Source organism: Populus alba, chromosome 18, assembly GCF_005239225.2.
Source record: "Populus alba chromosome 18, ASM523922v2, whole genome shotgun sequence".
NCBI lineage: Eukaryota > Viridiplantae > Streptophyta > Magnoliopsida > Malpighiales > Salicaceae > Populus > Populus alba.
Window position 1 is genome coordinate 573,389 of NC_133301.1, and position 105,129 is coordinate 678,517.

The 105,129-nt window shown below is 33.9% G+C and overlaps 12 protein-coding genes and 2 pseudogenes across 18 annotated transcripts in view; 7 read left to right on the plus strand and 7 right to left on the minus strand.

Annotated features, from left to right (window-relative positions):
- Window positions 1-736: 736 nt before the first annotated feature.
- Window positions 737-1,980, minus strand: LOC118059422 (protein OXIDATIVE STRESS 3 LIKE 4). The gene is made up of 2 exons (XM_035072280.2): window positions 1,392-1,980; window positions 737-1,258 (listed from the first exon to the last, which is right to left on the minus strand). The coding sequence occupies exons 1-2, from the start codon at window positions 1,709-1,711 to the stop codon at window positions 838-840; spliced, it is 741 nt and encodes a 246-aa protein (XP_034928171.1). The 5' UTR covers window positions 1,712-1,980; the 3' UTR covers window positions 737-837.
- Window positions 1,981-10,546: 8,566 nt separating this feature from the next.
- Window positions 10,547-12,065, minus strand: LOC118059423 (uncharacterized). The gene is made up of 2 exons (XM_035072281.2): window positions 11,670-12,065; window positions 10,547-11,509 (listed from the first exon to the last, which is right to left on the minus strand). Exons 1-2 carry the CDS (start codon window positions 11,990-11,992, stop codon window positions 10,738-10,740), a joined length of 1,095 nt encoding a protein of 364 aa, XP_034928172.1. The 5' UTR covers window positions 11,993-12,065; the 3' UTR covers window positions 10,547-10,737.
- Window positions 12,066-13,163: 1,098 nt separating this feature from the next.
- LOC118059427 (putative disease resistance protein RGA3) lies at window positions 13,164-16,687 on the plus strand (annotated as a pseudogene).
- Window positions 16,688-21,781: 5,094 nt separating this feature from the next.
- On the minus strand, window positions 21,782-23,631 carry LOC118059426 (uncharacterized). The gene is made up of 2 exons (XM_073406361.1): window positions 22,958-23,631; window positions 21,782-22,689 (listed from the first exon to the last, which is right to left on the minus strand). Exons 1-2 carry the CDS (start codon window positions 23,285-23,287, stop codon window positions 21,946-21,948), a joined length of 1,074 nt encoding a protein of 357 aa, XP_073262462.1. The 5' UTR covers window positions 23,288-23,631; the 3' UTR covers window positions 21,782-21,945.
- Window positions 23,632-27,009: 3,378 nt separating this feature from the next.
- On the plus strand, window positions 27,010-30,686 carry LOC118059425 (putative disease resistance protein RGA3). 2 transcript variants are annotated; one of them, XM_035072286.2, is made up of 3 exons: window positions 27,010-30,005; window positions 30,142-30,201; window positions 30,436-30,686. In XM_035072286.2, the coding sequence occupies exon 1, from the start codon at window positions 27,122-27,124 to the stop codon at window positions 30,002-30,004; it is 2,883 nt and encodes a 960-aa protein (XP_034928177.2). In that variant the 5' UTR covers window positions 27,010-27,121; the 3' UTR covers window position 30,005; window positions 30,142-30,201; window positions 30,436-30,686. The 2 variants fall into 2 exon arrangements, with proteins under 2 accessions (XP_034928177.2, XP_034928178.2); XM_035072287.2 differs by having other exon boundaries at window positions 30,441-30,686.
- Window positions 30,687-32,037: 1,351 nt separating this feature from the next.
- Window positions 32,038-35,552, minus strand: LOC140954316 (uncharacterized; annotated as a pseudogene).
- Window positions 35,220-38,348, minus strand: LOC118059424 (exocyst complex component EXO70A1). Of its 2 annotated transcripts, XM_073406342.1 has the most exons (3): window positions 36,526-38,348; window positions 35,715-36,459; window positions 35,220-35,565 (listed from the first exon to the last, which is right to left on the minus strand). In XM_073406342.1, the coding sequence occupies exons 1-2, from the start codon at window positions 37,801-37,803 to the stop codon at window positions 35,755-35,757; spliced, it is 1,983 nt and encodes a 660-aa protein (XP_073262443.1). In that variant the 5' UTR covers window positions 37,804-38,348; the 3' UTR covers window positions 35,220-35,565; window positions 35,715-35,754. The 2 variants fall into 2 exon arrangements, with proteins under 2 accessions (XP_073262443.1, XP_073262442.1); XM_073406341.1 differs by having other exon boundaries at window positions 35,715-38,347.
- Window positions 38,349-41,040: 2,692 nt separating this feature from the next.
- Window positions 41,041-43,780, minus strand: LOC118059428 (probable WRKY transcription factor 11). Its single transcript, XM_035072288.2, has 3 exons — window positions 42,868-43,780; window positions 41,510-41,635; window positions 41,041-41,413 (listed from the first exon to the last, which is right to left on the minus strand). Exons 1-3 carry the CDS (start codon window positions 43,563-43,565, stop codon window positions 41,221-41,223), a joined length of 1,017 nt encoding a protein of 338 aa, XP_034928179.1. The 5' UTR covers window positions 43,566-43,780; the 3' UTR covers window positions 41,041-41,220.
- Window positions 43,781-52,797: 9,017 nt separating this feature from the next.
- LOC118059429 (uncharacterized) lies at window positions 52,798-63,866 on the plus strand. 4 transcript variants are annotated; one of them, XM_035072289.2, is made up of 10 exons: window positions 52,798-52,988; window positions 53,124-53,267; window positions 53,732-54,397; window positions 54,552-60,401; window positions 60,528-61,386; window positions 61,487-62,166; window positions 62,483-62,624; window positions 62,712-62,793; window positions 62,884-63,028; window positions 63,444-63,866. In XM_035072289.2, exons 2-9 carry the CDS (start codon window positions 53,217-53,219, stop codon window positions 62,984-62,986), a joined length of 8,433 nt encoding a protein of 2,810 aa, XP_034928180.1. In that variant the 5' UTR covers window positions 52,798-52,988; window positions 53,124-53,216; the 3' UTR covers window positions 62,987-63,028; window positions 63,444-63,866. The 4 variants fall into 4 exon arrangements, with proteins under 4 accessions (XP_034928180.1, XP_034928182.1, XP_034928183.1 ...); XM_035072291.2 differs by having other exon boundaries at window positions 62,884-62,998; XM_035072292.2 differs by having other exon boundaries at window positions 53,732-54,388.
- Window positions 63,867-64,070: 204 nt separating this feature from the next.
- On the minus strand, window positions 64,071-65,689 carry LOC118059431 (probable sarcosine oxidase). The gene has a single exon (XM_035072293.2). It carries the CDS (start codon window positions 65,399-65,401, stop codon window positions 64,178-64,180), a length of 1,224 nt encoding a protein of 407 aa, XP_034928184.1. The 5' UTR covers window positions 65,402-65,689; the 3' UTR covers window positions 64,071-64,177.
- Window positions 65,690-73,352: 7,663 nt separating this feature from the next.
- Window positions 73,353-74,897, plus strand: LOC118059432 (probable UDP-glucosyl transferase 73B6). Its single transcript, XM_035072294.2, has one exon. It carries the CDS (start codon window positions 73,384-73,386, stop codon window positions 74,797-74,799), a length of 1,416 nt encoding a protein of 471 aa, XP_034928185.1. The 5' UTR covers window positions 73,353-73,383; the 3' UTR covers window positions 74,800-74,897.
- An 11,727-nt stretch (window positions 74,898-86,624) lies between these two features.
- LOC118059433 (UDP-glycosyltransferase 73B4) lies at window positions 86,625-88,259 on the plus strand. The gene has a single exon (XM_035072295.2). The coding sequence runs from the start codon at window positions 86,641-86,643 to the stop codon at window positions 88,072-88,074; it is 1,434 nt and encodes a 477-aa protein (XP_034928186.1). The 5' UTR covers window positions 86,625-86,640; the 3' UTR covers window positions 88,075-88,259.
- A 3,518-nt stretch (window positions 88,260-91,777) lies between these two features.
- Window positions 91,778-94,082, plus strand: LOC118059434 (serine/arginine-rich splicing factor RSZ22A). The gene is made up of 6 exons (XM_035072296.2): window positions 91,778-91,916; window positions 92,159-92,268; window positions 92,362-92,450; window positions 93,125-93,380; window positions 93,536-93,655; window positions 93,765-94,082. Exons 2-6 carry the CDS (start codon window positions 92,180-92,182, stop codon window positions 93,799-93,801), a joined length of 591 nt encoding a protein of 196 aa, XP_034928187.1. The 5' UTR covers window positions 91,778-91,916; window positions 92,159-92,179; the 3' UTR covers window positions 93,802-94,082.
- An 8,079-nt stretch (window positions 94,083-102,161) lies between these two features.
- The window catches only part of LOC118059436 (probable cyclic nucleotide-gated ion channel 14), a 4,916-nt gene continuing 1,948 nt past the window's right edge, over window positions 102,162-105,129 (plus strand). The window contains exons 1-5 of one of the 2 annotated variants that reach the window (XM_073406289.1): window positions 102,162-102,351; window positions 103,007-103,229; window positions 103,320-103,851; window positions 104,400-104,612; window positions 104,743-105,044. In XM_073406289.1, the coding sequence (XP_073262390.1) occupies window positions 103,201-103,229; window positions 103,320-103,851; window positions 104,400-104,612; window positions 104,743-105,044 (1,076 nt within the window). In that variant the 5' untranslated portion in view covers window positions 102,162-102,351; window positions 103,007-103,200. The remainder of the gene's footprint in view (window positions 102,352-103,006; window positions 103,230-103,319; window positions 103,852-104,399; window positions 104,613-104,742; window positions 105,045-105,129) is intronic. The other variant, XM_035072297.2, reaches the window with a different exon arrangement.

Sequence of the window (105,129 nt, forward strand, 5' to 3'; positions counted from 1 at the left end):
AGCAAGACCTCTTCATTTCGAATCATGAAATCCGTCGAGCATCTCATTATGCAAGGACAATTTTTCTTGCTCCAACACTTAATCTCAAAGACCTTGCAAAGACATTTCCACGATGCTTTCCCACTCGAAGTTTCAACAAATCTAGGGCGTCAATCAAGAACGACTATTCCAAATTGGCTTGCCAAAATCTCTAGGCCATGATAATTCATGGAACCTGTCTAAAACCTTATTTATTCACGTTTCTTTTATTACAAGAAGGTTCCAATTTTTGGTTAGGACAAAGACATATCAACTATGATATCTTATATTCAAAGAAATTAGAATCTAGTTTTTCATCCAACAAATAAAAACATTGAAATCCCGTTTAATAATAATAATAATAAAACAATTTGGTATAGTGCCCTCCTCCCCTTCCATGTCCCATCGCCCCACCATTACTTGAAAGAGCTTTGAATAAAGAAAGAAGAGAGTTAAAGCTAGATGGATAAAGATGAAGATAGATTAGCTACTAGGTCCAGCTCGTGCAATGACTAAAAAGTCACTGTTATCCTTAACTAAATAACTCCAAGACAAATCAGAACAAGGTTAGATTCGTCTTTAAAATTCGGAAGTCCTACTTTTCTTCGAAGGAAAATCCATGGTGTCCATGGCAAACACATCCATCTTGCATTATCTTCTCTTTCGAAAAAAATATAAAAAAATAATAATAATGGTGACAATAATAAGAAGAATTGCATTAAAGATAAAGTTTTTTTTTTTATTTAAAAACTTTGATAAAGTGGAGAACAAAAACAAAATGAAACCCTAGACTAAATTTAAGGTAAAAAAGTAAAGTTTTTATTCATCATTTTCATCATCATTATCTTCTTCTTCTTCTTGTAGATCTGAAAGAGAGAAGCAACTTTGAGACTTCAAACCAAACTTAGTAAGCCTCTTCTCTTGCAATTTTCTTGCTATGATGCCTTGCGTCAATGATGGGTTTTCTTCGCTATCTTCATCCCGTGCTCCTCCGAATCCCTTGTTCGGATCTTCATCATCATCATCTTCTTCTTCATGCATAGTGAGGAGTGGCATGGATTTTGGATTTGACCAACTGTAAAAAGATCTCCTTGACCATTTATTTGCCATTAAAATCCTCCTCCTCTTGTTAAATGGATTCTCTGGCTTCTCCAGTTCCTTCACTGTATTTACTGTATTCACTTCTGCTAAATTTGTAAATGACTTTGATTTCCCTGTAAAATGATTTGATAATCCCCTCCTAAACACAAACAAAACAAAGAAATAATCCCTTATTAGGGAGAGAGAAAATCAACTAAAAAAAATAATAATTAAAAGTTAAAAATAAATCAAGTTTTCTTGAAAAGAAATAAAAACGAAGAGTTATTAATTACTTAATGGGAAGGGCATCTTCCATAGAATTCAAGGAACCCAAACCGTTATTCGACGAAACAACACCGTCTTCGTCATCTTCATCACTATCATCAGGAGCTCCGATTGACGACGAACTATCAGATAAATCATCCGGGTGACCACCGGAGTCCGCCCGGCTCGAGATCGGACTCTCATCACCGTCACCATCTTTCAAGAACAAGAACGGCGGCGCCACCCCCACCTTGTGCTTCTCTTGCGGCGGTGGAGAAACAACGTACGTCGACCCAGTTGAGGAAACGTCTCCACCGATGCTAAAAGTGGGTCCCACCAAAACCTCCATGATTTTGTGGTTACAGCAAATCACAAACTGCAAAGATCAATTGATGGTAAGACAAACGGAAAAACGATAAGGTTTTGACCGCTTTAGCCTTCACCCCTCCGTCGTCTTCGCCTTCTCTTCTTTGGTTTCCAGACGGGGTTTGTTGTCATGTAAGAATAGGTAAAGGTTAAGGGGTAAGAACGGCGTGCAGGATAAGGCTGGGGAGGGTGAAGGTTAAGGAGAGAGAAAAGGAAGATCACAAATTTTATAAAAATCTAGACTTCTTTATGTTTTTGGGAGTATGGAGAGAGAGGGAGGGAGTTAAGGGCGAGCGGATATATATGCACACAAGTGTCTTTAGATTTAAGTATAAGTTTATCATGGAGATTTATTTGGTCCCTCCCTCTTTGTTTTTTGTTTACTTTGATCCTAATACTCTTGTTTTTACCGTTGTAGTCTTATGTCAATTGTTGATAAATATAAACTCTTTATAATTTTTACTTTAACTCCATCCTCAACTACTACTTCCCAAATATCTAGAATATTGTTGAATCGCAATTATCATTAGTATTTAAAAACTTTAAAGTTATGAAATTCTCAATTTGTATCCACATATTTAGTTTTATTATAACCATATCATATTTGTTATTCATCGGTTAAAATAATTAATATATATTTTTTTAAAATTTTATTTTTATTTTATTTTGTTATCTTTTAAATTTGGTATTTATTTTTTTGATTGAGATTTTTTGTTTTTAATCATTCTCTTAATTGAATTATCTTTTCAATTGCACTCCTTGATATTTTATTTCATTTTATTTTATGCCACATTTGGTCATTATTCTTCTAATTACTAATTATTATTTTTTTAATCCTTTTTTATTGGAACTTTTTTTTCAAGTTTATCCCTCAACATTTTAGTGATTAAGATTTTGTTAATTTAGAATTTGACTTCATGATTTTTTCGAGTTTATCTTCTATAAGATAATTTTGATCTTAGGACCCGAGTCACAGGTTTAAAAGATTGTTCTGGGCTAGTTTATGTATTTTTTAGGTTCTTTTTTTACAATTGATTTTTTATGATCTCATCCTTTTATGGAGTTATTTCAATCTAACATAACAAGTCATGAGTTTCATGAGCTAATCCTAGTTGACTGAAGTTCAATTATTTTTCAATTTATTCGTTATTGACTTTTAATCATATTATTAAATTTACCAAGGTAATTTAATCCAATAAATACAATAACATGACTCCTGAATTTCCCTTATTTCTTTATATACACTATCGTCACCTAAGTATTTTTTTTTCACGTTGAAAACTTATTTGGTCCAGCCCGCGATATAACACGAGCTACCTATCTAGTTAATATCTAACAAGAAATTAGGGATGGTTACAAGATAAAATAAAAATATATTTTTAAAATTTGAAGAATACAATGGTAGTGATTGAAAATTAATTGATCTTTTTGCTAAGTATTTTGAAACATCATTACTAACAGCAGGAAAAAAAATGCTTTGTAATGAATTTTTTTTTTTATTATTAATGTGAGTGTTAGATCTAGCTTGTATTCACCTCGATAAATTTCACAAACCCTGAATTTAATGACCATGTAAGTCTTTGGTGATCTTGAGGTTTATGAGACTCAAACTGATGATCTTTAGGAAGCAAACCTAACTTTATATCGAATTATTGTTTACAAAAGAAGGGGACAATACTAGGATACAAATAAGATTGAAGATATATCTTATTGTCAAGTGAATAATAATGTTATAATCTAAAGCCAATAATGATGATTTTTTACAGCAATTAACAGAATAATCACATAAAAATTGTGCTTAGAATCTTAAAAGGATGGTATTAAAATCAAAATAAGAAGAAGAATAAGACCAAAGTGAGACAAAATCAAGAATAGATGGACCAAACGGGACTACTAGTATGGAGAATTATATGTACGTACATGGGATAAGTAATGGTATATGCTAAGAGAGAGAAATGCTAATGTCTGCCGGCAAAGGCGAAGGTTTGACACGTACTTGATGACGTAGCATAGACACAGACGAGAGCCCTTTCATCCTCTCTCTCCGATTATTTTTTTAAAAAAAAAAACATTTAAGAAAAAATTAAAAGCTTTCTTATTTTTTCTAATTAATTTTTTGATATTTTCAAAATAAATTTTAAAAAATAAAAAATATTTTTTAAAGAAACATACTTCAAGAAATAATCATTATTATATTAACAATCATCTTGTTTGCAATCTTGCTTATCTGTAGTGAAATATGGCACCGTTTAATAATATGGTGCAAACCGTATTTTTTTAAAATTTAAATTTTTTTATTAAAAATTAATTTTTGTATATTTTAAATTGTTTTGATACGCTGATTTGAAAAATCATTTTTTAAAAATAAAAAAAAAATATTTTGATACATTTTAACACAAAAATTACTTTAAAAAACAACCACAAGAACACCTCAAACAAGCAATTAATTGTGGCAAGGATTAAATTTCGTTTTAAATTTTATTTAGAAATATTTTAAAATAATATATATTTTTTAAAAAATGAATCCTGTAGCTTAGTTGACAAATAAAGCATATTTTGATATTAGCAACGGTTTCGTTCTTCTTCTTCTTTTAGAATTAACAAACAGCGAAAGGAGCTGGGGAAGTTTCAACGAAGAATCATGCTACTGATATAGAATTATAGGACTCTCATCAATTAGAAAGTTGAAAATATAAGGAAATTTCAAACATTTTCCATCTAGGGTTAGCTGGCAGTTCCAAATACTCATCAGCTTGACAATTTCCAGAGAGAAAAAAAGAAATCAATATTAGTAGATGGTTGGAATTTTTATGTACTTTGATGATAACTCTAGTGAATTCCTTTTATCGAGATAAATCTGGAAAAAATGATTCGAGTATATGCTATATTCACGTAAATAAATGTTCAGGATATTTCTTTTAAATTAGCAGTCAAATATACTATTTTCTTCTTCTTTTTTTATTTTTACCTAGATATCTTCACACTCTTTTAAAAGATAAAACTAATCTCGTTCTAGGTTTGTGGCTGCCCCTCCCAATAAATACACTTCACGAGGATTGAATTTATATTCTTACCCATGCAGGGATATAACAGTGGCTTAACCGCTAGACCAACACTTCATCAATCAAATATACTGATTACCCACATAAATAAATTATCAAAATATTAATTTATTTATTTTTATAATAAAAAGTATCTTTGAGTCGATTAAAATTACAAATAATTAGTTTCACTTATTTATGGAGATCGAACTTGACTTATCCTTCCAAAGATATAACAGTGCCTTAGTTGCTAGACTAACACTTCATCAATTAAATATATTGATAACCCACCTAAATAAATTATCAGAATATTTATTTTTAAGTGAAACTAATTATTTGTAATCTCTATCGACTTAAAGATATTTTTTATCATAAAAATAAATAAATAAATAAATTAAATTATAATAATCAAATTGGTTAATATATATTTTAAACTCCCAAGAACATCAGACCAAAAAAGAAATCTAATTAAGCCACTGTTAAAATAATAAAGCCAATAATAGAAATATTAAACAATGGATTAGCCAACTAACAAATTGTCTAATCCCCCTTGAATGGAATCATTGATGCGTGGGTTGCACCCATAATCTGTACGGGTCGAATATTCTTCATGGATAATCCAGTTGTTGATGCAAATTAATCCCAATTTGCATGCTAAGAGAGCTTAAAGGCATGTTAATTATTAGATTTCTGTATTTGTTTAAGCTTTAGGATCCACACATGCCAATGAACACCATTCGACAAGTAGTAATGCCAATGAGATTTTTGCTTATTGCTCGACTTTTCTTCATTGGCCGACAAATATTCTAATCTATTACTCATAAATAAATAAAAAGTATACATTTTCCATGCTTTTGATGAATTGGCTAAAGTAATAAGGGTTCTGTTTCAAAGTTTTTAAACTCATCTCGTCCCCTTGAATCTATCAAGACTCAATTTATAAATTAAAAAAATTGACCTGAATTAATATAAGACGCGATCATTCAGATTTTAACCGTGTTGATTATTTCACGGGTTAATCTAGATCAATTTAAAATATTATCTTCTCAAGATTTCATTTAAAAAAAAAAAAATTTAAACATATTATTATAACTTGATGGGCTAACTGTGTCAAACTAGTCAATTCTTATTTAATTTAATTTGAAATTTAGCTTTGATTAGAGGTTTTGCCGGATCAGATTCAATAATAATAAAAAAAAGGATTCCAGTTTTAAAAAGAGATGATGGAAAAATCTTTTAATTATGAATATATAATTAAGGCCCGAAGAATCTGCATGAAACTCAGTGAAAATAAATTTGAATTATATAATGATAGTAAAGGTATAATTAAAAGGAGGAGGATGATAATTTAATGAACTCTTATGGGAGGAAACAAGGTCAATGCCAGGAATGACCAATGGTGGCTATGGTCTTACTCATAGCCCATTTGCTGCTTTGCAGACTTACCTTATCTCTTTAGATAATCTAATTAATTAATTAATGAAAACCAGGCTTTATCTTGGGTGCTCGAAAACGAAGAGGGGTCATTTGCTTAAAAGAACAATAATCCAAGGTGGGACCGGACAACTAGACCACTAATCCATGTCCCTTGTTTTTATATATATACTATGAGCAGATTTTCTGATTCCTTTTGTTGTAATAACTTTGAGTTTGATTACGTAATGATCCTTTGTTTCCTCTCTTTTTTAACCAAAGAAAAAAATAAAATAGATATTATTAGAAATAATATAAATTATATCTTGCAATTTTATCTAACAGTTTAAGTTATTTGATTAAAATAATTTTTTAACATGATATCAAAATTTTAATAACCAAGTAGTTTCGAGTTCGAATCTCACTATCTTTATTAATTTGATAAACGTTAAGTATAAGGTAATATGAGCTTATACAAGTTTAAGTCTAAAAGGCTTTTACTTAAAAGAGTATGTTAGAGAATAATATAAATCATATTATAAAATTTTACCTAATAACTTAAATTATAAAATTAAAATATTTCTTTGACAGATCTACAGTGATGATTCAAAGTGCAAAGAAAAAAGAATCGGTGTAAATTTGACAATGGTAAGGCCATCAAATCTCAAGGTGGAGTTTGAGGAGAATGTTCATGGCTATCTCCAATTTGAAATCATTTCATCAAGTTGCGTCAAGATTTCTGTCCACATCCATTAACTAACGTTATAGGTCAATTAAGCCACTCATCAATTTATAACATGATTCATGGTGGTGGTTCATATCTTTTTTACAAATAATAAAATAAAATGTGGTTTTTGTAAATTATTATTTAACTTATATTTATATTCTATAGATACTTAATTCAAGTAATCAGCTCATGAAAAGCATAATATAAAATGCAGTATCTCATGTTAGGTCCGGTATATATAAATAGATGGATATTGTTATAGTTTATGACTCATAATTAGATGCCAGAGAGAGGGTTGATTACTTCTTGTTTTGTTGTCATGGACGATTACTAGGTTGGACATGTAGAGGCAACGCCCCGCAAAATGGTAAAGGGATGTTAGGAAAAATTATTAATATTTCTTGGATAGTTTAGTGTATACTATATATGTACCAGGCAACTTTATTTTGATATAGTAAATAATAAAAGCTTCTTGTTTATCTAGATATAAACACATTGTCGAATGATGTTCAATCTTTTTTTTCTTCTTCTAATAATTGTTGCAGGTTTTTTATAATAGTAAATTGAACCTTGCAATCCATAATTAAACAAGTAACGGGTTGGTGTGGCATTAGAGAGACTGTATCATAATAAAGATTAAAGATTGAAATACCTGCTGCTATTATAAAGTTGAGGGACTATATATATATCCTAACATTTTAATGTGATGATTTTTGAATTATCATATATATATATATATATATATATATATTTGAATTACCGTATCAATAAAGATTGAATTACCATATATATTTTTGCTTTTTACACCCGTTATAGCCAAACACATAAAAAGTGTGCTAGATGTGAGAAAAATTATCCAAATTTCATATTCTCGCTCTCTAATAATCACGAGTTCGAGTTTTTTTAAAGTTATTGGAGGTTTACATAGTTGTTAATTTCAAGATCTGTGTAATTAGTTAAGATACACGCAAATTAATCCGGATATCAACGTTAATATTTATTGGTAAGGATATACTAAAATTCAAAAAGATATACAATGATGAAAATCATAAAATGTCATTATAATTATATGTATTAAATAGCATTTATTTCAATAAGCTTTTTAGACAAATGCCATAAAAAGCTAATTTTGTTGTGTCCAAACTAGCTCAAACGGTAAGTTTTGGATCTTTTCTAACTTTCTCGTGATTTATGCCACAGTTCTTGAAAAACAATGTCCATCCCTAATTAAATTCTGGTCAGCAATTCCAATCAATCTATTGTAAGATTTAGGGTGGACTAATGTCAAAGGTTATGATTACAAATCTAACGCCATCCCCATTTTTCCCTTGACAAAAACCAAAACGCAGCCATGTCTGCTCACGGCAAAGCAGGCGACACGTTCCATTACCATTGACATTATCGTGATGATCATCATTGTTCTTCACACAAATCTCATCCTTTCAAGAAACAATAAAGAGACAAAATTGGGAACTCAAAATTGTCTTGGTTTTGACATTTTAAGGTGAATGCTTGACTTTTGGCGAGTACATGGAAAAAACTTGTAAACAGCTAGGAGCCCAGGTTTTTCTGCCCCAAGGAAGTGCAGCACTTTCTACAAGAAAAACACCATCCACATGCTAAGTTATAGGATGAACTTGACGAGAATTGATTTGTTTTAGTCGATAGAAAGTCCAAATTGGCTTCTCTATTGACTTTTGATTAGTGTGGAAACCCAGCACCCACACAAGTCAACCTCTGTGCCTCTCTGTTTATGAAAATACTTGCTGATGTCACAGCAATTTGTAATCCAACTACGAACAGAAGCAATTTCCTACAACGAGCCAAAGATTCTCGCACACCAAATCTAGATCCCTTTTCGATGAGATCTTAGATCTGTCATCTTTGCATCAATCTGCGTGTTTATAAAGGAAAGGAGAAAGTGTTTAAATCTTTTGATGATAGTGTAGAAAGTGAAGCCATACACAGAGCAAAGCTGGAAGGTCGAATCAAGACTCCCATGGCTACCGGATTTGTTGTTTCAATTCAATAGATGGAGGTTCGACGAGCACAAGGAAACTGTATACTTGGCATGGGCCTCGATCAAGGGCGGAGCAGAAGCTGAATGATGGAGTGTGATTTGGGCTTCTGCTTGCTTCTTTTGGATTTGTGACAAGAATGAAGGTGGCCGACTCGTCCAATTCACAATGTTTAAGTATACAGTTTTTTTGTTTTTTGAAGTAATTGATATTCATTTTCTTTTCCATATTATTATATTCATCTTTATTAAGTAATATTAGATTCCTTAAAAGAAATTTTTTTTCTCATATAGTCGCTTTTAAAGATAGCAATAAGTATACATGATTTGTATTAAAAAATAATATAAAATTATTTTTAAAATATCATAATTTAAGTAATTGGATTGAATAGGTTTTTAGATATAGTATAAGAATTTTATTAATTAAATAGTTCAAATCTCATTGATCTCATTCTAATTAATAAAAATTAAATATAAAATAACATGGATTTATATATATTTTGATTGGATTTTATTAAATTTACATCTTATTAGTTATCCCGGCAAATAAAAAATTTAGATAATCATAATAGTTTATCACTAATTTCCTGATTGGCGTTTTAGTATGCATGAAATCACTTAGCTTCGGCCATGATATAGAATCCACTTTGTCACTCAACTCGAAAGTTTGTTCTTCGAAATATCATATTCCGATTTGGATGCATGCATTAGCAATTAAGGCCTTATTTTTGGATTATTCGACATGGGATTTATTTTTTTTTATATTTATTTTAGATTTTTAAAGTGTTTTTTTAAAAAATTAAAAATATTTTATATTTTTCTTTACTTAAAATTAATATTTTTTTTTGTGTTTTTAGATTATTTTGATGCATTGATGTTAAAAATAATTTTTAAAAAAAAAAAAATATATTATTATTATTATTATTATTATTATTTCTTTTTAGAATTGACTGTATCGTCAATCATGTTTTGCTAAGGGTGCTTTCGATCTGGATTTGCTATTCATTATATCAAAATTTACCGAAAAATTAACTACAAAATATATATATAAAAAACTTTTAGTTCACCTATGGATTAAAAAAAGCGCATGGACCTGGTTTGCGAGGCGCATGCACGTCCAGCGCTTTTTTTGTTAGATATTATTATTTTTTTAATAATATTTAATCCATTATTCAATTATATTACTATTTTAAAGAAGAATATGACTTTTGTGATAATATTAGCTATTGCTTTATAGATAATTACATGGTAGTCTGATATGTGAAATTAAAAAAGAATGTTTATTGATATTGAATGAGAATAAAAATATCTTTTTTATTTTTTTTTCATTGTTAGTTTTTTTATATATTCTTTTTAATTTATTGTTAGCCTAATAAAAATGATCGGTTTATCCTTTTAAATTTTTTAATTAAAATCATAATAAAATTTTATTTAAAAAAACAATGTTTTTTTCACATGTTTTTGTCAAAATAAAAAAGAAATATGTAAATATAAAATTTAGATCTTTTTATTTCTTTTATATATATAGACACACTTTTTTATTCAAGTCATTATAGTTTCTGCGAATATTTTTTTTTTCTTTTTACTTTTTATTCCATGAATCATGATGCTAATAAAGAAAAAAATTTATTGTAAAAAAAAAAAGAAGACAATTTCAAGGAAAAAATATATGTTTCCTCTCTTTCTTATGAATATCTATTACATTTAAATATTAAAAAGAATCAAAGAGTATTATTCTCATTCCCATTTGCTCCTAACTTGATGAGTGTGCTTGAAGTCGTAAGTCAGCACCAAGCTTCCATCCATTCTCCTCAACACAAACCTCTCAACCAACACATAACATCCAAATTTCTTCCAGCCACCAACTCCTCCACTCTCTTCACCGTAACATCACTCCCACCGCCACCAAGCCATCCAGCTCTTTCTTGCTCCCACTTCATCCCCCCCACAATTTCTAAACTCAACCCCACACTTGCTTCTCCTCCAACATCGCCGGAGCTCCTAAACCACATCACCCCATCAACTGCATTCCTTTTGTCAGGTGCAACTTCTCTACCTGCAACAGCAACCGTTTCTCTCTGAACAACAGCATCCACAACCACAGAGTTGCCTTCACTAGAATTATATTCACTTGCGAAAATTTGTTCCCATCTTTGTTCCAGTGTCATTTCATAGTACCTTGAAATACTCATCTGGTCCTTCAGTTTTCCTTCTTTGATAAACATGAAAGGACAATACCAGTTTCCTACAACAACAGCTGCAGAACTTCTTTGTGATAATGGCAAGTGGAAATCTGGAAGGCGGGCTCGGAGATTTCTGTCAAGGCCTGCTGCTTCCTTCAATTCAAAATCACGTGCAGTTGAGGTTGACACTGTCCAGCCTTTTCTCCTTAAGAAATATGGAGGGATGCCATCTGGAGCCACCGATTTTGAAACGTAACCAAACCTTTTACTCTTGCAAATCTCAAATTGCTCGTACACGTCCTTGGGGTCGAAAGACTGCGGTTCCTTATCCGGATTATGTCTACAGAAGCCAAAACAGCACGTTGTTTCGTCTTCCTCTTTAGCATTTGTGTGCGCTTCCCTGAATTAAGGCCAAGTTTAATGCATAGATGCAGTTAGAAAAATCATGTCGATTATGTAAAGAAGCCGAACATAAAGGGTTTTGATTTTCTAAAGCTTCACGATCACATAATATGAAAAACAAATAAATGGAAACTGCGAATTGTGATTATTAAACATACCCTTTATGCTTCCCTTGACGCTCGATCACGTAGTATCGGTTGGAAGACAGTGGCTGATTAAGCACAGGGATGAAGATAACTTGGTTTGTACTGTCATGATTATGTCCATCAGCTGATCTTGTGGTGTAGCTAACTGTTAGATTCTTGTTCTGCGGGAAAGGCAGGTCTTTGACAAAATCGATATTGGAGCAGCAAAAACAACAAGTTAGATCATCTTCTTCATCTTGTATTATCAATATACCAGAATTTGAACCTTCAGTAGGAGCTGATGAAAGAGCTGAGGGATTTCTTTTGTACATCGAAAGAGGCCTCGTCACATACATTTTTGTTCGAAAACTTTCTTTAATTTCTGTACTACTACTTCTTTTCTGCTGTGAACTCTGTAATGATTAGGAGTATTTCTTAAAGCAGTATTCATCTTAGCTTTTTAATCTCCATGTCTATATATATAGAGAGGGGGGGGGGATCAAAGAGAGAAACTGTGAAAAGTCTATAACAGGCACGGGCAATTTAAGCAAGGAATAAGAATCCTAGCAGAGGTAAAACTTAGACAAGTAAGACACGGTTCTGTGATATTTGAAGTCGGTCAAACCGGTTGATTAGTTTTAATTGGATCCAAAATGTGTAGCAGAATTTGTCAACAAAAGAACAGACATGGACGAACAACACGACAGCTGCAAGAAGGTCCGGAATCTTACAACCTTGCAGCAAACCAAGGAACAACACGCTGTTACTTAAGGTTGATCTGATTGGATGTTCCAGGTTACGGACCAGTTACATTCTTGGCCTGACCCTCGACTAATTCTTATCTGCTGATACTGTGGATAAGACCATTGACATCAAGTTTCAGTGTTAGAATAACTAAAGAAAGTGCACACATCACTCTGTTCCTATGTTTGACCAAAACAAAACATAAAAAGGGGTTCCCAGATCAGAGCATTTCGAGGAGCCATGGAGGCTTGAAAATGCGGTTTAAAAAATCGATATTTTGACAAATAAAATGGTAATACGAGGTACCTTATCACCTCAATAATCTCCCATATAACGAGAGAAAAGAAATCCTAAAATTATAGAGAGAATAATGGTTTAATAAACTCTAAAAGTAAATAATTGAATATTAGATGTGTATATGGCATTCACTATTGAAAAATTTGAAGCCGGATGACAAAAAGAAAAGAGTTTTCTTTATGAGTGTTTTTATTTTTCTTCCCACAAAACCAACCTGAAGGGACTCTCCCCTCAGACTTGGTCAAGACATCTCCTTACCTTGTCTAGCTTATTGTTCTTGACAAACAGTTTACTCGATATTTTTATATTTTTGATATACTAATATTTTTTAAAAAAATTGATATATTTTTAAGTGAAAAGTAATAGATTCATAAAAATATATATATATAAATAAATAAAAGTAAAAAACGATTTTGACAGGCAAAGTTACCCGGGAGGGGGGCCGGGCGGGATGAGCAGCACCCAACCAATACTTTCTGAGAAGGGATGATGTTTGGATCGGGTACCTTTCAGCTTAACCAACATAAAGCAATAATAGCAGGAAAATCACACCACCGCAGAGGTTGTACGGAGAAGATCTGCAACACCATTGTTGAATTTGGCACTAAGTTGTCTGCCCTTGAAACTTGCATATCTTCCTGGCTTTGGCAGAAATAGTGAGCTCAACATTTGCTCCAAAGTCTGCACCGAGTATTTTGCAATAGTGGGGTTCTTTATGACCCCTTTATACAAACATCATTGTTGGGTATGTACTCGCAGTTTGGTGACTTACTTAATGCCTGCAAGGTGTTTGATGAAATCTCGCACCCATGTATTGTTGAATATAATGCAATGCTTGATGCTTATGCAAAGAATGGTGACATGGGTTCTGCTTGTTTTCTCTTTAAAAGCATGCCTAAGAGAGATGTAGTCTCGTGGACTAGTGTTATTAATGGGTTTGCAAAGAATGGACTTCTTGGTGAGGCAATTAAGCTATTTAGGGAGATGATGTTGCATGATGATGTAAAGTGCTGTTTTGTTAAACCAAATGAGGCGACATATGTTAGTGTGTTATCATCATGTGCTAATTTAGATGAAAGAGGGGTCCTTTGTATAGGGAAGCAGATACATGGGTATAAAGTAAGGAATGAGGTTTTTGTTACTGTTTTTATTGGGACAGCATTGATAGATTTTTATGGAAAAGTGGGTTGTTTGAGTAATGCCATTAGAGTTTACAACCAAATGGTGGTTAAAAAGGTTTGTACTTGGAATGCTATAATTTCTTCACTTGCTAACAATGGTAGAGAAGAACAAGCTCTGGACATGTTTAAAAAGATGAAAGGGGATGTTTGTGTCCTAATGCGGTCACCTTTATTGCTGTACTTACTGCTTGTGCTCGTGCCAAGCTTGTAGAGATTGGGCTGGAGTTGTTTCAATCAATGGCTGGTGAGAATGTCGGGAGTTGCATGGGCTCCTCACCCATTGACATTTTAGAACTAGGGCTTCTCTCTATGGAGGAATGTTGGTCATTGTTCAGTCAGTTCGCATGTTTTGAAAAGACCAGTAAAGAGTATGATAATTTAGAAGATATTGGTAGACAAATTGCAGCAAAGTGTAAAGGCTTGCCTCTTGCTGCAAAGACTCTGGGAAGTCTTTTGCGCTTTAAAAGAAGCAGAGCAGAGTGGGAAAGTGTCTTGAACAACCATGTGTGGGAGATAAAAGAAGCTGAAAGCAATCTTTTGGCTCCTTTATGGTTGAGCTACAATGACTTGCCCTCTGAAATGAGACCGTGTTTCTCATATTGTGCAGTCTTTCCAAAAGACTTCACATTTGAGAGGGATACTTTGATCAAACTGTGGATGGCACAAGGTTTCCTTCGGGAAACACAGAATAAAGAGATGGAAGTAATAGGTCGTGAGTGCTTCGAAGCTTTAACTGCTCGCTCTTTCTTTCAAGATTTTGAGAAAGACGAGGATGATGACAGCATTTGTGAATGTAAGATGCATGACATAGTGCATGATTTTGCACAAAGTTTGACAAAAAATGAATGTTTTAGTGTATATATCGATGGTGTGTCAGAGTCGAAGATAGACTCTTTTTCTAGAGATGCCCGACACTCCATGGTAGTGCTTAGAAATTATGATACCGACCCATTACCTGCGACCTTTTATGGTTTCAAAAAGCTTCGTAGCCTGATAGTTGATAATCAATATTTTTCATCGATGAATGTAGCCTTATCTAAATTAATCGCTAATTTGAGTTGTCTAAGAACATTGAGGTTGTCAAGGTGTGGAATAGAAGAAGTCCCATCCAACATAGGAAAGTTGATACACCTGAGGCATGTTGACTTGTCTTGGAATGAGATCAGGGAGTTACCTGAAGAGATGTGTGGATTGTATAATATGCTAACTTTAGATGTCTCGTCTTGTGACAAACTTGAAAGGTTACCAGATAACATAGGAAGACTAGTCAAATTAAGACATCTCAGTGTTTTTAACTTTCAGTTTGTGAAGATGAGAGGAGTTGAGGGGTTAAGTTCTCTTCGGGAATTAGATATGTTTCATGTGAGTGGTAGTGGTGAAGAGTCTAATATTGGGGATTTGAGAAACTTGAACCACCTTCAAGGATATCTGAGGATAAGATGGTTGGGAGATGTGAAAGATCCAGATGAGGTTAAGAAAGCAGAACTTCATAACAAGAAACACCTCACTTGTTTAGAGCTATGGTTTGATTCTAGAACAGATAGGAGGATAATTTGCGATGATAAAGTCCTTGAAGCCTTAGAACCACCTCCAAACATTTAAGCATCCCAGTGTTTCCTGGATGGATTAATAAACTAAGGGTTGTTAAGCTCATTAAGTGGGGGAAGATTGAGAATCTGCCTCCTTTGGGGAAGTTGCCATCTCTTGAAGAATTAGATATATGGAATGTGTGGGGAGGGTGGGGCGTGAATTCTTGGGATTGGAAGATGATAGTGAGGAAGGTGAGGATAGTGACATTAGTATTGGAGAAATGACATCATCATCATCATCAAATACTATTATTGCATTCCCCAAGTTGAAAAGTCTTACCTTTTGGCAAATAGGAGAGTGGGAAGAGTGGGAAGGAGGAGAAGGAGGAAATGAAGATAAAACAAACATCTCCATTTCAACCATAATTATGCCATCTCTTCGTTCCTTGCTTATTTGGGATTGCCCAAAACTGAAAGCACTTCCAGATTACGTGCTCCAGTCAACAACTCTAGAGAAACTGCAAATCATATCCAGCCCAATTCTAGAAGAACAATATTTGAAAGCAGGAGGAGAGGGCTGGCCCAACACCTCTCATAACCCAGTCATCACAGAATAAGGCATATGAGGTAAAGTGTTTTTTTATAAATAAATCTGATATCATATTCTTTTTTTATCTATTTATTTATTAATAGAAAAGGGTTGCACTTTTATGTATATAATTTTAGGAAACTGATCTTCAACTTAATTTCTCCTCTTAATTGGCAGTCTTCCTAATTATTGGCAAGTTTTAATACGAGAACAACAACAATAGATAATTGGCTGCAGGTAACTTCTATATATGTAATTAGGAACTAACTTCCTCTTTTATTAATTTGTTTGTTTGTTTGTTTTGGGTGTTCCTATTGGATTAATTGCCTATATTAGTATATATCCATTAAGTAGATAGTATCTTCATCTAATAAGAACATGTGGTGGAACTGTATAATTAATTTTAATAAAAGAACAATAGCTTTGATCGATGAATTAAGAGTATCATCCATCAATTTCCTAGTGCAGGCGCCCGGCAACATGGGGAAAAGAAATAATCACAGCGCTCAAATCCATCGGAGGAGGAGGAGATGTGTATATATCCTTTAATTAATTAATTATATTGTTTCTGACTTTGCTTCTTTTTATTCTACTTATTGTTGTTGCCCTCTCTCTGTTTCTTATAATAGTTTGAATATTATCTGTATATTAAAACAAAGTTGTTACCTTAGCATTTAAATTAATAATAGTGTTTCCGTGATTGTCCCGTGGTTTTTCCCCTCATTTTGAGAGGGTTTTCCACGTAAAATTATCGTCTCCTTTCCCTTGTCTCATGTTCTACTATTTTTGTTTTTTACCATGCTTTCTCTACAATAAAAACTTTACTTACACCCGTAGCAATAAAATTAAAAAAATATATAATTTCATAAATTATTCTAAGTAAAATAAATAATAATAAAAATAATAGAGATCAAATCTAAAAAATAAAAAAAAATTGAAAGATGAAGAAATTAAAATAATAATAATTAACATTTCATAAATTATTTCAAATAAAATAAGTAACAATAAAAAGAATGGGGACTAATAGATAAAAAATTTCAATTAAAAAATGATAAGGGAAAAGCAAAATAAAAATCATGACCAAAATTAATATAAAAATTAAATTCTAAAGAATGAAATTAAAAAAAAATATTCAAAACAAAATATATATAGCAATAAAAAGTTTGAGGACCAAATTTGATATAATCATCAAATAATATGATATTTCTAAATTTTTCACAACTTCCAGAAAGTGTTTTCCGCCCCAAATAAAAGGAAAACACTTTCTTGTAAACCCATATAAATTTTTTTTTTATTGAAAAATATGTTTCATTAACTGTAAAGTGTTTTTCCTTTACTAATTTTTTTAATATCAAACAAACATTAAAAAATTTACAAAAGTAATTTTCCAAAAGCCACCTAAAGCATACACACCCTTACCCTTGAGAAGCAGATGCTGCTTCTTAAGAGCCACTAGTTGACATTAAGAGGATCAGACTCCATCAGAGTCTTTTAGATTGCATTAAGCCTATTGGACAGCAAAAGAGGCGTAAGAACCTGCCATCAGAGTTTTTTAGATTTCCTCCATCCCCATCTCTTAAAACATAAACATGTTTTGAGCCTTTCAATCAACATTGTATATACACCAGAGTTGCTCAATACTTCCATTGACTTCTACCATCAATTGGGGCTTGATATGAATTTCTGCAACAATCAATCGATTTTGATTTCGCGGCTTCATTAACAAGCACTAAGCAATCTGGCTAGCTAGTTACAAATGCTTGAAGATGGTGACAAGAATTATCACACCTCTGCAGCATGGGAATCAGCCTTATTGAATACCAAAGAGTTAATGAAATTATTAAGGACAGATCTCTGACACTCACAGCTTAAGGCACCGCTAATGATGCCCTTCTTAAGATTGCCATTGTTGATTTCCGTAGTTCTAAGCCCAAGTCCTTGGATTCTATTCTAGTTAATGAAATTATTAAGGACAGAACTCTGTTCCTATGTTTGACCAAAACAATAAAAAGGGTTCCCAGATCAGAGCATTTCGAGGAGCCATGGAAGCTTGAAAATGAGGATTAAAAAAGGGGTCAAGGTCATGTTAACGTGTTGATTAAACTTGAATCCTTCCATGACTTGATATCAAAGTAACAGGCGTTATTGTGCCATCACAGCCTCTCCTTCTCCATAAAACCTCCACTCGGCCTGTGAAAACACAAGACACACCAACCATCTAGGTGGTGGCCCAGTGATAAAAGCTTGGGACCAAGAGGTTTGCTCTCTTTGTGGTCTCAGGTTCAAACCCTAGGTTGCTCATATGATGGTCACTGGAGGCTTACATGGTCGTTAACTTCATGGCTTGTGGGATTACTCGAGGTGCTCGCAAGCTGGCCTGGACACCCACGTTAATCAAAAAAAAAAAAACACAAGACACACCGAGTGTCGAGACATAATTTGTTATCTTTCAATAATCTTTTACCAATTGAGATTTAAAAAATCGATATTTTGACGAATAAAATGGTAATACGAGGTACTTAATCACCTCAATAATCTCCCATATAACGAGAGAGAAGAAATCCTAAAATTATAGAGAGAATAATGGTTTAATAAACTCTAAAAGTAAATAATTGAATATTAGATGTGTATATGGCATTCACCATTGAGAAATTTGAAGTCAGATGACAAAAAGAAAAGAGTTTCCTTTATGAGTGTTTCTATTTTTCTTCCAACAAAACCAACCTGAAGGGACTCCCCCCTCAGACTTGGTCAAGAAATCTCCTTACCTTGTCTAGCTTATTGTTGTTGGCAAACAATTTACTTGATTTTTTAAATGGAATCCATGAACTTGGATTTCTTTGTGCTTTTTGAAAAAGAAATAGAAAAGAAAATCGGCATGATGCATCATTCATGGACTACTGTTAAATTCCGTCTTCTGGCCACCAGAACTTGGCTTTCATTCTTTCCCTGATTTAGGAAGCTTCTGTTTTCTTGCACAGTTGTGGCTTCAGGTCCATCATTCAAGACATTTTGATGAGATTTTTTATTCGGGAAGGTAACTGGTTCTGCCATTAGGATAAGAAGAGAAGGAAACATGACTTCGTAGAAAATCTAGAAGAGCATGGCCAGTGAGGAGACAGAATCTGCAGGGATCTTTGGACATGGCCAGTGAGGAGACAGAATCTGCAGGGATCTTTGGACAACGGCTAGCTTTGTAGGAGCAACTTGATAGGAGGATCATAAGGTCATGAATCAGGAATGTCTAAGAAGAAAGAGCACTAGAAGTACTATGCTATGAAAGCTTTCAGAGAGACAATTCATGAAAATTCACACATCAGCCTAAAAGGCATGCCCTCTCAACCAGTGCACATCTATTGTAAGATTTAGGGTGGACTAATGTCAAAGGTTATGATTACAAATCTAACGCCATCCTCATTTTTCCCTTGACAAAAACCAAAACGCAGCCATGTCTGCTCACGGCAAAGCAGGCGACACGTTCCATTTCCATTGACATTATCGTGATGATCATCATTGTTCTTCACACAAACCTCAACCTTGCAAGAAACAATAAAGAGACAAAATTGGGAACTCAAAATTGTCGTGGTTTTGACATTTTAAGGTGCATGCTTGACTTTTGGCGAGTACATGGAAAAAACTTGTAAACAGCTACGAGCCCAGGTTTTTCTGCGCCGGGGAAGTGCAGCACTTTCTACAAGAAAAACACCATCCAAATGCTAAGTTATAGTATGAACCTGACGAGAATTGATTTGTTTTAGTCAACCTCTGTGCCTCTCTCTGTTTATGAAAATACTTGCTGATGTCACAGCAATTTGTAATCCAACTACGAACAGAAGCAATTTCCTACAGCGAGCCAAAGATTCTCGCACACCAAATCTAGATCCCTTTTCGATGAGATCTTAGATCTGTCATCTTTGCATCAATCTGCGTGTTTATAAAAGAAAGGAGAAAGTGTTTAAATCTTTTGATGATAGTGTAGAAAGTGAAGCCATACACAGAGCAAAGCTGGAAGGTCGAATCGAGACTCCCATGGCTACCGGATTTGTTGTTTCAATTCAATAGATGGAGGTTCGACGAGCACAAGGAAACTGTATACTTGGCATGGGCCTCGATCAAGGGCGGAGCAGAAGCTGAATGATGGAGTGTGATTTGGGCTTCTGCTTGCTTCTTTTGGATTTGTGACAAGAATGAAGGTGGCCGACTCGTCCAATTCACAATCCAAGTTACGAACAAGTGATGTAAAGTGAAGTATACATTTTTTTTTTTGAAGCAATTGATATTCATTTTCTTTTCCATGTTATTATTTTCATATTTATTAAGTAAATATTAGATTCCATAAAGAAATTTTTTTCTCATATAGTAGCTTTTAAAGATAGCAATAAGTGTATATATAATTTGTATTAAAAAATAATATAAAATCATTTTTAGAATATCAGAGAGGTTAAATAATTGGATTGAATATATTTTTTTAATATGATATGAGAATTTTGTTGGTTAAATAATTCAAATCTCATTGATCTCATCTGATTAATAAAAAATAAATATAAAATAACATCTATCTATACATATTTTGATTGGATTTCATTAAATTCATATCTTATTTGTTATCTGGTAAATAAAAAAATTTAGATAATCATAATAGTTTATCACTAATTCCTGATTGGCTTTTTTAGTATACATGAAACCACTTAGCTTTGCCATGATATGGAACCCACTTTGTCACTCAACTCGAAAGTTTGTTCTTCGAAATATCATATTCCGATTTGGATGCATGCATTGGCAATTAAGGCCTTATTTTTTGGAATTATTCGAGGATGGGATTTATTTTTATTTATTTTTGTTTGTTTTTTGTTTTTAAAAATATTTTTTAAAAAAATTAAAATATTTTTTGTTTACTTTAAATTAATATTTTTTTGGTATTCTTAGATTATTTTGATGCGTTGATATCAAAAATAATTTTTTTAAAATAAAAAATATATATTATTTTAATATATTTTTAAATAAAAAGTATTTTAAACAACAACAGCCACATTTCTAAACATGCTTTAAAATACTGTTATAAAGTTTGTAAGCATTTGAACTCATGGTCTGCCTAATTTTTTGTTCTTTTTTTTTTATATAGAATTGACTGTATCGTCAATCATGTTTTGCTAAGGGTGCTTTCGATCTGGATTTGCTATTCATTATATCAAAATTTACCGGAAAATTAACTAGAATATATATATATATATAAAACTTTTAGTTCACCTATGGGTTAAAAAAAAAGCGCATGGACCTGGTTTGCGAGGCGCATGAGCGTCTAGCTTTTTTTTTTTGGTTAGATATTATTATTTTTTTAACAAAAACATCTTTGAAAATAATTTATTAAAATAATATTTAATCGATTATTCAATTATATTACTATTTTAAAGAAGAATATGGCTTTTGTGATAATATTAGCTATTTCTTTATAGATAATTACATGGTAGTCTGATATGTCAAATTAAAAAAGAATGTTTATTGATATTCAATGAGAATACAAATATCTTTTTTATTTTTTTTTCATGTTAGTTTATATATATATATATATTAATTTATTGTTAGCCTAATAAAAATGATCGGTTTATTCTTTTAAATTTTTTAATTAAAATCATAATAAAATTTTACTTAAAAAAACAATATTTCTCATAAAAAAAACATGTTTTTGTCAAAATAAAAAAGAAATATGTAAATATAAAATTTAGATATTTTTATTTCTTATATATATATATATATATAGATGAGACACTTTTTTATTCAAGTCATTATCGTTTCTGCGAATAGTTTTTTTTCTTTTTACTTTTTATTCCATGAATCATGATGCTAATAAAGAAATAATTTTATTGTAAAAAAAAAAAAGACACAATTTCAAGGAGAAAATATATTTTTCCTCTGTTTCTTATGAATATCTATTACATTTAAATATTAAAAAGAATCAAAGAGTATTATTCTCATTCCCATTTGCTCCTAACTTGATGAGTGTGCTTGAAGTCGTAAGTCAGCACCAAGCTTCCATCCATTCTCCTCAACACAAACCTCTCAACCAACACATAACATCCAAATTTCTTCCAGCCACCAACCCCTCCGAACTCCTCCACTCTCTTCACCGTAACATCACTCCCACCGCCACCAAGCCATCCAGCTCTTTCTTGCTCCCACTTCATCCCCCCCACAATTTCTAAACTCAACCCCACACTTGCTTCTCCTCCAACATCGCCGGAGCTCCTAAACCACATCACCCCATCAACTGCATTCCTTTTGTCAGGTGCAACTTCTCTACCTGCAACAGCAACCGTTTCTCTTTGAACAACAGCATCCACAACGACAGAGTTGCCCTCACTAGAATTATATTCACTTGCGAAAATTTGTTCCCATCTTTGTTCTAGTGTCATTTCATAGTACCTTGAAATACTTATCTGGTCCTTCAGTTTTCCTTCTTTGATAAACATGAAAGGACAATACCAGTTTCCTACAACAACAGCTGCAGAACTTCTTTGTGATAATGGCAAGTGGAAATCTGGAAGGCGGGCTCGGAGATTTCTGTCAAGGCCTGCTGCTTCCTTCAATTCAAAATCACGTGCAGTTGAGGTTGACACTGTCCAGCCTTTTCTCCTTAAGAAACATGGAGGGATGCCATCTGGAGCCACCGATTTTGAAACATAACCAAACCTCTCACTCTTGCAAATCTCAAATTGCTCTTAAACGTCCTTGGGGTCGAAAGACTGCGGTTCCTTATCCGGATTATGTCTACAGAAGCCAAAACAGCACGTTGTTTCGTCTTCCTCTTTAGCATTTGTGTGTGCTTCCCTGAATTAAGGCCAAGTTTAATGTACAGATGCAGTTAGAAAAATCATGTCGATTATGTAAAGAAGCCGAACATAAAGGATTTTGATTTTCTAAAGCTTCACGGTCACATAATATGAAAAACAAATAAATGGAAACTGCGACTTGTGATTATTAAACATACCCTTTATGCTTCCCTTGACGCTCGATCACGTAGTATCGGTTGGAAGACAGTGGCTGATTTAGCACGGGGATGAAGATAACTTGGTTAGTACTGTTAATAGTCTGTCCATTATTACCTGTGCTTGTGGTGTAGCTAACTGTTAGATTCTTGTTCTGCGGGAAAGGCAGGTCTTTGACAAAATCGATCTTGGAGCAGCAAAAACAGTAAGTAAGATCAACTTCTTCATCTTGTATTATCAATATACCAGAATTTGAACCTTCAGGAGGAGCTGATGAAAGAGCTGAGGGATTTCTTTTGTACATCGAAAGAGGCCTGGTCACATACATTTTTGTTGGAAAACTTTCTTTTCTGTACTACTACTTCTTTTCTGCTGTGAAATTTGTAATGATTAGGAGTATTTCTTAAAGCAGTATTCATCTCAGCTTCTTTATCCTCCATGTCTAAATATAGAGAGGGGGGGGGGGTCAAAGAGAGAAACTGTGAAAAGTCTATAACAGGCACGGGCAATTTAAGCAAGGAAAAAGAATCCTAGCAGAGGTAAAACTTAGACAAGTAAGACACGGTTCTGTGATATTTGTACTCGGTCCAACCGGTTGATTAGTATTAATTGGATCCAAAATGTGTAGCAGAATTTGTCAACAAAAGAACAGATATGGACGAACAACACGACAGCTGCAAGGAGGTCCGGAATCTTACAACCTTGCAGCAAACCAGGAACAACACGCTGTTACTTAAGGTTGATCTGATTGGTTGTTCCAGGTTACGGACCAGTTACATTCTTGGCCTGACCCTCGACTAATTCTTATCTGCTGATACTGTGGATAAGACCAGTTGACATCAAGTTTAAGTGTTAGAATAACTAAAGAAAGTGCACACATCACTCTGTTCCTATGTTTGACCAAAACAAAACATAAAAAAGGGTTCCCAGATCAGAGCATTTCGAGGAGCCATGGAGGCTTGAAAATGAGGATTAAAAAAGGGGTCAAGGTCATGTTAACGTGTCGATTAAACTTGAAAGTTGAATCCTTCTATGACTTGATATCAAAGTAACAGGCGTTTTTTTGGCATCACAGCCTCTCCTTCTCCAGAAAATGTCCACTCGGCCTGCGAAAACACAAGACACACCAAGTGTCGAGACATAATTTGTTGTCTTTCAATAATCTTTTACCAATTGAGGTTTAAAAAATCGATATTTTGACGAATAAAATGGTAATACGAGGTACCTAATCCCCTCGATAATCTCCCATATAACGAAAGAGAAGAAATCCTAAAATTATAGAGAGAATTATGGTTTAATAAACTCTAAAAGTAAATAATTGAATATTAATAGCAAATTGTTTTGAACAGGACGCTAAACTGACTTAACTGATAAAAATTAAATTAAATTAATATTACAAATCTAATTAGAAAGGAATTCAGAAAATTAAAAAAAATCCAGAACATTAATCTATTATAATAAAAACCGACCTTTTATAGAACAAAATATGTACAACATGATTGTAAAATTTTATCCAATTCAACCATTAATTATTAAATTAAAAATTTATATGCAAGTTGATTCGAACATTAATAAAAAAAATTATTTATTTCCATCAAGAAGATAAATAAACTAGTCTGGATTTCTTTTTAGATTTGGACATATTGATATATTCTATATGGACGTACATGTTTATATGACATTCACTGTTGAGAAATTTGAAGTCAGATGACAAAAGGAAAAGAGTTTTCTTTATGAGTGTTTTTTACTTTTCTTCCCACAAAACCAACCTGAAGGGACTCTCCCCTCAGACTTGGTCAAGAAAATCTCCTTATCTTGTCTAGCTTATTGTTGTTGACAAACAATTTGCTACATTTTTTTTTTTTTTTTGATGTAATATTAAAAAATATATTTTTGAAATATTTTTGAGTGAAAAGTAATAGATAGGTAAAAAAAATTATAAATAAATAAAAGTAAAAAAACGATTTTGACAGGCAAAGTTAGCAAAGGTGGGGGACAGAGTATCAGCAGCACCCAACCAATACATGGAAAACGAATTACAAAAAATATTCCATCTGGCCAGAAGCACTTTCTGAAAAGGGGATTAAAAGCGCTTTTTGAGAATCATCCTTGGTGATGTACTGATGTAGGTGCAATCCAAAATGCAAGTTACAGATCTTAATGATATTAAAATGGGAGTGAATTTGATCAACACCAAGGGTTTTACAAAAAGTTGGCAGAACAAGTTCACATTCAAAGAAAGAAATTCTAGTAAATGATACGTTGTTTCAGAAATCTTGGAACAAACTGGAGATGTTTCCATTTGCATCAGATTCCATCCGTGTTCCCCTTCTCTTAGTTTACTTGGTTGTTGCACTTGCACTAGATTCTTTCTTAAACTACTATATGTCCCGAAATAATGTATGAATTGAATGGATCAAGATTCTTGCTTAAACTACTTGCACAAGATTCTTAATGACTATAGGGGGGGAAAGAATTTCCATCCAAAGTAAAAAAAGAATGATTTACGGAGTAACATGATTAGCTAGCTCTTGTAAATATTGGAATATTTCTTTTGAGAACTCGAAAGGAAAGAATAAAGGGCATTTCTTGGGGAAGACGAGTATCCCAAAAACCATCATGAAAGCAAAGCTCTTTTGCTTCGGTACATGAAACTAAGAGATTCCATGGCCTTTTCCAATGCACTATATATACATCAAGTAATAGGCCAAAAATAATTTTTCAAAAGCCAGTTTACAGAAAACAAAAACACCCTTACTCTTAAGAAGCAATGCTGCTTCTTAAGAGCCAATTGTTGACATTAAGAGGATCAGACTCCGTAAGAGTTCTAACTTATACCATCTTGTGATTGCATTAAGCCTATTGGACAGCAAAAGAGGCGTAAGAGCCTGCCATCAGTCTTTTAAATTTCCTCCATCCCCATCTCTTAAAACATAAACATGTTTTGAGCCTTTCAATTAACATTGTATATACACCAGAGTTACAAATGCTTGAAGATGTTGATACTTAATTCCAATACAAGGATACCGGTGGTGACAAGAATTATCACACCTCTGCAGCATGGGAATCAGCCTTATTGAATACCAAAGAGTTCATGAAATTATTAAGGACAGATCTCTGACACTCACAGCTTAAGGCACCGCTAATGATGCCCTTCTTAAGATTGCCATTGTTGATTTCCGTAGTTCCAAGCCCAAGTCCTTGGATTCTATTTAATTTAACTCGGCCAAACAAGAATGAAAAACAAGAGCAGTTGCAATTGCCATCACGGGAATCACATAGCTAATCAGTTTAAGTGGATTTCTCAAACCTGAATACATCCCAAAAGCGCCATTATTTTGTAGAAATAACTTGTTATAACGTAATAATTTGACTATTTTTTGGAACTAAAAGAGAATCGATATACTGATTTAATTGTATTTTTAAAAAGACAAAATATAATTGACCTCAAATTAAAACAGACAATCAAAAATAAATTTTAAATATGCAACTCTATCTTTTTATTAATATCAACTACCATTATTAATTTCTCTTAATTTTATCAAAGATAACAACATAAATAAAAATTGTCTTCCTTAACCCATATTAAAAACATAAAATAATAAAGAAATAAAACTCATTACAAATATTAAATTAACAACAAAAGTTCTAAAAAATCAAGAGATATTAAAACAAAAATAGAAAAAGCTTTTAAACAAGCATACCTTTTAATTTCAGCTAATTAAAACAACCGATGTTAATAATTAACCGGAGAATAATTGATTCTTATTTTTTAAAATTTAAAAGAAGAGTAAAGTATAATACAACAATTTAAAATTACAAGTTTTTTCTTCATGTATTTATAAATAAAATTTTCTATGTAAAAAAAAAAAAAAAGTTGTTGGCCAACGGCTATAAAAATAGCCGTTGGTCATTTTGGAGCAAAAAAGCCATTTTGGCTCTTGCTTCAGTACATGAAATTAAGATTCCATGGCCTTTTCCAATGCAATATATATACATCAAGTAATAGATCATATGAAGCACCATCAAATCATAAGCTCCCTTTTTTTATTTCTCCTCTTTTCTCAACCAATCAATTCCTGCCTATATTGCACATTCCCAAATTTATTATCCTTTTATTTCAATTCTATCCTCTCTCAACCATTCCTTAGTTCTGAATAATATGGCTGATGCTCTTGTTTCCGTAGTCTTGGAGCAGCTGAGGTCAATCATTATTCAGGAGGTGGGACAAGAAGTGAGGCTCGTTGTTGGTATCAAGAACGAGGTTGAAAAGCTCACCAGCAGTTTCCGAGCCATCCAAGCTGTGCTTGCCAATGCAGAGGAAAGACAATTGGAGGAGGGGTATGTCAAACTTTGGTTAGATCAACTCAAAGACGTATCTTACGACATGGATGATGTTTTGGATGAGTGGGGCACTGCAATTGCAAAATCGCAAAGCAAGGTACATGAACATCCCCACAAGAATAAAAAGAAGGTATGCTCTTTCATGATCTTCTCTTGCTTTCGTTTTAGAGAAGTTGGTTTGCGTCGTCGTGTTGCTTATAAGATAAAAGAACTGAATGAAAGAATAGATGTCATTGTGATTGTGAAAAATATGTTCGACTTCAAATCATTGGAAGCGAGAATTAAACAGCCCTCCGTACATCATGAAACCGCTTCTGTTATAGATGTAGAAAATGTTAAGGGTAGAGAAAATGAAGATAGGGTAATTAGGGTAATGGAAAGGTTGTTGAGTGAGAGTAGTCAAGGACCAGCCCTCCGTACAATCTCTCTAGTAGGGATGGGAGGGATAGGAAAGACAACCCTTGCTAAGCTAGTTTATAATGATCATGAGGTGGAGACCCGTTTTGAGAAGAGAATATGGGTTTGTGTATCAGATCCTTTTGATGAGATAACGATTGCCAAGGCAATCCTTGAAGATCTCAAGGTCAAGGAGTCTACCCAAAATCTAAACAAATTGCAAGCTTTAGTGAAACTTGTCCAAGAATCAATTAGCGGAAAGAAATTCTTGCTTGTCCTAGATGATGTGTGGAATGAAGATTCCACAAAGTGGGAGCAACTGAAAGACTCCCTCAAGTATGGTTTGCCTGGAAGTAGGATTTTGGTGACCACACGAAATAAGAATGTCGCGAGTTGCATGGGCTCCTCACCCAGTACTGACATTTTAGAACTAGGACTTCTCTCTACGGAGGAATGTTGGTCACTGTTCAGTCAGTTCGCATGTTTGGAAAAGACCAGTAAAGAGTATGATAATTTAAAGGATATTGGTAGACAAATTGCAGCAAAGTGTAAAGGCTTGCCTCTTGCTGCAAAGACTCTAGGAAGTCTTTTGCGCTTCAAAAGAAACAGAGCAGAGTGGGAAAGTGTTTTGAACAGCCATCTTTGGGAGATAAAAGAAGCTGAAAGCAAAATTTTGGCTCCTTTATGGTTGAGCTACAATGACCTGCCCTCTGATATGAGACGGTGTTTCTCATATTGTGCAGTCTTTCCAAAAGACTTTACATTTAAAAGAGATACTTTGATCAAACTGTGGATGGCACAAGGTTTCCTTCGGGAAACACATAATAAAGAGATGGAAGTAATGGGTCGTGAGTGCTTCGAAGCTTTAGCCGCACGCTCTTTGTTTCAAGATTTTGAGAAAGACAAGGGTGATGGCAGCATTTATGCTTGTAAGATGCATGACATGGTGCATGATTTGGCACAAAACTTGACAAAAAATGAATGTTTTAGTGTAGATATCGATGGTGTGTCAGAGTCCAAGATAGACTCTTTTTCTAGAGATGCCCGACACTCCATGGTAGTTTTTAGAAATTATGAAACCGACCCATTACCTGCGACCATCCATAGTTTGAAGAAGCTTCGTAGCCTGATTGTTGATGGTCCTCGTTCTTCATCGATGAATGCAGACTTATCTAAATTAATCGCTAATTTGAGTTGTCTAAGAACATTGAAGTTGTCAGGATGTGGAATAGAAAAAGTCTCATCCAACATAGGAAAGTTGATACACCTGAGGCATGTTAACTTGTCTAGGAATGAGATCAGGGAGTTACCTGAAGAGATGTGTGAATTGTATAATATGTTAACTTTAGATGTCTCGGATTGTGAGGAACTTGAAAGGCTGCCTGATAACATAGGAAGACTAGTCAAATTAAGACATCTCAGTGTTCTTAACTGTGATTTTTTGAAGATGAGAGGAGTTGAGGGGTTAAGTTCTCTTCGGGAATTAGATGTGTTTCATGTGAGTGGTAGTGGTGAAGAGTCTAATATTGGGGATTTGAGAAACTTGAACCACCTTCAAGGATCTCTGATGATAAAATGGTTGGGAGATGTGAAAGATCCAGATGAGGTTAAGAAAGCAGAACTTCATAACAAGAAACACCTCACTCAGTTAGATTTATGGGTTGATTATAGGACAGATAGGAGGATAATTTGCGATGATAAAGTCCTTGAAGCCTTAGAACCACCTCCAAACATTTATTCATTGAAAATATATGATTACCAAGGAGTCATCCCAGTGTTTCCTAGTTGTACGAATAAACTAAGGGTTGTTGTACTCTGGAAGTGGGGGAAGATTGAGAATCTGCCTCCTTTGGGGAAGTTGCCATCTCTTGAAGAATTGAGAGTATATAGGATGGGATGCGTGGGAAGGGTGGGGCGTGAATTCTTGGGATTGGGAGTAGATAGTGACATTAGTATTGGAGAAATGACATCATCATCATCAAATACTATTATTGCATTCCCCAAGTTGAAAAGTCTTTCCTTTTGGAGGATGGAAAAGTGGGAAGAGTGGGAAGGAGGAGAAGGAGGAAATGAAGATAAAACAAACATCTCCATTTCAACCATAATTATGCCATCTCTTCGTTACTTGAGAATTCGGGATTGCCCAAAACTGAAAGCACTTCCAGATTACGTGCTCCAGTCAACAACTCTTGAGCAACTGGAAATTGGAGGCAGCTCAATTCTAGAAGAACAATATTTGAAAGAAGGAGGAGAGGGCTGGCCCAACGCCTCTCATACCCCAGTCATCACAAAATACGGCAGATGAGGTAAAGTGTTCTTTTATAAATAAATCTGACATCACATTCTTTTTTATCTATTTATTTATTAATAGAAAAGGGTTGCACTTTTATGTATAATTTTAGGAAACTGATCTTCAACTTAATTTCTCCTCTTAATTGGCAGTCTTCCTAATTATTGGCAAGGTTTAATACGAGAACAACAACAATAGATGATTGGCTGCAGGTAACTTCTATATATGTAATTAGGAACTAACTTACTCTTTTATTTATTTATTTATTTCTTTGTTTGTTTATTTTGGGTGTTCCTATTGGATTAATTGCCTATATTAGTATATATCCATTAAGTAGACAGTATCTTCATCTAATAAGAATATGTGGTGGAACTGTATAATTAATTTTAATAAAAGAACAATAGCTTTGATCGATGAATTAAGAGTATCATCCATCAATTTCCTAGTGCAGGCGCCCGGCAACATGGGGAAAAGAAATAATCACAGCGCTCAAATCCATCGGAGGAGGAGGAGATGTGTTTATATCCTTTAATTAATTAATTATATTGTTTCTGACTTTGCTTCTTTTTATTTTACTTATTGTTTCTTATAATAGTCTGAATATTATCTGTACATTAAAAATAAATTGTTACCTTAGCATTTAAATTAATAATAGTGTTTCCGTGATTCTCCCGTGGTTTTTCCCCTCATTTTGAGAGGGTTTTCCACGTAAAATTATTGTCTCCTTTCCCTTGTCTCCTGTTATGCTATTTTTTCCCCCTGCTTTCTCTGCAATAAAAACTTTATTACGCTTGTTTATTTGTTGGAAAGTAGTTTTTATTTAAAAAATAAATTTAAAAAAAATGAATCATTTTTCAATACTCGATAGTGTAATGGAAAATATTTTCTAATATTTGGTTATATCATTAAAAATAAACTAAAAAAATAACTTATTAAATAAAATAAATAATAATCAAAATAACAGAGATCAAATCTAAAAAAAAAAAAAAAATTGAAATATGAAGAAATTAAAATAATAATAATTAACATTTCATAAATTATTTCAAATAAAATAAGTAACAATAAAAATAATGGGGATTAAATTTTATAGATAAAAAATTTCAATTAAAAAATGAAAAGGGAAAAGCAAAATAAAAATCATGACCAAAGTTAATATAAAAAATTAAATTCTAAGGGATGAAATTAAAAAATAAATATTCAAATATATATATATATATATAGCAATCAAAAGTTTGAGGACCAAATTTCATATAATCAGCAAATAATATGATATTTATAAATTTTTCACAAATTTCGAAAAGTGTTTTTCGCCGAAAATAAAAGGAAAACACTTCTTGGAAACCAGACAAATTTTTCTTTGATTGAAAAGTATTTTTTGTTGACTGAAAAGTGTTTTTCGTTGATTAATTTTTTTAATATCAAACAAACATAAAAAAAAATTGAAAAATAATTTTTCAAAAGTCATTTTTCGGAAAACAAAAACACCCTTAACCTTAAGAAGCAGCATTGCTTCTTAAGAGCCCATTGTTGACATTAAGAGGATCAGACTCCGTAAGAGTTCTAATTTCTACCATCGTGTGATTGCATTAAGCCTATTGGACAGCAAAAGAGGCGTAAGAGCCTGCCATCAGTCTTTTAAATTTCCTCCATCCCCATCTCTTAAAACATAAACATGTTTTGAGCCTTTCAATCAACATTGTATATACACCAGAGTTACAAATGCTTGAAGATGTTGATACTTAATTCCAATACCGGTGGTGACAAGAATTATCACACCTCTGCAGCATGGGAATCAGCCTCATTGAACACCAAAGAGTTAATGAAATTATTAAGAATAGATCTCTGACACTCACAGCTTAAGAATGCCATTGTTGATTTCCGTAGTTCCAACTGTTCCAAGCCCAAGTCCTTGGATTCTATTTAATTTAATTCGGCCAAACAAGAATGAAAAACAAGAGCAGTTGCAATTGCCATCACTGGAGTCACATGGCTAATCAGTTTAAGTGGATTTCTCAAACCTGAATACATCCCAAAAGCACCATTATTTTGTAGAAATAACTGTGCGACGCTTGCAAGAAAATGTAGAGAGTTACTAACCAAGGCCAAAAAGTCAAACAGAAAAGCACTTACAATAAGAGAGAGTAGGAATCAGGTTAGCGGAAAAGCACCTAATGCTGAGATCTTGTCATTGTATTAGTGCCTGGAATCTTTGCAACAAGCTTGTCAACATGTGGAAGTTTGAGTATAAGATTTTGATAGACTATTGATATATATCAGCAATGCACTGCGGGATCTTTCATCTCCCTTTCTTATAGTAGATACAGCCTGGACTTGATGAAATAATTTGATTGATGGATGTCGGGACCCCCCAGGCATCAAGGAAGGTGGTGGCTCTTGGATTCAACTAATTGCTTTATATGTCCCCCTCTTAATGTCAGCCTTAAAACCAGTGAACTGCAGAATAGTACTTTTTATAAGCAATTTGCTCAGTTTTATTCAGAAGGTCATTGGAATATTGAACATACCTTGTGATCTACAAAGAATTACTCGCAATGAGCTTGAGTGGAAATAAAGAGTCGAATTTTGATGTTTGAGATGTGGACAAAGAAGAATGAAAGTTGAACCATATTCAGGGTAGTTCTTCTTTGGAACCATATGACATGCTATTATGTTTGCATTTGGATGATCCCTTGACCAAAGCTGGAGTAGGGTTCCAAACAATAAATCTCACATCTACTTTGAAGCTCAAAGTTATGTGGAGAGCCTCATTTATTAGGGACATTGAGTTGCGCGTCGGTTCTACTTTCGTCATGTTTTTCTCTTTTGATTGTTGGTAGCTCTTATTTAAAGTTTCCAAGGGCTCTAGTAAAGTCTGCCATGGTTTCAATTGTCGAGAACTCTCTCTTTGTAATACTTTCACCCATTTGAATTAGTCCTGTTCTCTCTTTGGCAGCTGTGTGAGGAAAGAAATGGTGAAGAGTGGAATTATCGATACTGCTGCTGGAGTACTTGGTAGATATGATCCTCGCCCAGTACAGCCTGGTAGCCTTTTTCCTGTTTTCTCTGTAACAAATAGGAAATTGCAGCAGGAATGTTACATTGGCTTGTCGACAATGGGTATGTAGCAGTAATTGTATGAAAGCGAAATATTTATTTTTGTATGTAGTTTTGTTTTTGATAAATTTTCATGTAGCTGTAAGCTTTCATTGGGAATACTGAATGCATGATCTGCTTCCTAAAAACAATATTGATACAAGCACTGGTGTTTATCCTGCATAAACTATGTCTGCATTTTGGTATGTTCTGGACATAATTCCAATATCTTCTCCCATTATCTTTATTCTGTTGTATCCAAACATGCAAGGCATAGAAAATACTCAATATTGCTCTTTCTTGCTCCCACTTCATCGATCCCCCCCACAATTTCTAAACTCAACCCCACACTTGCTTCTCCTCCAACATCGCCGGAGCTCCTAAACCATATCACCCCATCAACTGCATTCCTTTTGTCCGGTGCAACTTCTCCACCTGCAACAGCAACCGTTTCTCTCTGAACAACAGCATGACAGGGTTGCCTTCACTAGAATTATATTCACTTGCGAAAATTTGTTCCCATCTTTGTTCCAGTGTCATTTCATAGTACCTTGAAATACTCATCTGGTCCTTCAGTTTCCTTCTTTGATAAACATGAAAGGACAATACCAGTTTCCTACAACAACAGGGGCAGAACTTCTTTGTGATAATGGCAAGTGGAAATCTGGAAGGCGGGCTCGGAGATTTCTGTCAAGGCCTGCTGCTTCCTTCAATTCAAAATCACGTGCAGTTGAGGTTGACACTGTCCAGTGTCCAGCCTTTTCTCCTTAAGAAATATGGAGGGATGCCATCTGGAGCCACCGATTTTGAAACGTAACCAAACCTTTTACTCTTGCAAATCTCAAATTGCTCGTACACGTCCTTGGGGTCGAAAGACTGCGGTTCCTTATCTGGATTATGTCTACAGAAGCCAAAACAGCACGTTGTTTCGTCTTCCTCTTTAGCATTTGTGTTTGCTTCCCTGAATTAAGGCCAAGTTTAATGCACAGATCCAGTTAGAAAAATCATGTCGATTATGTAAAGAAGCCGAACATAAAGGATTTTGATTTTCTAAAGCTTCACGGTCACATAATATGAAAAACAAATAAATGGAAACTGCGACTTGTGATTATTAAACATACCCTTTATGCTTCCCTTGACGCTCGATCACGTAGTATCGGTTGGAAGACAGTGGCTGATTTAACACGGGGATGAAGATAACTTGGTTAGTACTGTTAATAGTCTGTCCATCAGCTGTGCTTGTGGTGTAGCTAACTGTTAGATTCTTGTTCTGCGGGAAAGGCAGGTCTTTGACAAAATCGATCTTGGAGCAGCAAAAACAACAAGTAAGATCAACTTCTTCATCTTGTATTATCAATATACCAGAATTTGAACCTTCAGGAGGAGCTGATGAAAGAGCTGAGGTGTAGCTAGCTGTTAGATTCTTGTTCTGCGGGAAAGGCAGGTCTTTGACAAAATCGATCTTGGAGCAGCAAAAACAACAAGTAAGATCAACTTCTTCATCTTGTATTATCAATATACCAGAATTTGAACCTTCAGGAGGAGCTGATGAAAGAGCTGAGGGATTTCTTTTGTACATCGAAAGAGGCCTGGTCACATACATTTTTGTTGGAAAACTTTCTTTTCTGTACTACTACTTCTTTTCTGCTGTGAAATTTGTAATGATTAGGAGTATTTCTTAAAGCAGTATTCATCTCAGCTTCTTAATCTCCATGTCTATATATAGAGAGGGGGGTGGTCAAAGAGAGAAACTGTGAAAAGTCTATAACAGGCACGGGCAATTTAAGCAAGGAATAAGAATCCTAGCAGAGGTAAAACTTAGACAAGTAAGACACAAGTACTATAATATGAAATTATGAATGCTTTCAGAGAGACATTCATGAAAATTCACACATCAGCCTAAAAGGCATGCCCTCTCAACCAGTGCACATCCAAGGCAACCAATTGAGATGGAAAACAAAATAAAAAGTAATAGTACCCAAAGCTAAAGCATCTTCTCCAGTTTAATAGAGTAATTGATGGATGAAAGTGTGAATCATACTAATAAGGCTTTAAACAATAAAGCATTCTCTTACAATTCAAAATAGGACAAGCTAAATGAGCCAACATCTTATTGCTGTGAGCTCAAGGCTGTAGGTTAACTTCTAACACCAGCAATTGCATAGAATTATCATCCATAAATTCTCAGAATACAAGTAAACAATTTAATTCCTGCTAGACCTCTAATTGCTCTTCAATCAAAGAATTGTACACAAATATAGCAAATACAAGGTTTCTACAGCCGCCCGCTATTTGAATAAATGAGAGTGAAAATGAAAGTAAAATGACAATCTATACCTCAAAGTATTATCTACGCTTTTAAAAAGGCCCATCTTCGCTTTCATCCTAGTGTCCAGGACTTGCTCGAGATTGCAGAACCTACCAGGCACTAGATATAGCACTCCGTTTGCTTTGCATTTAAACAGCTTTGAATTTCGATCTCACTGGGAAAATTCAGACAATGGTCAGCTAAAAGAGGTTGCTCTACTAAAATTAAATTTTCCACAATAGTTCCAAGCCACCAAACATACAGATATGTACAGTTCAAGAGCTGACTGCTGATCAAAGGAGGGATGATGTTTGGATCGGGTACCTTTCAGCTTAACCAACATAAAGCAATAATAGCAGGAAAATCACACCACCGCAGAGGTTGTACGGCGAAGATCTGCAACACCATTGTTGAATTTGGCACTAAGTTGTCTGCCCTTGAAACTTGCATATCTTCCTGGCTTTGGCAGAAATAGTGAGCTCAACATTTGCTCCAAAGTCTGCACCGAGTATTTTGCATATTTACTGGAACTTCCATCTAGCTCTACCAAGGGCCCATAGCTCTGCATATAACTCCGATAAACTGGTACAACTGCCTGCACAATCTGCTGGCATATCTTATCCCTGAGATCTCTATCTGGCACAACCCAGCTGGACTGCCTCTTATACATTTCATCAAAAGCTTCGTTGAAATTTTTCAGCCTTTTCTTGACAAGATCACGGGCAGTGGCACGCCCACCTGAGAACAGAATCAGGCCTTCACGACTTAAATGACCTGGAAGCTTCCCCCAACTATCTCGCAAGAATATTGCAGCGTAATAGTCTTTGTACTGTTCATGTTCTCTAAACCAAGAATCCCCTAAGAGATCCCCAACCTTTGTTCCCTTCAAATGCTTGTATAAATGATAGTGATTGTTCATGGCAAAAAGGTTAGATAGGATAGAATCTTCATAAGCCTTTGTCCATGTCTCCAGATTGAGCTCAATGGCTTTAACTATGTTCAAAACCTCACTAACAAGAATCCTCTCCTGAAACTTCTCATGCTTCCAACTTCGATGAATGAGCAGAACCTGGTTCAGGATAGGTTTATAATTATCCCCAAGCAGCTTATTACAGTAATCAGTAATGATGCTCACCAGTATAGGGACGTTCCCATCTGGAGGAGGTGGAATCTGCCTCTGCAACTCCACCTGAACAAGAAGTTCCCAGAAAATCTCAGCTGCCCCATCAATCACCCTCTTAATGAGATCCCGTGTGAGATTTTGGATTTCAATACAGGCTGCTCCGCCAAAAAGCCTGTTAAAATCCAGCCTTAATTTGTTCAGTGACGCAAATATATCCAACAATTTCAGAAGCTTGATTGGATCTTTCTTACTTTCTGTAACAGTCTTCCCAAATTGAAGAAATGCAAGAATGCCAGTCTGGGCAGCTATTTTGGAAAAGCATCCCATCCAAACATCCAAGCCAAATCTCTCAAAAACATCGTTACAAAGCTTGTACTCCGCTTCAAACAGGTGCTTCACTGCAAACTCCAAATGCTTGCCCCACTGAGCTATATATCCTTCTATGCTCTGCACATCATTGAATTCAGGTATTGAGATCTCAAGGTAATCCAAATCCAGCGCCTGCAGACTAGCTCTAACATTCGAACTACGAACTTCAACATATATTGATATGCACTTTTCAAGTCTATTATTAGTTCTCAACCTCCCAAGAATGGCTTGCAACTTGTGTATAACAGACACAGGTAATAGTGACGGTGCAATGACTGCCTGTTCACCAAGATCCGGAGATGATGACATTGGCAGTGGCACACTATGTTCTGTCAAAAGCCGCCGAAACTCACCTTCCAATTTATCCAACGCAGCATTTAAAAGCCCGCCATCAAGACGAGCTCGTTCATCATCACTTTGTGATTCCCTAAGACCCTTCACTGACTTCTTCAAATTCAAAAGATGCTGCTCATCTGCCATAACATTATCCTCCAAATACTCCAATATATCATCCAACCACTGGATTGCTAATCCACAATTATCCCCCAGAAACCTCAAAGCCTCCTCAAGTCGCTTTAACACTGACAAATACCCAGGAAGATTGTTCCTTGGATCCGATAACGACTTCTCCAGTCCATGAACTGCATCAAAAACCTTAAGAACCGCGGCCGCAGGACCAATGGCACGGTTAATATGACCCCCAGCAGCAACAAGTGCTTCCTTGTCCGCACGAATGGGGCGCACTGCCGCCTCTAGAGAAGGCAGTCTTCGGTTAATCTCATCTAATCTCGGCCCAGCCTTCTCAAGAGAAAACCCTAAAGCTTTCGACTTCTCTAAACTTAGCTTCAATGACTTCCTTGCAGCTATCAAATTCTCAATCATATCATTACCATGAACATCACTCCTCCCTAGTTCAGCCATTACAGTCCTAAACTCTCTATTTACACAGCAAACCCCTAAAAAATCAAAGATCTTAACTTCTGGGTTCCACACAAATTAAGATGAAAAGGCCTTATATTAAATCAAAGTTCTGAACTTTTGCTGGAAAAAGATAAAATTAGCAATCAAGATTTGATCGTTTTTTATCTAATGATTTTGGGTTCTTTAGGTAATTGATTATTATTAACCAGGGATTCATGTAACAACAAATCTTCATGTCTACAATCTTTAACCAAACTTCACCAGTTTCAGACGAAACTAAAGACTAACAAAGCTAACATCACAAGTAACTAACAAACCTTAGGGAAGTTTGGTCTTTTAAGGTAGACAACAGAGTGTAAGAGTGCAAGAAACTCGCTTGATGAGATTTCCTTGGTTTTTTAAGCTTTGGCAAGCTTGATAGAGCGAGTTGACCCGGTGAGTCACAGAATCTGACGAGCAAGAGAGATTTTAAAGAAAACCCTGAATCTTAAGAGAGTGGGGGGGATCTTTACAGTTTACAGGTCTCTCTTTTGCAAGGTCTAGTAATGACTAATGCCACGGTGGAGAGAAGACAGCAAGGCAAAAGGCTTCTCTGTACTTTCGCTTAACTCGCTGGTCGCTGTCCCAATTCCTGTAGTTTTATTCTCTGTCAAAACGACCTGTCGGTTGCATCATGTAAGGGGTCACCATTACAAATGTTTTCTTTCTGGCACACCATTACGAAGGTTTTCTTAATTCGAATTTTAATTAAGTTATTTATTATATAACAATGGATCCTTCGTGTCAAAGTATTATATTTATCTTGAGACTCGTTCTTACGATTTTCTGAAAAAATTAAAACTTAAATTTATGATAGGAGGAATAAATTTTATATAGTTTCTTTCTGACTATAATCTTATATAACTATACTGTCAATAATATAGTTTCTTTACTACTATAATCTTGTCAATAATATATATATATAATTAGTGTGTATTTGGATGGGAAATTATATTTTTTTAGTTTTTGAAAGTATAGTTTGTTTTTAAAAGGTGTTGTATTTTTTTTAAAAAAATCACTATATCTATAAACCAAACAAATTTAATTACGTAGCAGAACACATATGTAGCTTTGGATAAGATCAATTTTCTTCTTGGGACCTATAATCACCCACTTTCAATTAAAAAAAAGAGAGCAATGAAGCATGATTTTCAATGGTCAATTCCATCCACATTATAAGACTATATGATTCTTATTGCTAGCATGATTTGACCCCATCTTCACATGCTAATGGTGGTGCATGAATGAATTTCTTAAAATTAGCTCATCGACTCAAATAATCATTGTGATTTTTATTTTGATTATTTTTATATTTTAAAGATATTTAAAAAATAAATATATTTTTTATTTTAAATTAATATTTTTTAAAATATTTTCATATTATTTTAATATGTTTGTATCAAAATCATTTTTAAAAAATAAAAAATATATTATTTTAATATATTTTCATGAAAAAAATATTTTTAAAATTAATTGTTACATTGCAGTTATAGAAATGGTTAGAAAGCGTTTGGGAATGCAGTGCAAATCAAATTCCTCAAGAATTTAAATTTTTTTTTTGCTAAAAAATATATTTTTTATGTATTTTGGATCGTTTTAATGTCCTGATCTCAAAATTAATTTTTTAAAAAAAAAAAATTATTTAAATACATTTCAGAATAAAAAATACTTTGAAAAACAACCACAACTACACTCCTAAAGATAATAAATGATGAAAGTTAATAAGATAGATGGAACATAATGCTTGACTCTTAATTCCAATCCCTAACTCATCACACTTTCCATGAATTATGTGTTTCTTTGCATTGCATTCAAATATTATTGAACTAATGTTGGAAAATTGGTTGAAATAGTAGATGTATTTATCTTCCACGTTATTGTCATTTGGAACTTGGATTTTAATAGGGATAGTGAGAGAAAAATTTGCTAGAATGAACAATTTCGAGTATTAAAGACATGCTCTAATAGTTTGTATAAAAAAAAATTATTTTTTCTTGTTCGACAACAAAAAAATATTATATATATATATATATATATATATATATATATATAATTTAATAAACACTAATTTCTTCAGTCTCCTTGCCCTGTGCAGAGACCGGATCCGTACAAGTATCGATATGAAAAAATAAATTTTTAAACACATATAAATTATATGCACCTGACTGTACTAGTAAAAATACCCTTAGTCAAAAGATCTATCTAGACGGCAAAAGCTAGAGTCCTTCCCTACTAAGCAACCATTTGAATTGGCTAAGCATAAAAGACTGAACCTTGCATGATTTAGGTCCACCTCAGCAAGCCATAGCATGTTGTATTTACCATCCTTGCCATCTCTTATTGCCTAAAAGTCCTAGTTATTGGTGATCTCCCTTTTTTTCTGGCTTTTTTAATCAATCAAAGAATTTGAATCTCAAAGTCAAATGGTGGTTTATGAATTGTCTTGGTCATCTAATATTTACCTTTAACTTTTAAGTTTGTGGTGTAAAAAATATAATAAGATATTTAATAATAAATTAAATTTTATTTTATATTATGAGGTTTATTAAAAAATTAAGTTGAAACATAATTTTTAGGAATCAATTTTTATATATTTTTTTAAATGAGTTTTTTTTAACCAAATACTTTAAATATTTTTTTTGCTATGCATAAATCGTAATCATAATTTTTACTAAAAATATTTAAATTTAACTAACTATATTTTTTAAAATTTATTTTTTTAAAATCTCGATCATAAAAACCATATTAAAAACAAACACACTCAATTGAACTTCTTTTTCTACCACCCATTTGTTACCTAACAACAAAAGTTTTTTTTTCCAGTTTTTTTTCCATGTCCTTTTATTGTAAAAGAATCAAATTCGTTTCGGGTTTTTTATTAAAAATTTAAAAATAAATATATTTGTATCTTGTTTCGGTACAGTAAGTGAAATTTGATTCCTAAAGCGGAGACTTTCAAATAAAGATTGCAGGTTCTTGAATTTGATAGTTTAAGCTCTATTATTTCCATTTTCAAGGAATATAATCACATTCCAGAAATAACATACAAAGTTAGTCGGAGCCCACTATCAGCCAGTCGATCACCATTTCTTTTGTCACCACTCTCTCCAAGATGCCCCCTTGTTTTAATCAAGAATCATTAAAATAAAAAAAAACCCAGAGAGAGAGAGAGAGAGAGGGGTCCAATAACCGAGAACAAAAAACAAATAATTTAAAAACACTTTGATTTACTTTGAAGATCACCTTGGGAGATTAAGATTCCCCCCCACCGCTATCAATAAAAATTTAATATACAAAATCAGACACCAAATTCAACCCATCTTGATATTACAAAAGTCTAACTTGTCTCTTTTCCTAAACCTAAATCTCTCTCCTCCTTTATTCCTCTACCATCACGGTTGACTCGAACACCAAGTTAACAGTTCCGGCCGCCATGTTACCCTCCATTGCACCTTGAGTATGGCAGTGCTCTCCCTCGTAAGTTACAATCAACATGGATGGATCATCTGTTGCTCTCTCCACATGTTTCCTTGCCGGGCACCCTCTCATTGTACTGCACTTGTAATATCCCCTGCAACATATCAACCAGAGCACAAGCTCTTAGGACTTTGTTGTCTGATTTGATCTTGATGCGTGAATTAATCAAGGGTTATAATCAATTAATTACCTTGGGTATGGTGAGCCCTTGATTGGTTTTTGACCATATTTTCTCCAAGAATACTCATCTGGTGGAATATCAGCTATTTTTGAACTTATTGCCGGAACCCTGATTGTTTTCTTCACCCGATTCTTCCTGCATTAAGTAATTATAAACAAAGATCAATCAAACCATTCACATGAATCCATTTAACAAACTGTTATTAATTTAAGCTTCATTTCATTGTGTTAATGCCCTGAAATATTTAATTTGACCATACTAGTTTTTATTTTGTTTTTAGATTTCTCCCCATGATTTCTGTATCTTGTTATTTTCTCATTACATGTGTAACAAGCATCCTTTGTACTTGCTTCCACGAGTTAATTCTATGGCCGCCATCATCGTACGGAACATTTCCCGATCCTCTATATCCTCCATGCCCGACTCCTCCCCGAAAGGGACCATCAGCTACCCGACACAATCTAGTCCACTAACAGGGACCGTGATTAACGTGTCCAATTAATATTCAACCTAACAAGCTATTAGTGGTCAACATTGGGACAAGAAAGAGACCAGGTCGACAAAGCAAACTATGTATAAAGACAAAAATGTCTTCACCAGCGAGCTCAAAAGTTATCGCTTTGCGGTCTTTTTCGTAATTATACACCCCTGCCCGGCACGCGTGCTCCTTGAATCATTAATTACCACTTAAATAAACCGGTCAGCTACACCCACTCGTTGACCAACACCAAACTCCAAGTCGGCTCACTATTGCTCGCCATAACTCACCGTCGGTTCCAAGTAAATAAATTTACCGATGTTTTTTTACTAGCTCTATCCCAGAAACAAACTCTCAAATTAGGGTCTAACCTATCAATTAATACCAAATTAGGTCAATGATCTAAAAATCTTTCCATTTGGTAATCAAAATATTAATTCATTCTCGATAGAGAACTTCCATCCATGCACAGCATGCTAAACAAGACCATTTTTAAGAAATTTGACGTTTTCTATTAAAAAACAATTGTGATTGTTTTGAACAGAAGGGTGCAATTGCAATGTTTTTGCTAATAAGTCAAAGGGATGAATCTGGTAAAAAATAATGATTAAATTAGGATGAAATTAAAATTTCGATGATAAGTTAGGGACGGGATTCCCTTTATTTTAACTCCAGCCTTCGTTAAACTTTCCCTGTTCTAAGCAAATCCAGGCAATCGACAGCAACTCTCTCGAGTCAAACCAACTACCATATTTTTTAACAGGCAAGCATGCATGCAAGGGCATTGAAACAAACACTAGTCAAATCCTTAAAAAAAAAAAATTCAAGACTGTTAAAATGCGCGGACTCTGCTAAAAAGCACGGGGTGTTAAAGTGCGCGAATTCGTACCTTCTCTTGGAAGAGCAATGGCACTTGCCACTAGAGGAGCCAGAGACACTGTCATCATGATGATGCTCATGGCACCGCTTCTTGTTGCTGTAAGGCACCGTCGAGAGCGGCGGCTTGCCAGCGGATCCTAAGAAAATCGACGATCCTTGCTTTCCATTAGAAACGCTGCCGTCTCCGGTTATCCCCGACGACATAAACGACGTCGAGTTCGAAGAAACACTGAAACTATCCTTCGAGAACTCAATCTCTGCACTCTTGGAGCTAAATATATTCGCTTTCGTGAAGTCAAGCGTCAGGCTCGTCGGCGCCGCCGGTGCGGTGACCGGAGGTGTGATTTGCTGTGGAGTTAGGGTTAGGTTTTGAAAGCGAGAGAAAGAGGGGGACTGAGACTGTGATTGCGGTGATTGTGTCGATGTGGAGGGTGAAGAGAGGGAAAACGAAGACTTGGTCGGCTGGTTGGGTTGAATCGGGCCACGACGGAACCGGGCGTGACCTGTTCGGTTTAAGATGGAAATGACTCTCTTGAACTTGGAAACGGTTACATCAGTAAGGTCAGTGCAATCGGCCACGTGATGATTATTTTGGTGAGACATGATTCGGATCAAGTGCTCCATGCTCTTAATTCCTTGTGACGCAGCCTCTTGTATAGCCGTCTGATCATCCATCTTTGTGTTAAAACTCATCAGCTCTACCGCCATGTTTGGGCAGGTTCTTTCAGGGCTTTTTCAGAGAGAGCTCAACGGGGCATGAGGGAGGTCTCCGGGCTGTTCAGAGAGAGAGGGGGGGAAGTGAGGGAAAGAACGGAACTTGAAGGGGTTGATATAGAGGAGAGAGTCAAAGATTAGTTGTGATCTAATGGCTGAGATGAGTTTGAAGAGTTCAATGTGGGGTAGCGGGGAGCAATAAAGAAACGAGAGACCAAACTAAAATACGAAAGAGGGTTAAGTTTGAAAAACGATACGAGAGACTGAATTACTGTTGCTAATTGTTGAATGCATTATGGAGGGGGAAATGTGGGTTTTGACAAGACTAGAAGGAGAAATTGTAGAAAGATGGGGAAAAAATATTCTGCAGAGGAGACCAAAATATAACCATGGTTATAAAAACTGTACTGGCCGTATAGATGGATCCGCTACCCCGTTAATTCCGAGCTTGGATTAATCTAAGTTGAAAATAATAATAATTAAAAAAATATTTAACTTTATCAACAAAATAAGGTGAAAATTAGGTTCAACTAATACCATCCAAACAAACCTCAACTCGTTAATTTTATTGTCAATTATTGAATATAATATATCAAGGAGAGCCTCTTGTATAGGAGCAAGCAAAAAAATTAAAAACCATATTAAATCAGAAAATCAGAAAAAATAATAAAAAAAATCAAATTGTGAAAAAAAAACAATTAAAAATTTTTAAAAAAACTGACCAATTTGATTTGATTTCGGTTTTATAAGGCGAAAACCAAAAAAATAAAACTAAACCGAACCCAAATTGAAAAAAACAAAGCCAAAACTGAAAAAAATCGAGTTAAACCAGAAAAAACAGAACCAGTCTAGTTTGAATCGGTTTGTCCTAAAAAACCCGAATCAAAACCAGCCAATTTAAAAATATATATTTAATTATTTTTTTTATAAAAACCAAATCAAATAAAAAATAATAACCATTTCAAACTTCTAGTTATTATCTTTTCCCTCGTGTCACAAGTTTTCAAGTAAATTGAATGATAAATAGTGATTCTCCCTCATATATAAAGTCAAGGTTTTCGTTTCAAGAAGATATATATATATATATATATATAACACCCAACATATAATATACATGAATTATTCAAGAATAGATAGTTGCAGTCCACTTCAAGGGCATTGCTTTCTTGCGAAGCTAGTCGAGGATTAACTATTTTTTTTAAGACAAGATATGATGGAAAAGTCAAGAAAACTCATGACCAAGATTCATGCATGATCGATGAAGCGATTTTCTCCTTAATTTTGTCAAGTTAATTTATTATTATTTATTCTACCTTTCTTTTTCTTTTTACCATGGATGCATTATTGAGCTGTTGGTTCTGTGTGGATGTTTGAATCCCTTTTATTAATTTTGACTGACTTTTCAAAGCTTGGAAGATGTGAATAAACTAACCCCGCCTTTGCACGTATTTCCCAATTTCTTATTCATGTCTTCTCCTTTGTTTTATCACTAGTTACGTGGTAGATTAACAAATACCGGTCAATGTGTTTACTCAGGATATAATATGTAAGAATTGTCTTCTAGAATAGAACTAGCCTCCGCACGGGGCGAGCTATTGTTTTGTGCGATAAAAGATATAATGTTTAGATATTAAAATAAAATTAAAAAAATAATATAAAAATTGACAATAACAAATGTATAAAAATACTAATTAGGATTACATTAACACATGATAAAAAAATATTTAATTATTATTATTGTTGTTGTTGTTATCATTATTATCGTCAATAATAATATTATTATTATATTCATTGCTATTTTTATTATTATAACTAACATTGCTATCATTAGTGTTTTTACTACCACCATTATCATCATTACTAATTTAATTATTATTATTATCATTGTTATCATAAATAATATTATTATCTTCATTGTTATTTTTAGTATCATTATCACTATTATTGTTATTTTCACAACTACTAGCACTATTATATTAATGTCACTATCATTGATAATATCATTATCACTCATCATTATTATTACTATCATTATTATAACAAATTTTTAAATATATATTATTATCGTTTTCATCATCATTAATATTATTATTTTCATTACTATTTTTATTTTTATGAACACAAAGTATCATGGTGTATTTATTAAGGTAGGAGAGAGAAATGAATGGAAGAGAAAAAAAGAGATCATTGACTATAAATCAAGAATATTTTATTTACACATGTTGTCCAGGATATAAGAGAAGACAACGAGAAAGCGGACTATACGATGAGATCTCATTTTAATCACTAAAAGACGTTATACACGGCACTAAAAAACACAATATTCTCTACTTTGCAGGCATGTGCATAATATATGCCATTAACATTTTATAATTAAAAATATTATTTAATGATAAATTACAACACTACCTCTATGCAAACCAATAATTAAAAAAATGCAATCAAAAGATTCCAATACTTTTGACCTCAATGCATTAAATTTCTTGGATTCAATGGTATATTTGCAACTCAACTGTATATAAAAGAACAAAAAATACTTTTATACCCCTACCCAGAACAATTGACTCTTTTATCTTTTGAAGTATTTTTCTTATTTTAATGTTCATAAACATATTGTATAGACAAAAATACATCAGCACAAATTAATAACGATGAATGACCCGTATAAAAAAATCAAAATATTCCCTAATTAAAGGCAAGCATTTTTATTTTTTATTTTTTGCTAAAACCATGAACGTCAATAAACTACTATAGTGAATAATGAAGTGAGTATATGACAACATTGACTCTCCATTTGTGGATTTGGGACCTTCTAATATCTTCATCAGCTTAGATCGAATATAAAAATCTTATAAAACTACGTGCGTGTTTAATTTGCAAAACAATATTTAAGACTAGGCAAGAGGAGTAAGATGCTCTTATATTAGTTAGTTTATAGTTTATATAATCTTATATTTATGCGAGAGTTTCCGGGTCAAGGTAAAGTGATGAATGTATTTACGAACTCTTTGAAGACAAAAGCAGCCTTCATATTAATAATAATAAAAAAATTAATATTTTTATATATTTTGAAATATTTTTAATGTGTTAATATTAAAATAAAATTTTAAAAAATATTATTTTAATATATTTTTAAATATAAATAATTTAAAAAATAACTATTATCATATTATAAAACAAGATTTTAAACCAGTCTCGAGAAAGACTAGTCTCCCCTACATGCCCATCTAATTGATTAGTGACTAATGAACCAGGCTTAACCAGAGGGCCATGTGTCAGGGCTAGAGATGAGACAAAAAAATATATAAAAAAAAACAGATTAAATTGAGAAAACTAGAAAAAAATAATTAAAAAAACTAAATCACAAAAAAAAATCGATTAAACCAACTAGAATTTTTGAAAAAACTAACCAGTTCGATTTTATAAGCCTAAAACTAAAAAAACCAAAATGAACCGAATCGAATCAAAATCAGAAAAAACCGAGCCAAAACTGAAAAAACCGAGTCAAATAAAAAAAATGAGCCAAACTGGTTTTTTCTAAAAAAAGAATCGAACCAAACCAAAACTGGTCGTTTGAACCGGTTTCGGTTGTTTTTTTTTTTAATTTCGGTTTAGTTGTTTTTTTTTATAAAAATCGAATCGAACAAAAAATAATGATTCATAATTAAAACATGTGATTAATTTTAAAGAGTTGGTATAGTAACAAAAGATGTTTCTCTCTGTGATCCTTAACAATTTAATTGATTTTATACTTTAATTAAAACCATCATCCAAGTGAAATATTTTGATAAATATATGGAACAATACAAGAGAGTGAAATTGTGAGAGATTTAGAGTGTTTGTTTTTATTATTAAATTTATTTTTTAAAATAATTTTTATCTATAAATATATTAAATTAATATTTTTAGATAATTATTAATAATTTTAATATGTTGATATTACAAATAAAAAATAATCTAAAAAATATTATTGTAATATATTTTTAATTGACATGCTAACCTCATTTGTTTTTTAAAATATCTTTGCAAAAAACAAAAAAAAATTCATGATTTAAATTATTTTTTAAGTGTTTTAAAATTATTTTAATCTACTAATATTAAAAATATATTTTTTAAAAAAAATTCAATGCATTTATATATATATATATATATATATATATATAAAATATTAAAAAAACCACCACGAGAATGCTACATATCTTTCAAGAAAGCTGGCTACAAGCGGGGATCACCTCAACCATGCCTGTTTATTAACAAGAAAACATAAAACTTTACGGTCCGTTCGATCTCGACTTAGTTAATCCAACCGTTGACGAAAATAGAGATAGTTGACTTATTTTCACCATCAAGAACCCCGAAGTGGAAATACCATTCCAATGCTGCCACGTGGGGTAGGAATTCATACCGAGGCATTGAAAATCTGATATTAGCTGGTGCCAACATTTTAAGCATATATTATTACCATTTTTTTTCCCCCGGAAAAAAGATGTGTTTAAGGTTATCTAGATTATTATTTTGATATTAAAAATGCAAAGTCAAATGTATTTCTTGAGTTTTATATATATATATATCTAAAATGGATGATATCACTAAGAAAATAAAAAAGAAAGAAATGGATGGCAACTCATAAGGGTGAAACGCAAGAGAAAATTTAGTGCAATTGTATTGTAAATGATTTTTTGAAATACAGTAAAATTACTTTTTTTTTTTTTGACAAATTACACTAAGTAAACTAAACTAAATCATATAAGGTTTTCAATGATAAATTTTATTCCAATCCAACTCTTCCCATGGAAGTAGCCTACCCTATTTTTTTTTTATATCTTAAAAGTGATTTTTTTAAAAAATTAATTTTTATTTTATTTTTTATTTACTTTAAATTAATATTTTTTAGTGTTTTTAGATCATTTTGATGCGCTGATATTATAAATAATTTTTTAAAAATAAAAATATATTATTTTAATACATTTCTGAGTGAAAAAACACTTTGAAAAGTGTAACACCCCACCCCACTGGCAAGATATTGTCCGCTTTAGCACACAGGGCTCACATATTTGTTCTTGACAGCCACACATGGCTTCAAAATACATCTTATTAGTCAAGATGAATATGCTCATATAAGGCTCTTTCCAAGTCCTCACCCGTTAATATAGGATATTACAATCCATCCTCTTAAGGAGTTTATTGGCACTATTGGATAGCCAGTGAGACGGATTCTGATAGCAAATATAACACCTTACCCCACTAGCAAGATATTGTTTGTTTTGGCTCACAGGTCTTATAGATTTGTTCTTGACAACTATGTATAGCTCCAAAACACATCCTACTAATCAATGTTGTGAGTATGTTTATATATAGCCCTCCTTCAAATTCTCACCTACTAATATTAGATATTGCAAACAAAAATAAAAATGGTAATCACTCTCTAAACAGGACAAGTCGAGGGCTAATAAACCTTGAGCCATTGAATAAAATAATTTATCTGGGAGACTTGCAATTTTCATCTTATTCTTGAAAAAATAAAAGATCTGCGCAACAGTTTCGGCATAATTACAGGTAAATAATGCAAAATAAATGGAGTATGATTGATTGTCAACTCATCATATTAAAAATAAAATAACCAACAGGACGTGACTCAGCGGTGAGAGGGAGCAACTTTCCTTCCTTTGAACCTAGGTTCGAGTCCCAGTGGGAATGTGGTTGGAAAGTTTGCTCCTTTCCTATCTCTACTGAGTCCTTCCTGTGTGGTATCCCTGTCACCCCCGTGGTGCCATTACCTGCTCACTAGGGCTTGCAGGATGTTCAGTGGGCCGTGGGATTAGTCGTGGTGCGCGTAAGCTGCCCTGGACACTCCCGTTATCAAAAAAAAAAAAAAAAATCTATCAACGTGGAGTTTACCTAATTATCTAACTAGGTGAGGTGATTGGTGGTCGACCCACGCTTTGATTAGGACTCTAGTATTTGAAAGATCGGCATGGAACAAAATCATTCGGCAGGATTAGATTCATCATTTTTTTTAAGAACTTTCAATTTAATTTATAAGGGAGTCTCTCGTTAATATTTTGGAAAAAAACCGAGATATTAAAGATAAAAATAACATATTTCTTTCATTTTAATCTTCAAGAGAGTTTTTGATTAATATTTTTTTTTTCAAAAAATAAAGACATTAGAGATGGAAATGATGAATTTCTCTATATAAACTTATTTTAAAACTATTTTAGAGATATGTGTATTTTACGTTTTTGTTTTTTTTCTTCAATTAAATATATTTTTATCTTTTTTTTTTTTAAAGAAATGATAATCATTAGCTATCTCTAAGAGTGTAATTAGTATTTTATTCTTTGGGTTAATGGTAGTGGGGTTTCCTATGCTCTTAATTTTGTTTTTATAAGGCCTATCTACTCTTTTTTGCATCAATTTTATCTGTCTACAAAGATGGCATGGACATTCACTAGGTTGAATGTGACTCCTCACTTGCATGTGTGGACTACACAAAGGCCAAAATAATGGAGATATTCAAAATGGCAACCTCACCAAGCTCCTTTAACTATAAAATTCACCCATCGCCATTACTTTTTAATTAATAGCATGCGAATGCTAAAGCTTAGCTATCAACTTGCCATTGTTTTTCTTACAAGGATTTAATGGTTTGGCATGAACATGAAAATTTAATGGATTTATAATTAGGTCTTGACCGGGTCAGCCGGGTTACACCAGATTTTTTCTTTATCCATTTTTTTTTCAACCCGGCCCGATTCTAATTCTGAATCGACCCACCAGGTAAGACCGAGTTTCAAAACTATGGCTAAAGCTTTTTGGTTTGAAAAGCTATCAACTTGCCATTGTTTTTCGTACAAGAATTTGAGGGGTCATCATAAACATGAAGATAAAGTTTTGATACACTAATTTTAAAAATAATTTTTTAAAAAATAAAAAAAATATTATTTTGATGTATTTTAATATTAAAAGCATTTGAAAAAGCAACTATAACTAGATTTATGAAATGAGAGAGAGAGAATATGCTAAGAATATTTGTATTTTTCTTTCTTCCATTTATATTTCTTAAGAAATTGTCAAGCCCACCAACCATGCATATAACGTATATCATCACTAGCATCTGAAGGATGATTTGATAAGCCTTTTTATAAGAATTGACCAAACAAGTTTTGACCTATCTAAGATTTTCTTTTTCCATTAAAACAACATGGGGAGGATCTGATTGCTGATTCGATTCCATGGTGACAATATCTTAATCATCTAGAAATGTCATTTGGTTTTAAAAAATGCCACACCCTTCCACTTTTTTTGTGTTTTTTCTTGAGGTGGTGCCCTCCATGGGCACGATGTTAGCTGTCTAATCCCATTGCTTAACAGGCAAAAATCTGTGATCATACACACCCACTGCGCAAGAAAGTTCACGGCGGAGGGAGGAGACTTGTTTGCTAGCATTGATTTACAGCAAGATTGAGTTGACTTAACCCGTGAATTCTCTAGTGAAATCACTTTGTGATCTTGATAGATATCAACAAATCATCAGACAGGACATTGTATCTGTCCACCAAAACTCTCGAGGCGATCTAGTTATCTTTTGCTCTTGTGACTTTGAATTTAATAAAATAGGGTGGCTGTCCTAATTTTAATCTTTAATTTAATGTGTTGAACTTATTGATGCATGTGTAGTGAATGACCTCCCAGATGAAGGGGATTTTTTCAAAAATATTTTTGAAAAATTATATTTTTAAATTCCTTATAACAACTTACAAAATCATATTCTAATGAACTTTTTTTTATATATATTTCACTAATGCTATTAAACTTGTGTTAACTTGATAGATCAATCTAGTAATTCATCAATTCATGTTTGGTTTTATATTAAACCGAGTAGAAATTGATATGGTCTAAGTTGATCAACATGACATGTCCATTTAAAACTAGATAAAAATCTAGGTAATATACATTTAAAACTAGATCAAAATTTTAATCTATCATAATCACTCTTCATTTACAATACATTTGGAAGAATGCATAGAAACTATTTATTTAAATTTTAAATTAAATTAATTTAAGTTGATCGACATAACAAGTTAATAATCTAAGGCTAAATAAAAATTTGGGGGATATATATGTAAGACTAGATCAATATTCCAACTTTTCGTAACCACTTCTCATTGACAATATATTTGGAAGAATGCATACAAAATCTATTTATTCAAACTCAAATAGATTTTCCTCCTATGGGTCCAAACCAATGACCTTTTCAATTAACAAAATCAAAGGGCAAATCAACTAAAAAAGCTTTGATTGAGCAGGTTTTGATAAAATGTTCAAATCAGACACAAAGAATGCATTTTGTAAAACTTCCTACTCTATATTTTTTTTATTACATAATGGTATTAAATTGAATTATCTCCATCTCTATTGGCCTCTCCCTTTTGCGTGGAAGCTTTACCTCCACACATTAATATGGGCTCTCACACTATGCTGAATTGGTAAATTCAAACCTATAATAGATATGTAAAGGATCCTTACAGGCTCATAAATCAAGAAGAAATTTTTCTAAGGATGTTTTGGTCAAATTTCATATATCTTAAATAGTCCACGCAATTTATTTCGCAGTCAAAAAAATGTTTTTGACATTAATATATTAAAATTATTTTAAAAAAATTTAAATTTAAAAAAGAGATATGAGAAGTGTTATGAGAATAAAATTTAATAGTGAAATGTAAGGTTATGTTAAGGGATAAATACTTAACCCCTTTAACCTTGTTTCCTAGTTTTGTTAGAGAGGGGAAAAGGATTAGGGGATAAACACTCGACCTCCAAACAAGGATTAAGTGTTAACTAGTCGAGGGCGGGAAAAAATAGGCTGGGGGAAATATTGGGATTTATTAATTTTTTTTTAATTTTAAACCAAACACAATTTAAAGGGAATAAACTATTATTTTTAAAAGATGAAGGGTCATGGGTGTTTGATAGGAGTTGAAACTATTACGAAGATTAGGAGTAAATCCCATGACAAGCCCAAAGCTAGCCAGTCCAGAGACCCGTCCATCCATCTCGGCCCTCCAGGCCCAGGGTCCATTCCCCGACTCTGCCTGGCTGCCTTGTCGTCTTAGTTAGTTCCCCAAAACGAAGCCGTTCCATCCAACCTCCAACTCCGTCCGCCTTGTCGTCTCGGTTCGTTCACCAACGCGACGCCGTTACAGCCCAAGGAGCAAAACCAAATCAAAATATGGCTCCTGCTGCTCCCTCGACATCTCACCTGCAGCAAGCAACAGAGGAAAAAGCTTTGCGTTAGATCTACGAGATTCAAAACCTAGCAAGCAAACGAACACTCGCAGCAAAATCACGTCCTTTCCAAGTAAATTCGCAACTAACTCCTCCAGAACCGAATACCAATCCGAACCGAAATCATAGGTATTTCCTTCTCTCTCTCTCGAATCAACCTGTCATTTTTTGGAAAAGGAAATACCAGCGTGGTATAAGCGTGAATAATGCTCTTAATGAGGGTGATTTTGATTTATTTTGTTTATGTTCTTAAATGAATTGAAGAAGAATCTGATGGTGGGCGCGAGAATTGGAGTAGGAGGAGGAGGTGTTTAGTGACAAGTAGCGGTGGGGAGTAAAAACGGAGCGGATCGGAGGATGGACAAGAACAAGAGCCGTACCGATCTGCTCGCCGCCGGTCGTAAAAAGGTACTTCTTCTTCTTCTTCTTCTTCTTCTTATTGTTAGCATTATTTGTTATTGCCATTCATTCATTTATTTTTATCATTGATTGATTGATTCGGTGTTTTTTACAATTTGATTGGTTGGCGCTGAATTAGAGGGAAGTGGATTTTATTTTTATTTTTTTAATATATAGAGTAGGAGAAAATGTATAACAGAATGTTGTGAATTTTGCTTTTGGTTTTAATCTTAGGAACGCTGCGGAAGCTAAATCCGAAGGGAAAAATAAAAATCCACTGTTTTGGTTTTGTAAAGAATAAAAATTAGAATCGGATATGATTAGCTGTAACTGCAGGAGATTCGACATTGTGTGATGTGTAGTGTCTTTGAAGTTTAAACCTTTTGTTTTTCTTTTCTCTTTCTTTGGGTTAGAAAGGAGGTAAAGATTGAATGCAATTGGTTGGAATCTGAGTCTTTGTTTTGAATTATCAGCTTCAGCAATTTCGCCAGAAGAAGGACAGTAAAGGCAGTAGTAGTAGCCATGGAAGATCCTCGAAAAAGTCTAGCACGTCGGAGAAGCATGAATCTGACGCTGATGAAGCGTCGAGTACTGGAAAAGCAGCAGGATTGAAACAGGTTCATGAATGGGAAGTTAAATCTCAGAGTGATCCTGATTCGGGAAGGGTAGATTCTTTGTTGTCTCCATCTTCTGGGGGTCCTGATCTCGATCTTGATCTTGATGTTGTGGCTGTTGATCTGCCTTCAATTCCTCTGACACCTGAAACAAGAGTAGCCGAAACAGCTTTGGATCATGATGCTGGCAGTGCTGCGGAGGAAGGCAGGGCTGATGAGAATCATATTGATTCCTCAAAACCTGATGAAGGGGAAAGTAGCCAGTCTATTGATGATAAGGCTGCAAGAGTTGTTCCTTTAGGAAGCTCAGATATTCCAGATTCTGAAGCAAAAACCAAACATGATGATGCATTTGTGAGCGTAGACATGTCAGCCCCTCATAAATTAATTGATACCATGGATGGCACAACTGTTACAGGTGAAGCAGAGAGCCAAGATGGGGAAGACGGCATGTGGCCATTGCCACCACAAGAAGATACCCCTGATACATCCTCAATACAAGCAAGGGGAAATCAGGTAACGGATGTAGGTTGGGCTCTTAATCTCTTAATACTAATTGTCAATCTATATTTCCCTTTTCCTTTTATTAGGGAAGTCTGTTTGGCAGATTAGGACAATGTAATGTGTGGATTTGATGTATAATTAAATTCTCATTTGTTGCTGGGTGGGGGCAATGCAGGATGCTGATGGTTTGGACTCAAAGCATTTTGGTGGAAGCAGTGATTTAGAGCTTGAAGGAGACAGGAGGCTTTCTTTCTCTGGGCATGGTGAAATTGCCAAATGTGCTGGAGAGACAGCTTCAGAACAGATCCACGTGGAGGAAGCAGCAGCTTCTCAATCAAAGCAAAGTGATGGGGTAGATGATGCTTCTGTTTCTGCAAGTGCAACTGACATGTCAGATGGGCTAGTGGCATCTACTTTGGCTATTTCAGAGGCTGATGGAAGTGCAGGTGTTATCCATGAAGCCACGAATCAACATGGGAAAGTTGTTGATATAGGTCCATCTACTGTAGAAAATGTGGAAATTCTGTCCGGGTATGGATATTGTGGAAATGATGGGGAAAGTGTTCAATCTGATAGGTTGGTTACAGAAGCATCTAGTCCACAATATTTTCCCGAGGATTCTTTTGTGTTTGTTGCTGAAAGTGACAAAAAGCCTCTTTTAAATAAACTAGCTAGTACATCTGATGGATATGCTATGTCTCCTCTTGGTGATTTGGGCCAAATCACTTTCTTGCAGCTGATAGAGGTGATAAAGGGACTTAATGAAGACGAGTTTAGGTTACTGCTTGAGTCTCGGGGATCAGTTTCTAATGTTGAGTTGGGGACTCCCAGTTCGTTCTCATCACAAAATGGCTTTCCAGGTTTGTTGGAGAGACTTAGAGAAGAATTGTTCCTCACAAAGTGCATGAAAGATATCCTTCAATTGCAACTTTCTGAACAGTCTAATCTACAAATAGAGAATGATCACCATTTGCATCAATTGGATGATGAAATATCTGTGCTTCATGCATCACTCAAAGAAGCTCGTGAGAGGGGTAACTCCCTTGCTGAAGAGCTTGCAGAATGCAGATCTGAACTTCAGGCTAGTTGTAGTGGGAGGGAGGAGCTTGAGCAGCAATTTCACGAAGCAAAGGTGCAAGTCGAGGAAGTTTCTGCTAGAGCATACAAGTTGCAGAATAGTCTGGAGATGTCTCAATCAGAATTATTGAGACTATCCAAGGAATTGACCAACAGCCAGGATTTTGTTGCAGCCTTGCAGGTGGAAGTTGAAAACTTAAATGGCAGTCTTGTTTCCTTGACCGAGGAGAGAAAGATAGTTGAGGAGGGAAAAAATTCTTGTCTCCATGAGAATGAGAAGCTGTTGAATGAATTAGCTGACTGCAAGAGTTTGATAGCAGCTTTGCAGACGGAAAGTTCCAACTTGAGGGGAACTGTTGCTTCAATGACAGATGAGAAAATCAAGCTCAATGGGGAAAAGGAGTACCTTGCTGATTGTCATGATAAGATTTGCCTGGAGTTATCTGATTGTAAGGGTTTGGTGGAAGCTCTACAGGTGGAAAATCTGAAATTAAGTGGGAGCCTTGCTATGGCTACAGAAGAGAGAAAGAAACTTGAAGAGGACGTGAGTTATTCAGCCCAGGAGAGAGATAGACTTTCATCCGAGCTTCTTGTCCTTCATGATGAGTTATCTAAAGATCATGCAGAATGCTTGCAGTTTGAATCTGAGCTAAAAGAGATGACAACGCGTCTTGAACAACTGACGGAGGAAAATATATTTCTTAGCAGCAATCTGGATATACATAAAGTTAAGCTACAAGAAATTGAAGACTTGCAAGCCCAAAAGTCATCCCTGGTTGGCAAAGCTGCGAATCCAGTTGGAAGTTTGGAAACACAGAGCAAGGTTTGGGAGAATGCATCTGATGTTGAGCATGATGGTGAAGCTACCTTTTCAATGTCTGAGAAATCCATGTCTGGTAACTTTGAAGTAGGTCCGCCACTAGCACTGTTGGGGCAGGAAGTCTTTGATGATTCCTTGGGTTTTGTAGCCTTGAAGGGACACCTTGAGGAGGCAGGAAAAGTTTTGCAAGGTCTTGAAAAGGAAATTGAAGTGGTGCACTCTCATTCGGTATCACTAACTAGAGCTGGTGGTAAAAGTGCATCTCCTGCAGTGTCAAAACTAATTCAAGCTTTTGAGTCAAAGGGACAACACGATGAGAATGAGGCAGAGGATGGTTCCATGAAAGAGGATCAATCACCAGCAACAGATCCTTTTGCTTCAATGAAAGAACACACAGGAAATTTGAAGGCAATCCTTAAGCGATTAACTCTAGATGCTAAGAATGCCAGTTTAATGTTCAAGACGGAGAGAGATGATATAAGCATTGCTAATTGCACTATCAGGGAGCTCAAGTTTCAGGCTGAAGCCCTGAAGGAACACAATGATAATTTGGAAGCAACCAACATCGAACTTGGTGTTCTTTATGAAGCTGCAAAGCAACAATTGTCTGATTTTAATGAAAAAAACAACAAGCTTGAAGCTCTTTGTGATTCCCTGAGACAACAAGAATTCAGTCTTAAAGCAGAAAATTCTGAGTTTGGCAGAAAACTGAGTGACTGCGAATTGAAAATTGAAGATTTGCAGAGTCAGTTGCATGGTTTACAGAAAAGTTCAGATGAGAAGGCTTCCGTACTTCATGATGAACTAGCAAAATCCCAAATGGAAGCAGCTGAGAGGGCATTGACAGTTGAGCAGGAATGGAATTCAACCGTTGCCCAGATTATTGAAGCAGTTGATAGGCTAGATGTCTCTACTGGATTTTTGCTCACCTCCACCACCTCAATGCCCAGTCATGGTTCCTTGGATGTAAGTAGTCATGTTACTGCCTCTGTTAATGCTGCTACAAATATGATACAGGATCTGAAGGAGAAACTTGAAGCTTCTTCCAGAGACCATGAAACTGCCTCTAACTTATTCAATGGAGTGAGTGAGAAGTGCAATGAGTTGCTTGGAAAAAGTGAGTTGGCTAATGTCACTTTGCATAAGCTGTACTCTGAGCTAAGAAAAATTGTGATTGATTCATGTGGTTATGTGGAAGAAAGTAATTTACAAGATGAGGAATTTCCTGACACTGTAGATTATATTAGATTCAAAGCGCTTTTGGAGGAATTGGAGAATGCTTTGGCTGAGAGGCTACAACTTCAGTCTGCAAACAAGAAACTTAACTCTGAGTTGATGAGTCAAATAAAAGATATTGAGGAACTGAACAGAAGGTGCCATGATTTTAGTTCCATTCAAAGGCTAATTGAAGATGTTGAGGGTGAAGTGAAACTTGAAAATGGTGGGGCAGACTCAGAGACGACACCTGTTTCCCATCTGGAGTCATTGGTGTCTTTCCTTGTGCACAAATACAAGGAGGCTAAGGAGCAGGTTAACTCATCTAGAGAAGAGTTTGGTTCTAAGGTACTGGAAATGACAGAACTGCAGAAGGAGATACATCAGTTAACTGGGTTGACGCTTCAGCATGAGAATGAAATCCTTGTACTTAAGGAGCATTTGACCCAGGCTGAGGAAGCTCTTGTTGCTATGCGATCTGAGTGGCAGGAGAAAGTAAGTGAACTCCAACAGTCAGAGCAGAGGGTATCATCCATTAGAGAGAAGCTTAGCATAGCTGTTGCCAAGGGGAAGGGGCTGGTTGTGCAGCGTGACAGTCTCAAGCAGTCCCTGGCAGAGACATCTGGTGAATTGGACAGATGCTCACAGGAGTTACAGCTGAAAGATTCCAGGCTGCATGAAATTGAAGCAAAACTGAAGACCTATTCAGAGGCTGGTGGGCGTGTGGAAGCTCTGGAATCTGAACTTTCATACATCCGCAACTCAGCTACTGCACTGAGAGAATCTTTTCTTCTAAAAGACTCGGTACTCCAGAGGATAGAGGAGATTTTAGAAGATCTGGATCTGCCAGAGCATTTCCATTCAAGAGATATAATCGAAAAGGTCGATTGGTTAGCAAGATCAGCAACTGCAAACACTTTACTGCCTACAGATTGGGACCAAAAAAGCTCAGTTGGGGGTTCACATTCTGATACTGGTTTTGTTGTCACAGATACCTGGAAAGAGGATGTACAGTCTGGCTCAAATTCAGGGGATGATTTGAGAAGAAAATATGAGGAGCTTCAAAGTAAGTTTTATGGCTTGGCTGAACAAAATGAAATGCTGGAACAATCCTTGATGGAAAGGAACAACTTGGTTCAGAGATGGGAAGAACGTTTAGCTAGGATCAATTTGCCTTCCCACTTGCGGTTGGCCGAGCCAGAGGATCGGATTGAGTGGTTAGAAAATGCACTTTCAGAGGCTAGCCATGATAGAAATTCTCTGCTGCAGAAGGTTGATGAACTTGAAAATTATTGCAGATCAGTTACTGCAGATTTGGAAGAGTCACAAGACAGAGTATCTCACCTAATTGCTGAGTTGCAGGAGTCATCAAAGAGAGTATCTGACCTTGAGAGAGACCTTCAAGCAGTTATCCTTGAGAGAGAGAACCTTTTTGAAAGATTGGAGATTCTGACTTCTGATGTTGAGAAACTTTCAGCAAGGACAGTCCAATTTGAACTCGACAATGAAAAACTGCAGAATGAAGCATCTGCTTTGCAGGAGAAATTGGTTGACAAGCTTGGGATTGAGGAGTGTATTCAGAGCATTAATGATGAGATAAGAAGGATGCAGGATTTGGTTTGTGATGCGTTGCAGGATCCTGGTGCAAAAGATTTTATATCTGATGGCAGCAGTACAGAGTGTCTGGAAAGATTACTGAGGAAGCTTTTAGAGAACTACACAACACTTTCTTCTGCAAAATCTGTGCCTGTCGAGGCAGTTGTAGATCACCATGCTAAAGGAACTGATGCCAATTTTATTGAAGGCCAAACTAGAGATATATTGGACTCTGAGAAATCTGATGCAGCTCTTCTGAAGAGAGATGCATGGGGTAATGAGGAAGAAAATGGGGATTCTCTGAAAAAAGAACTGGAAGAGACTTTGAGTGAACTGGCATGTGTGAAGGAGGAAAGAGACAGAGACAGAGAGAAGCAGCAGTCTTTGATTTGTGAAGTTGAAGCAAAGGAGAAAAAGATATTGGAGTTACAAGAGCTACTGCATCAGGAGGAACAGAAGTCTACTTCTGTGAGAGAGAAGCTGAACGTTGCTGTTAGAAAAGGGAAGTTATTGGTACAACAGCGTGATAGTCTGAAACAAACCATTGAAGAGATGAATGCGGAGTTGGTGCTCTTGAAATCTCAGATTAAGGACAGGGAAAATGCTCTTGCAGACAATGAACAGAAGATGAGAGACTTGGCCACTTACCCTGAAAGGGTGGAAGCCCTTGAAGCTGACAGTTCACTCTTGAGAAATCATTTGGCTGAAACTGAGCACCTTCTGCAGGAGAAAGGGCATACTTTAACCATGATGTTGAATGTTCTCGGGGACGTCGATGTTGGTGCTGAAATTTACAGCAATGATCCAATTGAAAAGTTGGGATACATGGGGAAACTATGCTGTGATTTGCATGCTGCTGTGGCTTCAGCCGAACAAGAATCTAAAAAATCTGGAAGAGCGGCAGAACTGCTGCTTGCTGAATTAAATGAAGTCCAAGACAGGAATGATAGTCTACAAGAGGAGCTGGCTAAAGCCAGTATTGAAATTTCAGAGATCTCCAAGGAAAGGGATACAGCGGAGGCTGCAAAACTGGAAGCTCTTTCACGTCTGGAAAGGTCGTTCACAGTTCATGCACAGGAGAAAAGGAAACAATATTCAGAGCTTGCAGTGTTAAAATCTATGGCAGACAAACTCAGGAAAAGCTTCTCTGATATCAATGATCTACTGGGTGGTGTTTTCACCATGGAACTGGAATTTCTGCAAAATGTAGAGGCTGGTATGGCATCATGTGTTAAAAGAACAGAAACTAATCTTGCAGTTCTTGTTCCTCCTTTTAGCAGGGCTGATGGCATTACTTTCAACATTTCAGAAAACATGGTATTATCTATATTACTTGATTCTCTCAAGAAATCTTGTTTTTCAAGCTTGTTAGTTTTGAAAATTTTAGTTAGATTGGACCTACTATTTATGGTTTTGTGTTTCTAACCCAAGCTCTCTTTTCAGGACAACTTATCTGTGGAGTTTTCATCGCAATCCAGCATGCCAGATGATTTTGATGATAATTTTATTATTGAAGTTTGTAATACTGTGCAAGAATTAATGAAAGAAATTGGTGCAGTTAAAGTAATATTAGGCGAACATTCTGGTGCATTACATAACCAAGCCAGAAATCTATCAAAATTGATTGGGATCCTTCACGGAGAAATGATTTCCCAAAAAGAGTCAATTGAGGCCCTGGAAAGAGAAAATAAGCATGTAAAATCAGCAGAAAAGGAAAAGGAAAGGGAAATTGTTGTATTGCTCAGAAACATTAGTTTGCTTTATGACGCATGCACCAGTTCTATCATGGAAATAGAAAATAGAAAAGCTGAAGTATCAGGAAATGCTTTGGCTACTGGTGACATGGCAGTGAACTGGAAACCTGCAAGATTCGCTGATGGTGGTGGGCATAATTTTCCATCTGAGGAGCATTTCAAGACCATGGCAGAAAGATTGTCCGTGGCAGTAAAGGATTTTTTAAGTATAAAAGGTGACATCACAGAGGGTGAAAAGAAAGAAATGAAAGTAATGATATCAAATTTGCAGAAAGAGCTTCAGGAGAAGGACATTCAAAGAGAGAGGATTTGCATGGAGCTAGTTAGTCAAATTAAGGAAGCAGAATCAGCTGTAACAAGCTACTCGCTAGATCTGCAATCTTCAAGAACTCGCATCTATGATTTGGAGAAACAGGTAGATGTGATGGAAGAGGAGCGGGAATTATTGAAGCAGAGAGTAAAGGAACTTCAAGATGGGCAAGCCATATCAGCAGATTTACAGGAGAGGGTCAGATCGCTGACCGATGTGCTTGCTGCAAAAGAGCAAGGTCAGTTTAGATGACTTTGAAATGAGTAGTTTTAATTGCTATATTTTCTAATTTTTCATTTAGATAATCCATAATAATGGATGCTACTTGTTGATTACAGAAATTGAAACCCTGATGCAAGCTCTTGATGAGGAAGAGGTCCAGATGGAAGATTTAACTAGCAAAACAAAAGAACTGGAAAAGATTTTGCAGCAAAAGAATTTGGACATTGAGAACCTTGAAGCTTCTCGTGGAAAGGCTCTGAAAAAGCTTTCCATCACTGTGAACAAGTTTGATGAGCTCCACCATTTTTCTGAAAGTCTCCTTGCTGAGGTTGAAAAACTTCAATCACAATTGCAAGAGCGTGATGCTGAAATATCTTTCTTAAGGCAAGAGGTCACTAGGTGCACCAATGAAGTTCTGGTTGCATCCCAGATGAGCAGCAAGAGAAATTCAGATGACATCCATGAATTGTTGATGTGGTTAGACACATTGGTTTCTCAAGCCGGGATGCAAGACGTTAATCTTTATGATAGCAGTACGGCACCTGAGCACAAGGAATTGCTCCAGAAGAAGATTACAAGCATTGTGTCTAAATTGGAGGATCTACAGGTGGTGGCTCAAAGCAGGGACACATTAGTGCAAACAGAAAGGAATAAAGTAGACGAGTTAACACGTCGAATAGAAAATCTTGAGAGCTCTTTACGTGAGAAAGAATCCCAATTAAATATGCTTGAAGGGGTTGAAGGTTTGGGACAGACAACCAACTCAGTCTCAGAAATTGTGGAAGTTGAACCGGTGGTGAGTCTTTTAATCTATCCTTCCACATATGAAAATTAGTTTTCTAGTGATGCACCATTAAACAGTGATATCATTTTCCCCCCCTTTTCTTTTTCTCTACTGTGCAATCAAATTGTCAAGTAGTTAAACAAGTTACACAATCTTAGAAGTTCTCTCTGTGTTGATTAGTAGGGTTAGGGTAAGCTTGTTGAAATTTTTGAGTTTTGACACATCCAATTATTTTTATATGCTTGTTGCAATTCTAGATGAGAAAACTTCTAATGCTAGATTTTGAGTGCTTGAGAACAATCTCAGTTTTGGTGTAATTTCCATGCAGATCAACAAATGGGTAGCCCCTGTGCCCTCCAGTTCATCGCAAGTTCGCAATTTGCGCAAAGTCAACAATGATCAAGTTGCTATTGCTATAGATGAGGATCCTGTTGGCAAGAATAGTTTAGAGGATGAAGATGATGATAAAGGTAGTCCAACAAGATGTTTTGTTGCTCTTTGATGGTGTTTGTTCTAACGCGGTTTGATTCTTATTTCGTTTTCCTCTTCCTCCTCAGTTCATGGTTTCAAGTCGCTTACTACATCGAGAATTGTACCGAAGTTTACAAGACCTGTGTCTGACATGATAGATGGTCTATGGTAGGATTATCTGTTTTCTTCCCTGTTTTAATGCAATACTTACATCGCTTTCATAATGGTCTGAAAAATCTTATATATGCAATGTTTCAGGGTTTCTTGTGACCGGGCATTAATGCGTCGGCCTGCCCTACGTCTTTGTATAATTATCTACTGGGCTATCTTGCATACACTTCTTGCAACTTTTGCGGTTTAGCGAGCAACACAGGTGGTGTCTATAATTGCCAAACTATTTAGTGTAAGGATTTGGTTCAGCTGGTCATTAAAGTGACTCTCTCCTAGTAACTGTGTGTTCTTTGTATCTGAACTTAATGAATCAATCTATCTATACACTTGATTATACTGTTTGGAAATTGCATGCATGGTTTTACCATTATGGGTTCAAACTCTGGACTTGCATACATTCTCTTGCTCTCTTTCACTTTTTTTTTTCCCTGTTTGTGAATGGTGGTCAACTGGTTCATATTATTACCTATGCTGGTGAAGCAATTGTGTGTAGACAAGCATGGTTTCAGCTTGGAATAGCTTTGCCCCTATCTTCTTAAAGAAACCAAATCTATCAGAATTAGTTTCTTCATTGATCAGACAAAGTTGACAATTCTTTTTTGAAACTTGGAGTGTGCCGCTGATGCCATTATTTCCCTGATGTGCAGGTTCTCTATTTGGTTTAAAGGCTACATGGATGGAGGCTCCTTTCAGGATTGTATCTCTGCTGGGTCTTTCAGCCTGTGTGTAGAGTAGATTGAAACCCGCGATATTTGGTCAGATTGATTCATTATTTAGCTCAATCAGGCAGCTGTGATTGCCGTTTTATTTTTACAAATCGCAGATTGCACTGTTGCATCCAATAAGGAGAAATTGCCATTACACAGGATATAGTTTTAGATCTTGCCTTACCTGAACCCATCAATCAAAAGGTGAATCGCGCTGCCATCATCCGTCAGTGTTTCTGGGTTCCTCTTTTTGGAAATTATACAAAAGCACCAATGCTTTGTATGGGATTGTAGTTTGTACATATTGGGTCTCTGGACTCCATTTTTTTTAGCAAATGAAGCATACATCATATTATTTCTTGAGCCAGTTTCTCCACAAGCAATATATATATATATATTTCTGCATCAATTCTGTGATTTTTATCGTTTTTCTGAGCCCAAATTCACCTGAGAATCACTAATTTGATTGGCAAGGATGGTTGACAAATATCCCAGAGCAAGCCTCTGTGGAGTGTGTGTGGCGGGGAGGGGGAGAGAGAGAGAGAGAGAGAGAGAGAGAGAGAGAGAGAGCTAAACTACTAAAGATAAACTACTAAAGATAAGATACAAATGGCCACTAAAAGGTCTGGTCTTGCTACATGGACAAGCAAATGGGCTGCTCATCTACTGGTGATTTAGATAAGAGTGACTTGATCTTCATAGTCCTTCACGTTTCCTTTAGGATTCTCTTGAAACCTCTGTATCCTGAAGTGTTTCAGGTCCACACCCTTCGCCTCCCCGCTAAGCGCAAGGTCAGCCAAAATCCTTCCCACGACTGGAGCCATCTTGAACCCATGACCTGAAAACCCACCACCCACCACCACATCCTTCCCAAACTCCCCACCAAGAAAATCAATCACAAAATCCCCATCTGGAGTCATTGAGTACATGCACAATTGAGTAGCAACAGGCCCCCCATGGTCAACCAAGCCTGAGAACCTCCCCTCGATCCATTCCTTCATGGAATCCGATGGAATCCCAGGACCCCACGGCCTCTTGTCAGGGTCACAAGTGTACCCTCCATGCACAGCGATCTTGATCAGTCCCGGAAACTCCAACGACGGCGTGCCGTAAATGTAAGGCTCACCATAGCTTGCAAGCGTAGGGAAATCACTTCCAATGGCGAACTTTGCCTCGTGCCCCTCCTTGATCCTCCAATAACACACTGAAGTCTCCAAGGCTTGTATAGGCAATTCAAGCCCGCTAACCGTTTTAACCAACTTGCTCATCCAAGCCCCAGCAGTAACGACGCATTTCTTACCCCAATACTCTTCACCATTGGCAACCACCACATTTACCCCTCCTCTTGCCTTGTCTTTAACAATGTTTTTCACCTCCATGTTGTCCCTCAAAACTGCACCCTTCTGAAATGCCAATGCTTGAAACATGGACACTGCCTTGGTGGGCTTTATAACCCCACCGACTTCAGTTAACACCCCAACCCAACTCTCCGGTATGTTAATCCTGCCGGAGAATCGGTCAGACACTTGTTGTCCGTCCAGGACCTGATGAGGGAGGGACTTTCTCTCACAGTTAGAGATAACCGATTGGAGACTCTTGTTATCGGAGGGGCCCATATCAAATTGCTGGGCTTTGAAATAAACCTTGTAGCCAATTTCTGACTGGGCCTGCTCCCAACTTTGCGAGGATTCCATGACCATGTCACTGTAGTAGTCTTCCGGGTAAGTTGCCCGTATAGTACGTGACTCCCCATGTGAGGATCCACGGTGGTGCAAGAAATCAAATTGCTCCAGCAAGAGCGTTCTCTGACCTCTTTTTGCTAGTTGGTATGCAGTGGAGCTGCCCATAATGCCGGCACCGACAACGATAACATCAAAGTGGTGGCTGGAATATTCCATCTCTAGGACAAGAAACAAGATATCCAGTGGAGAGGTTTAGGTTTTCTCTGGTTCAGTTGGATCTGAGGAGGAAGTAAGAGATGGTTTTTAAGGTGAGAATATTCCCATAAAAGTAACCTGTGATGTCTTAATAATATTCAATGGATGAGGTCTGCCACTTGCTAGTTGAATTCACATGATGGATGGTGTTGTCGCCATGCTCTTATGGACTCTTTAACACCTAGACCTTGCATGCATGTATAATTATTTGATATATAAATTATAAAGATAACCAAACCCACCAAACCAAAATCAAATCAAGGTAGGGTTTGGCACGCATTCCAAGATATAAAAAAACATTGTTTGATTGGGAAATTGGGATCTTAATTTGGTTATATGCATATGATTTGGGTCGTCATGGATGTGTTTATTTTTTAAAATAATGTGAATTGTGGATTAATTAGATGGATAATATCATGATGAGATCATGGACTCATGACTTTCTTGGAGGCGAGGCTTAATCATAGAGATCAATTTGAAATGTTATAGCTGAAAAATCAAGGAAGTTTTCAAGGTCATTACCATATAATCCAAGTCTTTGATTAATCTCGCGGCCTTATCTAATTCTGGAATGACAACAGACCCTCTCTTAGTTTTCAAGGCAATTACCATATAATCCAAGTCTTTGATTAAAGACTCCCCCCTGCATTTTATTTTATATTCACCGATTTAAAACGGTGTTTGGTATTGCTTGGTATTGCGGTCAAAATGCTTTGCGACTAAAAATAATTTGTTTTGTTTAAAATTATTATAGATGGAATTGATTAAGTTATAGATGGATTTATAGTTTATGAGACCACGAGGACTAATTAATCTGTTTTGATAAATTATAGGGACTAAATTTGTAATTAACTAAAAAAAAGATATAATAATCTCGCAAGTCCTTGCTCCTTTTTCATGGTCAATTTGTACTAATCCGACATCCTTGATACATTGGGGGGTTTTAGATTCTGTCTAAAGAACAAATCTTTTACTATTTGGCCTTTTGTGCTCAAGGAATCTGCCAAGGAATCTGCCATGTGTGGATGCATATCTGCTACGTTTTGAAATGTGATTGGTTAAGAGAGGATAAGTCAATTTAAGTCCCTCAAGTTTTCCAATATGAGAGAGAGAGTCAAACTAACGAGGGAAAAGAAAAACCAAAATGTTTATTTTTTTCTTATTTATCTTGTGTTTCTTAAGAAATATTGATTCCTCTCGCAGATTGTTGTCCAGAATCTTTCTACTTCCATATTCACAGAGGAAATTAAGTCTTTGAATTCTCAGCCAATTTTGGAACCAATAGGCTACTTGGTGAATATGCTAAGCAGAAACTGCATGATTCATGTGAGAACGACAACGATCAAACAAAAAATGACTCATTTTCCATCAAAATATATATTTTCCATCAAAATATATATATATATATATATATATATATTTATTTTATTTTTCCCCCCTTGAAGATACAATGACATCCACGAATTGGGAGTGGTGGTGACGAATCTATCAAAGATTCAAATATTGACATTGATTAATATAAGCAAATTAAAATGATTTAAAAATATATTAAAATTTACCTAATCTTTATTTGGAGCACAATATCAAACGAGAGCTTAGTAGATCAAATACTTGTGAGGAGGGGATACTATTTTTTTTGTATTTATAGATTTTTATGATATTCTTTGTTAAAAATATATATTTTTTTTTAAATTAAAAAATTATTATTTTAATATATATATTTTAAAATATAAAAATACTTTAAAAAATAACAATTACTACTCAATCATACACCACTGACCCCTTACTAATCATAATTCAAATAAATATGAATCTAGTCCGTGCAATAACACATTTTACCATGTTCATAAAATATTTTAAAATTTTGAACTAGAGGAAAGTTAATGGACATCAGAATAGTAACAACTACCACAGCAAGTTATGCTCAGAGAATGATGATGTAGCTAGCAAACCCAAGTTTTCAATGAATCAATAGTTCAAGAAAAATCACAAAGTCAACAGGGAAGCATTGCAGGTTACTATCATGGTTAGTAAGTCCTAGCTAGCTAATTAATTCGTTACTTGAATTGAAAAATATATTGACTGATTAAATTTGATTGATCAATGATAGCTAATTATGCTATTAATTATTAAAAATTAAAAATACATGTACTGAAAGTCCTTTACTCCACACTCCACACCTAACACCTAACACCTATAGAAATGATTTAATAAAATGATATTATTTTGATAAAAAATAATAATTTATTTGTGACGTGTAGTATAGATTGACCCAACAACCTGAAGCTTTTCCATATCAAATCTATAATCGAGTTTAACAATTATGGATACAACATGCTAAATGGTAAAAAAAAAAGAAAAAAAAGAAAAAATATGTATGAAACACAAGAATTACAGAAATGGAAAAGAAACTGAGAGCTGCGATATATGTTAAAAAATCATATCAATTTAATATCTTAAGCTGTTAAGTGAGGTTGTAGGATATCATTTATATTAATCTCTAACACACCTTTCAAGTGAAAGTTCTTGGGCTTTAAACTTGCACATATTCATTTTACATTGTGCTTAATTTTTATCAAATAAATGAGGATGTTAAGATTCGAACTCGTGACTACTTGGTCATCAAGGCTCCGCTACTATGTCAAAGAATCATCTCAATTTAATAGCTTAAACTGTCAAATGAGGTCCCAGGACATGATTTATATTATTCTCAATTTAATCATCTCGCGTCTGCAAACTCAAAAAGAGCTTATATGGCCTCAAACAAGCATCCAGACAATAGTTCTCTAAACTGTCTACCTCTCTATTACTTTTCGGGTTTCTACAAGCTAAATCCGATTCTAGCCTATTCATCAGAAAAACAACCACCACCTTCATTGCAGTATTGATTTATGTTGATGATGTTATCATCACTTCCAACACCCTCACAGCCATCAACCAAGTTAAACACTTCCTCCACAAGACTTTTCCAATCAAAGATTTGGGAAAACTCAAATACTTTCTAGGCATTGAAGTTGCTCGATTTGCAAAAGGAATTGTTCTTTGTCAGCGCAAATATGCCTTAGATATCCTAGCCGATAGTGGATTCTCTGGAGCTAAACCAGTCAGCTTCCCTATGGAAGCCACATTGAAACTCAGTGCCCATGATACTAGTCCCACTCTCTCCGACCCTGCATCTTATCGTCGTTTAATTGGCAAACTTCTATATCTCACAATCACACGCCCAGACTTGTCCTATGTCATCCAAACTCTCAGCCAATACATGTCCAATCCTCATACCACACATCTCCAAGCTGTAGAACGAGTCCTCCGCTATGTTAAAGCAACACCAGGTCAAGGATTGCTTCTCAAAGCTGATTCTACATTCCATTTAAAAGCATACTCTGACAGTGATTAGGCTGGTTGCATTGATACTAGACGCAGTGTCATTGGCTACTTAGTATTTCTTGGAGATTCCCTCATCTCCTGGAAATCAAAGAAACAACCAATGGTTAGTCGATCCTCTGCAGAAGCTGAATATCAAGCATTGGCCACTACATCATGTGAACTTCAATGGTTGGTTTATTTGTTGGCCGATTTTCATATTCCACACTCCCAGCCTGCCCTACTCTATACTGACAGCAAACCTGCTTCCAATATTGCCTCTAATCCTGTTCATCATGAACGAACCAAACATATCCAACTTGACTGTCATCTTATCCGTGAAAAATAGCAGGAGGGATTGCTCAACATTATTTATATCCCTTCCAAATATCAACTCGCGGACGCACTCACAAAACCACTCGATTCTCTCACCCTTACTCCTATCCTTAGCAAGATGGGAATGATAAATATCCATTCTCATCTTGAGGGGGGATATTGGAATCTACAACAATCTACACCTATGCACCGTAATCAATCAGAAGAATATCCACAGCCTACAGAAGCACTACTGCTCACAGCACCCTAGAAGACATTCTATTCCTATTCTGCAGCCTTCATATATATATATATATATATATATGTAAATACGGTTAAAAGGTTAGTTAAGTTAGTTATAAACCGTTCAAGTTAGTTGAGATTTTTACGTTAGAATATGTGTATATATTCATTCATTCAGTCTGTAAATAAAAGGTTGTATAGAGTATAATCTCTATATGCAGATAATCAAGATATAAAATTCCTCTTGATTTCCTTTCAAGAATTCATTCTTCTGATCTGTCAAAATCTTCATTTACATATTGTTCTTTACATTCCTCATGTAGAAATTCTACAATAGTAACAACTACCATAGCAAGTTATGCTCAGAGAATGATGATGTAGCTAGCAAACCCAAGTTTTCAATGAATCAATAGTTCAAGAAAAATCACAAAGTCAACATGGAAGCATTGCAGGTTACTATCATGGTTAGTAAGTCCTAGCCAGCTAATTAATTCGTTACTTGAATTGAAAAATATATTGACTGATTAAATTTGATTGATCAATGATAGCTAATTATGCTATTAATTATTAAAAATTAAAATACATTTACTGAAAGTCCTTCACTCCACACTTGACACCTAACACCTATAGAAATGATTTAATAAAATGATATTATTTTGATAAAAAATAATAATTTATTTGTGACGTGTAGTATAGATTGACCCAACAACCTGAAGCTTTTCCATATCAAATCTATAATTGAGTTTAACAATTATGGATACAACATGCTAAATGGTAAAAAAAGAAAAGAAAAGAAAAAATATGTATGAAACACAAGAATTATAGAAATGGAAAAGAAACTGAGAGCTGCAATGTATGTTAAAAAATCATATCAATTTAATATTTTAAGCTGTTAAGTGAGGTTGTAGGATACAATTTATATTAATCTCTAACACACATTTCAAGTGAAAGTTCTTGGGCTTTAAACTTGCATATATTTATTTAATCTTGTGCTTAATTTTTATCAAATAAATAGGGATATTAAGATTCGAACTCGTGACCACTTGGTCATCAAGGCTCCGCTACTATATCAAAGAATCATCTTAATTTAATAGCTTAAACTGTCAAATGAGGTCCCAGAACATGATTTATATTATTCTCTAAAAAAATACGGTACAATTTATATTATTCTCTAACATTACAGGGACATAAGCTGATGACAGCTTCTTCTCTAACTGCAACTGCTTTAATATTTTAAGGCTTGAAAACATACTCAATTATTGAGTCAAGAATTCATTCTTCAGCTTTGTAGCATTCATCAACTCACTGTTACTATCACCTTGGCCTGTTCTTCTACATCAGAAGTGTTCCTTTTGAATTCGGCGTCGACGCCGTCTCTATACATTTCTAACATCTCAGTACTGTGACTTATGACTCCTGGATCGGTGAAGTTCCATACTCCTTCACAATTTCTTTTTGCCATCTCAGCTGAGATTGGCAGGAGCTCATCTAGCACCGTCGTATGTTTAACACTTTGTTGTACAGGGAGAACAGTTTCGCTATGAAATTTCTAGGATTGCTGAGATCGGACGATATTGGCATTCGAACTCGCAGTGTGCAGAGATTCTCAAATTCTTTCAGAAGTTCCTCCGCCTGCAGATTGAACATTGCATTACTTATCGTTTCAAAGTAGTGCTTGACCTAAAATTTAAGCTAGCATGGAAGACACTAAAAGGGCCTTGGATTTGGAGAAGAAAGGGCCTGTGAAGTTTGGTTTATCCTCCTCTATGAACCCAGTTCCTGATCCTTCTTGATGATCTTGATCGTACTCAAGTTAAGATGCAAAATTCATCACCAAGAGATTATGCTGCTTGCAAACATCTGCTAAGTTCAATGCACCTATCACATCAGTCCTAGCTAGCTGTTTCGACCTTGTGCGATTCGCACCAATCAACGTTAGGCCTTCCGGTCAGCAGCATTGAAAACATGGTTTTTTTTCTTATGACATTTCAGGGTCTAAGATCGTAGTTGAATTCTTGTTTGATAATGTGGTGCAAATGAAAATATATTAAAATATATATTTTTTAATTTTATATATTAATATATCAAAATTATTGATAAATATCTCAAAATATATTAATTTAATTTTTTTTAATTTTTTTTTTTAAAAAATGAGTTGAACTAAATTACCGGACACACCCGAACACTATGCTAGCAATGCTTCAGGAAGTTCTTGAAGGGGGTGGCTCCAATTTTGTTTTGGTGTTCATCCAGTTGAGGATTGGAAAGATTTCCATAAAATAATTCAGTGTCTTTTTTCCCTTTTTCATATTTTCATTCGCAAGGTTCAAGGCTCATGAATTTTCTAATTATTATAGAAATGATTTATTTTTATTTGGATTAAAAAAAGTAGAATTAATTTAAGTTGGATCGAGATAACAGTTACAAAGCCTTGAAAAAAAAAACCAATTTCAGGGCCCAAATGGGTTTGTTCTCTCGGATGGAATAGACAAACGTCAGGGCCCATATTGTTTCTGTGCCCGTTGTGCCTGAACAAAATGGGTAGAGAGGAGGGCGGATATTCCATTTTGGAAATGGAATTTTTTTTTTTTGAAAAATTGAAGAAATAAATAAACCAAAATGAAATATTTAAAATTTTTAGAAAATGAGACAACATTGGTGCAAATTTTAGCCTTTCTTGACTCATGCCAATGAAAAAGTAGAATTCTATTTCTCCAATATCAATTTCTATCCATCCTTGGAAGTATTTTGTTAAATAAAATTTGGTTTTCTTTAGTTAATTAAAATAAATAAATAAGTATAATGTATCGGTTTAGTTATATGATTTTTTGAAAATATAATCCAATCTAATAGAGTTGATGTTTTAAATTTGATTTCTTCTAAACTTTTTTTTTTTTTTGGAAAATCCAATTAAAAGTATCATAATTTTTAGACAGTGAAATGCATGAACAAAATGAAAATTCGACCATGCCTCTCATAGACATGATCAGATCTTTATTTAGAAATTGTTTAAGAGCCTTGTTTATTTTTTAGTTTCAAAAGCGTTTTTGATAAAAAATTAAGTTTTTATTTACTTTAAATTAATTAATTTTTAATATTTTCAGATCATTTTGGTGTATAATTGATATCAAAAATAATTTTTTAAAAATTAAAAAAAATTATTATTTTAATTTATTTTTAAATAAAAAATACTTTCAAAAAAATTATTATTATATTTTCAAACACCTTCGTTTCTTTTCCCCTCCCCGGCATGAAACAAGATTGGTGGAAGAAGGTGCCGTTTGTTTTATTTTGTGGATTCCATTTGCCATGTGCTTTCCCAAATTACATTATCCATGCATGCATTCATTTAAAGCTTCTAATTAAAATATGTGTGGAGGTTGCATCTTGGTCAACTTTGTCTTTACAATTCACTTCTTACACTAAAACCTCGATAATTGTTTTAGGATTGATGAAAACAAGGATTTTCTTAGTTAGCTACCCATGTTATCATGTGCTGGGCAATATTAAGGGAGAATACTTGTAAACTCCCAAATGTCTTGTAAGACCTTAATTTTGTCTTGTTGTTCATCATGTGCTCGGCATCACAAACAATTAAATTGATCAATAACCCTTTGATTAAGGCAATTAATTCGACACAAGAAGTTGTACAAAACACACACTTGACGTAGATTAAAAAAAAAAAAACATAAGGACAGCAACAGCAAATACAAGTAAAATAGAATTTTGTCAACCATCTAGGTGGTGGTCTAGTAATAAAAAGCTTGGGATTAAGAGGTTTGCTTCCTCTGTGGTCTCAAGTTCAAACTCTAGATTGCTTATATGATGGCCACTGGAGGCTTACATGGTCGTTAACTTCAGGGTCCGTAGAATTAGTCGAGGTGCGCACAAGCTGGCCCGGACACCTACGTTAATAAAAAAAAAAAAAAAAAAAGAATTTTGTCTATATAAATGCCGATTCTACACCAAGGAACACAAACACAAACGGGAATAGTTTGCAGCGAGAGAGTAAGCGTCCTACCATGCCTTCTCCTTCGTCATCCCATGTTGTTATCTTTCCTTTCATGGCTCAAGGCCATACTCTTCCATTACTCGACCTTTCAAAAGCTCTTTCACATCAACAGATCAACGTGACCATCATCACCACCCCGTCAAATGCTAACTCAATAGCCAAAACCATTGCTAATCACCCCAAAATCAGTCTCGTTGAAATCCCGTTCCCCATTGTTGATGGCCTTCCTAAGGATTGTGAAAACACCTCTCAACTACCTTCAATGGAATTTCACCTTCCTTTTCTCCTTGCCACCAAACAACTCCAAAAGCCCTTCGAGCAAGTACTACAAACCATGTTGGAATCCAAAACCCCTCCTATATGTGTCATTTCAGATTTTTTTCTTGGCTGGACACTTGCTTCATGCCAAGCACTTGGTGTCCCTAGGCTAGTCTTCCATGGCATGGGTATTCTATCAATGGCCATCACCAAATCTACTTGGTTTCATGCACCGCAACTGGAATCAGTGTCAATGTTTGATCCTTTAGAACTCCCTGGCATGAGACTCCCCTTCACTTTGACTAGAGCAGACTTGCCAGGGTCGATCAACTTACCAGAGCATGATGACAAATTTTACCAGTTCATACAAGAAGTAGGAGAGGCTGATGCAAAGAGCTGGGGAGTTATTGTTAATAGCTTTGAAGAGCTAGAAAAGAGTCACATCCCAGCTTTTGAATCTTTCTACATCAATAGGGCTAAGGCTTGGTGTTTAGGCCCTCTATGTTTGTATGAAAAAACAGGAAGCGATAAATCCACCAACCAAGACCATTCCTGTACTTTAACACAGTGGCTGACTGAGCAAGTCACACCAGATTCTGTGATTTATGTTTCATTTGGTACACAAGCTGATGTATCAGATTCCCAGCTTGATGAAGTGGCTTTTGCCTTGGAGGAGTCAGGATCTCCTTTCTTATGGGTGGTAAGATCAAAGACATGGTCTTTACCTGCTGGCTTGGAAGAGAAAATAAAAGGAAGGGGTTTGATTGTAAGAGAATGGGTCAATCAACGACAAATACTGTCTCATCGGGCAATAGGTGGGTTCTTGAGTCATTGTGGTTGGAATTCAGTGCTAGAGAGTGTATCAGCTGGTGTGCCCATTCTTGCTTGGCCAATGATAGCTGAACAATCACTGAATGCTAAATTTATAGTGGATGGACTTGGAGCCGGGTTTAGTGTCAAAGGAGTGCAAAATCAAGTCTCTAAAATTCCTGTTTCAAGGCAAGCTATATGTGAAGGTGTGGAGGAGTTGATGGGAGGATCAAAGGGAAGGATTGCAAAGGAGAGAGCGCAAGCCTTGGGCAGGGTGGCTAGAAGGGCAGTGCATAAAGCTGGGTCGTCTCATGACACCCTGAACAAGCTCATTGGTCAACTTCGTGTTTCTATGTAGTATGTACTAGTTATATGCCCCGCGCGATGCCACGGGTCAATTATTTTTTGCATTTCAAAAATAGTCAGGATCTAAAAATGTTAGGTTTTTTTGCAAAATTTTACCCAAGAGTCTTAGGTTTGGTTGCAACGTCTAATCCAATAGTAATATTTATAATATTAACAATAACATTAAACTTGGATTAACCTTTAGCATAAAAGTGTTTGGACTACAATACCAAACCCAATAGCATTGGACGCGGGTTTAACTGCAAGGCCGTGTCATAAAAATGTGATAATTAAATAGATTAGTTAAAAAAAAAAACAAAAAAAAAACCAACAGGAAGAAAAAAACTAATGAAGAAAAAGAAAAAAAATATGAATTAATTGGGTTAACCCTTCAAACCAGGTTAACCTGTCATACCTTGAATTCGCATCGTGAAAGTTTGATAATTAAAAATGAAAAAACAAATTAATGGGTTAACCCAGAATTAACCGGGCTAACTCGTTAAACCAGGTTAACCTGTCAAACCCGGAATCCGTGTCATGAAAGTTTTATAACTAAATAGAAAAAAATTTAACATCAACAATTTAAATTAAATGAAAAAAATAAATTTAAAAAAAAAAAAGAGCACAAAAAATAAATTTCAGGTTAACTCGTTAAACCAAGTTAACTTGTTAAACCCTGGATCGGTGTCATGAATGTCTGGTAACTAAATAAAAAAAAAAAGTGAACATTAACAAACTTAACTAAATGAAAAAAATTAATTAAAAAGAAAAAATCAAAAAACTAATCCGGGTTAACTTGTCAAACCATGTTAACCCGTTAAATTCAGAATTTGTATCATGTAAGTCTGATAACTAAATAAAAAAAAAATTAACATTAACAAACTAAATTAAATAAAAAATTTATGAAAATAAAAATAAATAAAAAAATTAACGGGTCAACCCAGAATTAACTGGGTTCTCCCGTGAAACCAGGTTAACCCGTGAAACTCGGGATATATGTCATGAAAGTCTAATAACTAAATAGAAAGAAATTTAACATTAACAAACTAAACTAAACGAAAAAAAATTAATTAAAAAGAAAAAAAGAAAAAAAAGCAATTCTATTTTAACTTGTCAAACCAAGTTAACCCGTTAAATCCGGTAAACGTATAATGAAAATCTGACAACTAAACAAAAAAAATTAAACATTAATAAACTAAATCAAACAAAAAAATTTTGTTAAAAAAAAAACAAAGGAAGTAGCAAAAAACATAAAAAAAAAACATAAAAAAAACAGCTAAAAAAACTAAGACAACTTAAAAAAAAAAAAAAAACGCCTAAGGAATCAGTGTTTTACTGTGGAAATGAAAAAATTAATTAAAAAGAAAAACCAGAAAAAAAAAATTCTAAGTTAACCCGTTAAATTTGGAATGCGTTTTATAAAAGTTTGAGATAGAAAAAAATTTAACATTATCAAAAAAATTTTAAAAAAATATCCATTAAAAATAACAAAGAAAAAATGAAGAAAAAGAAAAGCAAACAGTAAAAAAAAAATCTAAATTAATTGGGTTAACCCTCAAACCAAGTTAACCCGTCAAACCTGAGATTCACGTCATGAAAGTTTAATAACTGCATATAAAAAAAAATTAACAGGTTAACCCATAATTAATTTGGTTAACTCATGAAACCAGGTTAACCTATAATTAATTTTATAAAATAAATTAAACAAAAAAATTAATTAAAAAGAAAAATCAGAAAAAAATCTGGGTTAACCTGTTAAACACAGAATGCATGTTATAAAAGTTTGAGATATAAAAAAATTTAACATTAACAAAATTTTTTTTTTTTTAAAATATCCATTAAAAAAACAAAGAAAAAATAAAGAAAAAGAAACTTAAAAAAAAAAGGGACAGCTCAGAAAGAAAAAATGAAGAAAAAAAAAACGTCAAAAAAAAAAAAAACGTTGCTTTACAGGGACAGTGTTTTACTGTGGACTGCACAGTGCAGTCAACAGTAAAACACTGATGCCTTTTAGCTATATACTAGACATCGCGCGGGTCATTTTTTTGCATAAAAAATATTACAAAAAATAATAATTTAAAAATCTTGTGTTTTTCTGTAAAGTTATACCTAAGAATCTTAGGTTTGACTATAATGTCTGACCTAAAAGTAATATTTATAATATTAATAATAAAATTAAACTTGCATGATCCAAGTTTAAGTGAGCCTGACTGCAACACCAGACCCAAGAATATTGGATGTGGGTCTGGCTATAAAATCGTGTCATAAAAATATGATAATTAAATAGATTAATTAAAAAAAAACAAAGAAAAAAAATCAACAGGAAGGAAAAAACCAATGAAAAAAAAGGAAAAAAATTGAATTACTTGGGTTAACCCTTTAAACCAGGTTATCCTGTAAAACCTGAGATTCGTGTTATAAAAGTTTGATAACTAAATAGAAAAAAAATATGACGGGTTTACCCTGAGTTAACCGGGTTAACTAATGAAACCATGTTAACCCGTTAAACCTAAGATATGTGTCATAAAAGTATGGAAATCCGATAATTAAATAGAAAGAAAATTAACTTTAACAAACTAAACTAAATGAAAAAAATAACTTGTCAAATCAGGTCAACCCATCAAACCCGAGATCTGTATCATGAAATCTGATAACTAAATAAAAAATAATTTTAACATCAACAAACTAAATCAAACAAAAAAAATTCATTAAAAAAATTAAAAAGAGAAAAAAAAGAGAGAAAAAATAGCTATATAATACAATATAATATAACACAATATAATTATAATTATAATTATAATAATATAATATATTAATAAGTAAATATATTAGTAAAAGGCGTGACATGCTCGCGCGATGCCGCGGGCTTGTAACATGCTTGTGCATTATTGTGGATTTGTGAAAAAAATCATATAAAAAAAACTGTTACCATCCACGATATTTTAAAGGAAAAAACTACAAAGTTATATTCTCAATCAGTTCAATATTAAAAAAAAAACAAAACAAAACAAACCAAAATCAACAAAAACAATTATGAAAAAAACAACGAAAAAAATGAAAAAAAGAAGATGAAAATTTTGGAAGAAAAAAAAGAAAAAAGAAAATAATCAAAAAATGGGAGAAAAAAACATGTGATGAAAGTTAAAACTAAATTTTCAACCAGCTAAATATTAAAATTATTTAAGAAAACACTGCAGCAATCTATAGTGTTTTGTGAGGAAATATACAACTATAATTCTCAACCAGCTCAATATTAAAAAAAATTCAATAAAGATAATTTTGATAAATATATAAAAAAAAGGAAAAAAAACATCCAGGGAAATACTATAATAATCTATAGTGTTTCATGAGAAAATCTATAGTTGTAATTTTTAACCAGCTCAATATCAAAAACAATAAAAACGACAAAGACAATTTAAAAAAAAAACATAAGAAAAAAAAATATATGGGAAAACATTGTAGCAATCAACGATATTTTAAGGAAAAAAAAAGCTAAATTGTTAACCGGTTCAGTATGAAAAAAATAAATTTGACAAAAACATATTTGGAAAAAAAGCATCGATAAAAAAAATATGTGGGGAAACACTGTAGCAAGGCAAAAATCATGTGGGAAAACACTGTAGCAATCTACAGTGTTTTAAATAATTACAAAGCTAAATTCTCAATCAACTTAATATGAAAAAAATAAAATCGACAAAGATAATTATGAAAAAAAAAAATTTAATAAAAAACCATGTAGAGAAATACTGCAGCAATCTAGTGTTTTAAAGAAAAAAAATTAAAAAACTAAATTATCAATCAGCCCAATAGTAAAATAAATAAAATCAACAAAAATAATTATGAAAAAAAAATATAAAGAAGAAAGACAATTTTGGGAAAAAATTAAAAAAGCAAAAAAAAAAAACGTGGGGAAAGCTAAAGCTAAATTCTCAACCAATTCAATGTTGAAAAAATAAATTTGACAAAGATAATTTTTTAAAAAAAACATGTGGAGAAAACACTACAGCCAAACAAAAACCATGTAAGGAAAACACTGTAGCAATCCATAGTGTTTTTTTTTTAAAAAAAAAAAAGCTAAAAAGCTAAGTTCTCAACCAGCTTAATATAAAAAAAAAACTGATAAAGACTATTTTCAAAAAAAAAAAAAGAAGTAAATTTTGGGTAAAAGAAATGAAAAAAAAAACATGTAAAAAAAAGGAAGCAAAAGCAAGAAAAAAAACACGCGAGTAAAGCTACAGTGTTTTAAAGAAAAAACTAAAAAAACTAAAATTTCAACCAGCTCAATAGCAAAAAAAGTAAAATCAACAAAAATAATTCTGAAAAAAAACAAAAAAAAATGTAAAAAACGACAATTGTGGTAATAAATAAAAAGAAATAAAAAATAAAAAAAAAAACATGTGGGGAAAGCTAAAGCTAGATTATCAGCCAGCTCAATATTAAAAAAAGAAATTCGATAAAGACAATTTTTTAAAAAAATATGTGGGGAAACACTGCAACAAAACAAAAACTATGTAGAGGAAACACTGTAGTAATCCATATTGTTTTTTTTTTTTAAAAAAAAAACACTACAAAGTTAAATTCTCAACCAACTCAATATAAAAAAATAAAATCTACAAAGACTATTTAAAAATAAATAAATAAATCACAAAAAAAACAATGTATGAGTACATTATAGCAATCCACAATATTTTAAAGAAAAAAAAAATACAAAATTAAATTTTCAACCAGCTCAATATTTAAAAAAATTAGCAAAGATAATTTTGAAAAAAAATTAAAAAAAGAAGAAGTCAATTTTGGGTAAAAAAAAAAGAAAAAAAAAACATGTAAAAAAAATAAAAAAGAAACAAAAGCAAGAAAAAAAAATGCTCCAGAAAAAAAAAAAAAGCTACAATGGCAGTGGCTGCTACAGTGAAAACATCACGCGTTTTAGAGTTCTTTAATAATATATACATAATGTGAGATGTTTGTCTAATCATCTCCTCGTACTTTAAATTGACATAATTTTCTAGTTTATAGTCAGGGAAATCGAGTGAAGTTAATGAAAAAAGCATGACCAAACTTCCTACATATTGATTATAAGGTTAATTGATTAAGTGATCCTCAATTAATATATATAAATATAGCAATATCCCATAAAAAAACTGAGAAGATGGAAGACAAACGATTAAAACGAAGTAAAACTATCCCAATTATATGCACACATCAAAGGGAAAACAAAATCATGAGGACTGGCTAGGAAAATGTTGAATGCCCAATATTTAGAGTGTGTTTGGAAATGTGATTGTAGTTGCTTTTCAAAGTGTTTTTCACTTAGAAAAATATGCCAATAATATTATTTTATTTTTTAAAAAATCATTCAGTATATTAAAATGATTTAAAAACATTAAAAATATATTAATTCAAAACAAAAAAAAATTTCAAATTTTTTTAGAAACGCTTTTGAAAAACACTTTCAAACACCCTCTTAATCCAAGGTATGCCCTGTATTGTCGAGCCAATTTACATAGGTTGCAAAGGGAGAAAAGACTAAGGCAAGTGAACCGAATGTACATGTAAAAGGTTGGCTATAAGCATTCCAAGACATAAAAAGAAAAGGAGCTCCTGAAAACTAACATTGATACAATTCTTATATGGTAAGCGATGAGAGTGAGGAAGTACGCATGAACCACCAAAAAGGAAAGCAAATCCCTAGTGGTAGTGCGTATCCTTGGATTGATGGCTAGTCCTCCTACCTAACAACCTGTGCAGGGGTGGATGTCGAGTGCCTTTGCTTCTTGTACCTCGAAAGAATAGCAAAGGGATGAAAAAATAAATGTTGTTAGTAAATAATATAAATTATATTTTTGAATTTTATTTAACAGTTTAAGTTATTGGATCAAGATGGTTCTTTGATATGGTCTCAGAATCTTATGATCAAGCGGTTATGAGTTTGAATTTCATCATTTCTATTTATTTGATAAAAATCAAGCACAAGATAATATTGATCTATGTAAATTTCAAGCCTAAAAAGCTTTCATTTAAAGAGGTGTTTCGTATTCGAGCCCCCCCTATTTCGTATTCGACCCCTCCTCCAAAAAGAAAAAGAATTTGAAGGAGTCTCTAAAGATAGTGTTATTAAACTCAGCCCGGCCCGGCGGGTCGACCAGAGACCCGGTCGACCCGGGGCCTGGACCGGACCGGGCAACACAAAAGACCGGTGCAAGGAAAAAATTAGCCAGAGCCGGCCTGACCCGGACTGACCCGGGTGAGACCCGGGATATATATACTAACTCACCTGCTAAATTTTTACTCTAATTTCTTTCTTTGCAGTTCAAACAATCAAATTTAATTCGAAAAAGAAGCTCTATTCCATTGATAAAAACCAGGTGCGTTCTCTTTCTGCTTCATAGTGTTTAAGTTTACAATCTGCACCCGATTTGTTACTCTTTCCCCCTTGCGTTTCCCTTTCGAATTCGAACCTCTCAAAGCATGAAACCAATATTCTGATGATGGATTGTTGATTTTCGCTTGTGAATGACGCCAATGCTTGCTAAAAATGGGCCCACATGTTGACTCAAACCTTGCCACGATATTTTGATGATGGATTGTTGATATACTGTTACCTCCTCTTGTTCATGATATTCTGCAGAAAATTGCAGACTTGTTTTCTCTCTTAAAACCAGCATTTCATTGTTATTATTTGCTTTAGTCTTTAAGTTGGAAGATCTTCGATTCCTGAATTTGGAATTCTGTTATGCTAGTGTTTCAATTTCAAGAATTGATCTTTATGCTGACAAGTGCATGCGTGGAATTTCAAGAATTGGATTATTGATTTACATTATCAATCTTTCGTTTCTTGTTTCTGGGTTTATGGAATTTCTCTCAATTCTTTGCTTATTAGAATATGTGGTAGCTAACTATGTACGTGAAGGGGAAAAATGAAAAAAAACACGGTGAGATTCTAATTAATATGTGTTTTTGTTCTTGACCCGGGTTGATCCGGGTCAACCCACAAGATCCGTGACCCAGTCATTTTACCGGGTTAACTACTGGATCGGGTCTGATAACTATGCCTAAAGGTTGTGAAAACTCCTCTCAACTTCCTTCAATGGAAAACACCTCTGCACATGCCTCCAAACATCTGCAAAAGGCCTTTGAGCAATCACTAGAAACCATGATGAAATGTCCCAAACCCCTATATATACTTTGTGTGTTATTTCAGATTTCTTTCTTGGCTGGACCCTTGCTTCGTGTCAGGCATTCGGTGCTAGTCTTTCGTGGCATAGGTGTTTTATCTATGGCCTTTGGAAGATCCTCTTGGGTCCGTTCACCACAACTAAAATCAATGTCAAATGTTTGATCCTTTAGACCTTCCTGGCATGACACTTCCCTTCACTTTGACAAGAGAAGACTTGCTACTAGGAGACATAATTAAGCCAACATTTGGTGCATCGAATGACTATTAATTAATTAGTTCATCACCAAATCCTTCCATCCCCAAATTACGAGGGTGTTTATATTATTCGAAGTAAATTTACAATAAATATCAACTTAGATATATATCCAAATTTACAAAAGAGATGTAAACAAAAATCTTACCATGCATCCTAAAGTTATAATGTATAAAACTTAAACTAAAAATATACAAAGTATTTATTTGTTGAAACTCTTAGAATTTAATTAATTTGAGATTTTATTGTTATGTATAAAGGATTAATCCTTCTTCTTTAAAATTTTATTTCTCCTTATTTAGTGCAAATAAAATATTTACAATATGTCTCTTAAGATTTTAAAAGTACCATCTTATTTAGATGTACTTCTAAATATGGTTCATCAATCTAAAAAAATTGACTCAAGTATTTTATAAACCGAACATAAACTTTAGATAGAAAGAAAAAATAAAGCTTAAAACATAGCTTAAACCAGAGAAAAAAATATTGAAAATTAAAGCTAGGAACAAATATTGCCCAAAACTATTCATTCAATCCCCCCTTTATTATATATATATATATATATATATATATATATATATATATATATAATGGATTTCTGAACCAAAACTAATATAAAATTGATTTTTATAATTACCAGAACTAATTCCTTTTATTATCAACTTTGATTACCCTCTATAAAAGAAGAATTAAGCATGCCAATTTTGACTTTAAATTTGATATTTTTAATATGGAAAAACTACTCTAGAAAAAACTGATTAAATTTTTTTTTCATGAACTGAACAAAAAAATAGGCCGACAAAATAATACTTTATAGCAAGAGAATTATAAATCCAACCCCAACCCCAAAATAAATTAACAAAAATATAAATTTTTATAACTCTATAATTATTTTATATTAAAAAAACATTAATCTAACTCGACTCGAGCATGTGTGTGTGGTTGAAGCTCAAAATTTATTTTGCTTAGGTCATTTTCCATCTAAAAACTTGAATGTAGTTTGAATTTAATTTTAATTCACATGTTCACTGTATAAATAACTAGAAACTTGTTTTTTTTTTTTTCGAGATAGTTTTTTTAGAAAGTTTTGTGTTTTTTCAAAATATACAAATAAAAAATTCTTTAACATCAATTTTTTATTTACTCATAATTAGTTTTGATAATATTAATGTTTTATTAATGCTAAAAATATTAAAAATAAAAAGATTGTAAATATAAAATTTGAAGGATTCATGGTATATTTATAAGGAATTTATATTGGAGAATAAATTTTAATAAAAAGCTAACTCTAAAACTGAGTGAATTTCACTTTTAATTTAACATTAAATATATAAATTAACCATGTTTCAAATAAAATTTTTTAACAATAAGAAAAGAATTTGGTATGGATAACAAGTATATGCTTAAATCTAAATAAAACAAAGAAGAAGAAGAAAAAATCTCTATTTAGTAAACTTGGCTAAAAGACTCATTCATCAATAAACAAAACAAAAAAAAGTTTTGAAATAATTGAAATCATACGCTTCTCAATTTTGTGGGTGGAATTATGTTGGATGGTGAAAATCTTACATTTTTTTTTTCAATACATTCTCTATTATTCTCTTCAATTTTACGTGTTCTGCACTTTGAAAATATCAGTAATTATTTTCGCATTCACCTCCTTCAATCTTAAATTTTTCATTCCGTCCCTGCTTGGTGGTGTAAATTAAAAAAAAAAAAAACTTTTCAAAAAAGAAAAACGAAACAGTTATATATACTTGAGTAATTGAAAGTTTACAACTCTTACATCGCATGACGAATTAAACCCAGTTACTATGTTAATGTGCGAGATATCATCAAGGTTAATGTCCTGTAAGACCATTTACTTGTCCTTTAAGACCACCATTTTTATATGTTCTATTTGTAAAGTTATTAATTATAAATTTACCAAATTACTAGAAATTACTGACAAGTGTTTTTTTTTCATCCGTGATTTTACCAGGAAAATAATAATATTAAATCTAGTGATCAAGAGTCAGAAGTCTTGTAAAAAAATCTAGAAAATATGTCCTAATCACAAGGAAACACACAAGGACTTGCATCAAGAGATCTAATAATATCCATTAATTTCAATCCATAGTAATGATTTTTTTTTTTTTTTGGATTCGAGGAAACCCCACCCTCCGGAAAGCGCACTTTGTGGGCCCAGATAAGCAAGTAAAACCCCGGCTGTCCCAGGCTCTTACAAGAAGTGCACGCCCTGACTCGAACTCAAGACCTGCTGTGCAGATCTCTAGCCCTTTGCCACCACGCTACACCCCTTGGGGACAATCCATAGTAATGATGTTCCAGACAATTAGCTAGAAGATTATTTAGTGTAAATTAACCAATTACAAGATTAATTAGGAGATTGTTGTGCATTGAAAGTCAGCCTGTGGTCCTCAATTTCATCATCCATCCATCCAATTCACATTGTTCAACCTAGTCTTTACACTTGGCTATAAATCCAAACAAATTAGTCAGCAACATTAATTGATGAAGCAGAAAAAATTCATTCTTAGCTTATATTCACAAGACCCTTATTTTGTTTTTAATTAGTAGTAGTTAATGCAGGTTGTGATCATGACCACTAATTGAATGTCCACCTTCTATTTTAATAAATTATAAATTAATGACGTTTAATTCAAAGTTAATGATGAAGTTGTGATGCAAGATGAAGAGATTATTACCACCTTCTATTTTAATTAATTATAAACTGAAAAAAAAACTCTAAAAACTAAAAATCAACTAGTAAAATTAATGTTCTGTTCTAATTGATTGTGTGCATATAAAAATTATTGAAAAATAAACAAGAAAAGTCATTATTATTAAGAGTAAACACATCCTGAAAAAAATATACTTTTTAGTTTATTTATACTTGAAAGGAATATTCTTTCTAGTTTGCTTTTTTCCATTTACAATTATTAGTGTTTTATATAGTTTTTTTTAAAATGTGAAGATGATAAAAATAAAATTAAGTATTTTAAAAGTTTTTTTCATGTTTATAGTGTTCTTAGTCTTTGAAAGTTTTAATTTATAATAAACCTTTTCTTTTTTGCTTTTACTTGCATCAATTGGTATTATAGTTCAAAGATTATTATGTTGCTCTAGTTTTTTTATTATTATTATTTGAAGAGAATATTTTTTTTAGTTTATTTTTTTATTTAGTATTATTAGAGTTTTCTAGTTTATTCTATATAAAGAATTGTAATAATTTTTTTAGCAAGTGAAACATAAAGAAATAAAATTAAGTATTTTGAAAATCTTTTTATATTTATGATGTTTATAATCTTTGAGGATTTAACATATAACAAACTTATTTTCCTTCATGCCTGCATCAATTTCCTTATTATGAAACAAAAAATTAATTAAAATTAATTTTTAGATAAGAGAAGAAATACAAATATTAATATATTGGACTAGTACTACTGTTTTAGAAACATAAAAAATTAAAAATTTAAAGTGTGAATCCTTAGAGTAACGTTTTAAAAATAGAAAAGTTCATTTTAGTTGATTTAATCTTAATTAAATTGCTTTGAATAGATATTAGCTAATATGCATTGTTTTCCAAGATAATAAATGATTAAAAGCTGTTTTTTAATTATTTCTTGAAACATGATTTATTACATTGGTCAACTCCTAGTCTTTGAATTCAAATAATAGATTACGACTGTTTTGTAATTATATTTCATTTTAAAGTAGAACTTGACTTGTATATTTATTTATAAGTGAGTATACGTATTGAAATTAAAGAAAATGTATATATTTGCCATACCAAATTAACGAGATTTTACTCTACACTCTCTCTCCTTCTTAAAGCAATCTTAATTTATTTATTTTATAAATAAATTCAACACCCTTAAACTTTCAACGAAATTAAAAAATCAAATGATTTTCTCTTATACAAGATGGAAAAGTTTTATATAAAAATTAATAATAAAAAGACCGCTCTCATACTCCATTTGAATGATATCTTTATCAATACAAAATCTTTCTCCATTTAAGGCTAGGATTTAACAAATATAATAGATAATGTTTCAAAAAAATGAGAAAATCTCAGTCTCTTTTACTAATCCATGAAAGATGATCTGATCATTAAATATAAGAAAATAATTAAATTTGATTATAAACTTATAATTAATGGTTAATATCTGTCATATAGCTAGGGAGTAGGGACTAGTAACGGTCATGAGTCTCATGACAATAAATAATAACTAACCAATATAATTATGACTTAATTAATTAAGATAGATTAAATACTAATTTGAATTCAATATATATATATATATATATATATATATATATATATATTTTTTTTTTTTTTAAAAAAAAAACAAATTTTCTCCTTTATAAGCACCCCTAGTTTGCATCAACGAGGGCCATGCACGAATTGAGAAAGCAAGAGCATGAGCAATACCATGCCTTCTCCTTCGTCATCCCATGTTGTTATCTTTCCTTTCATGGCTCAAGGCCATACTCTTCCATTACTCGACCTTTCAAAAGCTCTTTCACATCAACAAATCAAAGTGACGATCATCACCACCCCGTCAAATGCTAACTCAATAGCCAAGTATGTTACTAATCACCCTGATATCAATCTCCATGAAATCCCATTCCCCACCATTGATGGCCTCCCAAAAGGTTGCGAGAACACATCTCAACTTCCTTCAATGGAATTTCTCCTTCCTTTTCTTCTGGCCACCAAAGAACTACAAAAGCCCTTTGAACAGGTACTTGAAACAATGATAAAATCCAACACCCCTCCTTTATGTGTCATTTCTGATTTCTTTCTAGGCTGGTCACTTGCTTCATGTCAAGCATTAGGTGTCCCTAGGTTAGCCTTTCACGGCATGGGTGTTCTATCAATGGCCATCAGCAAATCATCTTGGTTACACGCACCACAAATAGATTCATTATCTATGTTTGATCCTGTTGACCTGCCTGGTATGAGACTTCCCTTCACTTTGACTAAAGCAGACTTGCCTGCAGAAACCGTGAAGTCATCAAACCATGATGATCCCATGTCTAAATTCATGGGAGAGGCGGGTGAGGATGATGCAAAGAGTTGGGGAATCATTGTTAATAGCTTTAAAGAGTTGGAAGAGAATCATATCCCATCTTTTGAGTCATTTTACATGAATGGGGCTAAGGCTTGGTGTCTAGGCCCTTTATTTTTGTATGACGAAATGGAGGGTCTTGAGAAATCCATTAACCAAAGTCAAATTTCCTCCATGTCAACACAGTGGCTCGATGAGCAAATCACACCAGATTCTGTGATCTATGTTTCATTTGGTACTCAAGCTGCTGTATCAGATTCTCAGCTTGACGAGGTAGCCTTTGGCTTGGAGGAGTCAGGCTTTCCATTCTTATGGGTTGTACGTTCAAAGTCATGGTCTTTACCTGGTGGCGTGGAAGAGAAAATAAAAGGTAGAGGTTTGATCGTAAGAGAATGGGTTGATCAACGCCAAATACTATCTCATCGTGCAACAGGCGGGTTCTTGAGTCATTGTGGTTGGAATTCGGTCCTAGAGAGTGTAGCAGCTGGTGTGCCGGTTCTGGCTTGGCCCATGATGGCTGAGCAATATTTGAATGCAAAGCTTATAGTGGATAGGCTTGGAGCCGGGACTAGTGTCAAAAAGGTGCAAAATCAAGGCTATCAAGTTCTTGTTTCAAGGCAAGCGATAAGTGAAGGAGTGAAGGAATTAATGGGAGGACAAAAGGGAAGGAATGCAAGGGAGAGAGCAGAAGCCTTAGGGCGGGTGGCTAGGAGGGCGGTGCAAAACGGTGGGTCGTCTCATGATACCCTATGCAAGCTCATTGACCAACTCCGTCGATGTTAATTAGTAGAGCATTTGCTAATTAAGGGAGGCGGAAATTTGCTTGTTACCTTCCTTTGTTACTTCCTTTCATTCTCCATGAGTTGTGGCAAGCAAATAACAATAATTGAGGTCAAACTAGCACATATATGTTAATTCCACACATACATATGTGTGTGTGTTAGATCAAACTAAGTTTGGCAACTAAATCCATGTGGGGTAGATTTATAATTAGGTGAGAGGTGACCCGATTCAATCCAACAAATCAACTAACAATCTGTTTGATCCAATCAAAACTAAGTTTTTTTTTTTTTTTTTAAATAATGTTATTTAAATTTTTTTTAAAAAAATTAAAAATGATATTATTTTGATTGACTCAAGTCAACCTAAATTAATCTCTGACTTGGGTTTTAGACAATGTTATGTGCCAAGTAAGGTTTTATAACGTTACTTAGTATAAGTACTCAAATGCAATATAATTAACTAGTACTTGATTGATGGCCTGAGCAACACCAAAGTTTTTCTAACATAAAAGAAGAATATTTAGGCAATGGTATTGTTTTTAAAGAAGTAAGAAAAATCCAAGACCCGGGTCATTAACTCAACTAGATCAAATTAGCTTATTTAATTTAATAATATGATAAAATAGCTAAATTTAACAAATAATAACTAATAAAAAGACCTGAGATAACTCGATTCATTTTCAGAACTAGTAAAAAATTATATAGATAAAGAATAATTGAGTTCAATCTTCAATTAGATAAATGTTGAAGGATGAAACTATAGAAATATGAGTTTTTTTTTTTTTTAAAGCAAACCCAAACAAATCTTTTAAACCTGAGCTGATCTCCTAAAGTCGCAACCCATGAAATCCTAAACTTAGCTCAATCAAAAAGTTTAATTCCCAACCAATTTAATGTTAAGGGATGGAATTAAAAAAATCGTAATTTAAAAACTTTGTCAAAGTAAAAGAAAATAGCAATAAGAAGAATGAAGATTAAATTTGATAGAAAAAAAAGTTGATGAAGGATGAATTTGTAAAAAAAATGAGTTTTAAAATTATTTGAAATAAAATAAATAGCAATCGAAAGCATAAGGATCAAATCTGACAGATGAGAAAAATGGAGGATGAAATTGAAAAACACTCTTGTTATATGAATTATTTCAAATAAATAAATAGTAATAAAAAGAATAAGTACCAATTTGAAGAAAAAATAAATTGAAGGGTTATTTTAAGAATTTGAAGGGTCGGGCATAAAAGTCAAAGAAAAAAGAGAAAAGAAGCAAAAACAAAAAAACACAAGGGTTGATGGCACCAAACCGAAAGTCAATAAGTTAAACACGATGCCTAGGGATGAAGTTTCCACCAAGACGTTTCCAACGATGTTAAGGAAAGCTGACTTCAGCATCGAAATACATTGCATATGCCTTCTGAACATGCAATAGCAATTGATGTGTTGTCGCATGCAATGCACGTGCCAAATAATTTTGATTTCTAAATAGTATTTTATATTTTTTAAAATATCATATTACTTCTCAATCAACTTAATTATAACAAAAACAAATAAGGATAAAAATACAAAAAAAACTTCTAGAAGCCAATTAAAGAGAATTTGCTTTTAAGGATAATTTAGTCATTTTACTATTATTTAAAAAATTAAAAAAAAAAATTAAAAATCCCTTGGATGCCAGTTAAATATACTTTTCTTTTAAAAGATTTAATTATTTTACTATACTTTGAAAATATAAAAAAACTAAGCTGACCCAATCAATCTAATAATAAATAATAAACTTTACAAATAAATTATATTACTCTCAATAATCAATCCAATTATTGTTTCTAGAATAATGAAATCATCATTACTCTATTCAATTATTTAATTTCTCTTTTAATATAACTAATCATTTAATAAGAATGGAAATTACAAATGACCAATTGCAATTATAACGTAAGAAGTTATTTCATTTTTTTACTTCATAAACGAAGAGGACATCATTCACATTATAATAAACCATTTCAAGTGTTCATGAACCTTTTGCAAGTAAATTGATATTTATTTACTGTCCTAAGATAATATACAAACACATACATAAAGTTTTATGTGAAGACCAAATCAAGTGGGTTCAGGATAGAGGATTTGAATGGGCTTTAGCACAGGCCTTAATGGGTCTTAGTGCCTAAATAGATTCAAAAGATGAGAGCAGATGAATATGTTGTTCAGACTAGGGGTGTTTATGGTTCGGTCCGGTTTCAATATAAAAATTAAACCGAACCGAAAAATACTATTCCTTATTAATATAACCCGAACCGAACTGAGAACCGGTTCAAACCGAACCGGTTTTGTTCGGTTCGAGTAGGTTTTTTAGCTTTAGAAACCAGAAAAACCGAAATCAATTAAATAAGAGAAAACTTGGCCACTAAAAAATGAATTGCTTTAAGTCTTTCTTGTGCACAGAGAAGAGGGAGAGGGAGAGAGGGAAGAGTAAGTCCACTGGAAAAGGAGAAGGGGGGAGAGAGAGCAAGAGTTAGCGAGGAAGGGGGGGAGAGAGTAGGGAAAGGGAAGGGGGGGAGAGAGCAAGAGTGAGCGGGGAAGGAGGGAGAAAGAGCAGGGAGGGAGGGATGGGTGGGGTTGCTGAAAAGGGAAGGGGAAAGTTGGGAAAGGGGGAAAAGGGGAGGGGGAGGGGGGCCAGCTGGTAAGTTTTTGGAGGGGGGTGGGGGTATTTATTATTAGGTTTAGTTTTCTTTTATATATATTTTTAGATTCAATTAAACCGGTTTGGTTTGGTCCGGTTCAATAGATTTAAGTCTTTTTAAACTGGAAACGAACATGACCGGGTGGTTTTTTAAATTTTTTAAATCGGTTTATTCGGTTTTTCTATCGGTTCGGTTTTTTCGGTTAATTTTTTTCGGTTTTTTTTATTTAATTGGTTGGTCGGTTTTTTTGAACACCCCTAGTCCAGACAGACATTAAAGATTCTGAAAGCATAATCTAGAGATTCAGTCTGGTTTATCAGTTCTAATGCGTAAAATCTCTCGCAAAAAATTATAAATTTATTAGTTTCATATAAAAAAAAAAATTGTGACTCCCAATCTAAATATTAGAAAATTCTGAAAATTTATATGAAATTTTTTAATATAATAATACCATAGCTTGGGTTAAAATTTTGAAATATTTAAAAAAATTCAGAAATTTAATAAAAAATCATAATTTAACTAGTTTTATATTAATAAATATAATTTTTAATTCAATTGTCAAATTTAACTGAAATTTTATGTGTAACCTTAAAATATATTAAACATTAATTATACTATTAAATATTAATTTAATCATTTGAAAAGTGTTTTTATTAGGATTATTAACTGGACTTTCCCTAGCAGGTCACCTAGGAGCTAGCCAAGGTTAAGTTTAACAATAATAATAAAAAAAGAATTTAGCTTATATGACTCGATTAAAATATTAAATTGATTCTTGAAGCCGAACAAAGATTTATTGACTTTTTCTTTTTTTAAAAAATTAAATCAAAACTAATAAGCCCAACTTTTAATAACTATAATATGAATTATTGACTTTTCTTAAATCCAGCTCACCAGAAAGCATGCTGCTTCTATAAAACGAGGCATAAATTCTAAAATCTAAAATTAGCCCGTCCTCACTTTTCCTATTTCAGGCCCAAAGTGCAAAGTCATCCTCACACATAAAATTCCTAACCTTAGGGACTAACCTATAAACTTTCCAAACCTGAAGGACTTTTAAATTCACTAACTTGCCACTCTATAATAATATCTTTCAAAGCCCTTAAAATATCCAAAAAACACTTAAGGAGAAAACAGAGCGACTAGGGTTTCTCTCTACAAAGTTCAACCGGTACAGTCTCAGATCTCTCTTCTTCTCTTTCATATTTGTGTAATTTTTAACGAAAATATCTTATAATCTACAGCACATGAAGTCTTTCTTTTACTATTTTTCAAGAATTTTGCATTTAACTTTTTTTTTTTTTTGCTGTTATTGGTTCTTGAAAGTGTTCAAAGTGTTTTTTTTTATGCTGTTCGAGGCTTAAAGAGAGAAAAAGATTAGATTTTTTGAAACGGGTTTGTTTGTTTTAGCAGATATAATTAGTCAAAGAAACAATGTCTCGGGTTTATGTCGGTAACTTGGACCCAAGAGTCTCTGAACGTGAACTTGAAGATGAGTTTCGACGATTCGGTGTTATAAGAAGGTTGATTGCGTAATGTTTTTTTTTTTATGTTTTATGGAATCTCGAGTATGGGTTAATGTGCTGATGATGATTTGGTTAATGGGCTGTGTGTAGTGTGTGGGTTGCAAGGAGGCCGCCAGGTTATGCTTTTATTGATTTCGATGATAAAAGGGATGCTCAGGATGCTATTCATGAGTTGGATGGTACGCATTTTTGTTTACTGGAGTTTAGTTTTCTGATTGTAAGTTTATTGCTTGAACTTTTGGTTATTTAACTGTATGGCTTGGTAGAGGCCTGCTAAAAAACACGCTGGTTTATTCTAATTATCTTTTATCAGAGTAGTTCTTAATTAATGCCTACATTGTGTATCAATCTTATTTGTCTCATTTCTCTCCCCCTTGATAATAGATAGATGGATGATTGGTAGATGTGTTAATTGCATGCCTTATGTCGTGGAATTCGAGGTGTTGAGAAGCTATCACTTTACTATAGCTAGTTTCATCACCTGATTTTTTTGTCAAGAAGATAAGACCCCATGATCTTGGCTCAATTTATGTTGAAGTTAATGCATTATCTTTTTCAAACATGATGGTTTTGTTGCTTAGTTAAAAATTTAAAATTCTTTCTGTTTAATTCTCCTCAAATTTTGCAAACTTCTTTTTATGATGCCTTAATTTAATTGTTTCAATTGCCTTACACTATTTCAAAAACAATATGTTTTTTTTAAAAAAAGTGTTGCTAGTAATAATTGATAGGGTTATTTCGTCTTTATATGCACCGATAAATCTTGATACTTGCTGCACAGATGTTATTTTACAAGCAGTTTCATTTATTTTGCTGTTGAATCATTTTAGTTAATCAATTATTTCTGGAGCAGGAAAAAATGGCTGGAGAGTTGAGCTTTCTCACAACTCCAGAGGTGGCGGTGGGGGTGGCGGTGGCGGTGGCCGTGGAGGGGGTCGTGGTCGTTCTGGTGGTTCTGACTTGAAGTGTTATGAGTGTGGTGAGGCTGGTCATTTCGCTCGTGAGTGTCGCTTGCGTGTTGGTTCAGGAGGTGGAGGTGGAGGTGGAGGTGCAGGAAGACGTCGTAGTCGCAGCCCTAGATATCGCAGGAGCCCAAGCTATGGTCGAAGGTGAATTCTTGAAACTGATAGTGCCTTCAATACATATGTATCTATGATGTATGTATGTTATATGTGCATGGTGTGGTTTGTAAATTCCTTTTCTTTTCATAAAGTGGACTTATATTTGGTGCCTTTTTAAATTCTTCTTTGGACAAATTACCCAGGAGCAGGAGCCACAGCCCTCAAGGACGATCCCCCAAGCGCCGCAGTCTATCACCTCGTGGGCGCAGCTATAGCAGGTCACCACAGTACCGTGGACGTGAAGAGCTCCCATATGCCAATGGGTGAATTTTTAACTATTATTCCCAGTTTATATCGTTAGGACCTTGGCCTTAACCCTGTTGCTTATCTCTGTAGATTTATTAATGGTTGGTGTTTCTGTGTTTTGGACAGAAATGGCACCAGGGATCGTCGCCGAAGCAGGAGTTAAGAGTTGCAGCCTAGGCGACGTGGCTTTGCTTGGAAAATACTGCAATTAGAGTGTGTTTATTATGTTTGGACTTCAGTACCACTATGTTTTAAACGGGCAACGCCCTCAGCCTCGTGGATTTGGTTAAGTTTCTTCATACTTATTACTATGTTTGTTATTTTTCTTTAAGCTATGCAGGATAGTTGTAGGCTTTTCTAGCAGAAGGCTTTGTAGGTAGTTATTACGAATTTATTGAGACAGGTTGCTTCTGAGTGGTGCTAAAACTTTATGCTTTTCTTTTTTGTGTTGAGGTCTCTTCTGGGTCTGCTTCATTGGTTTTGTGCTTCTCTACACTTGAGGTTTCATTGTTGGCTGCCCTGCATTGGGGTCTTCTATTTTGAATGTTTGGGGATCCCTGCTAAACTGCATGTCTACATTCTTCTGTTTGATTGCACCTCGGCTGTGATGCGCCTCCCACAAACTCTTGTGGCATTTGTTTTAGTTAACTTAGAAGGATAGACAGCTGCTTCAAATCTTCAGTAATGAATGTTTGGGCTCCCTGCTAAACTGAATGCCTACGTGCTTCTGTTTGATTGCACTCCAGCTGTGATGCTCCTTCCTCAAACTCTAATGGCATCTCATTTAGTTAGCTTAGAAGGATAGAGCTGCTTCAAACACTTCTGGCAGGTACCTATATCTGTTCCACAGAAGTTGGGATTTTCTTAGGAATCTCGTGTGGTTGCCCTATTCTTAAAAATTAAAATTTCAAAATTGGTTGAGTTTTGGGTACTCACGGTCACACAAGGTACTTTCTCTTACCTTTCAGTTGATGCGTAAATGGTTTTTCTTCTTGTATACTACTCTATTGGACCAATGAACTAACCTGAAGAAAAATGAATTGGTTTATCTAATTGTTTCTGGTGCAGGAAATTTTTTTTAAATAACTCTTGTCATACTTCTGTTTTTATTCTTTCATGTCATCAGCTTTCAAATGGAACAGGAATGAAATGTTTTTTTCTTCCTTGATTGGGTTGGCTGTTGCATAAGTTTCAAAATTTCTGACATTATAAAAAGCTTCTGTTTTCCCTTGCTTGCATTGGTCCATCCTTATTTTCTCTCTTCTCGATATTTCTACCCCTTCTCCTATAGTAGGAGTTTTGGTCTGTTAATCTCCTGCCCATCTGGTCTTTTACAAAGCGGATGTCTTTTTGAGCTGCTGGAAGAGCACTGTTAAGATGCCAGGTTATACAAGCTCATAGCAGTGAACTTTGCCTTGTGAGTACTGACCACTTCTCCCAAAAAGCTCTGAGAGGTAACTCGACTATTGTGTAAGCTGCCTGTCTCTGTTTGGATGATTAAGCTGCAACATATCTTTTTGAACCATCTCAGCTGGAGGATTTCTAACATTATTGATGGCCTCGAGAATGATCCATTTCTTCATCTGTTGCTGTTGCATAGGAAGATCTTAAACCCTCATCGAGGCCTGGATTTATTTGCTTTTCAGTAGTAGTACATGTTTCCACGCCAGGAAACCTAATCCTTAATTCGCATGACACTTGTCCTAAAAGTGCAATGATGAGCAGTGCCGTTCCTTAATGGAGTTTCCTGGGACAGTTGCTTCGTTCAATTTCTTATCGGTTGTATAGTCCCATATTTTCATTTGGCTGAAGTGGTTCTATTGAATGGTTTGTCTGTTTAAATATATCTTGTGAATGATTGATGATTACTTCATTCCATTTTTTATTTTCATGTAGCTTGTGCAGTATCATTTAATTTTACTGTCACCACTGAACTCCTAAGGTTGTGATCATATGAAATGTCATGAACACGTTAATAAAGAGTTTTTTTTTTTTTTTTTTTTTTTTAATTTTTATCTGGTTCTTTTTCTGAATGTTTTTTCTTTCTGTTTTGGAACATTAATATCTTTATATGTCTTTATAACTAAATATGTTTTTCTTCTTGTATTTGTTTTATTTTTTGGAATATTATGGACAACATTAAATGGTGTTTTCAAAACAATGTACGTATCACTTTTCATCTATTTATATTTTATTGTGGATTTATTATTTAATTTATTTTTAATTTAATCTTCAAATATTTTTTTTAATGATTGCATTTTTTTTGGACCAAGTTAAAAATTAATTAAATCAAATTTATTGAGTATGGATAAAATTAGAAGAAATGATCAAAGTGGAAAAGCTGTTAATGGGTGATGAGTGATGGCTATAAAATTCAAACAAAAAGTTTAGTTGTCATTAAACTTTATAAATTATATCTATTTTGTCCTTTCATGTATTTTCAATTTAATTTTGGTATATAAGTTTATTTTTGTTGCATTTTAGTTCATGGTTTAGGAGTAGTAGAGATAAAGAGATCAATGAATTGTGGCGATAAATAAAAAAATATTATTGTTATTAATTTTAGCCATCAATACAATTAATTTGTGTTCAAGTAAAATATTATTGTTATTAATTTTAGCCATCAATACAATTAATTTGTGTTAAGTTGTTTCTTTCTATGGGAAGTTAACTTAAATGTTTTTTTTTAAGGGGTTAAATGATGATTGTAAGATTTATATTCTTAATCCATCTGACCTAAGCTTAAAGTTTGGTTCAACTCTAACCTAATTTAACATAGGTATTTTAGAAGAAAGTTACTAAATAATTTGCATTTCCTCTTTTCTCCTCTTATAACTAAGGAAGTAGAAGAAGCATGAGTAAAATTATTTCATATATAATTTGAAAATGATTGTGGTAGTGTTTGCTTTTAAGATTTGGAGGTACTTATATAGGGAGATGTCAGATATTTTCAAATCATAAAAATCTTTAGTATATTTTCTTGTAGAAGGATCTAAATTTGAAATAGAAAAGGTGGATATAACCAAGGTTGTTAAAATTGCGATTTTAACACGGCACGGAAAGCCTTACACAAACTCGGATCGTAAAATCGTAAAGAATTTCAAAATACATTAAAATTTATGTTCAAGCACCTTAAAAAACATGCTGGTGTGTCATGTAAACTAAAACCAGCTTTATTCTCTTCATCTTCCTCATCATTAATGAAATCAAGAGTTTAATTGAAGAATTAATGAGTTTGAGGACTAAATTAAACTTTGATTTAATTAATTAAAGGAATCAGGGGTGTAATTGAAAAAATACCGAAGTTTGGAGTTGATTCAAGGAAAAATTGCTTGAAAATTAAAATTCAATGACCAAATTGAATGGTCCAAAAACCCAAGACTGTTGTGTAAATAGCGCTATAACTCAAGGATTCAATTGAATTTAATCCAAGGGCACAATTAGAAATCAATTATTTCTGATTAGGGTCCCAATTGTTAAGTTTAAACTGTCTAGGGACTAAAGTGAAAAACAGCCATGCCCAAGGACACAACGGCACCGTTTTGGAAGCATTGTTCATCGTCTCCTACGCTTGCGCGGATGAAGCCGAGGGGGAAGGGGCCATCAACCAGCAGACCTGGTGCTTAGACCACCATCATCTTCGTCTTGAACAAAGAAGATCGGGCAGAGGAGCAAGGGGAAGGAACAGTGAAGAACAACCCAGAACATAAAAGAAACAAAAGAATGATCAGTTTTAGCAAAAAGACCTCCTTTATTCAAGATTCAGCAAAAAGAGCCTCCTTTCACATTCTTTTAGACCCAATGTATCAATTAAACTGAAACAGAATTGATCCATCAAAAACATGCAAGAGATGATCAAACCAAGAACACGCAACAAGATCATGGATTCAAATTTAAGACTTGTACAATCTAGAGCAAACAACAATAAAAACTAAAAAAAAAACCGATGATTGTTCAATGAAAAACCAAAACAGAAAAACCCCACAAACATTTATCTTCATAAAGCACAACAAAAAAACAAACAAAAGAGGAGATTTCATTACCATTGTTTTGGTCTCTCTGTGTGAGATGCAGGGGTTCCTCTTTTCTAACAAGGAGAAGACTTGTCGTTGGTGGTTGATTTTAGAGGTGAGATGTGACACCGAACAGTTGTCTCATACAACAATTGTTTTTTAATTGCCTTCATCTGTTAGAGCTAATAGGAGGGAGACACATGGCAGCAACATTGAATTAAAATTTCCTGCGGGCAAACTCGTTCAATCGGTGGTGAAATCGCGATTTCAAGCGATTTCACCCGATTTTAATGATTTTACCTGATTTTGACTCGATTTTACTTATTTCCGAGTTTTATGTACGATTTAGCACGTAAAGTCTATATTAACTCGTAAAAACATACGATTTTACGAGTTGAATCGCGATTTTAACAACCTTGGATATAACTATTAAGTGATTATGATTCCATAATTCAGTATCTCCTGGGCAAAGTGGCTGTTATTATCGATGTCTTGAGTATGGAGTCTATGGATAGTTTGCCTAATATTCATGAGGTGAAGAGATATTTTATTATAGTTACACGTGTTGTTGGATGAGAAAGTTAGTTTTGAGATTAATGAATCAAGATTATTATTAGCTCACTTTCAGGCTAGGCCAAACATATTAGATCAAATTAAAATAGTTCAGATACAAGATGAGTAGCTATGTAAGATTCAAAATAAGTTAGAGTTAGAAAAGGCTCTATGTTTTGTTGTCATTGTGGATGGTGTGTTGTAATTTGGTTCTAGGTTATATATGTCTGAGATGGATGATGGAAGTACATCAAACTGCCTATATCATATATCATGGTTCTAATAAGATATATAGAGACTTGAGAGTGTGTTATTGGTGGAATGGCATGAAGAAAGACATTATTGAATTTGTGTCTTGATGTTTGACCTATCAGGCGGTTAAAGGTGAGCATCAAAAGCCACTAGGGCTTTTGCAGTTATTGTTGATTCTTGAATGGAAATGAGAGAGAATTGCTATGGATTTTGTGTTAAGTTTATCTCAGAGTCAGGAGGGTTATGACTTGGTTTGGGTGGTAGCTGACCGTTTGACCAAGTTAGCTCATTTCTTGCAAGTAAAGGTGTTTGATAGGTTTGCGAAACTAGTAGAAACCTATGTTAACTAGATTATGAGGTTGCATGATGTGCTAATTTCAATTGTCTCTAAAAAAGTTCGACAATTCACTTCTTGGTTTTGGGTGAAGTTTCTTGAAGCTTTGAGGACTAATGTTCAGTTAAGAACTGCTTTTCATCATCAGACCGATGGACAGTTTGAGAGGATTATTTATATTTTAAAGGAAATGTTGAGAGCTTTTGTGATTGATTTAGATGTTAGATGTAGCAAGTATTTGTTTATGGTGGAGTTTTCGTGTAACAATAGCTATTAAAGGAGCATTGATATAGCTTCATATGAGGTTGTGTATGCCCAAAAGTGTAGATCACATGTATATTGGTATGAGCATTGATGGGTATCAGATTAAGATATGTTACTTCATATAAAATTAAAGTGATTCAAGATAAGCTTCAAATAGCTAAGAATAGGTAAAAGAATTATATGAATAAGATAGACATGATTTAGAGTTTTTAATGTGTGGCAATGTATTTTTTTAAAGTCTCGAACTAAAATATTATTCAGATTTAGGAAGAATGAAAAATTAAGCCCCAAGTATATAGGATCCTTTGATATTTTAGAAAGAGTAAGGGTAGTGGTATACAAACTTGCTTTGCCGTCTGTATATATTCAGTCTTTGTACTTATAAATAGCTAAAATATATATTAAATGTTATTTTTTCATTGAGTTGGTTAGATTTACCCCTCTATTTTAATACTATTTTAAGTTCTTAAATTTTGTTAGCAAATTGACCTTTGATTGAAAGTTTCTAGTATTTTGTTTGTTGGCATACCTTACTTACTTTTACAAAGCTTTTCTTATATTTTATGATTTAGTATTTTAGATGTTTCACTATTATACTGTTTTCATTCAAGTTTTGATTTTTATTTAATATTATAAGTGTTTTAAATTATGAATTGTTTTATTGTTTTTGAGGAATATTTGAAAGATTATATATATATATATATATATATATATATATATGAGCATAAATTATGTGTTCTCATTACACTGTTGTTGTATTGCCAATTATAAACCCGGGATTCGAGCCTTGACAGGAGCATTTGCCATCTATTTCAATAATGTCAACTCCAAGTATCGAGCGATTCTTTCTATGCACTTTCAATCGAAGTTGAGTACAGGATGCCTCTTGGAAATTCCAAGCCATGGTGAGATAACATCACTGCTTTTTCTCTCAGGAGCCAATCACTACCACTCAACCTGCTTCAAAAAGCAACACATCACCCCCAACACTAGCTCGAACTAAAATATTCAGAAAAAAAGACTCATTTATCGTGATTTCTCATCGAATTCGAATCTATCTACATTCAAGTCAAGAGGGTATGCTAAAATGGAAATTGAAATCATGGTTTCACTGTTCTTGATGTCTTTTCTGGGTGATGAGATGAGAGACTTGACATGGGTGCATTATGCATTATGCATTAAGCAGCCCACCTTCCACAAACTCAGCAAAACGAGAAGCACGTTCTAGTCACCGCAGTGATCGCTAATGTAGGACCCTCTGAGCATAAATTTGGCCCTCTTTTAACCGTGATTGGCCGCATGTGCTTTGTCTGTGAGTCCCAATTCATCAATGTCGTGTCTCTGGGCTTCGTATCTATCCCCGAAATTCGAAATTTTCATACTAAAAATATTATTATTTCCTCAAGATCACCACAAAATCTGGTGTGCCAACGAGTTGAACGTAATAATATTCCCCAGTTTTAACGTTAATTGAAGCTAATTTTTTTTATTAAAATAATTTTAAGAATGCATTTTTTTTAACTGTCTGGCGCATTTAGAAGAATAAATGCTATTAAATGCTTATTCCATAAGGAATATAATATTTCATGAATGCGTGAATCATATATATAAACGGTACTTGAAAGGGTTCAAATTGATTTGATTTCCTTTTCTTTGATGACGGGAAACTCAAGATCCATACTTTTAGAAAATCAAATAAATTCTATTAAATTGATTTGATCTAATTGAAAAGTGGAGGCTACGTTTGTAGTAAATAAATCTGATAATTCCACAGTGAAAGCTACATATAAATTTGAGCATAAGTCAATAGGATTAAACTTTATTAGTGAAAGCTTCATGTTGTAGTCTGTTTTGTCCTAGTCCCCAGTTGATTATGTTTAACCTTAAAAAATGGTAGCCGGCCTCCGGCCTCTGACATCTTCAGTTCATGAATGCTAATTTGATAATCTTAGAAACCGTTTGGGAACTCCTAAAAAATTCAAATGATTTTTTTTTTGTTAAAATTTAATATAATTTATATATTTTTGATCGTTTTGATATGTTTGATGTCAAAATTAATTTTTAAAAATTAAAAAAATATCTTTAATATATATTTTGATATAAAAAATTATTTTAAAAAATAATCACTACTATACGGCCAAACATACTCTTAGTTACTGTACTCTATAGTTTTCAGCCGGCAAGAAAAACAGGTTAATACTATGTTTCTTGACTAGTTTTTCTTGCACTTGATTTCTTGTAAATCCTGCCTCCTATTTATTAGATTTTTTTTTAGTTTTAATAACTAGTTTTTTTATTTCTTGTTCATCAAGACTAATTTTGTTTTTAAAATTCATGATATTTTATTTTTGCAATTTCTCGTACACAAGTCTTGTTGGATAAACTATTAAACACAACTGAACCCATGATCTGATCTAACATTTAAGTCGTGAGTTTAAGATTTTAAAAAGAAATGAAATAATATTATTTTAAAACCCAACTAAGTCACATATTGACAGATCAACGAATTAGCCTCTAAGTGTCTCCTCTTTATGGGTGGAAGAAATTGATAACATTGTGATTTGCAAACCCTACACAATAATTAGACAGAAGAAATACAATCAAGCCATCCATTAAATATGTTTATCTTAGAGTTTATGCTATTGGCACTCATGTAAAATAAAATATAAGAATTGAAATTTCTAGTCTTTGCCCCGTCAAAGGGATGCACCGTTTTTGTTTTTCCAACAGAGAAAACAAGTATGATTCTTGGTCTTCAACAAAAAAGGAAAACAAAATGAAGGAAAAAGAAAAAAGAAAAAGAAAGAGAGTCAATTGTGGCTGAATATGAATCACAACTTGAAGAGGGTTGGGTTAGCATCCAAAAAGAAAATTAAATCAATGGCTCTCCAAGGAGGAAAATTCAAAGGGGTGCAGACTAGGAAGCTGTGGTTTGTCTGTCAAGAGGCAATGGCTCCACACGTTTGCAAGGAGGTGCCCCTTTGAATAATATTGTTTTTACTATTAAATTTAAAAATAAAAAATAAAATTTTAATTAAAAAAATAAATTTATAAAATATTATTTGGAATACAATTCTTCTAAAACAACAATTTACTTGACCATGACCAGAGCTTTAAATTGATTTCTCCTTGTAAGTTACAACACTCACCAAAAAAAGAAATGGAAAAGAGAACAGAAATGAAATCTACACCCGAGAAAACCTACTAAACCACACAAATTTTTAATAAAATAGAAGATATTTGGCCGAGAAATCTGCCAATAAAAAAGATTATTGCGTTCTTGGTGTCTGGAATACAGGTAATGTTTATACAATTTTTTTTTTTTTTAATTTGGTCATGCCTCCACGTCCGCTGTCTCTGTAGAGTTCAAGTCCACTTTCTTACAAGTTGAAAAACAAAGCACATAAAATAACTGAGTTTTTGGATACATGGTTTGGATGGGAAGTGGGTTTTCTTTCCACCATATTTATAATACTTGATCTGGCCGCCACAGGTTAATATGATCATTTGCAGATTTAAAGCTTTGCCTGAATTGGATTTTATTTTTAAGTCCGATTCTTTCTTTCTTTTTTATCTAAATCGACATTATTTTAAAACAAGAATAATGTTGTTTTGATAAAAAAAAAAAAAAATAGTTAATTTACCTATGGATCCGCACAAGCTAACCTCACCAACTCTCAACTCTCAACCCATGTTGAGTCTTGCAACTATGCTCTCTATGTATCATCAAGGATTCCAGTATGAGAACATCTAAGAGGTGATTAGAGAGAAATTAGTTTTGATACGTGAAAGATGGTTCGAAAATATTATTAGATCATTAAAAAACATGAAAAAGAAATAGAGAGAGAGTAACAGAGTATCTAAGCTGTGTTTCTTTTCTTTTACTGTTAGTTTTCTGTCAGGCTTTTAATGGAAGCTAACCACATTGAGCACCCACTTTGCCATTTCACCAGTTAAAGTCTATCTTCTCCTCTTCCTGCAAAATATTTCCTTCCATCTTTTGCAGCTTGGAGCTCAACCTTCATTTCTTGAAAGACTTGCTTTCAGTTCAGAAATGGAAAATTCAGGGAATATTTTGCGATGCAGAATCCTCTTTTCTTTGCCTTTCTTGAATGTATAGTATGTTATAAGATTAGCACTTGCAATCATGGAGTTCAAGAAAGAGAAGCTTGTGAGGTTACTCTCTTAACTTACGTATTCTCTCTTTTACGGCTCTCATCTGCTTTCTTTGATGATTTGATTGAAGGGTGTTCTCAAAATTTACAGGTTTAATGATGGTCAGAACCTGGACAATACATTGCCTGTTCATAAGACATCAGCTCCATTCTTCAAAACTGAAGGTGGTATTATTAATGACAGAAACGCAAGTGACAAGGTTCCTAAGTTTGGAGGGTTTAAGGTATTTCCAGAGAATAACAATGAACCATATTGGAGAGAAAAGATTCTTGATCCAGGAAGTGATGTTATCTTGAAATGGAACAGGGTTTTCCTCTTCTCATGCTTAACAGCACTCTTTGTTGATCCGTTGTTTTTTTACCTTCCATCAGTGCTCAGCAATGGAAAGTCAACTTGTATGGGTACTGATTTGAATTTAGGAATCACAGTGACATGTTTTAGAACATTTGCTGATGTATTTTACATAATTCATATTGTAATAAAGTTTAGGACAGCTTATGTCTCACCTAGTTCAAGAATTTTTGGGAGAGGTGAACTTGTTATGGATCCTGAGTTGATTGCAAGGAGATATTTGAGATCAGATTTCTTCATAGATCTTATTGCAGCGTTACCTCTTCCTCAGGTACTTGCATTCCTAACTTTGTTTTCTGCTTTTATTTATTGGATTAGAATGTAGAACTTAGCCTGTGATTTCTTTCTTCTCTTCTGCCTAGAAATCACAGATACTTGTGAGAATGAACTTGAAATTTTCATTTGGTTGTGGAGGTTGGAGTTGCTATTGTATTTTCAGCTGCCCTCTTGCCTCAATTTTCCCGGCATCTCTTTCACTTCTTGAGGTTGAGCTGCTGTTACAATTTGGTGTTTCGTCCAGTGGCTTTTACCTCTGCAAAGAGGGCGATGAGTTCTCGAGTTTGAGCTCTAACTGTCACCTAAGAACCAAGAAAATAACAAGAATAAAATAAATAAAGGAAAGGAAAGGAAAAGGTTTAGATGCAGATTAGATACGGCAGCAATACATATGGCAGGGTGTTTGAATTTTTTTTTTTTAAAAGCATCCATTAATTGCAAATGACAGTTCTTCTTGCTTTGATTTTTAGTATCTTTTCATTATTGAAGTCTATCCTTTGAAGCTAAAGAGGAAATGGCATTAAATTGTTCTTTTTTTGGCAGATTGTGATATGGTTTATAATACCAGCAATTAGAAGCTCCCACGCTGACCATACCAACAATGCCATAGTACTGATTGTTCTGCTCCAGTATATTCCCAGATTATATCTGATTTTTCCATTGAGTTCTGAGATCATTAAAGCTACTGGAGTAGTCACAAAGACTGCCTGGGCTGGGGCTGCATATAATCTCCTGCTATACATGTTGGCTAGTCATGTATGTAATGCCTCCTTAAATCAGAGCGTACATGCCTCTTGAGGCTCCTTGCTTCTCTCTCGAAATGCTCCTGTTGTTGTTTTTGGTCATCTGGTGGTGCTTTATACTGATTAGGTCTCTGATCTTGTAGGTCTTGGGGGCATCCTGGTATTTGTTGTCGATTGAGCGCCATGCAACATGCTGGAAATCTGCTTGCAAACATGAATTGAGCCCTATACCATGCAAGCCTCGTTACTTGGATTGTGGTACTTTGAACTTTGCTGATCGCAAGTCATGGGAAAACACTACTGTTTTATTTTCAAGATGTAATCCATCCGACAAAACCTTTTTCGATTACGGCATATTCGCAAATGCATTGGAGCAGAATGTACTTTCCTCTGATTTTATTGAAAAGTATTTCTACTGTCTTTGGTGGGGCTTGCAGAACTTGAGGTACAAAATGTTCATTCGAGATAATGATAGCATCTGATTGCATTTTATCATTTTCATTGGCTCTTTGAATCGATGCATGATATTG

What these genes read in the sequence shown, in the direction of transcription:
- LOC118059422 (XM_035072280.2), bottom strand. Translation starts at nt 1,711, where the DNA reads ATGGAGGTTTTGGTGGGACCCACTTTTAGCATCGGTGGAGACGTTTCC. An exon ending in GAAGATGCCCTTCCCATTAA is followed by an intron (nt 1,259 to 1,391) that starts GTAATTAATAAC and finishes GTTTGTGTTTAG; the next exon opens with GAGGGGATTATCAAATCATT.
- LOC118059423 (XM_035072281.2), bottom strand. Translation starts at nt 11,992, where the DNA reads ATGTATGTGACGAGGCCTCTTTCGATGTACAAAAGAAATCCCTCAGCT. An exon ending in CGTCAAGGGAAGCATAAAGG is followed by an intron (nt 11,510 to 11,669) that starts GTATGTTTAATA and finishes GCCTTAATTCAG; the next exon opens with GGAAGCGCACACAAATGCTA.
- LOC118059426 (XM_073406361.1), bottom strand. Translation starts at nt 23,287, where the DNA reads ATGTATGTGACCAGGCCTCTTTCGATGTACAAAAGAAATCCCTCAGCT. An exon ending in AAGGGAAGCATAAAGGGTAT is followed by an intron (nt 22,690 to 22,957) that starts GTTTAATAATCA and finishes GACGTTTAAGAG; the next exon opens with CAATTTGAGATTTGCAAGAG.
- LOC118059425 (XM_035072286.2), top strand. Translation starts at nt 27,122, where the DNA reads ATGGCTGATGCTCTTGTTTCCGTAGTCTTGGAGCAGCTGAGGTCAATC.
- LOC118059424 (XM_073406341.1), bottom strand. Translation starts at nt 37,803, where the DNA reads ATGGCTGAACTAGGGAGGAGTGATGTTCATGGTAATGATATGATTGAG.
- LOC118059428 (XM_035072288.2), bottom strand. Translation starts at nt 43,565, where the DNA reads ATGGCGGTAGAGCTGATGAGTTTTAACACAAAGATGGATGATCAGACG. An exon ending in CATTGCTCTTCCAAGAGAAG is followed by an intron (nt 41,636 to 42,867) that starts GTACGAATTCGC and finishes TACTTAATGCAG; the next exon opens with GAAGAATCGGGTGAAGAAAA. An exon ending in AAGGGCTCACCATACCCAAG is followed by an intron (nt 41,414 to 41,509) that starts GTAATTAATTGA and finishes GATATGTTGCAG; the next exon opens with GGGATATTACAAGTGCAGTA.
- LOC118059429 (XM_035072289.2), top strand. Translation starts at nt 53,217, where the DNA reads ATGGACAAGAACAAGAGCCGTACCGATCTGCTCGCCGCCGGTCGTAAA. An exon ending in TTGTGGAAGTTGAACCGGTG is followed by an intron (nt 62,167 to 62,482) that starts GTGAGTCTTTTA and finishes ATTTCCATGCAG; the next exon opens with ATCAACAAATGGGTAGCCCC. An exon ending in GGATGAAGATGATGATAAAG is followed by an intron (nt 62,625 to 62,711) that starts GTAGTCCAACAA and finishes CTTCCTCCTCAG; the next exon opens with TTCATGGTTTCAAGTCGCTT.
- LOC118059431 (XM_035072293.2), bottom strand. Translation starts at nt 65,401, where the DNA reads ATGGAATATTCCAGCCACCACTTTGATGTTATCGTTGTCGGTGCCGGC.
- LOC118059432 (XM_035072294.2), top strand. Translation starts at nt 73,384, where the DNA reads ATGCCTTCTCCTTCGTCATCCCATGTTGTTATCTTTCCTTTCATGGCT.
- LOC118059433 (XM_035072295.2), top strand. Translation starts at nt 86,641, where the DNA reads ATGAGCAATACCATGCCTTCTCCTTCGTCATCCCATGTTGTTATCTTT.
- LOC118059434 (XM_035072296.2), top strand. Translation starts at nt 92,180, where the DNA reads ATGTCTCGGGTTTATGTCGGTAACTTGGACCCAAGAGTCTCTGAACGT. An exon ending in TGCTATTCATGAGTTGGATG is followed by an intron (nt 92,451 to 93,124) that starts GTACGCATTTTT and finishes TTTCTGGAGCAG; the next exon opens with GAAAAAATGGCTGGAGAGTT. An exon ending in GAGCTCCCATATGCCAATGG is followed by an intron (nt 93,656 to 93,764) that starts GTGAATTTTTAA and finishes TGTTTTGGACAG; the next exon opens with AAATGGCACCAGGGATCGTC.